This window comes from Pyrgilauda ruficollis, unplaced genomic scaffold, assembly GCF_017590135.1.
Source record: "Pyrgilauda ruficollis isolate IOZ18807 unplaced genomic scaffold, ASM1759013v1 scaffold22, whole genome shotgun sequence".
NCBI lineage: Eukaryota > Metazoa > Chordata > Aves > Passeriformes > Passeridae > Pyrgilauda > Pyrgilauda ruficollis.
The window spans coordinates 1,516,960-1,661,138 of record NW_024521428.1 but is presented as its reverse complement, the minus strand read 5'-3'; the positions used below and the strand labels follow the sequence as shown (position 1 = coordinate 1,661,138).

The 144,179-nt window shown below is 39.5% G+C and overlaps 1 protein-coding gene across 2 annotated transcripts; it reads left to right on the top strand.

Moving 5' to 3' along the window:
- The first annotated feature begins 52,745 nt into the window (after positions 1–52,745).
- Positions 52,746–138,540, top strand: NCK2 (NCK adaptor protein 2). 2 transcript variants are annotated; one of them, XM_041468523.1, is made up of 5 exons: positions 52,746–53,067; positions 84,767–84,838; positions 105,850–106,091; positions 125,943–126,664; positions 135,901–138,540. In XM_041468523.1, exons 3-5 carry the CDS (start codon positions 105,866–105,868, stop codon positions 136,093–136,095), a joined length of 1,143 nt encoding a protein of 380 aa, XP_041324457.1. In that variant the 5' UTR covers positions 52,746–53,067; positions 84,767–84,838; positions 105,850–105,865; the 3' UTR covers positions 136,096–138,540. The 2 variants fall into 2 exon arrangements, with proteins under 2 accessions (XP_041324457.1, XP_041324458.1); XM_041468524.1 differs by lacking the exon at positions 84,767–84,838.
- Positions 138,541–144,179: the final 5,639 nt, after the last annotated feature.

The following is a 144,179-nucleotide window of genomic DNA, read 5'->3' as shown; positions in this document are numbered from 1 at the left end:
GTCAGGATGACATCCTAGTACTTAACAGCTAAATTAACCTGGTGGCACCAACAAGGGGCCCAGTCTGGACAGCTGGTTTGTCAGGATCTTAGAGGCATACACATGCACCTGGCATGCAATTGTCTTTGTGCCTCTGCTGCACCCAGAACATACAGCCATTTGGACAAAAGCACAGTGGAAAAAAAATTAATATTTCCCATTAGGTATGTGGAAACTTGACAATTTCTGTGCACTTTTCCTAGGTTAGGTATTGCCTTCTTCTTGTTCTTATACACTGCAGGTTTCCTGCATGTCACTGGAGTTCTCCATGCTCTGTCCCATAACTGTGCATGCAATGTCCAATCATCCCAAGTGTATTTTGCAGTCCCCTGTAGCTTGTGATCCTCTATTCCCCTTAGAAATCACTGAATGATTTCTCACCCATTGAAATCAAATGCCAAAGTCCTGTAGACTTCAGTGACATCAATGCTTTTCCCCTCTGTCTCTGAGGTCATTAAGCAGAAGCCATTTGACTTTATGTGGTGGGTAACAGCTGGCCTGGAGGCCTCACAGCCATAGATAAACCTAATTCTAACTCAAAAAGTCCATGCCATTAGGGAAAAGAAGTAAACATCCCTGGGACAAAGGCATTCAGAAGCCGGGAGACTTAAATTCAAACAACAGCCAATCCCTGACAAGCATGGATGCAGGCAGCTATTGGCCAGTGAGCTGGGTGGTAACTAATTTAGCGAATTAGGATCAACTGAATGGGTTGATTTTTGATAACCCTATGAAAAGGAGCTGGGCTCTATAAAATTCCCTGCATGAACTGTGGAGTGTTGTGTTGTGTCCATCTCAACTGCAACAACTTTACATAAAATGATGGTGTGCCATCATTGTGGATAAGCTGCCAAAAGAAAGGGAATATGAATAGTTTTTCGATCATTTTAGTTCTTCAGCAAATCTGGAGCTGTACACAGACCTTTTAGTTTTCTCAGTATGTATCCTGTCAGCTTGTCTCCTCTTGAGAGAGTCCAATATCATAGATGTCACAGTCGTATTACAAAACAGCCATTTCACAAAATAACTGATTTCACAATGTGATTGAAACATATTAAAAATACCATTTGCTGTATTTACAAATCCTGGCAGCTAACAGGGGCACTCACAAAGCAGATAGGAATCTCTTCAACTAGTGTTTACCAGTTTGGAGTACTCCACCAAATAAGAGATTTTTGTAAAGGGATTTTTTATGTAGGGGTAGCTGTGTATTGATGCAAAGTAGGAGGGTAGCTTTTTTTGAGCGACACAGTCAGATGCAATCCTGATAATGACAACTAAATAGCACATCTCCTGGCACTTAGTAGTGGTGCAAAAATGGCAGATAGTACTTATTATATCAAAAGAACTGGAATTGGTATGGGGCACAGATCCCACAGATGTTACAGAGGCAAAATGGCAGTGAAGTAAACAGGAATTTTGGCTGAGCTGTGCCTCTTGTCATTACATGGCTTTGAAATCTGAAAATGTAAGGCTTGAGTCCAATCATTCACACTCAGAATGGGAAAATAAATGAACACATAAATAATGGTATAATCTAATGGTATCTTCTCATATAATCCTGACTTGTCTGTACACTTCAGGTTCTGTCCATATAAACAATAGAAAAGGTAAAAAAATTCAAAGTATTACTGCATCTAAGCCCAAATTTTTTAAAATTATTGAAGGGATAGTTATTGTTATAATAGCATCGTATAACGACAGCTTTGACAACGTTGTTATAAGAATGTTGCCACATCACAGAACAGAATAACCTATATGATGTAACAATACATTACCAACTTCTTCTATAGCACTTTTCACCCAGAGATATCAACACGCCTCACACAGAAGAGCAGTACAAGCATTGCTGTTATAATTACTATTATCACTAGCCAACAAGAAATGTGCATGTGTGCACAGTGCAGATGAACCTAATCAATGCATGTGTACAGAACAGAAATGCCTGTAAATATTAATCTGAAATATTATTTCAATAGCACATTTCACATTGCATATCAACATAACTGAATTGCTTTTTAGAAGGACTAGGGAAAATTCTTTTCTACCAGTTTATACACTCAATACAGATGACTGGAAAAAAGGACAATGACCATGAAACTAGCATTAATCTTGACATATAATTGATGATTTAATTGTAGTAGTCTTTCATGGAGCTAAATAATCACTAGTTGATACAGAATTGTTCTCAAGATTTACAGAGTAAACACCCATCACATTTTAGACACCACACAATAGCCCAAGCTATAATTATCAGTTCATCATTAGTATTGTTAAACATATCACGTACACACTGGAAATCAATCCCAAAATACCAAAACCTCAAGCAGCATCCTAATTGATATAAAAGAACCTTCATATTCAGGTTATTGACTGATTTAAAATTAGTGTATTTAGCCAGAACTCCGGTTCTGCATTCAAAAGCATGATCCAACATTTTGATGTAAACTATCATGTTGCCATGAAGAAAAAACTGTCAAGATAAAACATGGGAAGTAACAGAGATGAACTCCAGCAGTGGTAGTGCTGGAATATGTTATTAATTTCAGATTAGGTGCCAGTGATGGGTTTAACATTTACACTAGAGATCAGGATGGAAGGATTCCTTCCTGTCCTTCTTTATCAAAAAAATGGCCCCCTTTATGACCTCTCTGAAGAGTGATATGTGAACAATTTATAACTAAACTATATGATGCTGCTAAAGCTCCAGCAAATAACAAAGGTCGTTGGCAATTATAAGTTGCAGCATGCCATAGAGAAATCTTTGTCAGAAGTTTGCCACCATCTTTCAAAAGATGGTGGAAAAATCTTTATTGAAATGGGGAATATATTTGAGAGCAAAGCAAGTGATTACCTTGTTTAGCCAACATCTTGCCCGTAGTGCAGTTGGTAACCATCTGCCTTTGTACTATTTGTCTGTGGCTCTGGCTGTGCCTGACCTACATGTGACACTTCTGAGCAGATGTGCATCAGGATACAACAGATGAGAGAATGCCAGCCCCTGCCAAAAGGACTCCACACATATTGGAGAAGATGAATACCAATAAATCAGGATCAGATGGGATGCATTGTATGGCTTTTTCAGAGTGGAGAAACAGTTGAATTGTTTTATCTATTAAATGAATGGATAAAGGATTTAGTAATAATATGTCTTCCTGATGTATTTGTCTTAAGCAGTAATATAACATTTGTGTCCATCCATGACTTTTCATTTTCAGGGCATTAGAGACTGAAGCACAAGTTTGATGTCTGGAAATCGAGATCCTCCAAAATGACATTAATTCCATCCTATTACCTTCCACTTACCTTCTATTCATACTTCATTTAACTTGTATGACTGACCAAGGCATATTATCAGAGTTCACAGGCTCAGAGTATATATTTAAGATATTACAGGAAATGGATGGGGGGAGAAGTGGAAGAGGATACTTAAAAGGGTTCAACAGAAATTAGTAGAATGCAAGTATGTTGGAAGAGGGGCTCATGAAATCTATGCAACAGCCAAGGCAGGTAAAATGCTGTGCTGTCAACAAGCATCATGGAGAAATGGAGATAACCATGTGCTCAGCTAGTATGCCATATCTGTCTGATACAAAGTAGCCTGGAACGCTTTATTTAAATTGAAGGAAATGGCATTTTTGTGCTAGGCACTTGTCATTTGGAAGATGTGTTCAATTGGTTATCCAAGGAAGGCTCATCATGAGGAATTTTTGAGGGACATGCTCATTGGTGTTGAGAATAACAGGACTATGTATGGGACTGAAACTTCAACTTTACCATCTTTTCAATATTAGCTTTACAGTTCTGCTAAGTTCTTCTCAACATAGTAGGGTCTTTAATTGCTACAGTATTTTTAATGAAGCCTCATCTTAAGATCTGTTTAAAACCAGACAACGCCTGTTAAAAATACTTTGTACAGTGACTTCTTTATACAAAGAATGAAAATAGTTTTCTTATTGAATGTCTGCATGCCATCCATCATCAGTGGATATATCACAGGCAATTTATAAGCATTTTTAACAATGTAGTGAACTACATGATTCAAAATGCCAGAATTTTTCTTAAAAAGAACAAATGGGCAAAAATGAGATGAAAAATTGATGAGAAAACATAATACATTTGATTTAATAAGGGTACACGCATCTTTTCAAAGGCAGATTAATAAATTTAGAACAGAGGTATTTGTGCCTTTCGTATTATGATGATTATTCATATCAATAGTATTAATTTAGCTCTATGTTATTTTAATCCCAATATGTTTTCAGAATCAGAGATAAGTTTTAGGTATCCTTGAGTATACACTAAAGCTGCATATTTAGCAATAACGTTTTTCCTAGGACTGACTTCCTCACAATGTGCTCCTAGAGATCTCTTTGTTACCTGCTCCCAGTTCAGTTTTGCACCTATTGCAGACATTACTGAGAGCCACAAATCTAAGTGTTGTGATCTGAATCGTAACAATAAACTGTGTTACATTATAGGAAGCTGAATTAGGACTCTTTCCCTGAGGCATGTGCTTTGCCAGGCTACAAGGTTTGGTGTGTGCTCGCAGAGTCTTTCCCCAGAGATGCATGGAACTGAGGAGCAGTGTTTCTCTCCATGCATGTGTTCAAAGAGCAGAAGAGTTTTGCAAATTGTGTTGTTTGGCTCACACCCTCTTTACCTCTCTGAGTGCTGGCTGGTCATGCAGTTCTGGTTTAACCTTTCTGTTAACAGGTGACTAATATGTAGTTAATGCTTGAGTAACGCCACAGGTACCTGATCCCAGTTGGGCAAGTGACTATCCCCAGAGCTCTTACAAAGCTCATAAAAAGGAATAAAACCAGGCCCTCTAGAGATAAGCCTAGGGTGGCACACTGATGTTTGAGGGACTGTGCACTAGATGTCCTTTGGATTGCCATCTCAGTGGAGGTAGGGGATGGAGATCCATGTGGCAGCTAAGACACAAGTGATATTGGTGTGTTTGAAATCACAGAAATGCCTGAGAATGGTCATGTAAGAGTTAGGGCTTCTTCCTCACAAAAGTAACAGGAACCAATAGCCCAAATGAAGTGCATTTACACCAATGCACACAGCATAGGCAACAAACAGGAGGACCTGGAAGCCATTGAACAGCAGCAAAACCATGACATGGTTGCCCTCATGGAGACATGGTGAATGACTCACACATCTAGAGTACTGGATGGCTATAAACTGTTCAGAATGGATAGGCAAGGAAGATGTGGTGGAGTAGCCCTGTGTATTAGGGAGTGCTTGATTGTATGGAGCTTAATGGTGGTGATGACAGAATTGAATGTTTGTGGTTAAGAAGCAAGGGAAAGGCCAACAGGGCAGATATCCTGGTGGGAGTCTGTTCTAAACCAGGATGAAGAGGCGGATAAAATATTGAATAAGCAGCTGGGAGCTGTCTCATGATTTCTGTTCTGGTAGGAGACTTCAACTTACCAGACATCTCCTGGAATTACAACACAGCAGAGAGGAAACTGTCCAGGAGGTTCCTGGAGTGTGTGGGAGTTCATAACAATCTGACATAGCATGTGAAGGTCTCAGCTGGAGAAGGTGCCCTGTTGGACCTGCTGTTCATGAACAGAGAAGGACTCGGGGGTGATGTGGCAGCTGGAGGCCATCTGGGGCAAAGCAAAGGAAGGCACCCTCAGTCAGTTTGCAGGTGACAAGAAATTAACTAATTTTACCTTCTTGGAGAAGTAAGGAGGGAGGCCAGCAGAACTGCTGCCTCAGACTTCTGGAGTGGCAGACTTCGGTCTCTTTAGGAGATGGTTGAGGGAGTCCTTTGGGAGACAGTTCTGAGGGGATAAGGAGTCCAGGAAGGCCAGACATTCTTCAAGAAAGAAATCTTAAGGCACCAGAGAGCCCATCCCCATATGCCAAAAGACAAGCTGGCAGGCAAGAAAATTGGCCTGATTGAACAGTGGTTTGGCTGCAATACTGGAAAGAAAGGAGAGAAGTGTTTACAGCCTTTGGAAGAGGCAGCAGGCAGCTCAGGAGGATTGCAAAGATGTCATGAAGTTATGCAGGGAGAAAATTCAGAAGGGCCAAAGCCCAACTAAAATTTAATCTGGCTACTGCCATAAAGGACAATAAAAAAATAGGTCTATAAATATATCAGCAACACAAGGAGAGCTAAGGAGAATCTCCATACTCTGCTGAACAGAGAGAGAAACATAGTGACAAAGGATAAGGAAAAGGCTGAGATACCCAATGCCTTCTTCGCTTTACTCTTTAACAGCAAAACCAATTGTTCTTCAGGCACCCAGCCCCCTGAACTGGAAGGCAGAACTCCCATAATCCAAGGTGAAAGGTCAGAGACCTGATAAACCACTGTTCTGGTTTGAAAGAAAAAACAGTGAGAGACTCCAAGTCAGAAATACAATTTATTAGGAAAAGGGAAGAAAGCCCAAAATACTTGCAATAATATAAAAGAAAACTACTGACAGAGTCAGAATACAACCTGACACCCTGCTAGCTGGGGTAGTGGTAGCAGCCCAGATGAAATAGTCTTGTTGAAGTGGTGATCCCATAGAAAAAAAATCTGGTAGCTCCCGTCCTTTGGAAACCAGCAGGTAAGGGCTGCCTGTTCTGTCCCAAAGATTATATCCAAGTGGGGATGCTTAGCTCCTCCCTGCTGGGTGGAGCATCTCACAGTGGGCTGGTATCATTCTGAGTCATGTGGTGGGTCCTTGATTGCCCATTAAACAGAAATGGCTCCTGGAGGGAGTTATCTCTGAGTCATGTGGCAAGGCATTGGTGGGCCCATTAACAGGAGATAAGGAAGAACAATGTCCCTACTGGTTTTGACAGCTCTTGAGGATGGGAATAGAATACATCTTTATATTGTAACCTAGGACAACCGCTTACACACATGCAAGCCTATGGGATCAGGTGGGATCCATACATGGATGCTTAGGGAGCTGGTGGAAATGCTGACTGAGACAGTCTCCCTCATTTATCAGCAGTCCTGGCTAACAGGGAGATCCCAGGTGTTTGGAAGTCAGCAAATACGTTGTCCATCTAAAGGAAGGGCTGGAAGGAGGATCTGGGTAACTAGAGGCCTGTCAGCCTCACCTCAGTGCTGGGGAAGGTGATGGAGCAGATCATCTTGAGTGCTGTCATGCAGCAAAAATGGGACAGCCAGGGGATCAGGCCCAGCCAGCACAAACATGGGTTTGGCAAAGGCAGGTCCTGCTGGACCAACCTGATCTGCTTCTATGACAAGGCGACCCATTTAGTGGATGAGGGGAAGACTATGGATGTTGTGTGCCTGAAGTTTGCTAAAGCCTTTGACACTGTCTCATACAGAATTCTCCAGGAGAAACTGGCTGCTCATGTCTTGGACAGGTGCTCTGTTCTTTGGGTAAAAAAGGCTGGATGGCTGGGCCCAGAGAGTGGGTGGCAGATGGAGTCAAATTCAGCTGGCTTCAGGTGCCAGTGGTGTTTCCTGGAGCTCAATACTGGGGCCAGTTCTGCTCAGTAACTATTGACAACCTGGATGAGGGGAAGGAGTGCTCCCTCAATAAGTTCACTGATGACACCAAGCTGGCTGGGAGTGTTGATCTGCTGGAGGACAGGAGGGCTCTGCAGAAGGATCTGGACAGGCCGGATTGATGGGCCAAGGCTGGTTGTATGAGGGATAACAAGGCCAAGTACCAAGTCCTGCACTTGGGTCACAACAATCCCAGGCAATGCCACAGGCTCAGGGAAGAGTGACTGGAATGCTGCCTGGCAGAAAAAGACCTGGAGATGCTAGTCCACAGCTCCTGAACAAGAAGACCAATGGCATCCTGGCCTGTATCAGACACAGTGTGGCAGCTGGGCCAGGGCAGTGATTGCCCCCTGTACTGGGCACTGAGCAGGCCACACATCAAATCCTGCATTCAGTTTTGGGCCCCTCACTAGAAGACATTGAGGTGCTGGAGTCAAGTGAGTCAGTCCAGAGAAAGACAGTGGAGCTTATTAAGGTTCTGGAGCACAAATCGTATGAGGAGCAGCTGAAGGAGATGAGGGTGTTTAACCTGGAGAAAAGGAGGTTCGGGGCTGACCTTATCACTTTCTACAACCACCTGAAAGGAGGCTGTAGCCAGGTGGGGATCAATCTCCCCTCCCAAGTAACAAGTGATAGGACACCAGAAAATTACCTAGAGTTACACCAGAGGAGATTTAGATATTAGGAAGTTTTTTTTTCACCAAAAGGGTAGTCAGACATTGAAACAGGCTGCCTGGGATTTTTGAAAGAGATACAGATGTGGCATTTAGGGACATGGTTTAAGGCAGAACTTGGCAGTGCCGTGTTAATGGTTGGACTCGATGATAATGAAGGTCTTTTCCAACATAAATGATTCTAAGATTCAATGATTCTAAAAGGTAAGGCGAGAGGAAATACAGTGTCACATTAAAAATTCCCAGAAACTTGCAGCTGAGACAGGACCTCCCATCAGTATTTTTATCCTGCATTTTCCACAAAAGCTACAAGGTCTTCTAGTTAACTTGATTTTTAAAGTAAGTAGCAGCAATTTGTAGAACTCAGGAACAAAATTACATCAGAATTACAATATTTAAGGCTGAGCAAGGAAAAATTGTAATGCTTTCTTCTGCATTAGTGATTTGAGATGTATACCTAGACTTTTGGGAATAAGGCTACAGAAATTAATAATTTTTGTGGTTTTTATTGGTGCAATCTTTTTGTAAGTTTTCATTACAGCATTTAAGCTCTGAGATTTCCTTTACAATCACAAAACAATAGATTAACCTCAGCATTAAGGAAATAACCCCTTTTTTTTTTTTTCCCCTGGAAGTTTTTTTAATAGGCTAACTTTTGTCCTGTTAGGAGTAATACAGAGAAAACAAAGCCTTGTCCTAACAGAAAATCTTTGACAGACCTCCAGCAACAATGGTCAGACTGTCTAAATGGTCTCAGAAAAGTGGGTAGTCCTTGAGATTTTATGGAATGAATGCCAGACACTAATTCTTGATCTTTCAGAGGCTGCAATTCCTGTCACCTAAACGTAGGCATCTATAAAAGAGATGTCTCCATCTGAGCTATTTTTTCTTATCAGCAGAGAGAAATGAGCCCTTCTCCCTTGTGATTCATCTTGTCCTGAGGTAATCATCCAAACCAGATCAGATGAGTCATGAACTAGAAATGTATGTATCTATCCATTAGTCTATGAAGGGAACCCTGGTCTAGCTCAAGTGGAGACATCTACCTGGCAGATGCCTCAGGTTAGGCAAGATGAATGCTATCAAGTGTCTCTCCAGCATTTCTGTCCTTCGTAGAGTAGGCAGGAATAAAATTATTCAAAAAAAGCATTCAAAATAGGATCTTTCCATGTAATAGTTTGCTACAGGGCATGGTCCCTTTCTGAAAGAAAGGAAGAGCTGAAATAAAGCAGTTTCCCTGGAAGTGACAAAACATAAAACGCAGAAGTGGTCTCCATAAAAATTTTGGGATGCAATGAAATTGCACTTCGCTGGTCTAACAGAGGAGCCATCTTTCAGAATTTTAGAAATAAATGAGAGACAGCTTGATAGAGAACAAAGATCCCCCATACTCTTCTCATCACCCTGCTCATTTAGGGGGTGGGGAGTGTCAGGTTTGTCATCAAGGATTGTGTTATTAGAGGGATCAGGAGGAAAAGAAAGAACAATAAGGCATTTAAAACTGATTCATAAATTCCAGGTATATCTTTGAAGAATACTAAAATACTGTATTTCCTTTTGTTTGCAGTATATATTTTATTCTAAAGTAGGTCTGATGGGAAAAACAGAGCAAAACTCCATATTTATTGCATTTCTGGAGATGTGCCTGTATTTATTACTGGCATCTGCTGTTAGTGACAGATCTTGAGTAGAATCCAGAAGTCCTGAATAACACTTGGCTTTCTTTATTATGGTAAAAAAAAAATTGTTCTTGCAGGCTCACTGCAATTAGCAAAGATTGTATTTTGTTCTGCATGCCCTTTACTAGCAGTAATCCAATACTGAATTGCCTCAGAGGGTCTCAGCAATAACTGGGTCAAACTCTCTCATAACTCTTTCTGCTTGACCTGGAAATTTGACACTTCTATAGGAGTGCACAGTGTATATTTATATGGTCAAATCACCATGTGTATTTCAATCTTGCACTCAGTTCTTCATTTATTCACCTTCCTGTTATGATTTATTTGAAGTTTGTCCATATCTCCATTTTTTTCCCAACCTATTTAGCGTCTAGATAAAGACCACTTAGCTGTTAGCAGGAGCAGAATTCATCTTCATACAGCTTTTATACTGAGCATGTTCTAATTAAGTCAGTTAAAGCAGCTATCTGCAATTCAGCATGTCTGAGCAGCTCTCCATTCATCAGTGATCTCCTGTAAACACTTAGGACATCTTGACCTTGACTGGTTGTGAGCGTAGAAAAGGAAACACGACTGAGATTCACAGGCTGCTTCTTGGCAGCAGGGTGGCACTGTTTTAAGCTGCTTCTCCAAGTTGTTCCTAGTCATGAATGCAAAGAACCAGGAGGAACAGCGGCAACTCATGGAGAGCACTGAGGCCCCATGGCAGGAATGCAGGGTGCCAGGAGGGGGAAATCTCTTGGTGGGGTCAGAGACATGATATGATATGATGGAGATTCTCTATTTAATACTCATGCAAGAAACTGGGTAAAACATATTTTTCTCCAATGTGAATGAAATATTTTCTTACTTGATTTTGCAGAAATCCAGTATGTTAAAACTAGGCCCAGGTTCAACTGACATAACCTTTCCCCACCTACACCTGCTTTTTTTCCTTTTAGCTGACTCTCAGAAGCTGTTACAGATATCATCAAGGTTTCCTCATTACCATGGTCTGAATGTTTCACTAATTCTGTGTATGACACCCATAAATATTTTCCGTTTTGGAAACTCTATACATAAAGTTAACATTTTAGTAAATGTTATTATTGAGGCTTTTGAACTAGCAGAACAGATTATGTGGAAAAAAATGTATAGTTTGCATGCATGAAAGCAGGACAGAGAAGTATTGCCACTCATGTTCTTATGTTTTGCCCAAAGTCCAGAGATTAAAGCAACCCACAGAATATTATGTGAAATCCAGTTCTTTTTCCTGTCATAACCAAAGTGGATCTGAGTCCACACTTACCTCCTAGAGTGCCTAAGTACCAGGCTCTGTAATATAAGGATTTTCTGTCAGTGCCACTCCTCTTCCTATCTAAAAGGTTATTGGGGTAGGAACAGGTTCCCTGGTATTACAAGTCCCGAATGAATGCCCTGACCTCTACTCCATCTGTCTTTCTCTCCTGCCTCTGGCTCAATTTATATTTAGCCACTAAGCCTTTGTATAAAACAAGCACTAAATTCTTTACTTGCTTCCCTGCATTTTGAATGCTGTCTGTACTTTGCACTTCATTTCATGAGGGATTAAAATACTTGAAATAGATTTGATATGTTTTCCTTCAGCCTGAAGTGATAATTGATATAATTTTCTTCTACAAGAGAAATTTTTTTAAGTTTTAATTTTGTCTCAGGTTTCATAGTTCCTGTTTTTAACTTTTTTTCAGTTTGAAGGATGAGCTAAAGAATTTTTTTTTTTTTTAAATCCCAATTTTTCTTTGTTCTGTTCATTATACAGAAAACCTCTGCTGTCAACTGCCTTGAGGTTTTGGTAAGGTTTCAGACACTGAATGTCCTTGCCAGTGGAGACTAAGCTTAATAATTTAACAGCATTTTCAGTTTTCAAAGCTGGAAGAGTTTGAGTTGTTAAGCCTGCTAGTTGAAGTTGCTCAAAGTCCTATTACACAGTATAAAACACTCATAATTTTCAATCTATTAAACCAGTCTCAGTGCATTTTGCTCTTATTCCCCAATGTTAAAAAAGTGCTAATTAAGCAAAATGAGTGCAACTCCAGTTTTATTTAAGGGATTTTTGCCTAAATTGTCTTAAATAAATTTTCTTAAACTACCCCAGATAAAAATTTTGGAGATGAGGTAAAGTGAGATAAATTTTAACTCTCAAGGAATGGATAAAGATATAATCAGGAGCTTATTATGACCTAGATATTTTTGGCTTTCATATATAGATAACAGATAGGATTCCTGTATGCCATCCCTCTGGCAACAGAAAGCTGAAGACAGGTGGATTTTATAATCCTATCCTTACTCCACTCCCAGAAAGCTAAGGATCACAGTGAACTAAACATATTTTTCCCGCAGAGAAATCACAGTAAGAAACTTCCTCTAGCAGCAGGCTTTGTCTCTCCTCAATTGGCTGAGGATACATCTCCCCCTCAAGGGGTGAGGTTAGGAAACAATGGGGATCCAAAGAGAGGTAGCAGCTTCAGGCTCTTCTACAAAGAAGCCCTGATGAACATCCTGTGCTTTGCCTATTTTTATCTCCATTGTGCTCAAAAATTTCATAAAAGCCCCTATTAAACTTCAGCATAAGAGCAGCTATAGATGGGAACTGAAGGTTTGATGACATTAGGCTGAAGTTATGACAAGATTGGTGAGATGAGGTAACCTGGATAAAGAGTGAGCCTTATATACAAAAATAAGAAACACACATTTATATGAGGCCAAAAACCCCTGACAACTATTTACATAAGTGGAGTTCTTTCAAAAGAAAGAAGTGATGTGATTATGCTTTTGACCTCACTGAGAAGTAAAGGCTTTGGATAGCATCCCCTAAATGCAGTGGGAAAGTAGAAAAACACCCCCAAACAAACAGGAGATAAAGGCCTGCTTGAAAAGGACATGGCGCTACCTAGAAGCGTGTCGCTACCGAAGGTGGTATTTTCTGCTGCCCATGTGGCTGAGACCACACCCCAGGCATGACCACTGGCTACTAAGGAATTGATGCCCTGGCATATACACCCGGGATTTTTTGCCATCTGAGAAGCCCTGAGACCCCCAGCAGCTGCAGCTGCTGCTCCGAAGGACCATAGCCCTATCTGATCTCTCCCAGCCCCATATTTTCTATCCATATGAATGATTCCAACAGTATTAGACACTTGCATTTAGAAGTAGAATTCTAGAGAGGCCTAGAGGGCCACTGGCTGCAATGGTACCTGTGTGTAACCAGTCACCTACATGGAGACCACAGAATGCAGTGGTCCTTAGGAATAGTCCAAACTTACTACAAGCCTTAATCAATTCTGATGAAGCTAACAAAGAACAGCAAGATGTTAAGGGAGCTAATGCTGATTATAAATTAAAGGGAATCCTATTTGACAACTAAATCCTATTAAAGTAAGGAGGTGGATTACAAACAGCATGGTTGATAAGGAAATGGGCATGTGGAAAATGTTCTGTAAGCTAAAAACAAGAGAACATAGAACAAGTTCTTAACACATGATGAATGTCATGGCTTATTAACAGTTCAGTTCAGTTATTGTGATGGCTGGTGCTGCACATGATGATACGGGAGAAATGACATGGCATACAAAGGAACCAGTCCTTGTATATGCTTTTATTTGCTTTGTGATGGCAGGACCCTGCCCATTAATCACCAAATGTAAGTCTTATCAAATGCCCATGCTGCAAACAACTGTGTGATCTGGTCACCCTGACATAAACTGACATGTCAAGAATACAAGTTCCCTCACTTGTTTCAGCTATTCCTCTCAGGGTGGAAAGAAAGAGGCCTGTTCCTCTCTGGAGTCTGCTAAGGCGGGCAGAGGGGTCCCGCCTAGAGCTACCTGTATGCTTCACAACTTGGTGCCTTCTTACACTGGCAAACACCAAATCTAACAGGACTGTAAATGCTAGAGAACTGAACCTTTATGTTAAAAAGGGGCATCTCACAAAATTTTGAGTTTAAGGCCTGTGTTTTTTGGGCTCCTGGATCTCAAAAACTGACTACGCTAGGTAAGCAGATCTGTAGAAATGTCCACTGAACCTACTTTGATCCAACTCAGGCTGTGAGCATATAGCTGAAGTTTGGTGTGGCACTCCAAGGCATCACCATTACCATTGTAGTTCACGTTGCTGGAGGTATTTTCACTGAGGACAGCTGGCTGTCCTGAGCTGAAGACCTGAATATGTGCCACCTTCCAGGGCTTTGTGGTATGGTGAGTACACACTGGTGTTCTGACTGTTACCACACTCATGCTTTACAGACACCATCTGCCACAAACTATGTCCTACTGCTGCGTAAAAACCAAATGCCACCTCCAACTCATCAGAAAAAAAGAAGCAAACCCAAACCCCAGCAGCCTGACCTTTTTACAACATCCTCACTTAAAAGCACGCAGCAGTAGACGAAAGGCAGGCTCAACTACCGGTATTAAAGCAAAGGGACATTTGCAATGCAGTGGGAAAGGAAGACAGATGGGATGTCTCACTGCGAAAGGGCCCTGCTATGACAGCACACAGCCACTTCACCGAGACAGACATCAGATGCTGAGGAGGAGGAGTTGCAGTCAGTGAAAGGGAAGTTACTTGCCATGCTAGAAGATATTTGTTACAGTATTTCCTGACTCTGTATGCACAGAAAGCAGTGTTGTGGGAAAAATTAATCCTTTCAGATTATCTACTTTTCAAACCAACAGAGATTCAACAAAGATGGAAATAAATCCATAATATGTGTATTGTGTATCTATGTTCCAAATCAATATTAGAGAAGGGCTACCAGTGCGAAAAGCCGGAGATCCAGGCCAGAGATGCATGCAGTATTACAGGGACAGAGAGAAATCTATATGCTCAGTATTTCTCTACATTCTATGCCAATATTCAAGCTAGTTTACCCATGTGAAAAATTAGTGCTACATAGTTTAGAGGGGGAGAACACGTCAATAGTTGTACTGTGGAAACGTGTGCTAAATAACAAAGATCAACTTCATGCCATGCCTATTGAGTGCATCTATATTGTGCAGAGAAATTCTACATTCCCCCAAAATATTTAAGTTAAGCAGCTTTTCTGAAAGACAGGTATTTATGCTTTCCTGATAATTTTCTTCTAAACTTCATCAAGTGCTGTGAAAAGTTGCTCGCTTCACTTTGGTATTTTCTACAGCACTCATCACGGTAGTCAGTGGCCTGGCTCAGTCTGAGCAGTGCAGCACTGAAGTGTCTGCCTCCACAGGGGCCAGACCTTCCCTCTGTGTCTTGTTTCCTTCCCCTGTGATCAGCAGTGGCTTCCTCTTTCCACACCCCACTGCTTGCCCTGCCTTTGCTCCATTTTACACTGAGTCGTTGTGCTTTGCAGTTTTGCAGCATGTGAAAAGGAGAGGTGGGTGAAGCCTGATCCACCATATCCAAATCTATGGTATGGGATTTGGTTGTTTACTACTAAAACCTTCTTCTTTTGCCAGCAGTCACTGCAGTATAGCTGGAACAGAGTAGGCAAAGGGGAAAAAAAGCTATTCTCCTTACACAAGGCTTGCCCGGTCCCAGGTTTCCTTATCTCTGACCCTTGCACCCCTCACCCACATGCCGATTTATTGCCTCTCTCACAAAGGCTGCCTTCTGTGAGCACCAGGCTTGCACAAGCTGCCCTGCCCTGCTGTTCTCTTTTATCCCTCCTCTGTCTTTGCAGACATTTTCTTCTTTTTAGTTTATCAACACCAGGAGGGGCTGGCTGATCTGAGCCCTTACTCTTTCTATGGCTGTGGTCTCACCCCTATCAACACCTGTCTCTTTCATAAATTAATCCAAAATCAGTCAATAACGCCATCAAATAAGCCATGTCCCTTCTTTTGCACACACTTATCTTGCTCTGATTAATATCCCAACAATGAGTCACCAGCTGTTTAGCTAAATTTTGGGAACTCTACAATAGACCAGCCTGTTCAGCAGCTCACCATTTATTTTCCAGGTCAACAAAGGAGTAATTTCTTTAGAAAAAAAAAATACCCCAATGCCCCACTCAACATATTCAGGTCCTGATGAATAACTGTGCCCAAATAAGGCCCTTCCTTATTAAAATAACATATAATATGAGCATTTGAGGGCTGCTTATGAGTGTACCTTGCAATCTTGTACAATACCAGTAAATTGCAGCATATCTGTAAGGGAGACTTATTCAAGCAGCCCTGAGAAACATTTCAGATATATTTTGTTGTGTGTCTGATCTGGGCCTACTCGTCAACTTGAGCCTGATAAAACTTGATAAAGGTTCAGGTAAAGGGTCTCCCCAGTTTTCCCCAAAAACCATTCTTATGCCTCTAAGAACTAATATGCAAATGAAGGTAATCAAACCCCACTCTCTGCATGGCTCCTCTGAATAGTTTTTACAATTAATTTCTTCCTGAGACGACTGTCAGATCTGTTGTCTGGCAATGTTGCAGCTGTGAAGCCAGGAAAACTGATTTCAAGACTCCGGAAGAACAGACTGTGTTTTTATGAGTGTAGGGAGATGTGATAATTTTTGTCAAGAGCTGCATGTAACAGGCAGGTAGTAGTTCATGTTTTCTGCCATAGGCGCTGCAAGTAATAACAGAGAGAAGTGGGATTTTGGAAAGTGCCAGACTCATGTATTACACTATTGGAAATGCAGTGAAGAAGAAAACATACACCACTTATATTCAAGAAACATCTTTTTATTTGAAGCCTGTCTTCTGACTTCTGCCTTATCTGACCATATATTGGTCAGATAAAACAGAAAACAGATAATTTTAATTTTGTTTGGAAAGTGTCTGATGGGTTCAGGCACTGGGCTGAGATCTGAACTCCTGGAGAGCAATTTCATGTCAGATTCTCATACCTGGTACCTCTGTGGCTTTGGGCATGCCTGATCCTACAGGGTGCTCAGCATTGTGTAAGATCCAGGTCCCAGACCACCAAAGATCTTAAACATATGATCAATTTTTAGTCTCTTTGACTTCACCAACTAAACTGCTTAGATGGAGTCACTTCTAGGCACTTAATCTTCCCACTTGAATTTCAATATTAGCAAAATGAGGATAATTCTTTCTTTAATATATATGGCTACAGTGAGCATTAATTAGTTAATATATGTGGAGTGCTTTGGAGATACAAAGGCTATCTACATGTTAATTTATGCAGATATTGGAAGAAGTGGAGGGAAATAATTGCTGTATCTCACCTGTTCAGGGTTTCAGAACAGCATTCATTCCCTCACCCACTGTAGAACAGAAACTAAATGCTGAGACAAGCCCACGCTTAGGAGACACTCAGAGCACGCTTATCAGATTTAACACACTTTCCCATTTAAGGGAAGGCAATCAGCTCTGTATTTGCATTTGCCTTGCAAATGAGCCTCACTGGCTCCTTAGGCTGGCTTTGCACTAGCTGCTTCTCGTGTCTCAGTGCCGTGGTAGCCAACTGCCTCAGCACTGTAACATGCTTTCATCTATTCTGTGTCTGTACTTAATAACGATCCTGGCAAGGAGGCTCCAGCACTGGCGATTGGCAGATTCTCACCCGTTCTTGTTTTCACACTGAACTTGGGCCATGTGAGATCTTGGATTGTCCTAATGATTACCTTGGATCTACAGATAGGTAAATAAAGCACATAAAAGGAACTGGTTTATCTCATGTCATTCTTTAAGTTGTTCATGCAAGGTTTTTTTCCTAACAAGCTCTGTAAAGTGGCTTTGGTGAAGGTGCCTTTGCCGTTGGCTCAGGAGGTCTGTGCACAGTATTGTTATCTCTCCAGAACTGGAAAGCCTTGGCAGTCCCTAGCTCTCTTTCCCACCTGACAGAAGTAGTGAACCATAACAGACAGAACTGTTAACCATAGATCCAAGCCTCTTCTCTTATCAGCTGGAGAAAAGCTGAATGGCTGAGACTCTGGAGTTCCATCAAGGTGCTGGTATTTCTGCCTGGTGTTTCAAGCCCACCCTATCTGGCTGTGTTGTGGATTTGGTTGTTTTTCCACTGGGAAATTATTTCCCCAGCTAAGAATGGAGCGTGAACATAAATGCAAGGCTTTGTACTCAGCTGTTTATCTGCTTGTAGACCTGAGGAAAGTAGGAAGAGACTTAAACAGGGCTAAACAAACTATAAGAGAAAAAAGGCTCCAGGCAAATCCCTTGGAGATAAAAATATCAAGAAACTGCTTCTAATCCTGATGGAGTTAAGCCTGAAAGTACCTGCTACCTGTCAGCTGGGAAACAGCTTGAAATGTGAGGTGGGGGGGTCAGGTCTGCCCCATCCATCCTGTGGGATCCAAACACTCAGCAGGGGTTCTGGCACCTAGGGGAAGCCCAGAGCTAGGACAGACATGGGAGAGGTCTGGCTGGGGGAGTACAGGCTAAAGTGAGAGCCCTTCATACATCTCTGGGTGATGTGACAGCTCTCCTGAGTGCAGAAATAATTATAAAATTCACCTTAAGTAAAGCTGCTACTGCCTGGAAAATGTTCCTGATATGTCAGAACAATATCACATAAAACATCAACAGCAGCTGTATGTACCCATACTCTCTGATTTATATCTTCTCTTTCCTTAATCAAGTTTTATGGCTAGGAAGCCTGTTGATAATAGAAAACAAACACTCTGGATGAAAATGAAGAGAGTATGTTTTGCTCATTTTTTTCTCCCTTGTGTACCAATTCACGTAAGGTTCTGAGTAAACTTTTATTCTTTTCTAAGGTGAATGTCAGCTATTCTAAATTACATCAATCATGTAGAAAATTACATTGATAATGCAGAAAATACATGAAACTTCTGACTGATACCTTGTGGCTTCCTGGAAACTTGGACGTTGCCAGGAAAAGGACTATCACCTGTGAGCCAATTGGTATCCAGATCACGGAGATAGCCACATGTCTGGGATTATTGCTAACACAAGAATTTTACCTGCAGACAGCTCCGCTGACTGTTAACAAAGTCGAGTTTTCAGTCCCTGTGCATAGGACTTTATTCAGATATTTAAATACAGCAGACAGAGCCTGCAACTTTAAAAACATGTAAAAATGCATATAGTAGCGCCAAGGGAAACTGCCAGTTAGTGTTTGCTCTACAGCCAACCAATTGCACTGTCACAATGAGCCAGATTTTCTTAAAATTTATGACTGGCTTGTCAGAAGCAAAGCACTTCAGTATTGCTTATTTTTTTTAATACACAAGCTTTCAAAAACTCAGCTGTGTATTTTGGTTTTTTTTTATGGTATCATCCATAGGCTCTGCTTGAGGTTTCTGGACACAATACAAACAGAAACAAATCAAATCAGAGACAATCAGATCCAGACAGAGAGAAATGAGAAATCAGCAATCAGAAGCTGTCTGTACCTTGCAGAATTTATACTCTCAGCAGGTGAGGCAGACAGGAGAGAAACAGGGAGAGAGTAGTGCTGTAGCAGGCAGGGAAATCCATGTAATGATGGAGGAGCAGTGGCACAGAGAGATGAATTGACTTTGGCCAAGGTTATGTGAGAATCCTGAGCAGAGCCAGGAAATGAGGCCAGAGCTCCCGAGACCCTCAGCCACAAAGGTAGTCCTTCCCACTCTGTACATATTTCTCTTCCTCTCTTTTTAAGACAGAAAATGTTTCAGCTGAACATCTGCAGTTCCCCAAATTCCTTCTGCTGTTTGCCAGTCTGGGATTTTGAAGCCAAGCAACCCCCTCTTTATCTGGGCACACCCTCACGTGTCTGCTTGTGTTCAAAAGGTTTATTTTCAGGTGCTGTCCTGATGATAATAATCATGACAGTGAGCTTTTCCAAGCAGGGATGAGAGAAGGACAATTTATTTGGCTCAGTATGTCTGCCTAAACTAGTAAATAAATATTATCATTGCAGATGTGAGTAGGAACAGGATAGTCTCCCTTTATGCAGCATGCAATTCCCCACCACAGAGAGTGCTGTGTTTGGCAGCCTGCATGATTTCTAAATTCCAATGTAAATGTCCATCACTGGGCCAGATGACAGCAAAAAGCAGCCGGTACACTGGGTGGTGGGGGAAATGCACCATCCAGCACAGGAGGGGTATTTCTAGCTCTGTTCATCCCTGCAGCCTCTGTGCTCTGTGAGCCGCAGCCCATGCACAGATGAGCAGCCGATAGCAGGGCAAAGGCATCCAGTTCTGGTTGACAAGCCAAGCAGTGCCCGTGCTGTGGTGCAAATGAAAGAGGCAAGCAGCCACATCTGGGAAGCTTGGAAGTGGGAACAGCTGAGTGAGGTTGACAGGTCTAGGGCTGTCTGGGAGCAAACCTGCACTACCACCTGATGCATGGCAGTGATGTGGGAGCAAGATGTCACCCAACGCAAACCATCTTGTAGATGGCTTCTCAGCTTAGCTAAGCAGTTCGGAGGGAGCAATAGTGTAATGTAATTACAGTGATTCTGGGATCAAAGCCGCATTGCACCACTGAGACAAATCAGCTCATAGCCAGGAGAGCTCCAGCAAGGCATGGCATGCATTGGATAGAGCAATCCCTGTCTTGCAGAAATGCATACGTATGTATGCATAGCAGATGATGCTGTGGAGCAAACCTTGTGAGTACCATACGTGCAGCCAACACAGCTCTGGATCCCAAACCATGCAGGTGGTGCAGTCATGTTGCAACATTCACTTTCGGGATAATTAAAGGCACCAAGTGTTACAGCAACTTGCAAGTGACTGCAGACAAAGCCTTTAGGATTCATGTTACTCATCTGTTCTAAATGCAAAAGGATGGGGAGGATCAGCTCAACTAGAAAAGCAAGGCATTCTTGTGAGGCATGGGGGGGAAGATATTCTAAGTAGGCCTAGATAATATAGAAGAGCAGAAAAAAATATGTTTACATGAAATAACAACTTACAATGATGTTAAAGAAGAAAATAAGCTTACTTCTAAATGCCACATTAGTAAAGCTCTCTGAGCAGTGTTGTGTACAGGTTCATTATTGATATTTGCAGTACAGATGATGAAGGATGTCAAAGCAAGGACATCTATTGATCCAATATTGAAAACCAGTGGAAATGAGGATCAGTAAAGAGACCAGAGTTCTTGGCTCCAATTACTTTTGGATGTCACCCTTTGCCAGTCAGTCATTTGTGTGCGTGTCTGTTTCCAGTGATGCCTCTGCCAACCTGTTTAAGCACTTGTGAATGGAAAAGGTACTCCACAGGGAATACATTCAGTGTTGCCAGTAAAAGATTTGGGGCAGTGTGGTTGAACAAACTCAACCTAAAAGAATGTAATTTCTTAGGAATGTAGATGTTCATTTGCCTCATCATAGTGTAGGTGTGTCATTATAAAGACCTCTTAGGTTAGTAAATGTGACTACTTGGTTCTGACTTTATACATAGCACTCTTGATAGAAACCTGAAATCACTGAGGCCTCAAGCCATCAGATGAAGTCCTTGCTCAAAATGACAGTCAACAGGGGCAGGAAGGGCACATGACCCTGAGCTGAACATGGGTGTTTGCACTTCCTCGGTGAATCACCTGAGCATCCACAGCAACCATTCTAACAAAATCTCACACTTCAGAAGTTCACAGGCAGCCCCAGTAGACTGCAGTTAATTAGTGCATTACTGTCAGCATTACTATCATTTTGACTTCTCCTGAAATATGAGAAGGTGACTTGCACAATGATGGCTGTAGGATGTGTAACATGGCTGATGAGCCACACACAGGAAGCTTCTGTATGCGCTCAGAGTCAACCAGTGGTCACAACTCTGCAGCCTGTTCTGTGGGGCTGGTGCACACTGCCAAACTTTCAGAATGACTCTTTCACAAATGAAGTATATGCAACTTTGCAAACACCTGCTTTGCACAGAAGGGATTATTTTGATACCAAATTTGAAGCTTCAAAAGTCAGGATGTATCTACATAAACAGGTGTGGATGAATGCGTGTGCTTTGCATATTCTCAAAGGCAGGTGCAAGAGGAGCACATCTGCCTGCACACAGCTGGGCTACTTATTCTTAGATGTGTTCAAACCATCTCCTTTCTCTTTTCCTCTCCAAAGAAGGCTGACCAAATCACTCAGCCAATGCTAGGTAAGTGATTTGCTCAGTTTATTTACTATTTCGCCCTCTTTTACCACAAAAACAGCAATGGGTTTACATTTTTTCCTTAAAGCATCCCCAAAATGAAAATAAATTTTCAGGTAAATGTTCAGGCCTTTAAGGGAATAGAACCGCAGGTGTTTGTTACACATGCAAAAATGGGAAGTTGTCTGGCAATACTTCTGGCAGCCTTAAATTTTTACTGTAAGACACAGTAAATAATGAGACAGCTGGTGAACTGTGGGAAATCTGTGGCTGACAAAACTTTGGTGCAAGAAAGCTGATTAAGTGATATTCACAGTGCTTCTAATCTTGACAGCGGCAGAAGCACAGCAGCAGGCTCAGCTTGGAGCATGAGCCTCCCATCAGTGGTGACAGAGCAGCCCTTTCTGGACAGGCTATTGCCCTGTACTGCCTGATCAACATGGATGGGGCATCTGAAAGTGACTATTTGGTTTCCTTGGTTAGATAAACTTGCAGAGAAATTATGCTCATTTTCAATTAGATAGGTATGAATAGTGCAGTATCATATGATGACTAGACTTATCCTATCTTTCAGGCAAGGAAACCTCATGTGAAAAGGTGAGACAGGTTCTATTAACAAACCCCAGTGAGAGACAGGATAGACAGGGAAAGATGAATAAATGTCGGAGAGTGCCACGCTTCAGACCTGTGCAATAGATTCTGCTTTCTAATAGCTTACAGTTCTGGAGGGAGCTATATTTTGAGGTCTTTAGTTCAGACTATCCAATAACATGGAGGACTGAAAAACACATCCTGCTTTGTACAGAAGGTGCAAAGAGAACTATGAAAATCCCATGGGCGAGGTATGATTTTGTTCCTGGGCTGCTTTTACTCCTGGGTAGTTTTTACTATGTCATTTCTCTGAAACAAGGGCAGGGTACTGTGGTTCAATTATGCTGTTGCTGAACTCCTAACTCAGTTCACATAACACAACACTGGGACACAGAATGTGGTGCACAAGAGAGGGTTTTCACAGTGTCTGAACTGGATGAACATCAATCTTAGATTGCAAACTTTAGTTTTGAAATTAGAATGTGGCTTGAATGAGAGAAGCAGGACCTAATCCAGATGAAAGAGATTCCCACCTTCTCACCATTGTTTCTGAACACTCAAAGGTAGACTGGTGCAACCTCTTCTCTCAGTGAGCTATTACTGCAAGGGGCCAGATGGGCTCTCTTTGAATCAAAGAGAACACAATCTAAGTAAAAACTGAGACGTTTACACTGTCTCTTCAAGTGCTGGCAAGTTAGGTACATTCCCAAAAGGTATGGAAAGTATAAAATCAGTCAAGTTTCATAATGAATGGTTTTACTAATTTAGCCAGACTATGGTTGAAGACTTTCCAGAGTAATGTATTATCTTCTCCATGTCAAAATCTGAAATGTATAAAAACAGTGATTTAGAAATAAAAAGTCTATTCAGCAAAGATGGCAAGCTACTGTGCTTCCAGCTAGTGAAGGGAGGGAAAACATGGAAACCTTGTGAGAGAGGATTGCCTAACAGAACCAGTGAAATCCTTGTATAGATGTGAAATAATGCAGAATGCCTGGAGGCAAAAAACTAGTGGAGGATAAATACAGGGCTATTGCAAGGCACGGACTGCCCATCTGCACCTTCATGCCACTTTTTGAATCACCACAGTGCCTTGGGGGTTAAACCAACAAATATGTCTATGTGCTTGTGAGCTCAGTTGGCATTTTAGAGCAGCTCTGCAAGCTTGCTTCCAACCCATACTCATAGATATTGGATACTAAAGCCTGTCACATTAAATGTGTCTCTGGATGTTCTGTCCACAATGTGACCTGAAGCATTTTCTTCAGAGTGGCTGATACATTTCAACTCAGTGCTGCAGCCCTCGGTGCCATGCTTGATTGAACAACTTGTCTCCACATTAAAATGCAGAGAGAACTTAGACAAGCATTTAGAAGCTTTGTCATTAAATAGTTTTCTTGTCAATTGATCTATCTTGTAGGGGAGAGACAACTACTAGATCCATCAACTGCCAGCAAAAAAACTAGGAACAGGTCTTAGTCAATTAAATGGGCAAGTATTGCTTGACATCTCCCTTTGGGAGACAGTTCATTTGGGGCCTGACTATTCAGCAGCATTAGCAACTTCAAGCACTGGAAAGCTGACCTTAACTGAAGGTGAGCTTGCATCTGCGATGTGTCTGTGGAGCACCACTGTGCAAAGGAGCAGCACAAACCTCCCTCTGATCCCCTGCTGAAGACTGTAAAATCTCTTTTTTATTCCTTTTTTCTACCCCCAAGAGTTTCGTGCAGCTTTTAAGTGGTATAATTTTTTTCTGAAGCCTTGGTCTTTCCCCTTTCTGTTGATTTTTTTTATTATCATAGATTTCGTGACCTGTAGTGTTCATCTCAAGCTCTGGTATCTCTTGCTCCTCCCCGGGTGCCATGCCTTGAACAAGCAGCAGCACATGTGGTTGGGGAGGTGCACTGAGATGGAATTGGGCACAGACAGACAGCTCAGTGGGTCGAACTCTCTCTTCTCATTAATGAATTGCCAAAAATGACCATACACAGAGTGCAAGGGGAACACATGTGTACCTACAGCTGTGTCACACAGGGGCATCTCACTGAGCCATTCCCTGCCATCCCCCCTCCTGATATAAGTTTTAAGCTTTTACTGTACACTGCCATTTTTTTCCCCCCAGAATCCCAGGTGTTCCAGATGTCCCAGGACACCTCTATATCAGAAAAGCCTGGCATGGTTGTCACAGACACATCCCTGTTACTGTCCTACTCCTCGGGAAGCTGTTTCCATCTCCTTCAGCATTAGAAATTGTTTGCCCTGACATTTCTAATGGTTGCTGCTAGCAATGCTGCTCACAATCCCTGCTCAGCAAAGCCTCCTGGCTTGAAACATGAGCAAACATCCTTCACCCATTTTACGAGTAAAACTCCCTAAAAGTTTCTCCATTTCTTCACTGAGTACCAAAAACTTGCTTTCTTCATGGGATTAGCTTGTGCAGTTGTGTGCAGAATGTGCTCAGAAAAAGCCAAGTGCTGAGCAGGACTTCCTGATGCACAAATACTTGTAATATTTTCAACCCTGTCATCACTTTGCAGAGCTTGCCGAATCTGTTTTGCTTCTACTGCATGAAAGTAGAGTAACTCTCTCTTCCTGCCTCTGCTATAGCCCAAATGCTCTCAGTGCACAACTACACTAATTATTACACTTAGAAGTAAGGCAGCAGACATCAGATACTGTACTTCAGGCAAAAATCCCTGCTGAGATTCAGCCACTGCATAAGAACATAGCAAAATTTAAAATGTTCCAAATTTTTCAAAGCTACAAATTAATGCAAAAACTCAGAAGAAGTTCATGCCTATTTAGAGAGGCTAAAGATTGATAAATCATATTTGCCACTCTTGCAATCAGTTTGAGTTTCAATTTAAGTAGAACTGAAGCACCCAAGCATTTATTTCCATTACAGATAGGTGGATTCAGGCTGTAAGGTTTTCATGTCTAGATTTATTTTCCTCATGTTCTGCATCAATTCATTCTCCAGACTAATAAAAGTTGCAGAAAATAGTATTCACAGTGGATGCGTTCCAAAAATTTGAAGCTCTGATGTCCATGAATACTACCAAATAATTTGAAAAAGTGATTTTCTATGTCCTAAATTAAAACTAGATTGGTGATAAAAGTTCAGTTGTCTTTCACTTAATGATGCCATCACAGATACCGAGGGACATGCTCAGCCACTAATTACAAACATTGAGTTTACAAGGAGTCTGGGTGGAGCTGAGAAATGCAATGGCCACTCTGTGGAGGGAAGCACTGCTCATTTTCCCATTGCATTTATAGAAAGTGATGCCAATAAATTAAGCAAAATGCAAAATGCTTCACTGCAATCAGGCCTTTAACTTGTAACAATTGCAATAAATCACCTTTCAGCCAGGGTAGCATCTTTTGATGTGTTTTTACCTCCTGCCCAGCGCAGCATGGCCGTGCTCCAGCACTGGGATTCCTTCAGCAATACCTGGAAGGGAGCAGCAGCTGCCAGGTGGCTTCAGCACAAGGGAGAACTTGGCTCCCTCTCACTCTACACCTGGGGTGCTGCCAGAGGGATTCTTCCCATCCCTAGGGGCACAGCAGACTGCCCAGCATGAGAAGTTTTGCTGTACCTCTGCTGAGAGAAAACCTCTGGAGGTTTTTTTTGGGTTTTTTTGTTTGTTTTTGTGTTTGTTTGTTTGTTTTTGTTTGTTTTTTTTTCTTGTTTGGTTGGTTGGTTTGATTTGGTGGTTTTGGTTTTTTTTTGGTTGTGTTTAGTTGTTTGGGGTTTTTTCAGTAGAAAAGGAAAGTTCAGTAGCACTGCAGTCCACAATCAGGAGCTCTGTGGAATGTGATTGCATTCTCTGCTCCAGGATGCCCAGGAGACCAATCACTGAATCCCATTGGATGGAGAAGATAGCCAAGCTGGGCTCAAGATCTGAACTAAAGCCAGTGGTGCCCCATTTTCTGCTGTCCTGCATTTGGGATGTGGATGAAGGGTGACTTGCCACCTTTCCACCCATGGGGAGAAGTCCCCAGAGTGAACCTAGGACAGATAGCACCCCAGACTCTGTCTGTCAAAACCGCTTCAGCCCTCAAGACCCATCTCCCTGGAACTGCACATCTTGGTTGCTGGCAGCAGAGGACCCCCAGGGAGGCTCAGTCACAGAAACAAAAATGTTCCTGCATCTCATTCAATGTAAAATAATTGCCTGAATCCATGTGAGGAAATCCTCTCCCCGGAGCAGCTTTGGGGATATGACAGAAGGCATGCTCCACTTCTGGCAGAGATAAAGCAATTTATCCTTCTTTTTGCTGTAGAATGCCCTGAATTTCTTTCAAGACATGACAGTGGTGTATATTAGTACATGATTAGGAACGAAATTGCAAGAAATTGTCTGGGGTGGTTTGGTGGACTATTTTTTTTGGACCACCGTGAGGCATTTTTATCTACAGAGTTGTGTCAGTGATTTCTGTGAGTTTATCCCCACTCTGTCATTGTTGATGTTGGTGGTGCTGTAAATCTGCCTGTAAGGCACTGCCTGCAAAAGCAGGATGTAAAGCAGAAATTTTTCCTTTGTATTTTGAGCAAACTAGAGGCAGAAATTACATAAGCTGGCTCCCCAGTTCTGTCAGACAGTCAGGAATCTGTTTTACTGGTCTCCTCCCCTGGCAAAAGTTATGGGGTCGAGGTGGCATTTATATACCCCACATAAATACACATATATTTGCATTGAAAGAAGCATGTATGAAAATACAGATGTATGCATATATGTATGTGTATGCAGATAAATATAGATATATATAGATAATATAGATGATATAGATTATATAGATGATATATAGATATAGATAGATAGATATAGATATAGATATATATATAGATATAGATATAGATATATATGCTTCTGTGTGTACATTTTTATATATACAAGACAGAGGTTTCAGATGAGGGGCTGTGTATCTATAATTATCTAGACTCTTTTGGTGAAACTTACTGAACACATCTTTATTACAGAGAAAATGACTGAACATGTATTTTGCATCTTCTTTTCTCCTCTTTAACATCTATTTTGTTTTATTTTTTGTATTTTGTTCCTTCTTTTCCCCTTTCTGTTTAACTGCATTGGATGATAAACAGAGTCTAAAATTGGCTTTGCTGCAATAGTTTTGTGAGGTCTACTTAGGGAGGAAAAAAATCTTCTGAATAATTGTATGTAATGAAGATGCATTTGAATATACACTCTGTGTCTCTCACGAGCAATGCTCATCCCATGTTTGCAGCTTAATGTAAAGATACTACTATGCTTACATGATATGTTATAGCAGTGTAGTATGTAAGCACATATAGAAACATACACTTGAAAAGAATGATGAAAATAATATAAATATTTGTTAGCATACTTGAAATTAATGCCTACATCTCAACTCTAGCATGTTTCTATATGGGTACATGTGCTTTGTTTCTGTATGTATTAGCCAGCTTTCCTATGATTGCATGTGTGTGGGAGGAAAGGATATGATTATGGATTTGCATAACATCCTGCGTGAATGTAGACTGAAACTGAAAACATGGAGGAAATTATATAATCTATTTTTAAAGTCTACATTACTGCAAATGTTGCTTCATCAAGCTCTTATCATTGCTGATTAATTATGTAGAATGAATGAAGATGAGTTCTAGCCTTATCTTCCATGTCTGCATGGGAGAAGAAATTTAAGCAGGGACACTCACAAAGAGGTGTTTCAGCAGACAGTGGAGTACCATAGCCTTATTTTTCTGTCCCCTGGACATTCCAGTTACTGGTGTCTCTCCTCATGCATGAGATTATTGATCTCCATGGTAGTAATGAAAGATGAAAAGGTCAACTTTTAAACGTGAACAGTAGGGACCACTTGCTACTACAGTGGCTGGTGTAGGCAATGTGTGCCCTTACCTTTTGCAAAGATCTCCATTATATCAACAATATTGATCTAATGTGGGAAGATCTTGCTCTCTTATATTTTTGTCTTCATACTGCTTCTCTCCATCACTTCCAGAATGAAACTTTTTATAGTTTTGATAGCTCTCTGCTTCCTAATTTTCTTATTTTCCAGCATGGGAGGCACTTGTATTAAGCCATCTGAAGCACAGCTCTTGGCTGTGCTGGTGGCCTCCTGATGGCTGCTGGAGGAGGTGACCCATCTGGAGGGCACTTTTCCTACTACAGCACCCCAGCCTCTCCTTGCAGCCCCCAGTGGTGCCAAAGGGTGCCAGCACAGGAGAGCCCCCGTGGCTGATCTTGTAGGCGGGCTGTGCAGATCCAGGCTGCGCCCCAGGAGAGAGAGGTGGGATAGAGAGCACTGATGTAGTTTGGTGCAATCAAATGAGGGAAAAGGGGAGCAGGATACGGGGAGTTAGGTTATTATATTTTATTATTTAGAGAAAATGAAAAATAGGTACCAGGGATGAGAGCTCAGCAAGAGAATCTGAGAAAACCCAGGAGTGAGAGCCCCACATCTTGGGAATACAGGGATCAGGGAGCACCCCACCCTCATATCTGTGGTATGACAGTTACTGCAAATATCAAGGCATTTCTAAGCTGCAGACACAGCTACAGTGTCATGTTTCAGATAAGAAAGAGATAGAGTGCCTCAGTGTTGTCTTCCTTCCTTCCTTCCTTCCTTCCTTCCTTCCTTCCTTCCTTCCCTTTTTCTCTCTTTCTTTCTTCCCCACTCTTTCCTCTCCTCTCTCTCACAGATGCAGTGAAAATTATGAAAGAATGCCTGTCTCACATGCTGAAAGAATTGAACAAAAAAAAATCCTAACTTCTTCCCATGATTTCTTGAATTCCCATATTTCTTTATTAAAAAAAAAAAAAAAAAAAAAAAAAAGAAATTAACAGTATCACACAGTTGTAGGCAGAAAAACTGATCTGCAATTTTCTGGGTTTTTTGAGGGTTTAGTACAGCTGTATTTCTGTCAAGGAAGATACTAGCCTGAGCTTATTTCTGTTCAGCAAGGGGATGTATTAGGTATGCGGGAAGAACAGGAAAGTTTGATGCTGGTATTCACAATGATTCAAGTTCAAGCAAGCAAACCCAGAAAGGCATTGTAGAGGAGACTTGCACTAATTACCAGAGGTTTTGGATTAAATGTTTAGTACAGGAGGTAAGAGGCACAGAAGAACATTTGGAAGGTATGAAAAAAACTAATCACTGTGATGCAGTGGAATACATCAACAAACAAGCCAAGCAATGTGAGTTTCTGAGAAAGCTGGGGAACTCGAAAATAAACCACAATTGCAGCATGTCTGTCTACATTCCCCACTACTCTTCATCCCTGAAATAGAAAACAGAACTGAGGAAGAAGTAGGCAGTGTGCCTTTGGAAATCCTGCTTGTCAGGCTCTGCTCAAGTCCCTGGGAAGAGATAAAACTAGCAAGAAAACAGAAGAAGTGAAGGGCAGCCAAAGGAGCATCAGATAAGATGAGTTCTGTGCTTAAGAGGAAGCAGACCCCATTTTAAAGAGAGAACTGAAATAAATTGTTGTGAAATGGGATTGATGCAGAACTATATTTAAACATTATTTTATGTAAACTAAAATGAAGATGGAGTGCTGGCAATTAGGAAGCATCAACTAAACTTTATCTATTGATAAAAAAGCATGTGAGACAACATTTGGTAAATTAGCTGCCCTGACTAAATTAATCCATAATATTGAAGGGATTAATATTGAATTGCATATTGTTTCTCATGCCTCAGAAAAATGGAAAAATACATTAAGATGGGGAAACAATATAAGGAAAGATTCAGCTTGTTGATTTAAGACACCCATAAGCAGGGAGGTACCTACAAAGGATGGAGGCATCAAAGGTCCCATTGCTAGCAACTTAGGGCTTTGTTCAGTTGCTTACACACAGGCATGGCTTGATGACCCCAGAGGACAGCAGACGTGCACTGGGGACTAACAGTTGTATGACAGGAATTACAGGAAACCCATGTCTCTCTGGAGCATAGGACTGGAGGCCAGGCAGGAGAGGGCAGGCCTTGAGCATCTCAAAATTAACCAGGCACCTCTGGTTCACAGCCAAATCAGGAGCTGGGACAGGAGACAGGTCCAGCTTAAGGCTCCAAATGCCTGTCGCCACAATTTAGCTAGATGTCAGATGTCCTACTACATTCCCCTAGTGAAAAATAGTTCAGTATATCTATTGGCATCTAAGCATCCTACCTCAAGATTATGTCAGCTGATCTAAGGTATGGGGACCTAAGGCCCTTGAGTGAAAGATGCAGCAGAAAACATCAGCCCAGCAGCTGGGCTGTGTGATACATAGTTACCTTCACTATCCTGATATCACTTTGGACCTGTCCTTTAGAGAGGTTTATGATGGAGCAAGCTCCCCCTCCCCAGCATATGAAGAGAGAGATGCACAGAGGTGCAATCCCTCTTGGCCCAAAGCAGACCTCTAAACTAAAAAGGATTCCCTTTCTTTAGTGGTTGTTATTCCTGAGAGAGTGATTTTTCCTAGCATTTAGAGCAACAAAGCCAGGTTCCTGATGGTGCATGCGAAAGGAAAGCAGCTCTTTTTCTTCACTCTGGGATTTGGAAGTGATTTCTCCTGAAGATGCTAGGAGGGCTCATTATATATGGCAAAATCAAAAAAGAACTGCAACATGCCTGATTTTCATCTGTGGTGTGTTGGCAACCACAACCACAACGCTGCAAAGTGAGCAGAGGCCTTGACTCCCTTCCCTGCAGAGCTGGATCTCTGCCCCAGGTCTACTTGTTTGGGCACTCAGGGTCCCACGGGGAGAGGCACCCACACCCACAGGGTTCTGCAAGGGTCCCTGGTGAGGATGGGACACCCAGATTGAAGTGTGAGTCTCACTGATGGGCCTGACCCAGGAAATGAGTCAATCACTCACCTTCACCCCTGTCAGGGCCTCATTAGGCACAGGTAGTTTTATTTAAAAACAAACCTCCTTCAGCATGTAAATGCATACTAACTTAACACCATGGCACAGCAACCCTTGCCCGTGGCTTCCTGCATTTGCTGCCTTTTCGGTGTGAAATGAATCCCAGATTCTTCTGGGTGAAAGTTGCAGGAAGTGTGCCCACAACAACACAGTTGGATTGAGTGATGAGCTGGAAAAATGGGGAGAGATTTTTCAGAGGGGATGTTGAGAATACTTCCTGCTGACAGTTTTGTGCCCTGGTGAAATATGGCATCACGTCTCTACAACTGCAGCTGCTGAAGAGGGCAAGTGAAATGCCAAGGGAAGGGAGGGGATTCCTACAACATATATGTATATATATCTCATGCAAGTGGAAGAGATTCAATTTGCAGAGATTAAGGTGAACATTAGAGCAGAAATTCCATAAGGATGACATCTATGAAATTACAGAGAGCAATTTGCAAAACTGTGCTTCTTAAGCACTAAGGGGAACAAGAATGCATTGTAAGGCACAGGATCTCTCATAGTTAATAGCTGTATTACAGTGATGTAGTGTTCATGCTATAGTTTAACATGAATCACAATGCTGACTGATGCATAAATACCATATTATTTTATATAGGCTATATATGCACCATGTCTATGACATTATTTTTATCTGCCCCTATAATGCAAGTTTAAAACTTCCCTGAGCTAGTCCATAAGAGTTATGTACAATACTGGGCAAAACCCTTATTAAGTTCAATTTGACCAGTGGTTAAGGAATGTGATAATTTTTTTTTTTTTTTTTTTTTTTTTTTTGCATTAGGAAGTAAATAAAGTTCAGAAGTTTCCCTTGACAGTAAGCACAAGTTTATCTTCAAATGGTTTTGGACTATAATGCAGTACTTGTAAATGAAACTTGGGAGTTATCTGGCAAGTGACACAGAATAAGGTTAAGAATGTGACCATCCACTATGAATAGTTCCCACTTACATCTTTAGTATGTGTATTTATAGAACTACTTATTTTATGCTTAATGCTTTTAGTGGTGGGATCACTGGAATTTGTTCCTGGGCTCACTTTCCTCAAAGAAAGCAGCACAGACTGCTGTCTGCTTGGGGTCTGACAAGAGATGGTATTTAACATTTATCTTGTTTACACCTAAAATTGAGGAAAGAGCAAGCCTGGTATGTATAGATCTAAGCATTTGCCTGTCCATTTGCCAGCTAAACATTCAATCACAGAAGTTGCACAAACAAATTAGGCATACAGCTATACAAACCTAGTTTGAAAAATTGGGCCATGCGTGGGTGTGTGCATCTAAATATTTTACAAGCTGAACAATTACCCTGGAGTATTTTAGGTTAGAGATAGATAAATGAGATGTCCATTGAAATTTACATCTAAGCAAAGATTCAAAGATGAATATGCATGAAATCTTTCAATTATCAGGTTTTCAGGCATTATGGGTGTCCTTCCTTCAGAACAGTCCTGTGTGACTGTGCTGGGGAGAGCTCCATGTTTATGTGGTTCAGTTATGTGACACAGAAGTAGCAATAAGGCTACTGCCAGAATTCAGGTTAAGAAAAAATATTTCCAGTAATCTATTTCATTGCTGCAGTATAGCAGACGTTAACAGTGATGAATGCACTCAAAAAAGTGAACCAACGGAGTGGCTGAGAGAGGGGATGCCCAGTGCTACCACTCAGCCACAGTGGGGAAGGCCCACTGGCAGGTTCAGGAGTTTGAGGGGAATTTGTTGTCTCTCCACAGCATTACTTCAGTTCAGCCCACAGGTCTCCATGCAATGCCTGGACCCTAGTGATGGGGGGCTTCCTGTGGGTGGGCAGTCTTGGGCCCTGCCTCTGTATGTCAAACCTCCTGGTAGCAGGCAGCAACGTCTGCTCCATGGTGTCAACTACATCCCTGCATGGCTGGACTTTGTCCCCTCTCAATGGTTTCACCTCCTCCTTGATAAGGGCTCAGCTCCAGCAAGAAGAGTGATGAATCTTACACTCCTGAAGATATCCTACCAAACCATTTTCTTTTCTGAATCCAGGACCTTCTTTTATGTTTTGTGTTGCAATTACAGAATCTAGCTACTGGCCCATGAAGTGGTCTGTCGAAGGCAAGCCTATGGCTAAGTCAGGAGCAGTATTTGGGAATGGATTTGGAAACAGGTACTGGCTTAGACCAAAGGACATTGTTTGTATTCCAGCAGTTTAGTCTTGCTGTTCAAGGGTGCTCCCAGGATTTCCCAGGTGACTAAGGTTACCTCCTGGCACCAAAGACTTCCCTGCTGTACTCAGTCGTACTACAAGGCTCATATCCCATATTCACTTAAGTTAATTATTACTTGTATTGAAACACTCCCTTTTAATTAATGGGCGAGTTGATGATCTCATATGTTTATCTGTTAGCAGTTTTGTTACTTTTTAATAACTAGAACACTAGAATGACACAAACCCACTGCATCAAATGATGGTGGCTGATTGTCACCTCAAATGGTAGAGAGGGCTGTGGTTTGGAGAAAACCCTGCTACTCAGGGCCACGTTCTTCTATGTGGTGTTTGGTGCACACCATCAGCTAACAACCACTCTGAGAGGTCCAGCAAGTCTCTTTGAAGGACAGGCAATGGAAGGGGAAAAAGAAAGTCAACAACAATAACATAGCAGCCTTTTACGTGACACACCTACAAGTGAGCAGTGCTCATTCCCAAGAGGCTGGCAGATTACTACAGCTGCAGCTGACTGATCTGTCAAAAATTAATATTTTCTCTTCTTTTCTTCAATGGAGATATTTTTATTTTGTCTGCTTACTTGAAAAAGCACCTCAGGAATATATTTCCATTTCAGTTTCTGCTCATCAGGATGGGGATGCAAGTGAGGGGAAAGGAAAGAAAAGAAAATGCAAACAGCTCTCCACATGTATTTCCTGGTAGTGTCACCTGAACTGATACATGTCAAGTCCAGAAATACAGAAGACAGAGCATACCAGAACTGCCTACAAACTATCACCTTTACCACTTTTCCAGCAGCATTGCCAACATGACATTTCTCTGCCCAGAATGTTCCTGAACAACCAAGAGTGGGAAAACCTGTGGGAAAACTAAAGAAAGCCCAAGTGACCTTATTTGCCCACAGCAGTCCTTATGGACAGCACCTGTGTGTGTGCCTTTCCTCCCCCTTCCCCTGCCCTGAAATACTGAGGGTTGGTGCCCATGGGTCTGGAGGAACTACTGAATGGGCACTGCAGAGAAGGCTCAGCCCACTTCTGGGTGTGGGACAAATGCAGACTGTCCAGAGAAGATCCCTCCTGGTACAGATTTCAAAAAGTATGTTTTCTTCATCAGTAAACAAACAATGAGTCATTGGCTGTCACATGGGAGAAAATGAGATTACAAAGGATGTATAAGTAAATAAATTAGTTCCTGTTAGTCATGGCAACAGCTCAGTGTTTCCACCCAAGTGTTTTATTCCAATTCATCTTTCTGTCTTTATTTTTGTAACATTGTTACTCTTTTACTTTGAGGAATGAAATTCTAATAAGATTCTCTTGTACATACAGTTAAAAAAAATGGAGTTCTTGTATTAGACCACTTTTGAGGACACAGTCTTTATTTTTTCACATTTATGTTCAAGGATGGATCTGTGGGGGAAGAAATGAAGCTATACCCTCCTCTGCCCTGATAGTGCTGCAGGTCTTGCATGTGGCCATTTGTCACTCAACCTGCAAAAGGAGATTTTACCATACAGGCCTCTGTTGCTCAGCTCCCTGCCCCAAATGTGGGTGTATTATACTTTATCTGTTTTAGAGATGCCATCCAATACAGCTCTGGAGGTTTGCTGACCCCTGTCCCCAGGCATCAATGCCAGAATATTGTGATCCAAAGAACTGTGTCTCTCTGAGGAAATGTCTATTTTAAAACATGCTTCTGCTCCACTCCTTTCCTTTACATCTGCATCTCAGAGTAGTTGATAAAAACTTTTTGTGTTTACCCCAGATCCTGCAGAGATGGAAATCTTGCAGAAGAACTGTATTTTCATCTATGGTTTAAATTCTTTTTTTTTTTTTCCAAAGACCTTCTTTTGCTATAGATGCTAAATAGCCTACAAATAATATGTTTTAAATATGTGTATTTATTACAATTCCTATAATCTCAGTCCATGCCAAAAGTGTGCCCTCCAAAGTAGGAGAAGTTGGAAATTGTCAGAGTCACATCTTGATTTAAATGTCACAGTTCTCATCTTGAGGCAAAAGTGGTTGTTACTGTTTTCACTAAGATATGAAAAATACTTCAGAAATTATTCCAGAGAACTGAATTATTTAAGTATTACCCTTATTCACTCAATATACCATTATTATTTACATTTCCCTAAAAATATTTTCCAGCTGTTTTGTCCCTTATTGCAAGATGTGGGAGGAATTTAGGGCGATGGCATCTTTTCTGGTACGTTCTTCAATATGTGCAACAAAGAAAATCACTTCCTTTAAAATAATAACAAAAAGCATCTCTCTTCCTCTCTGAGTACAACTGTTTTTATACCTGCAGATGCTGTTAAATATATCTGTTCTAATTGTAAAATTCACTTCAAGCTATAAAGATGATGGTGTTTTCTTGTGGCCGTTGCTCAGGGGTGACTCAGGAGCCACCCAGCAGGACTACAGAATGTGCTCACAGCCAGCACTAGCAATGTAAATCTCTCCATACTCTAAACAAATCAGTTTGACTTGGTTGGAATTTTTAGGTCAGTGGACCAAAAATGTACTTGGACTCTTAGTTCCACTGTATTTCCTGAATTTTCAATGACAATACTTTGTTGAGAGTATTGTCACCAGCAGAGGTGATGAGTGAGGAGAGGAGGGAAAGCAGTGTGGAAGGGACTTCAGCCCCTGTATGCACCAACAGGTGCTGCAAGGTCTCTGAATGCATCAGGTAGACAGCCTGGAGCCATCCCTGCTGTTTATACAACGACTCTTACTCCTGTCTTGCAAACATGTTTAGGCTGCAATGAATTGAAAATTCCCTGTCAAATTCTCAAGGCTCTCAAAACTTAGAGGCAATATTAGTAAAAATTTAAAATAGGGGACTTCACAGATTATTCATGCCATCAACTTAAAAGGCTGTGGGATTTGTTGCAGTACAGCAGAGAATTTTTTCATTACTGGTGGTAGCAATAATCATAAGCTGAGGCCTGTGACGCAGTTTGTGGTGGTCTTAATTTATGATGGAAGACTTTATGTTTAACAACAAAAGTGAGAAGATAGCAAAAATTCTGTTAAAGGTAATTAACTCCCCAGATGCAGGGCTGAAGGCTGCTTTAAAGAGTGGAAAAAAACCCAAACAAATCTATATGGGTGATGTATTTAATCCTCTTTCTTTCCAGCAGGTTAACTTTAAAGTGTCTTTTTTTAATTGACACTCTTAATGAAACAATTTAAATACTACAAAACTATGTTTAGTTCCACTTATTGCTGCTGTCAAGGGCATTTCTACATGAAACCTGAACAAGAACAGGTCAGGGGAAGCAATGCGTGGGTGAAAGCACTTCCTCTACACAGAGTATAGCAAGACAGATTGTACGTAAACAAGTACTGATTCATGGTCTTGTCTTTGAATGAAAGGGACAAATCTGTTTCTAAATTCTCCATCTTCACTTCTGACTGGAGAACTGATTCTCTGGTGCTGGACTGAATAAATCACAGCTTGTCTTCTGTTATTTTGATTTTTGCTTTTATTTAGAGAGGTTTTTTTCTTTCAAGAATGGAAAGTAAATATATGAGTCTCACAGAGAAAAAAATAAATTAATTTCTTTCAAGGCAATCCATCTGATTTGAGTTGTTCATTTAACAGAGGAAAGTGAGGTTGAAAACCAACTCTCCACAGGCTAGCTCTGGCAGACCAAGAAGGCAAGAATTTGCCCATCTCAACCTGTCAAGAGCTGATGCTATTAATCCCTACACTGCTGCATAACAAATGTGTAAGGTTAACAATTAAAGGATGGATATTTTCATTCATTTAGATTATGGGTGAAGTAAGAAATTGAGGGCTGGGTTTACTTTTTTCAATACTTTTGAGACATCAAAAGCACTTGAAGCAAAATAATTTTGATTCTTATTTTATGAATATAAAAGTATTTGTATTTTCTTGTTGAGATGGTGGGTGGGAGCAGTGGAATCAGGAGCTTTGTATTGAATTTCGTCTCTGATAATGAATTAATTTTTGATCAAAGGCAAGTCTCCTAACAGCTGCATGCTATAATTTCTTTGTCCTAAATGTAGCTGTATATAAAGTATATCTGCCTTTTGGGACATTTCAGCAATGAATAGAACTGTGTATGTTGAAAGTACTACATAATGCCACTATAGCTGATATTTAGGTTGATGCTCTACAGCCCGGGTGCCCTAAACAATTTTCTCATTACCTCATTATTTTCTGTATTGTTTATATGTGGCCTGTTCAGGTAGAACCCATTAGGCAGTGATAAGGAAAGATGTTCATAGTCAAGTCACCAAAAAGTCCAGTGTTTCTTTATATATTTGAAATATTTGCAGCCAGAATTGGAGGGGGAATTGGGAGGATGGAGTTTGGAGTCTGGGGGTTTTGTTTGGGTTTTTTTAATACTCTGGTATCTGCAAACGATTTAATGGTTCCCAAGTGTTGACTAGCTCAAGATGATACACAATATGTAAATGTACCATCTATTTTCTGAGATTTTTGGGAAGTCACAATATAGACAAAGGTTACCACCAGAATCACACTGGAAATGTAAAAACTTGTGCACCCCAGAGAATTTATTTAGGTAAGAAAAGTTTATACAGCTTATGGAAGAATTACTCCGCAAGGAAATTCAATATCAGTAGCTTTTTTATTTCATATCCTCAGTTTCTCTGTCATCCTCCGAGCTCAACTCTTTCTTTAGAAGCCCTGAGTGAGTGGGGGAAAATGTGCTGAATTTAATGGGTGGCTTGGGAAGTCTTCCCCAAAGGACTGTTTGTCCATTATAACTGGCTGCCTGCTGCACTTATTTTGTTTTACTGGCTATAAGGACACGAGTACTTACATTTGCTCTCTTTCTCAAAATATTGTGGTTTGGCTGAGTGGTTTAGACTAAACTGAAGAGATATATCAGTACTAGAGAGGATGGTTTATTTTGGTCGTTTTACCTGTGTTTTCAAACTCCATCTGCACTGTGAGTATTGGGCTGCGCGTGGGAGCGGTGCTGCGGCAGGCGGATGTGCAGGAGCCCTGATCACCATTCCTACACACACAGACACAGAGAAGGGTTTTCCCCAAGTGCTACACTCTGCTGTAGAGGGGAATTTGGAGATAGGAGCAAGGCCAGGGACCTCGGCACAGAAAGCCTGGTGTGCTGGGGGAAAGGCAGATTTCACAGGGGGTTAGTACCACGTCCCTCACAAGCACCGTGCAATTTAACTGTAGGCAAGGCAGGGTTGACCACACTGTGACTTGCATTAATCACACCACCCGGACCGAGCCAGAGGACAGACGGCAGTCAAGGTCAACCAGGGCTGTCCTTGCAGTCACCCTGGCCTAACCACGGTGCAGAGTGGCTGAAGCCACTCACTGCCCCTTCAGCTTGGCTGCGGCGCACTCTGCTCCTCGAGGACACCTTTTCAGCTGCGCTGCCTGGCTGTGCTGCGGTTCTGCTGAACAAAGGGATGCCTACGTTTCACCAGAATCAGCTTTGATAAAGCTGTTCTGAGGGACAGTCAATATGCCTGGGCCCTCACAGCTCCCCAGTGGCTTGGCCTCCACCTCCAGGCCATGTGCTCTGGCAGCCTGTCCCCTGCAGTCCCATGCCAGGACGCCTGCTCGCCCACGGACAGCTGGGCTGGGCACCTGAAGAAACCTGTTCGCACTCCGGCTGCACCGAGTCCGGCAGCCTATTGCTCCTTCTCTGGGAAAGACTGCACTTAAAAGACTGGCAAAGCAGCCCTGGGCATGCTCAAGTCACGTGCAGAAAGGATTTGGATTGCAACTCTCCAGCTGCATGCGTAGCCTGAGAGTTCTGGCCTTGTGCAAATGCAGTGGACTTTGCCTATTGAGGTATTTTTTCATCTCCAAGAGGACTTTCTTATGAGACAGTTGTTCAGAAATTAATTTGTGCTGCAGTGGTGATTGTATTGTTATTGCTCCCATGCAGCTATGCATATAGATAATATTTTACAGGAAATCATGAAGAAAGGACTATTGCTTTAAGAAAGCTGTAATTTAAAGTTATTCAGAGAACATGACCTATGCTTGTATTCTCACCTCTATAGTGTTGCAAATGGTACAATGCCAGCTCTAGTCCAGGTGCTGTTCTGACCTAGGTTTTCAACATGACCATGTTTATTCTAATTGATAGGTTTAACATTTTAGACCTGGTTCATCAGCCTAAAGTATGAATTAGTGAGCACTTAAACCTGAGGCAAAATTTTCTTGTGTATGAATAAGAGATGCAGGAGTCCAGTATACCTACTCCATGTAGAAATGCTTTCTTTCTTTCCTGCCTGGGATGCATGAGATGTGTCAGCAGTTCATGGTTTTATTTTACAGAAGGTATATTTTATTGCCTCAGACTTCACAAAAATAAAAAAAACAGTGATCGTACTCAATTAGTCTAAATAGCATCACTTCATCATTTGTAACAGGAGACAAAATAACCTAAAAATATGCCCATGTAAATTACTTCTTGCATACATTCTATTTCTTTTATGTCATTCTAGTGTGAACATCCCCCTTGAACACTTTCCTGTACTGGACAACTGATTACTCTGTTCATTTAGCAAGCAGAAAATGAATGAAAGTGCTATTAAATACACCAAATCATTTGGATCAAAATATATCCACTTCCTTGAGAAATAAAGGTTGGGAAGAGCATGTAGGAATAACAGCAAACACATAAATGTAGGAGATACACTTCAATCTGGGAGCTGAAAGTGGAGGTGATGCTCCTGTGTCTGGCTCTGCCTGGGCTGGCAGCAGCCGCAGGGCAGGGTGAGCCAGGGCTTCTGCTCTCTGGGGTCAGGGGTGTAACTGGGAGCAAAAGAAACTGGGTAGAGGGGATAGGATTACTGCCTGCTGTTTCTCCCAACCAAAATGAGGGTCAACCACGTTCCACCAATTTATTTGTGGGAGAGGAGTTAGAGGAATTAATTTACTAATCCTACTCCCAGCCTCTCTCTTCCCTGACTGCAGTCTTCCACTAATTTCCCAATATAGATTCTGTCTTCCTCTCTGCAGCTGTTTGTTATTTGTAATTCTTAATAACAAAATTCTATTTCCTAAGACGTGGAGATTTTTATTTCTTCATCACATCAACTTCCACCTAATGTACAAAAAGGATTTGTTCCTAATGCGTAAAAATCTGTAAACTAAAGCACTTGTAGTAGATATTTTTCTTGTCTAAATACATCTATCAATCTAATCTGAAGAAATTAGACACCTGCTCTAACAGTAAATGAATGTTCATGAAAATTAGGGAGAATTAGAAGGCCGATTCTTCAATCACTTACAAATCATGAACATATACTTTTGAGCAGCCCTGAAATAACTTGCAGGAGTAGTTTTTATGTGGCTAAAGATGGCTCACTGCACTCCTGTAGATGTTCAGGAGAGACAATGTGGGGGCAGAGGCTCTACATGACATTGCTTCAGCTTCCTGATTGTATGACTGCAACTTAATGAGCTGCTTAGGGCTCGACCCAATGAAAGGTTTAAGTGACTAAAAAAAGGCTTATGTATTATTATGTATGTACTCAACATTGCAAATCCATACCTTCCTGTTTGATTTCGTAAGCCTCTAAATGCTGCCAGCTCTGCACCTGCACGTGTCTAGGACCATCCCTGATGCTCTTGTCATGTCTGGTTGTGATTGCAACCCAAAAATACATCACTTATTCGCCTTAAGGGCCTGTCACAGTAGGCTTGGCACACAACCATTGGACAGATCCATCACGGGAGACAGCAGTGGTTACAGAGCAGCTTTGGCTATGAATATGCTCCACCTTTGTTTTTGAAGGTAAAGGCAAATTCATGGGGCAGGAAAAAGGGTGTGTAGTGCCACTGCGTAATATGTCAGGTACTTATATGGAAAGCAGGGAGTCAGTAAAATCCAGAGATCTCTATCTCCTAGTCAGCAAAGCAAGTTCAGGATCCCTTCATCCCGGCCAGAGGAACAGGGGTGGGATTTCTAAGAGATGCTCATGCACCATGTTTCTTGGTGCCAACTTGCTTCCTTCAGAAGGTGCTGGCAGAGAATACTCATATTCTGATCCCTTTGCCCCAAGGATTTTGTATCACAAATCTCAGGGAGTCAAATAAGCACTTTGTGACCCCAAAAATGGAGGTCCCACCCACCTATCACACCCCTGCCACCACAGAGTTTCTCTCTGTATTTTACAGTGACACCAGCACTCACATGTTGGCTTTGTACTTGAGTCACCTCGGTTCAACAACCTGGAAGAAAACAAACAACAGCAAATCCTACATAGCTTTACACCACACTAGCGAGTCAAAGGGAGGGTCCAGTTAGGGTCAGAGCTGGTATAAGCAGGATGCAGAACTGGGAAAGGAGGAGAGGCCCATGTTGCCTCTCTTCTTTGTCCTTGGCTGAACACTTTGGTGCCTGCATCCACAGGCTCCATGTGTGCTCTACAAGGAACACACTGCTGAGCTCTGGGTTTGGGCCCTGCTTGCTCATAGTGACCACTACTGCTGGTGAAAATATTAGCAAAGATCTGAGAAAGAAGACCAGTAAATATTAATTAGAAAAAGATTAAGTAATATAAGAATAGGCACCTGTACAATCACATACAGCTCAAATGGTGGTTCCTGGGGACATGTTTGTATTAGATACATGGTCTCCTAGCTTTGAATAAATGTTTTCTCTCAGAGCATAAACATTTATTATTTAATCTAGGAATTAGCCTTAGAGACACCACAAATGTCTAGGGTAATGTTAACCTTTGTCTCAGATAATCAATTTTTGTTGGTCAGAAAATAATGAATCTGATTTAAGGAGTTCTTAGGTGACACTGGTCAAACCCACTTCTGCACTGCTGCAGGCAAAGAACTGTGACCAAACACAGTTCTAAATGTGACAGGTTGCTTCATCCTTGGCACTAGCTCAGCTGATGTATGTAGGCAGCAGAGATCAAGCTTACCAAGACCCTTCTGCCCATTCTGCCCTTTAGAAGGCAAGGAATTGCCAGATATGTAGACCACAATTTGAGCTAGAGATACATAAAACCAATACAACATTCATCTAACTGAGAGAAAATAATTGGTAGGTACATTCCTCAAGCTGCTTTATTCTGCTTACATAGAATGTATTATTATATTATATTATTATATTCAGTCAATATTATATATTGACTGAAGATATAAGCAGGAAGTACCTGAAAAATGACAACTGAAGAGCGGATTTGCTATATGTCTTAATTGTACACTATAGCAAAAAAGACATACAGGCCTATTTGAGATTGAAATCCTTTTTTAATATGCATATTATTAAAGAGAAATAAAAACAGAGAAAAAAATTAAAAGGAAAATAGGAAAATAAGAAAAGGAAAAGCAGGAAAGAAAAATGTCTTTTGAGAGTTAATTCTTCAGCCATTTTCCTCTGTTTTTGAGCTGGCACTCCATGACAACATTTCCATTATATGCTGTCTCTGGTGTATTGCTATCAAAGCATACAGGACTTTCCCATTGAGTGGAAAATTGGCGAGACTTTCTTGTTTACAACTGCAAAGGTAACAACTCTGATAAAGTAATGGACATAATTATGACACTTTTAGCCAAATTGTAGGAAAAATAACGTTATGTTCCCTTAGCCTGGCCATTGCACCTGAATGTATTATTCTTAAAATCAACACTGACATTGCTTGTTAACAGCATCCCTACTCAGAGAGGGCTGTGCATACTCAGTGACCTCCTGGCTTCAACAAATCATGGTAAAAACACTCTCCTTGCAAGTGTAGCTTAAGGATTTTCACAGCAATTGGTGCTCTCAATAGGCTCAGCTTTGGAAAAAGTGTGAGATTGACTTCTAGAGGCAGCAAGTGAAGCCCTGGGCTAGAAGGGGACTGGGCAGTTGTATCCAGCTCAGCCGAGTCCCTCTGCAGTCCTTCCAGGCTCCACTGTGGACTGCTGCTTCTTCCCAACCGCCCTTAAAATGTCAAGTCCCATCTAATGCTGAAATATAAATGGGTAGATGCTGCACATCATAGAATTATAAAATCATAAAATCACAGAATAGGCTGAGTTGGAAGGGACCCATCAGGACCACTGAGTCCAACTCCTGGCCCTCTGCAGGACACCACAAGAATCCCACCATGTGCCTGAGACATTGAGTCCCTTCCTCTTCATCTCATAGTGCCTCGAGTATTGTAGGCTCTCCCACCACACCACTCCCTCCCCATCCTCACAGCTCAGGGAGTCAAGCACTGCAAACTCCCCTGAGCATCAAGCTCCAGACTCCAGCAAGTCCCTTGAATCCTCACCTTCTTAAGGCAATTCCCTAGCAAGTGGCCTACTCTTTCAATGCTTTACCTTTGTGGTTCTCAAAGCGCTTTATGAACGTTCATCAAGCTTATGTTGTAACACCGATGAGGGGTTAAAACATTGCTACTTTCCCAAGGGTGGAAAACACCCAGAACTACCAGCTTCTGGGACACATAACTTGTGACCCAAAATAACCACTATTAAAAATGCAATGGTGGGCTTGCTTTTTTATTTACCTCCTAGTAAAAAAAGAGAAGCAAAGACATTTTCAAGTGTACCTCCACAGCTGTGAGTGCAAGAAACTTTTTATTTGCTTGTACTTTTTTGCCTGAAGGGAGCTGAGACAACTTAACTAAAGATGCAATTCAGGCAGTTTGGTCTGTAAGTAAAACAAAGTACACACCATATTGGATGACTCATAGTGAAATTGCAAGAGCAGATGAAATCAGTGGGAGCCATGAGCTTTTCCGTAAACAATTTCAAAGTTACTGACACCAAAGCACAAGACAGTGCAGTGTTGGGCACCTGTTGGGGAAGATACAATTAAAATACATGCCATTGTGAGGTGATGTGTTGAACAGGCAAACAGCAGTGTGGGGACCAGCACAAAAAAGCATTTGTAACATCTTTAGAGCAACAACAGCATCAACATAAAGGCACATTTCATTCCCTCTGGATTGGATACTTCCCAGGAATTCCCCTCCTGGGGGTATTTCAGTGGAGAGGACCCAATGACTAGGAGGTTTGGGACAGGAATGAGGAGAATGCAACCACTCCCCATTATCATTTTTCCCACCCACCCTCCCACAGTGAGGAGCTTTTCTCCCTCCCAAGGCTTTCACAGGAGCTCTGAAGCAGCTGGCAAGGGGAGGCATGCCAGCTACAGCTATGCTGGTGGGGGCCCCTAAGGGGGGCTGCAAAGGCAACCAACCTCAAGCTCTGACCCTCTGTGGTCTGCTGGGAAACTCCTAAGGTCAATTAAACTGTTCTTCAGGGTGAGGGCAGAGGAAATGGTCTTTTCCTGAGCGATCTGCAAAAGGACTATCATCACCTACCAGTATCAATACAAAGTAAATTAGCTGTTATTAAGTTTGCCTACACAATTTGCCCTGTCAGCTAGGGACCTCACCCATCAAATTTTAAATCCCATGAGAGGAAGTTACTTCAGTGTTGAGCTCTACAGAAAGCCAAAGTGTAGGTGATTTCAAACCTAGAACAGACATGATTGTTAGTATTGGGTCAAATAACTCATTGATTGGACTGCTACTTTTTCATATGGCAGCTGGACAGTGCTGTGCCTCCTGTCTGGCATGCACTCACAGCTATGGCAAGCAATCTTCACTCAGGAGAGGTTTGGCATTGAAAGAGCTGCCATACTTAAAACTGGGATTTGAGGAACCGTGCAGACCTTTGGTCTGGAATAGACTGTTGCTGAGTAAAACTGGTCCTATATTTGTCTGATGTCAATGACTCAAGTGTTTATCCAGAGTGCTCTGATGCACATGCCCATCTATGTTCACAGACTAAAGATAAACATGTAGCGACTTAGGTTAGCATGACAAAGGTGTTTGGCAAATGAATCTCAAAACTACAAACACAACTGATCCTCCGAAAATTTGTTGAAGAAAAAATAGCACCTGGTATATTTCATTTGGGTACTGGATTTGTCAGCTAAATCAGGACTGACTTTGCCGCTGCAAGCTGTAATGCTAAAATATACCACTGGTATAGGATGCCCTCTGTGCTTTACATCTACAAATTATCATCCCAGTGAACTATTACTATAATTGTATTAAACCAAGGAATACTAAACTATCAATGCTTTCCTGACTAAGCCAAAGCTATACAGCAGTTGGGTGACAGTGGCAGTAGAAAAACAAAGACTAGGAACACTGACTTCTGAACTATTTTTCCTGTCTCTAGACAATTCTTGTATGTAATAGAGATCAGGTAAAAGCAGGGTAGTGATGCAGATCCGAGTTTACATATACTGAGCCAGTTATTGCCATGTTGCTGTCTTTGCAATAGCAGCTTAAAAAAGGGATTGCTTTAAAAAGCCCCACCCAAAACCAAGACACCCCTAATTGTATTTTGAAACCTATTTTTTCATAGCTCCTTTGTCATTACCAAAAAATTTGTTCCTTAAAAGAACTAATTGTGATACAATCAATATTTAAAATAAATTTTAATTTATTTCAATTAACAACCCATAGTTATGATTTTGTATAGTTAAAATTTTTCTTAATCTCTGATTTAAGAATTCAGTGTTTCCAGATTTTTTAAATGTAATATTTGTATTTTACCACTGATTTTATAATGCTGTCTGGTATTCAGTTTTTCTGTTATGTATAATCATTCAGCAATTTCAATTATGATTGATGGAGTCAGGAAAATTTCACTTTCAACCATATTAGGTTCTTCACACTATTTTTCTCCCAGCTAATTGTAATTTTAATTAGATTGAGCAGCAATTGATTGTACTGATGTACAATTCAATTAATTCCACAGCGATGACTGAGGTTATTTGCTGAGTGACAGCAAAATACCAGAATACACCAAATTTCACAATAATTATGTACCAGTTCTATTAGAAACAGTGGTCCATCATCTTGTATACCCAAATCCTGATTTTAAAGTCACACCTATTTAGGTATTTTTAACCTATTTCAAATTAGAAAATGAGGATGACTTCATTTGTTAAGTGTAGAGATCATAAGCTCTGCAACATTAAGAAGGAACTTTAAAAACTGACTACACAAAATATGTCTAATTTAAATTTTTCATCAGAGGCAGGTGGAGTCTTGGTTTATTGTTGTGTGCCCACTGTGTTTTGCCTCCCGTTATTGTAGATCACATAGATACAGGGAAAATCATCCAGTGATCACATGACTTATGGTCTTGTCTTTTAATTCTGGATTGAAAAATAAAATACAGACTGCACTTCTGTATTTTCTGAACCAGAAAAAAACCAGATTAGACTATGACCATTGTAGATGATGTTTGATCTGTCTGGATTGTACATCTGTCTAGACTGTAGACTAAAATCTTGTGCACTGATTGGTAAGAATCTGCATTACCCATTCAAACAGGAAATGTTGCATGAAGGTAAAATTCATGCCAGCACATAATAGCAGAAAATGACTTACACTGTCTGACCTAATTCAGAATCGTCAACCTCAAACATTCAAAAATTCAATCATGACACCAATCATGGAACTAATGTAAAATCCTGATTTAAAAGCACATTGATTTTTCTTTTATCTACAGGTTTCTAAGTTCACAGAGAGCAGGCTTCCAGACTTTCCCTGGCAGTCATGAAGGATGGAAACATTGTTTTGAAGGTTGTACTTCTTGCATAGTCTTAAGCTTCTTGGGATCAGTGCTCTGACAGATACAATAATTTTGTATAACAATTAAAATAATTGGCAAAACAGTTTTCACAGGCAGGGCCTATGATTAGTCACCAGTTATTAGAAAATAATTGGGAAGGCTAATGAGGAGTATTTGTTTCCTTCTCTGCAGTTAACTGCAGCATTGTCAGTTTCTGAAACTGACACTAGTCAGACCTCTAAAGGGTGAAGCCAGCCCTTTGATATGAAGTTGATAATTAAGACTGTAGACACGGTAGAGAGCCAAGAAGGAAGTTTAACCCGAGTCAGTGTGATGTCACAGGATTGTTGTGCTGCCTTCACTCACAACCTGCAGCTGCTTTTTCAACCTCTTGGCCCAACTCAGTCCCACCATCCCTCTGCTCCATTTGCCCAGGATCTTGGGGTGACATGATGATGTATAATAATGTATCCACAGATAATGTATCTGTGGATCTGCAGCACATCACTTTGTCACTTTTTCAGACCATGGTTGCTGTACCAAGCTGGGATGGGCAGAGAAAAAGTCCTCTCCAGGCACACAAAAGCTGCAAGGTTGTGGATGTGGGTCCTCAAGGAAGCTCCCATGGAACTTGGCCCATGGAGTTTAAGGGTCCATGGGATGAGCTTCCCTGCATCAGTAAACAACTACATACCCTTGGAAAATGTTCCTCCCAAGCAAAGAAAGCACTGGTCCTTGGCCTTATACAACTCATAGATTGGTAATGCAGCTTACTGGATCTCCAGGTAAGATAACTTCCTCTGTTTCTTTTCTTTTGCCTCTCCCTATACATTTTTTACTCATGAGAGGGGAGTATCAGCTTGCAGTCCTGAGCAAAGTCCAATGTGGGCAATCCCATTTTGCTGACATAACCTATCACAGCAGTGAAATGCTGCATCTGCACCACTGGCTCTGAACTGTTGCACAGCTGTGGCACATGTCAGGGGGTTGTGCTTGTCCCTTGAAATGGCTGCACCTCATGGCTGGAAGATGCAATGCCTGTGCCTCTGCACTGTGCAGAAGAGCCAACTCTAGACAGAATTTGGTATTTAAGTGCAAAACGGAGATTACACAGCAGAGTCAAAACATTTAACAGCAGTATTTTGAATTTCAAAACTGTATGAAAGATCAGTTTTAACCTTTGAATAGAGTTCAAAAGATGTCCCTCAGCACACATCCACTTTTAAATAAACAGGAGAATCAAGGGCCCTGACATTTCCAAAGCCCAAAACACCGGTTTGTTTACCTTACATAAATACTTTGAATCTCATCAACTGTCTACAAAAGATAACGATAGAATTTGTCATAGTTAAATGTGATCTGCTGATAGATTTAGCTTGCAGTTTTACAGCACCTTTGGGGAGTTTTGGTCCATTGAATAGAAGAATTTGGATGTATTGTGAGCTCTAAGGACACGTTCTTTCCCTCAACGTTTTTCATAAATGTCATTGAAGATGCAGCAGCCATGCAGTAAGTGAGAAAAGCAGCTGCCTTACCGTCAGGCTGTATTAGAATCATAGTGCAAATATACTTAAGTGACTCAGCAGTAACTAAGTGAGTATTCGGGATCTACTCTCCCCTGGTAGTGGTCATGTAATTCCCCTTCATCTACATGGGACTTGAACATGTTTTAAGCAGAAACTAAATATGTGGTGATGTAAACCCTCCAAGATTTTTTTTGAGAGAAAATACACTGACAAAAGTTTTCTGTTATCTTCTGTTGTCATTGTTGTTTGTGTTATTAAAATGAGCATTTCTTTTCCAGGATAGGGAGAATTAAAAATCTCCCTTTTTTTCCCCTAGAATGCCCAAGGTTTTTTTACCTTTCCACTTGTTACTGACACAGTATTAACAACCCCATGTGTATAAATAGAGTTTATTACACTACTGATATCTTTAAAAGGCAGTTTTGAAAATCAGGAGTAGGGGCTTTTGAAAGAGGTTAATCACAGAATCATAGAATAAATTATGTTTTGAAAAGACTTCTCAGATCATGGAGTCCCACCTATATTAACTTAGATTAGGTATATTTTCACCTCAATGGACTAACACAGAGTGACCAAACACCTTTGCTGTCCACCTCTGAACTGGACAATGTTGTTTTCCAGATTTTCAACTTACCAGTCCCTCTGTCTCACATCCCTGCTGAAAAGTCTCCCTATGGGAGTAGGTATTAGCTCATACTCTTGATAGAGCAGCTGGTGAGAAAACCTGATGCATCTGGAGAAAAGATCAGGTATTTGTGCAGAAGGAGCCACATCTGGGAGGTGGTTGTTGTCTCCTGCCACTATGTGTGTAAATATATTAGTGTGGTTTGGATCTGCATGGCTGGGATCCATACGTTCACATGCCCATCCGGTGGAAGCCACCGCTCTGCCAGGCCAGTGGGAAAGCCCAAGCAGCAGCACATAGGAGACAGAAAATGGGTAGTCATGAAAAAAAGAAAGGTGGAAAAAAAATAAAGCACTATAAGCCAAAAGACACTACTGGTTTTTTTTTAGCCTCTTGTGCAAAACATGAACATCAGGATGAACTGCCTACCAAAATGTAACTGCAGAATAAGGTCTATCACACAACCTCTGGGTCTGGGGTTTGCATGTAGCCCTGCTTGAAGCAGCAGTATGAGGCATGCTGTTTCTTTGCCAAAGACATAGATACATATTTCTATTACTTACTTTTTTTTTTTTTTTTTTAGTATACATTTATGCCCTTAAGCTAGGAAAAATATTTATGCTCTTCTCTCCGGTGTATATATTTTCTAAGGACAGCACCACTCTTATGCATATGCAAAAGTGCATGCTTTACATATTTACTTTCTTTATACAAAAGTGTGCCTGCCACATCATGTACTGCTTTCACTTCTGTGCATATTCCCCCAAATTTACCATCTTCTCATATTTAGAATGTAATTCTCACTCAAATCACAAGCAGCCAGCTCTTCTTAATAACAGTTATTTCAGAGATAACAGCTAATTATGACATTTTAAAAGGCATACATTAATATTTCAGTAGGCTCAATGTTTTGAAATACTACTCAGGGCAACATCTTGGTTGTTTTTGCAGGAAAACCTAAGGATTCATTCAGCAAATAGGCAGTTAAAACATCCTTCAACATGCAAACCCTTTATACAGTGTCTTCTGTTCATCATAAGCCACACTTTGGAAAAAAAAACAGCTTTAATGGATCGTTTCTTAATGTAATTAAGTATATTTAACAACAGTATGCTTCAGAGTCCTTAAATTAGTCCTTTGCCTCAAGACAATGTATTCATCCAAATCCCTCCTTAAAACATTCTTATTCTGTAAATCCTATTAGCATTAATCTGCTAAAGTTAGGTGTGTTTTATGATTTTTTTTTTCCAGATACCTGTAAATCTTTGACAGCTACTGCTCATTCAGCAGCTTATGATTCCTTCTGGAGGTCTAACTTAGCCTGGAAACTTTGAAGGGTTCATGCCACCTTGCCTTGGACATCCTCAACTCAACAGTGCTATAGGGAAAAGAACAAAGTGGAGGATTTATTGCAGGACGGCATTAGCAAGGTGTGGTAAGAAGGGACAAAACCCAGGCTGAAACCTAACTGTGTACTATAAATGCAAAGGAGAGAAGGGATAATTCACCTGTCTTTTATCACTTCCACAGTGCATTTTGTTCTAGAAACAGAGACTTTTATCTGAAAGTCCTTGGATGACCGATCCCATTTAAATTCAGCCTAAGCCTCTGTGGGCTGGAGTGAGGCCTGACCATGCTGTGAGGTGGAGCCAGCAGGGACCCCAAATATTTTCCAGCTCTGAAAAAGCATGGTCAGATTATTGTTTCAAAAGGAAGATTAACACCTCTCTGAACTGAAATCAAATGCATGCACAAAAACCCAGGAAAGGGGATTTCTGTTCCTCCCTGAGGTGCATGCAAAGTATTTATTGGAAGAAAGAAGCGGTCGCATTTTCCTTTCAGGTTTATCTCACAGGCAAGTGAAAGGCACTTGGAACTTCCCAAACCATCAGTTAAGTGCTGTGAGAATTTGAAAAAGTTAACAAGGGGAAGAGGGAGTTATTTGAGGATTTCTAAACCATTTTAAGCAGGAGCATGGAAAGATTGCCGAGCACACATCATATTTCAAGCTTCTAAAATCTTTGTCCCAAGATCTCACTACTATATTAAGCTTGGTCACAGAAAACAAGACAGCAGGGCTGCTGACTTTAATTTGGATTCAGAAAGAGTGGTGTTGCCTAGCCTTGCCTCCCAAGGCAGGAAATGTCTCCTGAGGAGAACCAGTATCCATCCTCCTCTCCCTTGAAGCTGCCATGTTGTAAAGGGTTTACAATATTTTTGAGTGGCTTCTCCTTTCCTCCCTGCCCACCTCTAGGGATGATCTTTCCTATAGCCCAGGGACACTACTGGGGGAGTGTGCCAAGGGGAAAGCACTGGGGCTGGCAGGTTGGCTATTCCCACTAGAGACCAGGGCCACCACGGGAGTCTTCTGTCCTCTGCCTTTAACCACTCGTGGAGGTCTTTCCCGTGAGTGGAGGGGCACAGAGGCTGGCACGGGCTGGACATACACCCAGCCACGGGGCTCTGTTTCGGAATTGGCTTACCCCAGGGACCAGCCTGAAGTGTGCCATGGGAGGTTTAGGTTGGGTATTAGAAGAAGGTTCTCATAGGGTGGTTGGGCACTGGAACAGGCGCCTCAGGTCACAGTACCAAGCCTGACAGAATTCAAGAAGCATTTGGACAACGCTCTCAGCACATGGTGGAATTCTTGGAGTGTCCGTGCTTGGCAAAGAGTTGGACTCGATGAACCTTGTGGCTCCCTTCCAACACAGGATATTCTCTGATTCTGTGGCTTGGGTGGCTGCCGTGCCCACCATCCTCTGTCGAGGGCACAACACCGCCTGATCGGGCTGATACACGGAGCGCTGAGGCTGAAACTTCGCCCCGGGCCGGTAGGGAAAAGGGCCGGGAAGAGCTACGGCTCCGGCCGCCCCGCGGCTAATGGGCGGCGGCGGAAGCGCCCCGATACCGCGGCTGGAAATTCCCCGGCGGCAGCGGCCCCGCAGTCCCGGCCCGTGACAGCCCCAGGGCGAATCCCGGCGCACCCCTCCCCGCTCCGGGGCACTTCCCCCGGCCCAGCCCCGAAGCGCGCACGTCCCCTCATCCCCGGGTCTTTCAGCATTCGCCAGTACTTTTCCCGGGCGCTTTGGCTCCCAGCGGGGCAGCTTCTCCGGGAGCGCCGGGTCCCACGGGAATGGAACGGGAAGGAGGTGTCAAGGCTCCTGCCGGGCAGGGCCCCCTTTGCCCCGCCCCGCGGTCCCGGAGAAGTCCTCCCGCAGAGGGGAGGGAGCCACCCGGGCTGTCCCTGCCCGTCCTTCCTGCTCTGGGGCGGGGGAGCAGCGGCCCTCCCGGCGGGCAAGGGGGAGCCCGGAGAGCTCCTCCCGCGCGATCCCGGCAGCGGCAGCGGCAGGAAGGGGGCCGCCGCCGCCGCCGCCGCCGGGCGCAGCAGGCAGAGGGAAGGCAGGGAGCGGAGCTGCCGCTGCCGTTGCTGCCGCCGCCGAGGGCCGGGGCCTTGGACGCGTCCGGCGAAGAGCGCAGGAGGAGAAGGAACGGGAAGCGGGGGGAGCCAGCCGGCCCCTCTCGGAGGACGCGGCCCGCATCCGCCCAGGGAAGGGCAGAGGGAAGCGGAGGGGGAGCGAGCGGGCGCCGCCGCCGAGGAGACAAAGAAGCGGAGCCCGCCTGGGCTGGGAGCCTCCCCGCCGCCCTCCCCGCTCCGCTCCCCGCTGGCCGGCCGGAGGTGAGCGCGGCCGCGGGCGGGACGGGGATGGGGCCGGGGCCGGGGCTGGGGCCCGTCGCAAACTTGTGGCGGCCGCGGGGGACGACGCGGAGAAGGGGAGCCGGGAGCGGGAGAAAGGCGGGTGTCACCTGTGCGGCCGAGGCTCCGCGGCCGCCCCGCGCAGGAGGGGGCCGGTACCTGCCGGGGGCGGCGCGGGGGGCCCGGAGCGGCGGGGTGTTCGTTGTGCCACGTCCAGTTGCGGGGGGGGCTCGGGGGCGGCTCCTCCTCATCCTCCCGAGTTGCTGCTCGTGTGTGTGCGTGCGTGTGACAGCCGCTGCTTTGTGCCGCCCGGCCGGGGGGCAGCGCCGGGCCGGGACGCCACCCCCCCGCACCCCTCGCGGGGCTCCGGTGAATGGAGGCGGCGTATCCGGCGGCCGCGGGGCAGCGCCGGGAGAAGGCGGGCAGCGCCTCCCGGCCGGAGAGCGGCGCAACCCGAAAGTTTCCCGAGCGGGAGCGCCGCCGCCCCGCACCGGGAGCGGCGGGCGGGCACACCGGGCTGCGGCGGGGACATCGCCCTCCGTCCGCTCAGTTCGTTTTTCTTTCCTTCAACGACTTTGGACTTCAGTGGGGCTGAGGCCGGGGATTTTCTCAAGGAGCGCGGTGCGCTGTGGCCTCGGTCGATGCCAGTGTAGGTAAAGGACATAAAGGTAAAATTACATCTCACGTAATGAGTGTTCAGTGAAGCACATCCCTGCGTGTTTTGGGAAGAAAATTACTGAAGTTTGTAAGTCTTCTCGCCCTGTTTTTAATTAAAAATGTGCCCAGGCTAACTGCTACCCCTTGCTGGCAGGGTAGGCACTTTGGCCTATCTAAGATCAGGTTGCTAGATCGGGATTCAGGTTTGTAGTTCAGGTTTGACCTGCAGCTGGCTGATCATGAGGGCTCTCGGCTCCAGTTTCTATGTTAATATCTTCCACTGTTTTTTAACAGTAAATGTTGTTCTCTGTGTGCATCAGGGTTATTCCGTGAATTCTGTGTAGTATTTCACTTGTAACTATCATGTTTTTGTGAAACAAAGAGAAACCTTTTGTTGTTTTAAAAGTTGTATGGTGACTGAAAGTCGGCAAGAATTTAAAGCATTCTTCAGCTTGAACTGTGTTTCTTCCCATGAAGCATTTTTGTTTCTGAGGAACATACTGCTGCTGTTCTAGGAGCTTAACGTGGGAGAATTAGACTTCTCTTTCATGAAATTTGGTAGTGGCCTGTGTAAAAACAAATTTTCATGGCCTAACCATGCGTGGTTTGTATCATCGGGAGTTTGGACTGGTAACTTAATATGGAGGAATTTGAAAGGACTCACTGGGTAGGAGATTATGGAGAATTTCTGTTTGAAAGTACTTGTTTGCCATTGCTTTTTAGGAATCTGAAGCAGTCAGCGCCATACTGGTGATGTTAATGGTACTGTGTTTTCATTTTTAGGATTATAATTTCTGATATAATGTTGCTTCTCTGAAATATTGATTTCGCAACTCCGGAAATCGAAAGCCTCCGTCTCACCAAGTGTGTTTAAGAAGTTAAGCAGATCCCTTTGTCTTTGTAACTGACTTTCTTCTTGTGACTTTGACAGAAGATATCACTTTTGGGAACAGTGAATAAATGTAGCAATAGAAGGCACCTGTACCATGAAGATCAAGTCTGTAATTAGCAAATATTTTTATATAGGCCATGAAACAGATACAGATTCATTATAACGTTAGCTTTTATTGCTGTTGTTCTGTCATTGCAATATTAGCTGTTGCATTTGCTTCCTACTTCTACCAGATTACATTTCCAATTGCTTTTGTGAAAAAAAAAAAAGATACACAAAATCTCTTTTGCTATGTTTTCCCAAAACTAACAGCAGTTAGCCCTTGATACTCTGGATGATCCTTTTTACTATATCTTGGCTACTGAACTTATGATAAATTCAGAATTTCAGCCTTGCCTTGTTGCATTACAGAAAGGGAACTTACCTCCCCTTCCTCTTTTCTTCTCTGTTTTCCTGGCTAGCTGTCTGAAAGCTTAAGGAAAGGTGTTTGCTCTCTTCTGTGTTACCTCACATCTTCTGTTAGCTAAAGAAGAGGGACAAGGTCAGCAGTGTCTGCTGCTTTTCCAGCCTTTGGGTTTTTTTTGTGCCTTGTGTTGCTGTTGGTATGTTAATCCTCTGCAGTGCTCATGGCTTTCCTTGGTAGAAACTATAACAGTAAGGACTGGAAAAGTGATACCCAGATAGCTCTGTTTGCTGGTCCTGGTCTTGAGCAGCAGCAAAACTACCCAGAGTATCTGCATTTTTCATGCTCCTTGAGCATAAAAGCTGCTTCCAGACTCCTGGAGACAGGTGCTGTATCAATTTACTTGCAGCAAGTTTGAAATCAAAACCAAGGCATCTTTAAATGTAAAGCATAGGTTCTAGAAAAATATTTTCTCTTTGTATTGAGGGACTGATGGTTTCTAAGCTGTGGGTATTCCCAAACCCCACTCCCACTGTGTTTTGAGGGATTGCTGATGTGGATTTATTAGAGGTGTTTGAGGGAGTTTGAAAACTGAAACCAGGCGCTGCTGTGTTTTGGTTAGTTTAGTGAGCCCAGGGTGAGGTGCTGGTCGCTGGACACCCTGCTCCCCCAAAGTAGGTCATCTGGCGTGGCGAGGAGGTGGAGAGTTGAGGCGCTCTGCAGGAGAGCTGCTTTCTGCTTCTCATCAAATAATGAACTTAAAGGTAGTACGCTTTGTCCTTGTATTTACTAGGTATACAGAAATGTTGTAGAACAATAGTTTCCAGGGAGTGAAAGTCAGGAATTCTGACTAGTTCCTGAAGTGAACGATGTTTAGAGAGCTGGGATGATGTTTGCAGTGGGGAAAATAGCATTGTTTTGTCATCCTGAGGTGAAGAAGTGAGGCCTGCGCTAATCATTTCACCTGTGCACCATTGTCCAGTCTTTACTACGTGAGATCCCACTACACCTTTTGAGAAATGACTTTTCTGTTTGTTTTGCTTTGCAGATTTCTGCATGTTTGCCTAGGAATCCAAAACTTATTTCTGTTTTAGGTAGTTCCAGTTTAAATTTTTCCTGCAAATTAATTAGGCCCATTAGTTTTCTCATAATAATGTAGTCAGTGGTGTTCTGCCCAATTAAACTGTTGCTCTGTTCAGTAGTGTATAAAGTAATTCTTCAAAATGCTAAGTTTTTGTTGTTTTGGTTTTTTTTTCCTTAAAGTAATCTTTTTTAACCATCATAAGAATTCTTAATTGTTTCATAAATGCTAATGACATGAGTAAGTTGAAAGTGCATTGCAATATGAAGTATATATTTTTATTTCAGTTAAGTATATGTGACACAACAAATCAATTTGTTTCTACTATTAATGAAGGGAGTTTATAGTTTGGACCCAGCATAAATAATAACTTTGTGTGCAATGAGGTGGCCTGACAGTGTACATTTTAAAGCTTTCATAGAGTATTGAGAATTTTAAGAATCGAGGTGCAGAGGAATAAATCTTGATTAGAGAATGGCAACCCATTGCATTTTAAATTACTGCAGCTATACACAAAACCCTGGTGTCAAGTAAAGTTTTAGAAATACTCATGCTATGAAAAACATTTGTTAGAGTGGAAGGTCAGGCATGCTGGTGTAGCCTGTATTTGTTCACAATTGTAAAAACTTACTTTGTGGCTTAGAGGCTTTTTTGCACTTTTTTTTGTAGGTTTGCTATGCTGGTCTTGGTCCTGATCTCCTTAGCCAGTATTAATATGGTGACATGTAACTACTGTTGATTTTGGTGGAGCAGACAATGTGATGAACAAGGGATGCTTGGCAGATCCCTGAATTCTCAAAAGTGACGATTGGCTCTTACAATCGTGACAAAATACAGGTGCAAAATAAAATGCTATACAGGTGTCTTTTTACTTACCCAGTTTTCCTCAGCTCATATCAGTTACTGTATGCGGAGTACACACAACCACAGGAACAACCATAGAAACAGACATGAAAACAGGTAGTGAGGTAAACCACAGATAGAATATAGCAGAAATTTTATAAGACAAAAATGGTCGTGTTTTACAGAGTCAGGTAGCAACTTGTCTTAGGCAACCTCCTTTTAAAAACATTTATTAATTAATTAAATTAAATACAAACTTTGTTTCAAATGATCTGTTTATCAGGAAAATAAATATAGTTAGGGAGCCTGTTGTGTTTCAGCAGTTGTGCTGTTTGTATAGGTGGGGCATTAATAGCCAAAAATAAATGAGCAGGCCTTCAGTTTATTACTTTTTTGATAGAAAGGCAGATTTTGGTCTTCTGAGGTGTTTGAAGTTTCTACATTCCAGAAGCGATCAGAGTATTTATGAAGGCCTTAGTAGAGAGAAGCGACACGAGTGTGAAAGCAGATACTGAAGTTTATGGAGAAGCTGGAGGCTGTGGATGCTCTTCCTGATGCTGTCCTCCGAGTCTGGGTCACGTCCTCTTACAGTGTGAGAAGCTGCTTTTAGCTGAGTGCTGTCTCTTGCCTGTCTTTCCCTGTGGGTTACACTGGGTCAGCTCTGTGCAAATACGGAGGAGCCATCAGAGGCTGCAGGAGAACAGGAAGAAGGTTAACAAAGGCAGGTGCTTTTTGCTCATGTTGGGGTGGGATTATTGGTTCTGCTAGCAGTGCATAATTTAAAAAGTATGTGTTCTGTTTATAAGAAAATAGAAGCAAGCTCTTGGGAAAAAAAATGTCAATTTCGCTTTCGATTTAACTATATTGTTCTTACTTAGAATATTTTCAAATGGTCATCAAACCTTTCCTTCAAAGTAAGATTAGATCCTTGCAAGGGTGGGAAGGTTTAGAAAGGAATGATGGTATTCATTAAGCAAATAAACTATAAGTGAACTATAGTAGGATATTCTAACTCATCCTTGTCAAATTTAAGTTGGCTGAAATAATGCTATTTGTATACCAATTAAGTATTAGTTAACTATATAGTAAAATAAAACACTTAATTCCTTCAGTCTTTTCATAGGTTTAGGAGAGAAGAGGAGCACTAAGTCCTGTAAAAACCTAATCTGTATATGGAGAGTTAAACTGTTCTAAATTTTTCAGAGCATTCTGGACTAATAAGCGTTTCAGGGAACAGTAATAAGTGAAGCCTCCTGTTTAGCGAAACCTGGCACTGATACCAAAGCAGATCCCAAGCACTGATCATGCAGACCTCTTGGTTTTAATGCAGTAAGAATACCCCCAGCATACCATGGCTGCAAGGTTTTTCCTTCCTGTTATTACAGTAGCAGTGTATCCATCACACTTGTTTTCTCCCACATCCTTTGTGTGTCGGACTTGGCTCCCAGTGCCATCCTGGGCCACTGCTGTTTCAGGGGAGCTGACTTCTTTGTTGACATCCTAATGATGTTTAGGATGACGACAAGGAAAGTATTTTTCAACCTTCTAGTGCAGAAGGAGAGATACGTGGCTCTATGATATGCTCTTGGGCTGAATTTTGATAGCTGTCATGACAACAAATGACACGTTCATTTCCCTGAATGGATGGTGTCCTTCCAGACACACACTGAGTGTTATCAAATTTGACAGGTCTTGAATGATGGCATGTCAAGGATTCTGGATTCCACCACAGGAGACTTGGGCTGCTGCAAATGCACACTGCCACATGGCTTAGCAAAACTTCAGGCTTTTTCTAGGTTTGACTTCAGGGTTTTTTCAGTTTGTTTTTACAAGTATCCTTTGAGTTTTCATTTTAAATAGATTTAATATTGGTTGAAAATTTTGTTGGTAATTTTAGATTGAAAATTTGTTTACTAAATAGTAGAAGAGAAAAAAGGTAGTTGGACTTCATCCAGTCACTTTAAAGATGCATGTATTTTAAATGCCTTCAGTATTTTTAGTAAAAATTTCAGTAAAACCAGAATGATAGGTTTTGAGTAGTATTTAGGTTAGAAACAAGCACTCTGTTCACTGATTTTTTTCATTTTGTGTTAGTGCTGTCTGTCAGTGATGATACAAACACTCCATGGTAGTTCAGCTGTAGAGTGCAGGGCCAGGAGCTGACACCTGTGTAGATGGGCTACAAACAGGGTCAGTCGGTGGCACAGATGGCTTATTTGGTTTATTTATAGGTTTGGCTGTTTATTTGTAAGGTTACAGTCTCAGTTGGCCAGGTGTTTCTGGTTTAGCTGGACTGAAGAAGTCCTGTAATTTGGGTAAACCCCTATAAATGCTATTTTTTGTGTGTTTTGTATTGGAATGTTAAGCTGGATTATGGTCTGTCAGTATCTTGTGCTCTGGTAACTGACTCAAATGACCTGCAAACAGCAGTTTTTCATGTGTGGTGGTGTATTTATTTATTTATTTATAGTTATGAATTACTTTTGTTAATACTGTCTGGCTATACCTGTAATACAAGTGAAAATGATAACTGGTACCGTTTAGGTGCTGGGAAGAAGGTACCATGTTTGTATCTTTAATTAGTCCATCCTACCAGAACTTGGAATTCTGTGTATGTAGTACAACTCTGGAAATGTAGGAAAACATAGCATTTTTCCCAGTGAGTATTGAAATTTTGTAAAAATCCCTGCTATTTTTTCAGCTTTGTGGTTTTAATTAAGAATGCTTTTTTTTTTCCAGTCATAAAAGAAATTGGTTATGGTATATCTTGTTTAATTGTGCTTTCCTTTAATCATTGCATGTTGAATGCAAAATATGTAGGTGGCGTTTATAGGTATAAAGACAGGTTTTTTTGCATCAAAAAAGGAGTGAAGCCATTTAGAGTATAAACATCCTGAGCTTTACCTTTCCCGTCTTTCAGAAGAAAGATGAAAAGAAAAATTGATGATCAATCTCCTTCGTTTACATTTTTCAGGTCTGTTGGCAATCTTTCTGCTAGTGCTGCAGGGATAATATAGAAATAATTATATTGTGGACTATTCATAAATTCACAGTTTTGAATTCCATTTAATTCAAATAGAGAAAGAAATAATGCTAATATCCCAAATAATTAATGCTGTAATAAAGGATCTGCCTTCCACTTGACACTAAAGAACTTATGTTCCGTTACATCAAAAGACCTAAATCATTTTGAGCATTCAATATTAAAATTCTAGGTCATGAATATTAGAAATTTAATCAGATACCTCAGTAAGGACTGTGTGGATTGTGTTGAGTTTAAACATTGGTAATCACAAAGCTTGTGTTTAGTACAAGTATCAAAATATGACACATCATTTTTATGAGCTTTGAGGCTCTTAAGGGATGCATGGGGAATCATAATGAACTGAAATGTTATAGACTTTTTATGGCAGAAAAGTGTTAAAGTCTGGGTAATGTCATTACTGTGACAATGTTTGTCTTCCTCTGTTAGTTTTGTCATGAGTTGTTAGTACAACTCATGGTTGTATTCCTTTAGGATTTTTTCTGGTTTTGCTGACAGGAGATTCTGGATGTTTATTTTATTCAGGTATTTCTTTCACCACTCTGGAAGACACAGTGTCAAAGCTCTGCCAAAGTTCCATTCCTTGTTTTGTGTCCCAACTTCTGTCTCCATTTTTGTGGCCCTGTGAAAATGCAAGCATGTGCTCAGTACCACTAGTGGTCCTATTGGGGTTGAGCGTCTCTTATTTACGAAACACGAAGCTGAGGCATATGCACATCTCTTCCAAGACAAGAACCACATTACATTGCAGGTCAATTCTTTCTCAGTTACACATTCTTTACTTGTCACAACATGTATATTGAATTATGGAACTTCTGCTGTAGTGTCACACAGCCAGCTTATTTTTAGAGACAGACTTTATGCCTATACATTGTGTATGACATTACTTTTCCAGCAGTCCTATAAAGTCAGTGTGATTCCTAGTAGTTTAGAATTGTTTAATGAACAGTAATACTGAGCTGTTATAGAGCAGGTGTGGATCAGGCAGTGCTTGATATAATGCCTGCTTAAGTTGATGGAAAAGGAAGTTAATCCTTCATGGGGGAAACAAGGAATTAATTAGTTTTGTGTTTTATTTAAAAACGTGGAAACCTAGAATTTAAAACAGAAAACCAAAATGAATGAAAGCAGGAAAAAAAATGGGAAAACTAAAATGTAATGCAAGAAAGGCTCTTGAATGCATTGAGGGTTTTAATTCCTGTTCTGGAGGAACCCAGGTTTGAAAATAAGTCTATTAATGCAGATCATGGAAATTCATAACTTTTAAAATGCTTTGCCCTGCCATGTTTTAACTGTATTAGATTGTTTAATGGTGCAGCTAGACCTGATTTCAATATTCTGTTATAAAAGTCCTTTTAGCTTGCCCTTGTGATTTGTCTATTGTGTTCTTTGACTTTTTTTTTCCCTTCTTTCCAGATAGATAATTTCAGTGGTTAAGTAGCTGGTCATTTGGATTCCTTTGAGTTAATATAAGTGATATACTTGTGGTTAAAAGAAGATACCATACATAACTGCAATCTGAATTAATGGCCATTGACTTACTCTTCTGCAGCAATGGCATACATACCATTACTGAGTGTACATAGCATTTGAAGCAGCTTGGTATTTAGTAGATTATACTGTGCTTGCTAAGCAGGTAGTAAAATTTTAAATGCTTCATTTTTCAAAAGTAGCAAGAATCTGATGTCAGTGAGTCATGAATGCAGGTGAGTCAAGGTAGAGTTGTGCTAGAGAGGAGGTCATTTTTCCAATGCCGCTCCCTGGTCAGCTCTGCCTGCCTGTTGCCCACCTGACTGGTAGCAGCCCTCAGTTCTTGTTCCTGTGCCATTTTCCTGCCACAGGCTTTTTTGAATGTGAGGGTTGTGCCTAGTTTGCAGGATGTCAGGCCTGATGTTAAGCAGCTGGATTTCAGGGGATTTTTAAATTGTTAGTACTGTTGTTCTAAAATTTTGGCGCCTACTAGATATTAGGGAGACCCCCACAAAACCCAACAACAATCAAAACTCCAAACCTCAATACCAATACTTGCACCTGATATCTATATAATCCATAGTTTTGGCAGCTGTGTACATGAACCTTTAGGTTTTCTTAGGAAAGTACCATTTTATTTTATGAATCTGTAAACACTTAATTCAAGAAAATCTTTGATTTAGTTGGTGCACACCTTGATTATTGTGCTGTCCAAACTGATGGTGGTCATCTGTGTCTTTGCTTGGTTAATATTTTCCCTCCTCCTTTTCCATTGCACAGTATTTTGTAGATAATTAGGATTGGGAATAGCCTTGATTGTGGGTGGACGTGTTTTTGGGTTGTCTGTAATCCATTCCTACGGCAGAAATATTTAAGCAGAGAAAATAAAGTATTAGATAAAACTAGAAAAAAAAATGTAATCTGTCTAGCATGATTGCACACATTTGGGAATGAGTAAGATTTGACTGGAACATTGCAGTTACGTGATGTGCAGAAGATCTGATGAACTTTCTGAAATGAGGATACACTTGAACCTTTGCTCACAATATTTCTGTATAATTGTTTTTAACATTCTTCTTCTATGAATATATTCTGGAGTAGTGTTAGGGTATTGGGGTGAGCTCCCCCATGGGTCAGTCAATACGTAACTTTCCTTAAAAAAGAAAAAACATTTTTACATTATGTAATAAATAAATTCTGCATTGTTTTTCTAGAATTTTCAGTGGCATTGATTTGAAGTACTGTAAATTTATGGAAGACTCTAATGACTGTGTGCAACAGAGAAATCTGTTTTCCTCCAGCTGCTGTGTGTGATATGTTGTCTTGCATCACACAGCTCTTTGCTCTAATACCTCTCTCAAAGCATCCAAATCTGCCTCCTTACCCCATCTCCCTTCTCCCTTTGCAGTACCGGGCAGCACCAGTCTCTGCCTCAGGAAGCCACATCCTGTGGTTAATGCGCTCTTTCCAGCAGCACAGGGGCTGTCAGGTAGCTGAATGGCGTCCAGCTGCTGCCTTACGAAGCCCTTTGTCTAACGATCTGCTGCTAAAGTTCCCGTGGAGGCTATTACTCATGTATTCTTCGTGCCGGAAGAGTCTTGCCATTAAATTAACAGCTGTGAATAGGATTTGGATGAAGATATTCTTGTTAGTGTTTTGTTGGCTCTCTATTCTAACTAAATATGTAGTTGCACGCAGTAACAGAAATGAGGTTGTCTGATTGCTTATATCTGATCAGGGTAGGAGAAAGTGTAGGGTGCTTTACAGGTTATTCTGCAGGATGTAATATTTTCTACCTTCATATGTATATGCTTGCAACTTGGTATTTGGGAATGATTAATTAAATCTGAACTTAATGTGGTCCAAATTAGGGTAGGATTTACCAGTATGAACTGTCTTTGGCCTAAGATGAATTGTATGAAAATAACATTGTACTTTCCTTTGCTATAAATCCTCCTCCTTCTGCTTGTCCATTCTTTGGAACGTGAGAGAGCTGCTGTAGAGAGAACTGTGTGATGAGGTTCAGCACTGGATCCCAGTGTCATGTGGTGTTTGGGGGAATGGTGGAAGCAATATTATTTCAGTTTTTTCTGTTTTCCAATAGCTGGATATTCTCTTTTTTGTAATATTTTTTCAGAACATTGCTGTTCTGAAAAGTCTGTGTTGTTCTATACTGAAATGAAACGTAGCCTGGGGTTTTCAGGTTGTAGATGTGCTGTAATATACTTACTGACAGTTGTTGATTCTGAGGACTTTATATGCAACAATGATCTGAAACATACAAATTTTAAGGGCAGGTGAAAGAAAGAGAGTTGGAAAATAGAAATCTTGAGTTGAGGAAGGGTTAGACAAAGGATATATGATTCATAGTTAGTAGCCTTAAATGTATATATACATTTAAAAAAGTTTCATGTATGCCTACATAAGATTGCTTTTTAAAGTAATTGTTTTGTGCTTATCAGCTTTTGCTGCTAAGTGGACATAATGCAGGTTGCTGAGTCATTGACCCTTGTAACCAACAATTTGTATATCTTCACCTTGTTTAGCTTCATACCAAGAAGCAGTAGAAATGTGATTTTTATATAAAATCACTAGGTGAATATACTTGTTCACAAAGGCAAGACTTACATTTTTCTCCAGTATGTCTAATTTTTTATCATTATGTATGGACTTACAGAATGTGCTCAGCTGAGATTGATCACTGGTGTGTGAAATGACCAAATTATAACAATGGAAGGTTTTCTGAGGTGGGTAATATATTTTCATATGTAGCTTCCAGCAATGACTTTAATACACTGAAGGCCACACTTTCAATGCTTCTGTTATTGAAATGTAGTGCTCTGATCGTTTTTCTGCTGAGCTTCAATTTAGAACTTCATCTGGAAAACATCCAAGGAAAAAAGCATCAAAGCAAAATAATAATTGTCTCTGAATGCAGGAAGATCTTTAAGTATAGAATTACAATAGGTAGCAAGAGCTTGAAAAAGTGCACTGGACACCTTAAAGGCTAAATTTGTAAGTAAGAAAGGAAAAGACTGGCATATACCTTGATGTTGTAATAGTTTGCTAACTTTGCATACAGGAAGTAAACTTCTGCATTCTTACTGTTTATAGCTTCGTTTCCCATCTTGAATCTTCTGGCTTTGCTTTACGTAAAGGATTGTTACCACTTTACTGATAGATCCTCAAGAAGTATATTGCCACTTGCAGAGCCCTGAATTGGTCCTCTGCTGCACTTCAAAGCCACCAGGTGAACTCTTCCAAATGTTTAATCAATTGAGTTATGATTCTCAAGCCACTTATGTGTTTAGTTAACTTTTCTGAGGTTTAGATTTGGGACTTTGTAAAGAAAAGCACATATAGGAAGAAGAAAATGATGATTAAGGGAAGTGTATGCACAATTGAGAATTGGTTCTGACTCTTCAGCTTTTTACATGTGCCAGTGTGGGAACGGTTTCTCTACTTCTTCTGCCAGTGTAGTAATAGCTGTGGGAGGATGGTGGTGTGTGTGAGGCTTCAGTAGCTGACAGCTTTTTTGCTTCCTTACAACTACAATTAAAAGTCCTATAGAAGTTGAATATCACACTGCTTTTATTGGAAGAATGGTTAAAGAAGAAATGTAATCTGTATTATCCAGGAACATCTCTGTGTATCATGCTGAAGTCATTCAGATTTTCCTTTCTTTACAGTAGGTCTGAACCTGTCAAACACAGATTTTGGTGGTTCTTGAATTGTTCTGGCAGCATCAGCAGATGGTTTCAATGCCATCTGCAAAATATATGGAAAGTTGTGTAAAGTGCAGATTTTCTAGGGTTTTGTTTGGTTTAACTATGCTTTGCAGTGAATATTAAAATTTTCAGGAAATTTCACATACTTTGCTGGGCGCAGTAAAATGTAGCATGTGGAAGCCACTTTTCATCCCACCACAAGTGCAGTGTACCTGAAAAACCCAGTTATTGGCTGTGGAATGTGTTGGGGAGAGATCTCCTCTTCAGCCTAAATCTTAGCAGACGTGGGGATTTTCTTCACCTCGTGTACTACAGAGAACTCTTCTGCTTGCTTTAGTTACTGCATTGTCTTTTCAGCTCAACCCATGCATTTTTCTTGCTTTTCTAGGAATAGCCTCCCTAGATGGCAACACCAGTGACTGGCAGCTCTGTGCTTGTTATGCCTGGGGGAAAAAGCCCTGGCTTTCTCAAAGCCCTCTGCCTCTATGAGCTGATACACTCATCGTTAGGAAATGTGAGAGGCAGGTATATGGTAGTCTTGTCTCTGCATGGCTGAAATGCTCCTCAGCTGCAGCAGCTGTATGGATCCTGGTCTGGGATGAACTTGATGGATTAGTGTAGTGGGAGAGTGTCTGTGCTAAGTTACATACCCCAGTCAATGCTGCCATGAGTCGCTTTAGGTGCTTGCAAATATACTCTTCCCAGATATGGTTGAAATGCTCTTGATTTTCTTCTTTATTCGTAGAAATGTTGCAGTAGGTCTGGATTGGACTTTGGTAATAGAATTGCCTGTATTTCCTTGCCTTTTTTTTCCAAGTCACCTCTGCATACTTGGATATATAGCACACATGCGCTGTCTCCAAAACAGGTATTTCTATGGAGTACACACATGGGAAGTTTGTTACAGATTATAGCATCCACCCCTCTGGAGTAAGATTATTTTCTTGATTTCTGTGTTGTTTGAAAACTTAGTATCACCCTAAAGCCCTTCTTGTCAACAGTTACTACTTGCTGTCAATTTTCATCTTACGGGTAAAAAGATGTGTGTTAGGATAACTTAGTTTCAAGATGTAATATGAGGTTTAAAGAGAGGAACTGTGTGTGCCTGCAGAAAGGGGAATGATTCTCTGTTTCTCTGTATCTGTGATTGCATCCTTGGAAGAAAAAAGCAAGGAGGAAAGTTGTTGTGGTCATGTAATGTTTACTTAATTTCAGCTTGCTAGTCTGAATTTTCTTTCTCAGAAAAGAAAATCATTTAATCAGAGATTGCAAATAGTGAAAATTAGACACCCCTGGAAAGTAGAAATAATAGTAGAAGGATCAATTAGTTGATTTCTACCTACAGCACAGGATTCGCTCATTTTGGCAACAGTAAGATGTTTAGTTCAGCTCCGCCAATTTTTTTTTCAATCTCGCTCTAATTTGCTGAGTTTGGAGACTGTGTGATTATTTCAGCCAGCAGGAGAGCCTTATTTCTTTTGTCAGTTTTTTTTTTTTTAAATGTATTTCCTAATTCTTTGGGGTTTTGTTTGGGAGGTTTTTGGGTTTTTTTGAATGTTACTTCATCATGTGCACCATTAAACATTTTATGTAGGAATGAGAAGTAATTATTTCTTCTTCAGTTGGTTCTCACTGGAATAGCCATAAAACCCTTGATCCTGATTCTCCACTGTTCTGCAGCTTGTAATTCATTTACTTTGTGCTCCAAGTGCAATGTGTTTATATAAATCTACTGTTGATGTTGATGTATCATTTCTACTTCAGTCTCACTTAAGGCAAGTGTAAATAACTTTACAGAGTTGCAAAACAGTAGGGAAATAAGCCTCCACAAGCTAAGGCATAAGATTTATTTTCTGGGGCAAATGAGGAGATTCTTTGAAGCCTGATCAAAGCCCAGGCTCTCCAGTTGTGCATAGTATAAAGCTGGTGGCATCTGAGCAGAATTGGTTGGCTTCAGGAGTTTTGGTTTAATTTTCTTTTCTTTCTTTTTTTTTTTTTTATTGGGACTTTATATCTCTGGAACCCATATTCAACATATTTCTGGAAATGACAAGTGTATTGCCATATGGCATACCAGATTTCAAGCCACTCTGAGGTGCATGTGTGAATTTTAGAGTGCCTGGAAGAAATGAATGAAAACCACATTCTCAATTTTATCTATTGCTGAGCTCTGTAGGCAGAGGAATGGGAAGGCTTTGAAGTAAATTCTGCTGGAGGGATTGTGTGCTTATTTCTGAGCCACCATCCTAATGCAGCAAGGTGTAGATGTAATTTATGTTTCAAAATATGTGCTAATTTCAGCAGGGTTGTCAGTTTATGTGCTGCTGTGCTATTCTGGGAGACAGTAAGAAATACTGAGCATCTTTTTGCTACTGGCAACTGTTACCATTTTCATTCTTCGTTTCCAACCCTTTTTTATGCCTAAACCTCTTTTTCAGACTTTAATGCCTGAACTTAATTCTTAAGTATTGTTGAACTGTTACTTCTGTATATGGTCTGCTTCCTTAAAAGGGTCTGTATTGATTATACTTTGAGTAGATTTCTTAAGCTTTTGTTGGTTAGTAAAAGCTGAGGAAGCATTACTAAAGGTATTTGTACCAGGGTTGTTTTTCATTCTGGAGACTTTACGTAAACTTTTTAAATGCAGAAAAGATGTTTGGGGAAGATGTGTCAGGTTTTGGTTGTAAAAAGCATCTCCTCTTTGTAGAGGGCAAGCTATTAAGGTAGTTCCTTATGATCAGTTGTGTGACCAGCTTACACAGTTCTGTGAATTTTCTTCAGAATCAAAGACAATTAATTTTGAAGTTTTTTTAATGTAGAAAAGGGGAAGAAATGTACTTCTGAGTTAGCTAATTGGAGTGATTAATATTTTGCCACAATAGTTGCTTAGCTGGTAGAATTTGATAAAATTAATTATTTCTTGCTCTAACAATAACTGAATGTTCAAAGGGTAAATCTTGTTATGCTACTAAATAATTTCCCCCAAATTTTTCTTTTTAAAAATGTACCTTGATACAATAATTGTTCCTGATCACTTCCAACACACGGCCTCATGCTCTTTGATTTGTGTGAAACCCTAAGGCTTTTCATAAAATTCTGATTTTCCTCCGTGTTAGGTCATCCCCATGATTCAGTTTAACTTGCTGTGTGCCAGTTCATTGCTGTTTCTGACATTGAATGAAAGAGTGTGTTGTGTGTTCCAGTTGTTTCAAAAAGATGATGCAAAGGAATGATCTTGCCGTCATGTAAAGCAGCAGTTTTACAGGTGTTTATAATTACCAGTGTTTCTGATGTTCTCACACACACAGTGGAAAAATGTTTTCCTTCTTCCTAGAAAATACTGATTGTTGGGTCTGTGTTATTTAATAAATCAGTTTGCTGAGCTTGGCTGTTCTGATGAGTTGAGAAGCAGGAAGCTGTGGTTCTTGCCAGGGGCAGCAGGAGGGCCAGGAGCTGCCCTTGGGATCTGTGTGTGTGCAGTCCTCCTCTGGCCCTTGGGACAGCCCTCCCTGGTAGGAAGTCACAGTCAGGAGCCTGAACAGACACAGAGTGGGGGGTTCCTAATGCTGGGAGCGTGTCCTCTTGGGTGACAGTGGGCAACTATTGGAAAATTAATGGACTTTTCAAGGAGGAGAAAACTATATGCCTTCTTTATTTCAGAATGTTTTTTGTCTTTGTTTTTTTTTCCCCCTGGTGTGTAATATGTTTTCAGATTATCTTCCTCTATTTGACACAATGGGGTTTTTTTATAATTTCAGCAAACTTTTTTCTTAGTACAAAATCTTAGTTCATATCTGTATTCCACTTCTGCAGTACAGAGATCCCCACAATAGTAATAAGTCATTATTCTTTGCTTTTGAAATTCTGTGAAACCATATGTAGCACCCAGTATATATTCAGTGAAAATTTTTTATTTGAAATCAAGAATTAGGAATTTTTGAAACGTAATCTCTGTGTGTTTTGGTAGGAATAAAATAAAGGACATTTTAGAGTTTTTAACTTTACCTGCTTTATGCACAAACTATTTTGAAACATAAAGTTTTGTGTCAGGATGGCAATACACTTCTCAAATTGCCATCCATATAGAAACTGGTTTTGGAATGGTTTAAGAGGGGTATTAGTACACTGTAAATTTGTTAGTTAGTCCTCTTTCTTTATGCAATTGTTTCAAAATTCTTCTTCCAACTTTTCTAGAAATTCTGTGTGTATTCATATCTTTAAAAAAAAACTAGGTAAGAACTCTTGGAAAAAATAAAAAAAAAAAGGAACATGTAGTCAGCCATCTGAAGAATCCCTGTATGCTGAACTTTTCATCATGTGTCTCTGACTTGGAGCAGAATTAGCAACAAACATCTCAGTTCTTCCCTTTCTGAAAGACTGGCTTGAATTTGTTAGCATTTTGTTTTATCTTACACAATTAGACTTTAAGCTGTCAAATACAAAACCCTAGCTAAAACCTGAGCTCTTATGGTGTAATGGTCATTGCAGTTGATATGTGTTTCCTTTATTATGTATAAATGTTCTTAAATGTATTATCTCTGAAATTTCAGTGTATCAAAACCAGCGTTTGTTCCAAGGATATTGTTGGCCCACCCTTATTTTCTGTGAAATTGTTCGAATACTGTAATAATTGGGTGTTGTTTGTCATCTGGTGAAGTTAAAACTAAGCTCTGCATAGGTCTTCTGTGTGTATTTTTCCTTCCGTGTCTGTGAAGGGAATTGCTAATTGCTTAAAACCTTTCTGCATCTCTTTCAGTGTTCCTCTAACATTTTGGCTGTTCTTGTCTTGTTTCTTCATCTTCTTTTTCACTGCTTGACCTTCTCATGTGAGTTATCTTTACTGGCCACTTAGTAAAAGGCTATATCTGCTATCCATGTTCTTGTTTTGAAAACGCCAGCAAAGAGCAATTCTGAAATAAAATTGTGATTGCATGCCCATGCAAGCTTTATTGCTTGGTAGGTATTGCAGGTAATGGCACTAAGGGCGATATGATAGCAAGTGTTAGAGATCAAAATGTAGCCCTGGTAGATTTGTAGTCTCGTTTATGTGTTGGTACTGTTTGGAGAAGCTCTGTAGACCTGAAGCAGAATTCTTGCTGCCCTTAGGCCGTCAATTTACACATACTTCTGGTTCTGCAAATTTTCTTGGAAATGATAGATGTGTGTGGTTAGCTTGTTTTGTTTTGGGTTGGGTTTTTTAGTGAAGAATTGTTTCATAACATTTGGTGGTAATTAGCCTGAGTCAGTCATTTGAGATGGGTGGGACGGGGGGAAATCCTGCCCTGCTAAGAATCGCAGAAATCTTGTGATTCTGATTTTTGAGGACCCCATGATCTCTTTCCATTTTTTTGGTAAAGCTTTTGTATAGTTACACAAGATGCCATTCTGAGTTTGTGGATGTGTCTGTATTAGTCTAATGGCTTATTCTTTAATTTGACATTGTAAATTTGACTGATTAATATGTGCTAATAACTTTCCAAAGCTGGTGCTTAAGTCAGGATTATCTACTCTTCTGCTCACCAGTGTAAGTTGTCTTCAAGTAGCAGGTCCACACAGTCCTGCCTCTCTGCTCCAGGGAGAGTGCTGATAGGAAAGAGAACATTGAAAGAAACAGTACATCCTTCTTTGAGGTGATTCTTCCTTCATGCTTTATTCAAACAGGAGGCATTTTTGGCACGTGACAGTTTTGAGTTTGGTTCTCAGATCCAAAGTGCTCATTTTGAAGCTCCCATTAGGTTGTATTCTGCAGAAAAGAGGAGCCATGTTTCTGTGGTGAAGCCAGCCAGCTTTTTTAGGTGGCAAAGCTAAAACTGACTTCTGAAACACAAGCTAAGCAAAGTATGTAACATTTATCCTTACAGTTTATAATTGCGGCACTATCGACTTCAAAAATTTGTTACATAGGTGTAGAAACACGTGCTAGAAATTTTGCTTGGTATGTCCTCTGTAGGGTTGCTCTTCCTTCTGTCTTCTGTTTCCTTTGTATCTCACGAAGATATGTGAGATACATATCTTCGTGAGATACATGTATGTATTATTAAAGACATATGTATTATGTCTTTAATAAAAGTAAATTGCCCTGAGTTGCTTTGTTTCAGATATTTTTTGAAATGTTAAATATTGATTGACCCTTCTTGAGCTCATTAATGGCTGTCATCAGCAGGAAATATATGAATTCTGATAGAAAGAAGTTTGCACATGTAAAGTTACTACAAGCTGGTAAAATACAAGGTGAGAATTTTTTTTTTTTTTGCAAAGGAATGAATGAATGGTGTACCCCATTTATGGTGTTAGAACCAGTACTAGCTGATGCATCATGCTTTTTATCCTTGATATTGTATTGTCATGGTGGGTTTATTTCTGATCCCTGGAGCATCACCAAAATTTTGAGTCCTGTTCACGCAGCATGTCTGTTCCTGGGCTGATTTTTTTGTTTGTTTGTTTGTTTGCCACCATATGTCAAATGTGCTAAGAACGTGAAGCTTGTATTGCTTTCTTAAGGTACCTAGTGCTTCTAAAATACAGTAGCGATAATTTGAGCACTTCATATGTTCACAGTGTGTAGGTAGGTTCTAGTTTTTAAAAGACTTAATTTTTACTGGAAACTGTTACTTTATATTTGTCAAGAAAAAGCACTTGTGGCATTTGTGGTATTGCTGATTTAAATGAAAGGTGGCTATAACTGATTTTTTGGAGAAAAATCGTGTGTATGCTTTAGCAATTAACAGTGAGTTTTTGAGACTGTTGCTTTTAGGGTTCATGTCGTAGACTTTGTGTTCTGAAGCACGTGGGATGCGTGTGCTCTTTTACAGTTTGAGATGTGTAACTTGCCTAAAGGATCTGTTCTTGTTATAGGATCCATATTTGCCATCATAGTCTACTGACAGGAATGGTAAATTGCAAAAAACCAATATGATTAAAATCGTGCAGAAAGGAGAGGGAATTGTTCTGCCTCCTTTAAAGTTAACCAGAATTTTCCAAATTATTTAAGTATACAAGTGCAATTTAATGTTTTCAGATCTTTATTGGTTTTGAAAAACTCAGAGATTATGTTCTTTTTAGGCAAAAGAGTTTGGATCATGAAGCCAGTATTTTCATGTTTCTGTTAGTGAAGCTTCTGTTCCTGCAGGTCGATAAAGTCATTTTAAAGTGTATGCAGAAAACCCCATGGAAATACACCAGAAGAGCATATGTGGTTGAATAATATGCATGGGAAAATGCCTCCACCTTTTGTTTCCTTTTGTCACAGAAAGAAAAAAAAAAAAACCCAAACTCCAACCTCATTTTGTCTGTAATCTCCCCTGCACTGAGAAGACTGGCCTGGATCTTCCCATTTTAATTGTGGATCGAAGTACCAACCTTGAAATTACTTAATTACTCTCCCTCCCCCCATCAGGATCCTCTCTCTCTCAGTCTGGAATTTATCTGTTTCTCAGGTTGTCAGTGGGCATGTAAAGGACAAAATTTAATAAAGCTGTAACTAAAATTGTTTAATGAAATGACTGAAATATTTAGAAGTCTGTTCTTTGAGCCTTTCTGTACTAGAAACAAAGTGTTTGGCATGTGTGTTTGAGAGTGGACAGCATATGTTTTCCTGGCTTTTGTTTTTTTAGCAATAGGTCATGTGTTTAAATGGCAGCATGACATTTTGATTTCTAGCCTGCATGAAGAAGATGATTTAGTCAGGTTAGCTATTGAGAAAGAGCTATTCAACAAGGCTCTTGTGTACTCTTCAGAGAGAGCTTTGACTATTGTGACTGCCTACTGCAAATGAGAGATTTTTTATTTGTTTTCTTTTGGTTTTTTTGTTCCCAAAAGAAAGGACAGACCTGGCCATCTGTAAATGGGTAGTTGGATGAGCTTGGGAAATACTGTATGGAAAGAGGGAAATTATTATTATTATATATCCATAAATAAACTGCACTAAAGTGGTGAAGTATTCAGAGCTTCTGAAGGTTTTCTAAATTTACTTTGAAATATTTAGCAATGATAATTTTGAAAATCCAGATAGGATAAGAGCTAATTTTTAAAATTTTCATCATCTTTTCGGTACCCTTCAGAGTGGTTTTGTATTAATCTCCCCTCCCTGTTTTCCAACATGAAGTAACCCTGTGTTAAAGGGTTCCTTACCCAGGAAATCTTTAAAAAACAACAGAAAAAATATAACAGCCCCTAACAAACGAGAAAATGAGAACCGGGACACCATTGGAGTAAATGTTGAATTCGCCTGGTGGTTGTTGTCATTGTTTACATACATTTTGAATGTTGGGATCAGGACAAATTCCTCTGCCACAAGCAGAAGGAACAGTTGTTTGAGAACTATGAAATAGGAACTGGCTTCTTCAAGGGATGGTGGGAAGAAGAGGCTTTTCCCAAGTCTTTCTGAAAGCCTGGTTTTCTGAATTTTCTTTCTTGTAAATGAAATTTTATTAAGCTGTGATTGCCATCTATGTCATACTGTAAAGATGGTTGAAAAATGTGCTGATTCTCATTTCATTCAGTTTATTGTCATACCGTATGGGATTTAAATGAGACCTAATGGAGTAGTAATTGGATTTGATTGGATTTGCAGTGCCTGTGTGACATGAAGGAGGATTCATGGTACTGTGCTCAGTCTGTTGTAGAGAGCAAATGCAAAAATTAAATCTCATACAAAACTGGAAACAAATTGATTGAATATATCCTTAAAAAAAAAAAAAAGGGAAGTTGAGGAAAATTGTAGCTGAATCATCTCAAAGCCTAGTTCTAGGCTTTGTCTGAATGCTTCTGACAGGCTTGTTAACTGCATGATTCAGTTGGGAGATATTTTCAATTAACTGTATATTTTCATATATATATTAACCGTATATTTTCAGTATATTAACTGTATATTGTATGTAAATACAATAAAGTTATTTTTAATTTAGAAGTTTAGTTAAAATTACTATGTCTGATATTTTGTTATGCTTTAACAGCAGAAAACATATGGGTTATTGATTTGAATTTGGTTCAAACTGGTAATATCCAAAATTCCTGCCTTCAAAGAGATGTCTGTGAATACCTCTGAAAAGGGGTTTTGAGACTTAAGTGCCTTAAGAAAATGGTAGCTGCTCTTCATTGGCACTGCTTTTGAGTTAAAGCTGTCTTGAATTCTGGAGTGCAACCTGCATTTATGTATTAGGTGTTTCTTTGAATTTCTTTTTGAATTAGCTCTATACTCTAGAGTGTACCAGATTTTGACCAAGATAAGTGTCTTGTTTTCAGACTTTTTTGAATATTGCTAATGACTGTATTCAGGAAAAAAAAACAGAGAGAAACAAAAAATACACACCTCTAGTTGTGTGAGTCCTGGTGTAAGAAGCACGGGTTTGGAATGTACAGTCCTAAATATAGCCACATTAATAATGAATGCTTTGCACTCTCTTGAATTTTGTGGTATCTTGATACCAGAAACAAGCAAACAAGCACTTGCAAAATATATATATATATATATAGTGAGTTATATCCTTACCACTGAAAATGTTCTGGACAGATCATGTTTAGAAATTTTGTCTAAACCAGTCTCCTATTTTTGATCGTCATACTTGTATTTAAAGGTTTATTCATATATTCATAATAGAGATAAGGATTTCTAGGTAGAATTCATTTACTAACCAACATATATTGCTTCAGTTATTTGGCACACAGTTTTTTTCTTTTGTTTCATAGCAGTCTCTTGAATAGCAGCTTCATTTAAAAATCAGGTAAACTTACATTTTAATATGCCTGCAAAGAGAGAAAAAATATCCTTATTATTTCTTTGTTGAATTACAATACTATTTCCCTTTCTTTTTGATCCTTATCTGTTTTAAAACAACAAATAAACAGAATCCTGTTGCAGGGTTAGTAAATAGAATTTGCCACATAATTAGGCAGTAACGCATAGTTCCAAAGAAAAAGGGAAATCAGCAGTTAAAATGATTTAAGTAAAGCAGCAAGTAGTCGTGCTCTTAAATTAAAATACCATTTGTCAATGAATACCATTTGTCAAAATGAGGGAGAATATTATTTTCTTCTGTGTAGACTTCAGGTAAATTTATTTTGTGCTTCTGGGAAGTTGATATGTTACACTACTGCTGTTACTCTTTTGTTGGAAAAAGAAGTTTTGGAAAAACTGAAATGGTAGTAGAGGATTGAGAGGTAAGCTGAAATCTTTGTAATTACTTGAGTCAATATGTCTTTTTTCAAAGAAGTGGACCTGGAAGCTATTATCTTGGGGGCAAATTTGGACAAGGTAATTGGCTTTGACCTTTTGCCAGATGTCTAATAGTTCCTTTTCCCCTCTCCCTTGCATCCAGATAAATGTCATGCCTTTAGGTTTTTGTTCCCTTGTTCTGGTTTCAAGAGTGGAGCTGCTTATGTAGCTAATCTGTGCTTAAAATTATTTCCACTTATAACCCCAGTAGGACTCTCTTTTGGGGTATTCAGACAGAACTGACATAATTGGATTTCTGCCCAGATACTGTATTTAGATAGCTTTGGAGTTGTCATTAATTTGACAGCTGCCATAGGAAATCTTTGTTTTGACTATTGTTACAGGGCCTGCAATGTTTCTATTGCATTTTCATTTGTTGTCTGCCACTGAACTGCTGTGATTAAAATGAGTAGAATAAGACACCATCAAATGTGTACAAGACATGAAAGGGGAAAAATCAGTGCTAAAAACTTCAGAAGGTAGGCTGTTGCCAAATTTTATTTGGATGTGATGAGATTCTGGAATACCTAGTTATCTTCCAAACACCAGTAACAGCAGTAACACCTGTGGCTAGAGCTGCTGTGTGCTGTGACGGAACCAAAGCTGCATTAAGGCTTCTCTTGTTGCCAACCTAAAGCAAAATTTCTGTGTGGCTCGGGCAAAAACTGCTTCAGCTGCTTTTCTGATGGCTAACTTGGAAGAAAAAACAGGTTTTTGGGGGGACTGTGTTCTTAGGAAGTGGAGATCCTAGCAACTTTGCCATTATTTCCAAAAGGCAACATGGCTCTAAGGATATTTGTCCTGCATGGTGAAGATGGAGATTTTGGGGACTGCTGTTCTGCCATGTTATAAAAGAATGGTCACTGTACCACCTACCAAGCTGTAGAAGTGGCAGAAACACTTCAACGTTCCATGTGTTTGCCTTCCAGTTCCCTTTGGCTCTTAGATGTGAACCTCTAGTTTGGTAGTTTTGTACTTGAAACTCGTGCAGGTTATTGCATCTTGAGCCTTGTTGTTTTTCATCAGTTACATCATCAGAGGACACTCAGAAAAACTTTATATCTGAAATACCAGTTTTTCACAGCCTTTGATATACAAATAGACTGTGATAAAAATATCTTACTCCTTCCAAAGAAGATAATTTTCATCTGAGCATTACTGAGTACTAAAACCAGATATTATTTGAGCCTATTCTGGTGTCAGTAAGGAGTTTTTTGTTGAGTGCTCTCCCTCGGCCTCAATTTTACTATTGCGTTCATTCTCACGTAGTGTCTGATTATGTGAGTTCTTCAGCCCTGTGCTTTTTGGCATTGCAAATTAAATACTAAGTTTCAGTAAGCAGTAGATCTCTGCTCTTCTTGATGGTGGTGGTTTAGAGAGGTTTCTTCAACTTGCTCCCTCAGCTGAAGTCATCATAGATTTCTGCGCCTGAGGGCCAGGAAGCCTGGACTTCTTTCTGCTGTCCTGTCCAAGTCAAGTGGCTCATTCATGCTGACAGTACTTCAGATGCAATTTGCTGTAACAGAATAAGGCAGAGCTTGCAAAATCTTCAGTGTCAGATACTCTGCTTGGACAGTAATGCCTAAAGCATCCTTATTCTTGGTGGCTGAGCATCTGGAGGAAGGATAGAACCCAGACACCCTCAGCAAACAGGCTCAGGTGTGGCAAACCATGGCTGCTGGTGATGGCAGCTTTTGCTGGGGAGTGCCCAAACTGTGCCTTGTTCTGTAAATTAACCACTTGCCACTTGGCAGTTTGAGTTATCAAGAAGTTTCTGACAGCGGTTTCCTTGAAGGCATCAGTCACAATCTGCTCTGTGCATTTCGTCTAGTTCTCTGTGTCTGCCCGGTGGCTTCAAAGACAAACACTGACCTTGACCTATCCCTTTTAAAATCACCATTGTCATATATTTTGGTATATGTATATGTCATATATTTGGCACCAAAACAGTAGTGGCAGTATTCTTTTAAATTCAGACAGTGCTGTGTTGAATGTATGCATAGGGAAAATTTTCTTCAGACTAAGAAAGAATTAATAATTTACCAGAATAGAAACTCTAATAAGGATTTCACTCAGCCTTTAAGTTTGAATTGCCAGAAGGCTACATCTGCTTTACTTGGCTTTTTGTGGCCCCTGGTACAGTCCATTTTCTGTTGCATCTCACTGCAATGCAAATCATCTCAAACCGTATAACTGTGAGATCTGTTTGCTTATTTTAAGAGTTAGTCATCTTAGCCATGAGTGGTGACCAGTTGTGTCTGCCTAGTGTTTCTCTGATACTAAGGTAATGTTACATTCTCCTCTGGTAGCTAATTCTTTGGAATATGTGATTTTCAGTTCTTTAAAAGGCACCTGTGAATCTTTTTCCAATGGAGGTGTTAATTTTCAGTAATCTACATGTGCAGATTACTACATTACTCTAAAGAGTATATTCACGTGCTGTTTGTAGTCATCTTCCCCAGTCCTGAAATCCATAGGTATTGAGTTAAAAGCTCGATTCTACTAGAGAGGTTTGGAAGAGCTGGCATAATTCAGTGGGTTGTATATGTCTTTGTCTTTAAAATGTTTTACATAAAGATGCAATAGGAAAAACAGATTTGTGAAGGAGCTGCTTGGGGCTTGTAAGTTGCTAACCACTGGGGTCGTCCTCAAAAATTCTGAGCTGATTTTATATTTAATGGAAAAGACTGTTGTCGTACAGTTTTTACAAACAAGGCATTAAATTATTGATAAGAAAAAGGCTGAAGCTCAAATGGAACCAGTTATTAAACTGTTTAAAGCACTAGTTTATAAAATTCTTACTAATGATAGATGCTGTTTCTAAAAATGGTATCTGTAATTTGAATAATAGAGCATCCTATTAAGGAAGCCAAAATAATTCTTATGCTCAAATCATGGCCCATGTAGCTCACTTAGTGAAGTGTTACCTAAGGCTGAAGTCTAATCCTTTCTTTTCCCTAGAGACACTGTGAGACAAAGTTTAAGAACAGCCTTGGTACATACAGTTCAGTTTCTGCTTATCTATTGGCAGTTGTAATTGGCAATGCAGGTCTTTCCATGTACATTTGTAAGGGTTCTTGAAGTGGTTAGAGCTGTCCTAAGCGTGAATCAAGACCTTTGTTGCTTCTCCTATTTAGGAGTTTATGGGTTTTAGGGATACTAATCCATATCCTGACAGAGCCAGCTTGTAAACCCTTAAAAAAAGAAAATAAGAAAGGTTGCAAGCTCTGTTTTCTTACTGCAGATAAAGAAGAAAAAATAGGGGATTGATATAAAATGGGGCTTGAGTACTTCACTTGTCATTAATAGTTCTTGAATAGGAATGCTAAAAAAACCTGGAGCTGTGATGGTGGCACAGCACCTTTGTTGTGAGCTTCCTTCAGCTTGCAGAGTGGCTGGTCACAGCTTGCACTTATTTTGGTGCTTGATTTCTGGTGTGAACAACAGATATATGGGGTTTTGGTCACGGGCGTTTTTTCTTTTGAGACTGCAATATGCAATATTGCATGTCTTCTCAAAGAGTTCATAGCCTTTTTGTCAGGGAAGCTTTCTGGCCACCCATTCATGATTTTTCAACCGTGCTTTATGGTTTTGTTTGTTTGGGGTTTTTTTTCTTTTTCTCATGTAGGGGCTGCCACAGAAGTTTGCAGCTCAGCATAATCAAATACGAATTAGATCATTATCAGGAGGTATCAAGATAGAAAATCCTGCTTAATCCAGGGATTTTAAAAATTACAATGAGTTTAGGTAGTAATTTGTTATCAGTATTTAGATTTTTTTAATAGGTCAGACTTTTGGGGGAGAGCTAGAGAATATAAAAAGCATGTGATTTCTCTTAAAATAATGTAAATTTGTAATATGTAATATGTTGTAGAAATCTCAGCAGATGCATCCACTAACAGATGTATCTCTCCTCATTTCTTCCAGTTTAAAAGGATGCTAGTCATGCAAGTGATTGGAGAATATACATACAATAAATAGGAAGCTGGCAATGGCAGTTAGGTTTTGAAAGACAGTATTTATTTTAAATACTTATATTATTTAAAATACCAGCTACTTATGTGTCATGAGTATATCAGGTGGTTGTGCAAATATATGTAAAAAATATTATTGTTTTTTGAAACATATGTGTACTCTGGAGAATATGCATTTTAGTGCAGGAGTTAAATGAGAATACAGGTCAGCATAGATTCTTTAATTGTGTGTGATTCAAGTGTGAGCCATGCATGTTTTCTCTAGCTGGATTTCTCTTCCTATTCCCCAGCAAGTATATGTTTATTTAAAGAATAAAGAGTTGTTTGAAGGACCAATGATACGTGTCTAACTGCTTTCTCTTCGATACAGACAGCATGGCCAGAGGTGCATGACAGCTCTTGCATGCAGGCAGGAGCACAGACATGATGCACAACCTCTTGCCTGTGTGCTGTTCAGTAGAGACTTGAATTTCTTAGGGTAACCTGTGCAACCTCTGGTGATGGCTCCAAACCTGTACTGCTTAAAAAAGGCCATTTAAACACAGAAATTTGTCTTTGCTTCAACAGCTAGTCCCATTTTTATAGCTGGCATAGAAGCTCAAATCTTCCCCAGTGTTTTAAGTATCTCAGTCTTTTCTGCAAGCAAGGCAGTGAACCTATTCTTGTGCCTCATTTCACTTGATTCCTCACTGTCAGGGAGCCACAATCTTAAGAGAAGAAAAACTTAGTTGTATTGACTATATAGTATGAAAGGATTTAAACTCTTTTGTTTGTTTTTGAAATGTTCTACACATTGTAATGCAGTGTTTTAATTTGCTACCCTTTTGAAACCTGAAATATGATGTAAATTCACTTTTTCTTTTCTCCTTGTGTTTCTTACTGACTCTGAAAGTGTATTACTATTTTAACATAGCCATTTTCTTAGCTGTAGAAGAAGGTAATATTAAGTGAGTTTTGAGACAATGTATGTGACTGGGAGGTTTAAAATACAAAGCATATACTAGAGTATTAAAAAACTTGTCGGGTTTCTTTTCCCTTTAAGCAAATGCAGGCATTGGGCTTTTGAGTGCTTAGGCTGATCTGTCTGCTGCTCCATGGAACTGGATTGTGCTTGCCCAATTGTCTGCATAGTTAAAATATTTTGAACATAGCCTATTTTAATGTAACTTCTTTTGAAATATCTGCCTAATGGAGAAGTCTTAATGGAATACTTTAATAGCCCAAAGTGGTTACCTGCAATTGCTCCAGTGTATTTCAGTCAATTACAAAGGAAGGCAATATTTAATGTTGGAGTGAAGCTAGATGGTGTAATGAACTGGCAGATTGCCAACTTGATCTTCTCCACAGGAGAATTTGTATTAATGTGATGCTTTTCATTTGTTCTCCAGAAGGTCACCAGTAATATGTCAATTGGAGTTAAAATTCCCACTCTGTGCAGTACAGGTTTATGGTCAGATCATTCTTGTGTATTAGCATATTAAGTATCAAAGAGATTATTTTAGCTATTTCATGTCAGAATTTAAATAGAAGGTGGTTGGGTATTGGGAAGAGAGCCTAAGAGAATTGTCGTGGAAATTGTTGCTGTAAGGTAGAGTCTGGATTTTAGCCATGGAGATAAAGAAAATGGGGCACATTAGAGCTATTAGTGAAAGAAGAGGTGCTTAATAACTGTGGATGTTTCTTATAATATAATCATTATAAGACCACTAATTTATTCTATGAGGTAGTAACCTTTATAATAATGTTCTTATATTAGATGTTATTGATATTTACCTTCTGGTACTTGTTTGCGAGCATCAAGTTCAAACTTTTATTTCTGACTATTGACAGAGGCTTTTTACTGTGGAGCTTTTATAGTCCTTGTGTTTGGAAGACCTTGATTTAAAGAGCAAATGAGTGACTAAAGTTATTGTTGAAGACTAGATAAATTTGTCTTTTTGCTTTGTGTGTTTGTAATCCCATGTTCATCCAATTCCTGTACTCTGCCATTCCTGCTCCTTCCGTAGTCTTCTGTTCCTCTGCTCTGGGCTCAAGGGAAGTGTTGGGTATGAAGAGGCTCATGAGTGCTAAGGAGCCGTGGCATTTTACATGTGGCGGGACTGACATTATTCCAGTAGTAGATGCATTGAGTGCAGTGTGGCAAATGGACATGGTGCTAAATGGTACAGAAGTGATGGGCACTGGGGATACCATGGGAGAGGACTGCCCACCTCTGTGCTTCCATTTGCTTTGCTGACTTCCAAAAAAAGTTGTTGACTTGATTTCCCAAGTTTTCCAGTGTTGTGCCAGTTTGTCTTTTGGGTGAACACTAAGTCCTGTGTGCTGCAAGGCTTTTGAAGGGGATTGAAAATAATTCTGTATTCTCAAAATTTAACAATTCATTCCCCAGAATGTCTGTGCTATCAAATATTTCTTTATAGTCCTGGCTAGTAGGACATAGCAGAACCAGAAAACTCCTTGTGTGGTGCAAACTCTGCACTCTTGGGACTACCTGGGTAGTCCCAAGCCCTAACTGATGTTACAATTTTTTGACCGTTGAGAAGAAAGGTCCTGAACTTCTGAAACTGAAGATTGTTTCAAGTAACATATTCTAAAGGAACATTTCAAGGAACATTTTAAATATAATTGAAATATTTGAGGTCTGGGTTTCCATCCTGAGTTTGTGTCACTTGGCAAATCACAGTGTTTTGGGCAAAGCTTTTGACTGTGGGGGTGTGTGATGGAAATTGGCTACTCCTCTGGGGAAGTGACTGTTAGTGTGACTCTTAGCAGAAAACTTCCTCTGGCTCTTCCAAAGCCAAGTGAAGATTTTTATCATGAGAAAAATAGAAAATGGGGTCACAGTGCAACAGGATTGAACCTAAGGAGGACAGAGACCAGTCTGCATCTTGTGCTTGTGTATCTGTTTGGTTAACAGAGTTTTATTTCAATCTAAGTGTTGTTAGGAATTATGGTTTTTGTGCATCTTCTTCCTTTGAGTATTTGCGCTATCACCATTAACATTCCAGACTACTTTCAATGTGTTTTAATTGAGCTGCCAAAATAAAACCATTCTCACTCTACAGAAGGAAGTTAGCATTCTTATGTTGGGATAAACACATGACTCATTCTTTTCTTAGGCATTTAGCTGAAATTTGGACTCTTTCTTTTTCCAACTGTACTTCTCGGTTTGACTAATAGATACAGGGCTCGTTTTTCAGGTATTGATGGTGAATAGTGCTGTTTTCCAGCTCACTTTCAAACAGATGTTCTGTTTGCAAGTGTGCATTTGTGAAGGTGGAAACAATAATTGAGGGAGGTGTTGTGTTCTTCTTTAAGGAAAACAAAAATACTCTAACAAAATCAGAGGCTCGGTACAGCACTTCAGTGATAGATGGTAATGAGCAGTAGATGATTTGTGAGGTAGGACAAGGAAAGATAGTACTATTCAGAAGATCTTGTACCAAAAAAATGAGGATATTTTTATTTTCTCTTTTTTACCTCTTAACGTTAAAAATGTCCTTGTATTATTGACAGGAGAAAAACATGTACTATAAAACATTCAGCCAGCAGGAAAATAGATCTGCTCTGCCTCAGGGTTATAATTTTGCTTCATTTATTAAAGCATCTGTCCCATTTACTTGGTATCTATCCTGCAATTTTAATAGAGCAGTTTTCAGTGGAAACACAGTTAAGGTCTGTGATTGGTTCGAAAAATTGATACAGCAAAGTGTTGTTACCTGTGGTCTGAGTCTGCAGAGCGCTGAAAACCCAGGTGGGGCTGCAGCTATTCCAGCCACCACTTGGGAGAGGAGAAGGGATTTATCACCCTCCAGTCCCGTCTGCTTTCTGCTGTCACAGGCAAATCTTCATTCAGGTGGTGAACTGGATCAGGAGGCTCTTCTGTTGGAGTAACATTTCCTCATAATTTGCCATCCTCCATTATTCATTTATGTTTTTTAATCTTGGGTGTTTTTCAGTAGGGCTGACAACAGTTTGTCTCCCCTTGCAGTTGCTGGGGACCAAAGGGTGAGCTTCCAGGAGCTGAGGGTCAGGGAGTCTCGTGTTCTTTACCGCCTAACAATAGGTTTAGGTTTAAATGTTTGTCAAACTGTGACTTTAGTAGTTCTGTTATTCCACCTATTAATGAATGGGAGAGTAAATCTCACTTTGAAACATTTGTGTAAGGTATTTGTAATACCTTTGTCAATATATTTTATTCTCCCCTCACTTTGTTATCGTGCATGGGATCACTGGGTGACTTGCTCCTTTGAAGTTAATTTCTTCATAGGAGGCTTTTGTAGAGTCACAACTGCTTGGAATCTGTTCAGAAAAGACTTTGAACAGAAGCATTTGTGCATGAGTGGCCTGGGGTTGTGTAAGAGTTTTAACATGTCGTCCTTATGAGATAGAGTCTGCAGCACAAGGAGTTGCTGAGAAATTTTTTTTCTTTTTGAATTGGATCTTAATGGGTTGACACGGCCTGAATTTGTCAGACATCCTGTGGAGTTAGAAGGGTCATTAAAAAACAGAAACAAGTGTTTAAATACTTTGACCTCTCTTCTGAACAGTTACTTTTGCAGCTAGAAATACTTAACAGAACAGAGGAGGCTGGAGGGACCTCTGAACAAGCCCTGCGCGTTCTGCCAAGGCTGAGACTGCACCTGGGGCCGCGTTCAGTAGAATTAGAGACTCTCCCAGGAAGAAGGCCCATCACTTCACAGGGTGTATGTGGACGTGCTTGGCCACCCTTTTGCCTTCTTTACATCCAGCCAGAATTTCACTGAATGTGGTTCTATGACCCTTTGACAAGCTTCACCACTGCTGTCAGAACACTCTACGTGATGTTGGGTCACCATCTCTTGTGCCAGAAGGCTTCAAGCCACATGTAATCCATCTGAATTACACATCTCTATGTGTGTGAGGGCTTTCTGGATGGAAGTACTTCACTGCCCCACAAAACTCCTGGCTGTGCTTTTGTTGCTGTATTTCTTTAACACATTTAGAGACAATTTCTTTTTCTTAGAAAGTACAGTCAAGTTAAACTGACTAATACAAAAGTGAAGGAAACAGTAAATAATGGTGCTTTGTAAAATATAATCTTTCTAAAACTAGGCTGAATTTTTAATTCCATTTCTTGATTGATTTTTCTGTGTATTATGAAGGCTTAACTTGTGTGTAGTTTGGATTGTTTGGGGTTGAAATCAACTTGTGTTCATTGAGAGAACTTAAATATGAAGATGGGTCCTGTTTATGCTAAACAGGTAGATCAAGTTCAAGCCATTCTGCCTTCTCTTCAGCATCTCATAGGAGGTTTTGACAGCCTGAAAGCTAAATTACCTATTTTGAAGTGTTCTAAGTTTAGTGCTAGAACTAAAATATATGTTTGTTGTTTCAGGCGGCAGTGAATATAACTTTGTTGGAGAGTCCTGCCTTTCGCTGCCTGGATCATTTTAACAGTGTGTCAAAGGTGAGTGGTTCAAGTTCAGTGGTTATTTTTGTAACTTAAGACAACAAGTGAACTGGATATATTGCTTGGTTTTGGCTTTTATGTAATATCAGTGTAGTTGCGATTTTTTGAAATTTTTAACTGCTGGATAAATGATTAAATAGTCTTTTTCTGTCAGTGATCTTGGGCAAATTAGTTCTAGTTCTTATATTCAGAAAAAAAAAATCCAAGAAAAAGTGATAGGCTCAGACTATTTATTGAGAACTAGCTATTGCTTCCACTGTTTTATGACTGCTGTCTCCTGTTACCTGCTGTTTTGACTTGGGATGTTTTCCCCTGGAGGTGCTGCCTGAAAGCACAACATGATGGTGTGGGAAGTATGGAGGAGAAGCAGTCATCCATAAACCATGGTGGGGCAGGCTCTGTATTATTCTTTGGTTGAATTCTAAAAACTATGTAATAGCTTTGAAAGTGTTGCAAGTATTGGGTGTAAAGAAGGTTTTTGTGTTTTCTGTGAGAGCAGAAGAGAACTGCATTCAGTGTATAGGGAGCATCTTCCTAGGCTGACTCTGAAGACCTGAAATAATCTAATGAAGCTGATGTTCCTGTAGAACATCTTCTTGTGGTAGAGTTTGACTAGCTTTTTGTTTGTTTGTTTGTTTTTTTGTTTTTTTTTTTTTAAATTTGTGTACCCTATTGTCAGTTTCTAGTAGCTGTAGTTGGTCTCTGTGGCTTAGTAAGAATTTATTAACATTACTGCTGTACCAAAAAATAGAAGCAAAATGGCAGAACACTGCATAAGCATTCAGCATTGTAGTAGCGCAGCATGGAATCTTGTCTTTATTCAGTGCTTTACCATGCGGATTTGTTATTTCTCACTCAAATTCTCTGTTTAAAAATAATGTTGCCTTCTTCTGGGGGAAGTTATGAAGTCCAGTTATTGACATTTTGGAACCTTCAAATGGAAAGCAATAAATTAAGTTGTTGTGTGCTTTGATATTTGCTGTGAGTTCTGTTAAATGCTTAATTGTTATGAGATGTTGAATTTAGATTTATTTATTCAATAAAATGAAGGTGAACCACTTAGAATTAAAAATTTAATCTAGTCTTAACTGTAATGTCTCCACATGCTTTTGCAAATGATTGATCTTCCTTTAAACTGAAAAGGAAATTCTGAAGTAATACTGAGATAGTGGGCTTTTGCACTATATTTTCAAATTATCTGACATATGTATTTAAATGTACTGAAAAAAAAATTGTAACCCTGGCCTTTCTAATCAGTAAATCAGTATAACCTTGAAAACTTAGGTGTTTAAAGACTGATAGTGAGAAACCTTTTGTTTTCTTTAATAATTTTTCTATGATGTATATCTATAAGTAGCAAAATGAAAATATTCTTGAAAGAGCTGTAAATGTGAAAACAAAATAAATACACAATCCCAAAGCAAATGATTCATCAAGCTGTTGACTTAGTAATTGTAAAATTATTTTTCTGCAACAATTTCTTCTCAAATTTAAGCCAGCATTTTACTGGCTATGGACTAAATTATGTATTTCAAATGTGTAATATAAAACACATTAGAGTTTGTCTTTGGAATCTCTTACTTGTCCTTTTTCATAATAGTTTTAAGTTAAATATTCAGTGAAAATAATTTTTAAAATAGTCCACTGCTCACTTAAAGGAAATAAGTGCCTGAAGTCTTGGTTATATACTTAGTCATCTTTATTTCTTGAGCTAGTTGCTGTGATATATGGCATATTGAGCAATATTTCTTTTACTCTTTAATCCAATAAATGTGAAGGGTAATCATACATGCCCAAAGTGGAGTTCTTTCTGTCAGGTGAAGGTTTTGTGTATTTTGCCAAGAGGCAGTAAATAGATAACAGCTCACTGAAAGGAGTTGAGGAAGAACTACCTGGACATGTCATTTGGTGGAGTATGTAAGGAGTGTATCTCTTTTTGTATCCTCCTTTTTTATTGAAGAATGAGTACCCAGGATATTTGCGGTGTATGATTGGACCACACTCAATTTCAGTAACAAAATTAAATCTAATAGTATTAATATTTTGTGCCTTTTCCCATCATTTGTGTGCTTGTTTCTGATGGACTGTATTCAGCTTGGTAAATATGTCCATCTGCAAAACCTGGAGCATTCTAATCCTGTTCCCAAAAGGAAATGAATGTGTAGGTGTAAGCTCAGTAAAGCCTACTTTTGTAAGGCTTTGTTGAACCAGGACATAGTAAACCTTTTGCCCTTTGAAAAGGAAATTAAATTGGCAACAAAGTAAATTTTCAGAAATTACACTCCGCATCCTTAAACTTCACCAAACTGCAGGCAATCATGTATCCTTACAGGATTTTGTTGTGGTTATCAAGGTCTGCCAGGTCTTCTTTTATGTAGCTGGGCAAGCTGGCTTTTTTCGGTTGTTTGCTTTCCTCTCCCTCTCCTCTAACATCATATTTTATGTAGTGGTATTCTGTACTTTTGAACTCATCCCTCATTCACTTGCAGCAATAGAGTCAAAATCAAGATCTCATATTGTATTTTCAGAACAAAATATTTTGAAAAGTGATTGCAGTATTGATATGTGCATTGAGGATTTTGTATTTTAGATTAAATAATCTTTTGGGGAATGTTCTGTGATTTTTTGATACTTGGTACACTTGAATGGAATGATTGGTTCTTCAGGGCTACTTCTGTACATGGGAGGGAGATTGTTAGATGAGATCAGAAACAAACCAGTATGAGCATAGTTATCAATGTCTTCATGCTCAGCAGATTTGTCAAAGGCTACAGTGCCACAGCTTAGAACAGAAATTGTTGTCTGTAAACATTCTCAGAGCAACCATGAGGAGATGAGCTCCTCACATTTTGAGAGTGGGGACCTGCACACAGCTTCCCACCAATTGATCCTCCTCTGTTCAAGAGCAAAAAGCACCAGAGACATTTCAGCTTGTTGGAACTGTTTGTGATACTGTATCAGAATATTTATTGGGTTTTTTCTGTGATTCAGCATGTTTGTAGTTGTTGATTTTGGGTATTTTTTAACCCAAGGAAAATGATACCTATTCTCAGTGATTCATATGAGTTAGTTGTGGCAAACTTTGATTCTGACAGTTACGAAGGGAATGAAAGGTATGTGCTGAGTGGGTGTCTGGATTCCTTTCTCTTAAAAAAATATTCCTGTGATTTTGCCAAGTATCTCAGGTGCCCAAAGTGATTGTAAGACTTTAAATGCAACTTCAGTGTTACTTAAATATATTTACAGACATTTAGTACAATAAATGAATTTAAAGAATACTGCCCGTTACATTATGCGAGTGGCATAATACCTTCTAACCTATAATTGAGGATGGTGGGGAAGAACACTTTCAGCCCACTCTTACACTTTCATTACCACAGGTATGTACCTCAAATAAATTGATCTTCCCTAAATTACATTATTTTAGTATTTTTTTTTTAGATTTTTCTTTCCGGCATTTTTTTCTGTTTATCTTTGTAGTAATTGTAGCTCTTTGCTTGAACTATAGACATGTTTTAATAATATAATATTAATAATAATATTAAAGTTAAGAATCAGTTGTCTAATTTTTTCCAGTTTTGATAGTTTCATGTGCAATTCATGTTTGTAGGTATCAGCAGCGCCTGTTACAGCCCACAAATGTCCTTTGCAGTGTGCTTTAACTGCAGTCCATGTGTCCAGTTCTCATCAGAGAACACTGTACAGCTTTCATCAATGCAGGAAAATTAATTTCAGTAAAAATATAACAATGAGTACATTTCTTTCATGATGGAAGTAGTTATGGCATATGATAGCCAATGTAGACTTTGTCTTGTCATCCAGCTTGCCAGTTTTTCTGAGCCAAATGGTTTGGTGTGTCATCTGGATGTTGAAGTTGATGAATTTCACAGAAGGGAGGAATATTTAGAAGTTAGTGTGGTATATTTCTTGTGGAATTCCATTTCTAATAATTTGGCTAATTAATCTTGGATTACAATTACTGTTTGCACTGTAGTAACAAAGCTTCAATTGTACTAAGCAGAGAGAACTGAGAAAATGAGCTTGTCCTGTTTATTTTTTAAGCCAGTAGCAATGCAAAGCATAGATTACCATGCATACAGATGCAAAACTTTTACACTTTTTCTTCCCTTTCCCTGATTTTGAGAGCCTTATTTTAAGACATCACAGGTTCTTTGCATTCTTGTGGATTGAAGCCCCTTCAGTACTTCCCTTTGTACTGTCTTTTCGCACCCTTTTATTTCAGGGATCGCCTGCAGCTCTTATCCCTCCTTATTTTGGAGGCTGTTGTTTGTATCAGCTGCTCTTAGTTGTTCCTGGCAGTAGAGCCTTGGTGTAGCTTATTTTCTACCTGCTCCATCCTCTCTTTTATCCCCCCACCTTTCTTTTAAATGATCCTTCTCCTGATTTTTGATTCAGCAGCTTTATGCATAATCCTTCCAGGTGCTGTTGTTGCCACTCAGACTTTCTTCCTCACTGGTTTGGGTCCTTGAATTTTTGTAGCACACTTTTTCCTTGTGACTGCTTGTTCCACTTTTTCCTATTAATATTTAAAATTTACCAGTAGCCTGATTTTTATTTTTTTTTTAATGTTCAATACCATCAGGCATGCTCATGTATATGAGCTAGAAATCTGCCTTATGCAAGCAGCTACAGCAGGTGACGTCAGAGAGATTATATCCCTGAAGCAGCCGGTTGTTGGGGGATCCAAATTTTCCCAGGAGGCTGATTTTGAATTCTCTATCTTGCACCAAAATCCATAGCTCTTAGCACATTCCCTGATAAGCTCAGTTGTCTCATACCATTAGTTCTCAGGTTATCACATACCAGCCCCAAAAATGCTGTTGAATGAGGGTTAGACTTCTCTTTGTATTTGATCTCTGAATTTCTTTTTCAAGATTAAACAGAGTATTAGTTTTCCGTGCTTAGTTCTCCCTGAAGATTACTGAATGGTATTTTCTGCCAGCCTTAGATTTGCATGGGATCTGGAAAGGACTGTTCCGTTATTGCTGGAGAAAGGGCTGGTTTATAATGGTGAAGGTCAGGATGCATGGTGACATGAAACATTTATCTCAAAATGAAAGGGTGTTGACATCAGTGAGTTACTTGAATGTTTGGACTAGAACTACAAAACTTGTGTATTTATGTTTTTAAAATTGATTTTGAAACTACCTCATAAACAAGACTTTGACAATTATGCTCCATAGAATTTGAATTTACTGTAGAACGGATGATGGAAGCCAGTGTTCTCAGCTGCTGACTTGCACTTCAAGCACTCTTTGGATGCATGGCTGCTGTAACATTCTTTCTGACTGCAATGAATTACTGAAACTTCAGGAAGTCTTGAGCTGTGAGCTGTAAGTCTTCTTCCATGTGACTGCTCACACATCATTATGTGGCTGAAATGGGGGTGTCCCATTTGTGTGCTGGGCTTATGTCCATTGTGTGAAGAGCAGCTGCTGCTTTGTATTCTTCAGGAAAAAAAGTGGTGGCAGAGAGATCTTAAGCCTGCTGGTTGTTGTGATTTGCTTCCTGCCTGTGGTTTAGGAGAAGGGGAGAAAAATGACAGCACAAAGTAGATCACTGGTCAGCTAAAGATTCTGGCCTGTAGGTGGGTGGCTGGGCATTTTGGCATTTCCACATCCTGAGTCAGTACCCTAACTAATCCTGAAAAATTCTTGAAAATAAGAGAAACAAAACTGAGGGCAATATTTGATGAAATTACATAGTGCCACTTAGCTTTATAGACTGTTAGTTTCAAGGTGGAGTTTTTTGAACTCAAATAACAATTCAGACCAAGACCTGTTCCTGAGAGTTTATTTTGCAAGAAGCTAAAGAACAAATAAAGTAAAAATGCTTGGTATTATTCACTTGAAACAGTCAGGGATTCTGTGGTCGAGGAAAGGAAAAGGGATGTCTCTTCTATAAGTTCTCCCTGGAGTCCAGAGAAGGAGGGGATGAGTGTATCTTCCTACTTGTCCCTATTCTCTTTTTTCTCTATTTTCTCTACATTCAGTTTTATTCTCTGTTACCTTGAGGTGATTTGTGAATTTTTACATACTGGCTCCTATTTCTGTTTAGTCATGGGATTGTAACTTGCTTCTCCATTAGTACACTGCACTACAGCTTCCAGTATGTGTGTGTTGGTTTTCGTCAGAATGCCTTTCATTGAGGCTTGATCCAGATTTGGTAACACTGTTATCTCCTTTGACTAAGGTCTGAGTTAGATAATGAAGAAATTGTCTACTTATGTTGTAATATTACTTGTAAGAGGATTGTGGTATGTCGCTTTTGGATATTGACTACAAGTAATGCTTAGTACTTGACAGCATCTTGTAGTACCATAGTATTTTGTATGGCTTCCAGCTGAACTGGTGTTTGAGAGCAATGGCATAGTCATTTTCATTGAAAATCAGTAGCAGTATAAATTTTTAAATTTGTACTAATCTAGAAGGAACAAGAACTCTGTGGTTAAAGGTCCACATTTCAGACTTGTGGTTTTGAACCTGTTTTTTGTTTTATTTAATCTTTTTTCTTGTACAGATGTTAATCCTCACAATCTCTGTCCATGTTCGGAAATCATTTGGCTGCTATTATTTCCCTTTCATTTTTGTTGGTGCAGTTTATTGTTATCTGGCAAGAGTAAGGAAGAAAATGTGTCTGTGAGCATGTGAGGGTAGAATGTCTCATCAGTGCAAGAGTACATAACATTTCTGGATGAAAGGGAATGTGATGTAGCAGCCAAAACCAAATGTTTAATTTTGAACCAAGTTATTGCGGGGAGGTTTTATTCAGGAAAAGCAAGCTTTGGAGAAATTTGACAGAAGATAAAAATAATAGGAGATTTAAAGGCATTTGGTTCAAGCACTGAAGGTGAGAGTAGGAATGAAGGAGGATGACAGTCCAGCATAACAAGGCAGTGTTGGTCTCTCTTGAATGTATATTTTGCTCTTAGAAATGTAGACTTTTCTAATTGCTTATTTTTGGTTTTGGGTAACTGTTTCTATGGAAGAAGTCAGATATTCCTACAGTGAAAATTTACTTTCAAAAGCTTATCCTTTTGAGCAGCAGATCTGGTGCAGTGGAAAATTGTGTTGGACTAATAGCAGTGGAACAACTTTTGAGATTGTCTGTGTAAGCCGTCTTAGAGCAGCTGGCACCTGAACTGCAACATAAGAGCTCAGAATAAGGAGTGTCTTCCTAACGTACTTACAGAAGCATGTGTTCTCTGGAGCACTCCTGGGGTTTTAGAAGAAGGGTTTTAGAAAATCCCCTTTCATCCCCTTCCCTCTTGTCAGAAAGGTGTTTCTCTCTTGGCTTTGTGTCCCTCTCCATCAACTGAGGAATTAGCAATAGCTAGCTGCTGTAATTGTGTAGTAGAGTGCTCACAAGTACAATTATTTGGAAGAGGTCCTCATTTAAACTGGAGGAAGATATGTAAGAAATAATTTGATTGAAATAAATGAATGCTACCAACAATCCAGACCAAAAATGTGGTCTTGGTTTTAAATTTAAAGCCTTCTTTTAAAGTTATAGGACTAGTCATTTTGAAGCCTGTTTTGTTTAGGAAAGTTTGAGGGACAGTGTTTCCTCTACATCTGTGTTTTGGGAGCAGTAAGAAAGGATTCCTGTATTGACTCTGAAGTGCTGTTAGATGGAAGAATAAGTAATTTTAAGGGGAGACTGGGATTGCCGTTTCTTGCCTAGGCTTACACTTTCTTGGTTAGCACAGCAGTCAGTGTGGCTGACTAAAGACTTGTGAAGCTGCAGCATTCACTCACATCTCATAAAAGATCCAAGAGTGTTTCTTTATTTAAATTGTGCTTTCACTGGGTGCATGTCCTATCAGGAAATTAAAAGCGTAGCTTTCTGATTAACTATCTCATGTTCCAGTCGTTTTCAGGAAGATGTACAGATTTATACAGGAATAAATTTAATACTATTAGCTGTCTCTTAATGAAATCTAACACTGCATCTTTCAAGCTGCCTCTTTGGTTACATGCATAAGCACAGAATCAAGAATGGTATCTTATATCCAGTGATTATTTTTACCTGTACTGTTCAAAGACCCTGCTTCTAGAAAGTAGCTTTTTGCCTGAGAAACTCTCCTAGATATGAGAAATAGGTGTTCATTAACCACAATTCAGCTTTTGAACTTTGCCTTGAGATTTAAATTGGGGAGTATCTTTTTTTCTCCCCCCATTGCTACATGCACCCTTTCATATTTGATAAAAATTTTGGTCCAGGTGACTTGTAAAGAAAATCCAGAAATCTAGGAATTTATTCGGCATTCAAAATGATAGTAAGCTGGAAAGTTTACAGGAGCAGAGTCTGAACAAGACCTTTAAATTAATTAGTAGTCTGTGGACTAGAAAGTTTAAAATTATTATAACTAAAATTGTTTTCTCATTTTCCTTCTGAGGTAGATTGAGGGGCAATTTTTGGAAAAGCAAATGATAAATTGCTTAAGACTGTAGAGTGAATGTTGTCTAGGAATGGCCAATATATTCTTGTGTTTTTTTTTTTTTTTTCCCATTTAAAAACTTTGGAAATAAATGGGTTTTTGAACTGAACAAACATCTCTTCCTCTTTCTAGTTAAAAAGTGAATATATGATTTTTCCATTGGGGAACAGAAGGTCAGCAGTTCAGTTTTATTTTCAGCATTTTATAGACAGTTTAAAGTGAATTCCCTTGAAAAGTAGGTAGCGGTGTTTCAAGGGATTAGCAGTAAAACGTAGCAATCCACAGTGATTCTGAGCTTTGTCCTTCTGTGCGAGATCAAGGTTAAACTTCTTATGTCTGAGGACTGTTCTTTGTTTATACAATACAGAAATGTACTAATACTTCCAGTGAAGTATAACTCCTGCAGACCATTGAATGTTTGAGCTATGGGAAAAGAAGCAGCAGTGGAAGAAAATCTTTCAAACAATTTATTATTTGGAATCTTGAAAGATTCTAGGATGTCTCCTTTATAAAATCTCATGGTGTTCACCATGTCCTGAGTGGCTGGCTGGTTAAATTTTGAGAAGGAAGGTTTACTGACAGTAAGGATGAAAGTCTGTGAACAGGAGTATACTTAATTTCTTCTTTCTCAGAGCATCGATCACCAGTCTGTCTTATAGCTAAGTTTACCTAAATGTCCTCTCAGTAGAGCATCTGTTTTTTTTTTTTGTTTTTTTTTTTTTTTTCTGACCGTGTGTGCTTGGCTCTCTCCTACTCTGTTTTTGTAAAGAGCTGTGGAGAGGTTGTTAGGTGTGAAAAGGTTTGTATTTTGCCTTATGTAGACACCTAAGGTATGTTTTATTCTTCCTGGACTTTCCCTTCTCTTTTATCTTGTTTGTTTTTTGATTCATGTGTTTATGAATAGAGAGGTAAACTTAAATGCTGTCTGCTGGGAGAAGTGGAGAGAGAGCCATCCAGAGCAACAGCAACAAACATTAAGCTTATCTGTGTCTCTGACTTTGTAGAAACACCGAAACACCCGTAAGCCAATGCAGAGATATGGTCATTAATCATTGCTGCTGTTTTAGAGGTGAGATGAGGTCTCCTTTCCAAAAGTTTTCTTTAGGGACGCAGAGTTTATTAACTGCATCATTTTTTCTGGAACTGCTTTTAAAAGAGTTCAGGAAAAGGTGAGCCAATGCTCTTTTCTGGCCCTCTTGCTATATCTAAATATGAGGCGGTTTGAGATTCTGTTGTGTTTACTCTGCAGCCAAGAAAAATGGGCCATAAAAACTGCCGCCTTTCTGTTTGTCTCATATTGTTTGTAGTCAGAAGGTCTGAAGATGCTCTCTCTGCACAGTCTGGGTATTCCCATTGCTGTCTAGAATGTAGCATTGCTCTTGGTTGCCTTCAAAATAAAGCAAGAAGACTTTTTGCACTAATAGTGGGAAAAAGTCACCACAGGTTGGGTCATTCACAGTCACTGAATTTGCATTAAGCTGCTGATGGAGGCAGAAAAAACCCTTGCATCTGCTGCCTGTACTTGCCTGAGCCCTGCCTGCTGCTGGGGATTGCAGCAGCAGGTGCAGGAAAGGGAGCTTGAGGGCAGATGGCACAAGCACAGGGAGGGCAAAGGCTGGAGGAAGGGCTGGCCAAGAAGAGGGATATTAGCCAGCTGTCTGTTGTTGGAGTTGGTTTATATTCAGACTTTTTTTTTCTTCTCATCTTTCAACAAATTAAAATCAGCCCTGTGTTTTCTGGTAAGTATCTGATAAAAGGGCATGGAAAAATATATATTCTTTAAGACACAGGGAAATACCTTCTTCCAAAAATACAGTCTGTGATGAAACAGTAAAAATAATCTATCTGCAAAAATCCTCTTTTGTTTTTTGGTTTTTTTTGCTTGGTATCTAGAATATTGCCGGTACTGTCTGTTAATCTTTGTCCTGTTTTCTGAATGACATACAGATACACATTTCTTAAAAACATCACACCTCCCAAACAAACTGAAACATGTTTGTTTGGTTTTCTTAATCCCTTAAGGTTGTCATCCCATGTTTATGGAAAGAATTTGAGCTAGGTTTTTCTCACAAGCCCTTTGCCTTGTCTGTTGGTGACTATACTAAGCTTAAAGACGTGACGAAGTGTTTTCTCCACAATTTCTATTACTAGTGCTATTTATCTTCTAAGCATAGGTAAGTTATAAGGCTTGTAGCTAGTACTGTGTAACTGTAACATGAGCTGCTATAATACCAACTTGTTCCTGTAGAATACCAGCTTTTTGTCCTTTGAAATAGAACTTTAAATTTAAATCATCTTTCAGAAGCTGAAAATGAACATTGCCTACTTTATAACAGTCATACTTTTCCAAGAAAGGCTACAGAAATATCCTGTTCAAGTAAAACATCAAAAGACTTTTAAAAACTCAGCATCCTAAAACAGCAGAGCCCTTATCATGTAAATAGAAAAGATTGTACTTAGTATTATGTGTTTTATAGTCTGCCACATTGATTAAGCATTTGTATCTTGAACTGCACTAGATGAAGAAATTTTATGGTATAGCAGTATTACTAATGAAAATCTTAAAAAAATATTGAACTGGGAGGGTTAGCTTGTGTGAAAGTCACGACATAAAACAGGAGCGCATAAAATTAGAGTGGTATTGCATGATTAGTAGGCCAGAACTCAGATTTGCGTTCTGATGTTGCAGCAGCCTATGTTATAACAGCCTGGATGGCTTTCTCTTTGTACCACCAGAGAAGTTAGCAGCCCAAAGTATCCTCTACTTTTCATAGAATCATAGAATATTTAGGGTTGGAAGGGACCTCTAAAGGTCATTGAGTCCAACCCCTCCTGCAGTGAGAAGGGACATCTTCAAGTAGATCAGGTTGCTCAAAGCCCTTTCTAATCTTGAATATTTACAGGGATGGAGCATCTTCCACACCTCTGGGCAACCTGTTCCAATGTTTCACCACTCTCATAATAAAAAAAAAATTCTTTCTTATATCTGGTCTAAATCTACTGTCTTTTAGTTTAAAACCTTGCCCCTTGTCCTATCCCAATAGGCTCTGCTAAAAAGTCTGTCCCCATCTTTCTTATAGGCCCCCTTTATGCACTGGAAGATTCTATAAAGTCATCTTTTCTCCAGGCTGAGCAACCCCAACTCTCTGAGCCGTCTTCATAGAAGAGGTGCTTGTACCCACTGATGATCTTGGTGGCCCTCCTTTGGACCTGTTCCAACAGGTCCATGTCTTTCTGTGCTGAGGGCCCTAGGTCTGGATGTAGTATTCTGGGTGGTGTCTCACCAGAGCAGAGTAAAGGGGCAGAGTCACCTTTGACCTGCTGGCCGTGCTGCTTTTGATACAGCCCAAGATGCAATTGGATTTCTGGCTGCTGGTTCATGTCCAGGCTTTCATCTACCAATGCTTCACAGTCCTTCTCTATAGAGTTGCTGTCAATCCCTGCATCCCCCAGCCTGTACTGATGTGAAGTTGCCCTGACCCAGGCATAGTACCTTGTACTTGGCCCTTTTGAACCTGCACAGGTGAGCATGGGCCCAGTTCTTGATCTTGTCCTCGTCCCTCTGGATGGCGTCCCATCCTTCAGTTTTGTCAGCTGTAGTTTGGTGTTATATGTGGACTTGCTGAGGACGTGCTCAATTCTCCCATCCGTGTCACTGATGAAGACATTGAAAAGTGCTGGTCCTGGTATGGACTCCACTTGCCTCTGATCTCTATCCAGACACTGAGCCATTGATCAATGTCCAAATACCCTCTGGATGTGACTATCCAGCCAATTTCTCATCCACTGAATAATCTGTGCATCAAATCCATATCTCTCCAATGTAGAGAGAAGGGTATTGTGGGGGAGTGTGTCCAAGGCCTTACTGGAGTCCAGACAGACAATATCTGTATCCTTTCCCTTATCCACAGTTGTAGTCACTCCATCATGGAAGGCCACTAAGTTGGTCAGGTAAGGCTTGCATTTGGTGAAGCCACTTTCTCACATAACCATTAGCAATTTTATTCCTATTTGGTATTTTCCAAAGTCTTATGCTGTGCTTCTTCTTGCAGCTTTTGACATTGTATGCCTCAAATTATGACTGTATTAGTCTGAATAATGGGCAGCTATGACTGTGAAGTGACTTTGGCTTTCAAGAAAGGAAGGAAAATGTGAGCTGGAAAATTACTCTTGCTGCATTCATTGTGCTTGGCAGCCTCTTCTTTTAGGGCATCCCCCCCGGTCTTGTACAACGTGCACTTGTGCTACACCTACCTGCTGAAGTGGAGCTTAGAGAGCTGGAAAAACCTGCAGCCATCAGATATTGACATCACTAGGAATCTGGACTGCAAGCAAAACATAAGTGGGTCTTGCTTAGGAGATGCAGCCTTTTTTGTTTAACACTATTCCTTGTCCTTAAATGTTGAGTTTATATTTGAAGCAGTCCCTGCTTGCTTATTTCACCTGAGCAGACTCATTTGTGTGATAGACATCATGAAAACATTGGGTAAGAAATTTTCTTACTAACATCTTGTTATACGTTTTTAGATAAACACACAAAGATTTTGTTTATGTTGAACGGTAAAATGCTGTACTGACTCCTTACCAGGAAATATGTATTTCTGGGTGTTTCTAGAATATATTCTCCTTTATTTCTTTGTCTGCCTTTTACAAAGACTTCTAAGCCACTTACAAGACAAAAAAAGTGCTTAAGCTCTGTGCTCTGTTGGAGCTATGCAGAAATTCGTTACCACTAAACTATTCTTGAGGTTTCCTGTTTTCAGTTGTTCTGCAATGCGAGATACGAGGTGCCGGCATGTAGCTGCAGCTGTATTAGAGATTGGGTTATCAGATCTGTTATGGGGCTGGAGAGGCCAACCTTGCCTGGCAACTGTCAAAGGCATTTGGCTGCAGAAACAAGCTCCAGCCCTTGCACCACTGTGCCTGTAAACGGTGGCTGGCCACACCAAGGGGACAGGGTCTGAGGTGTGTAGGTAGCAAGGTCAAGTTAGTACTGCTCTAAACTACTGGTTAATTATGAATGATCCTTCACCTTTTTTGGAGATATACCACCCATTATGTTAACAAGGAGTATCATCTCAAAGCCCCATCCTTTCTGTGCCTGTAGAATGGGACTGTGGCAGGGCTGTCCTGCCTGGTGCACAGGCTGTAGCACCTCTGGTGCCATTAAGTGTTGCACCAGCCTGGATCACCCTCACCCTTTCATTTCTGATTATGCCTTTCTGGTTGTTTTTAAAATTCTTTTTCGCCCTAAGTGACTTGAAAGGAAACCAAGCGTTTTTTGTGCTTTAGAACAGCTGCCAGAAAAGCTCATGGCATATACTGAGCCTGCCTTTGAGTCATTCCTGCATTATGGCTGGGGCTATCCCTCAGCTGATTGATAAATCTATCCAACTTGGGTGGATGGGTAGACCTAAACTGGGATCACAAAAGAAGTGGAAAAAACAAATTTAGGGAATGGCTAAAACTGTAATAGCTTTGTGGATGTTTCTGATATCTTGAGATGCATTTGAACATTAAAAGTGTTTTAATTTTTCTTATTACTTTTATATGCTAGTTAATGACAAAGAAGAAAATGGTTGTGTCTGAAAAATAATCCCATATGTAGAAATAAGTACTAAACCTTTTTTTCCTGCGTCATATGCAGTCAACTTAATGTTCTATCTAATTCTGTACTTATACTTTTACTGATATTTAAATTATTCCATGGCAGTTTTAATACCTTTTTTATAGTTCTTGATGAGCTGAATTTTACTTCCAGTACTTTCAGTTTGCATTTCTGGACATGAGCTTATTGCTGTCAGTTGTTCCTTTTCATGGAAAGGACCAGGGAGAGGGAACACAGAAAACCTCTAGAGCTTTTTATTTCACTTTTTTAACAGATTATTTTTTTAACCAGTTCTTTTGTAAGTGCTAAATTGTGAGAGTAGGTTGCAAATTGTAATAAAGCATTCCTCCTTTGCAGTGGATGAATTTATTTACATCTTTGTTCATGTTTATTTTTTTACAGCCTTCCACTCATCTTTGCTTTCAGTGTTGGAAAACTGACCCCCTAAAATACAGACAGCAGCATCTATTGATTGTGACTGTGTCTTCAGTTTGCACATCAAAGTAAATTAGATAATAATTACTTGAACTTACTCAGCTATCACTTTTAGTTTTGTAATCAATGCATCCTAATGAGACCTAATAGTGAAATCCCCCAAATTAATTGTAAAGCTTGTGCTAAAATGGTCAACTATTTTAGGCTGCCTGGGTGTGGGGTGTGTTTTTGCTCAGGTATGGGTTTGACAGCTCAGAACCACATAGCTGGGTGATGAATGCTTGTTCACTACAACTATTTAGTTAACTTCCTTTAAAAGAGAGAGAGTAGTCTGATGTAGTGACCTCTTTCCAAAGAAATGTATCTCTTGGGGTGAGTTGACACACATTATATGAAGTATTAAAGTGTTAAACTGCAAAAGCAGTTAGATAAAGTGGCCTTTATGTGTTCCATCTCTGTTTGTCCAAGCACCAGCAAATAGCTCAAGTAACAAAGCATGGAAAGGGTTTTACTAGTTAAAACAAAGGTTATAATTATAACAACTGGTAATAATTTGGGTCAGTTTGTTTACTCTTTTTAAACCACTGCATTTTGAGATTTTCTTGTAAAAATCATACAAAAATATGTCTTCCTTGGTTTAGGCTAACTTTGACCTTTGAGTGAAGGAGGTGATATTTTCCTGTTTCTACTGGAGATAGAATACACCTTTTGGATATACTTTTAGCTTTTTCACAAGTGTTTATTTGAATTCACATTACTGGTTCTTTTTAATGCCTTCTGAGTTCTGTATTTGTGTTAGTGTTTTACTGTCCTTGAGAACCGAACAAAACAATTTCAAATGTAATGATGTGTTTTTTTGAAATCTTTCTATATGTCAAAACTGTTCATCTAGTAAAGAAAACTCACCACACACCCACTCATGCAACAAAGAAAAAACTGTTGGTGAAAACAAAACTTCAGATTTCCTGAAACTGTAGGCAGGCTTACCAGAGATTGCATCATCATAAACAAGAAAGCTTCAGATTTGGAGTGTACTTCAGATGAAGTGATCTAACAGAAGTTATTAATTGCAGAACACAGTAAGCACATCCAGTATATACTTACTATGAAACAAGTAAGTATATACTTACTATGAAACAAGTCTGCATAAACACAGACTTTTTAAAATTTATTTTCTGCAATTGTATTACCTTAGAGGACCGAATATTGCCTATTTGCCATAGCTTATGAAAGATTAAACAGTTGGGCACTAGGTATCCAGCCTGTCAGCAGCAAATGCTGCATGTTCAAAAGACATTTTGATTTTTCAGAGTTTGGGGACAGGAGGAGAGGTTGTTCAGCCTTCAAATCTTAGAGAAAAGCATGATACATCATTAGTTAATTTTCCATTCTTCCCATGTAATTAACTAAATATCATATAGTACTTATGTTTTACTTAATATTGTATAGCAATTAGATGCTTGATGTACATCAGTGTCATGTAAAAGCCTCTGTATCAATTCTGTCCTTTCTTCCCATGTGTCTTAAGAAGGCATCCAATTCCAGAACAGTCTGTTATATCAATCTATTATTAGAATTTTTGCTTGTTCCCTTGGTGAGGGATTACATTTCAAGCATTACTGTCACTCATTTTTCAGTGATGTTCCTTTATGCAAAACAAATTGTGAACAAGAAGAGCAACTGCTTCCTTTCTCACTGCATCTTTGCCTTCTGCTTACACTGTCCTAACTAACCCTGACATAACTGTAAGACTTCCTCTTGAGGCCAAGAAAAGATGCTGCTTTTGTACCCACTGGAGTAGGGCATTAAACTAGTTATAGTGTTAACTTGTGTCAGTCTGTAGGAGAAGATTGCAGTTTGGTTGGTGTGCTGATAAGAGTCCTTTCCTATTGGTAATTGTGGGAGAAATATATCAGTGCTATATGGGGAGGGGGAGAGAGTGAGGATTGGAATCCCAGCCTGGTTAAAAGAGAATGGGTTCTGCGTAACAATTCTTTGTGTTTTGGTATTTAAAATGACACCAACTGAATAAATCTTTCACATGAAGAATCACTAGTAGATTTACAAGGTTGTTGGAGCAAATTCGCTGAAGTTCCTTTATCTTTAAATTTCCATCATCTCAAATATTACTTGTATGGTTCAGTTTTAAGGATGGCTTCAAAACGGTATAGATGTTTCTTTGTTTAGCTTGTTTTTCCTGTCATTGCTAAGTTATTGAATTGTTGATAGTTATTGAACATAACCCTTTCCTTTCTGGTCTTCCTTCTCATAAAGTCATACAGAAGATACAGTACTAGCTACTCAACCAATGTCTGCATTTATTCTGCCATATGGTTAGGTAATGTTCCTCACCTGTCTGAGCAGACTTTCAGTACAGCCTTAACTGTCTTGACTTTGGCTGAGTTTTTGTTCATTGCCTTCTTGGCTGGGCAATTTTTCAGTTTTTGCACTCTCTCCCAAGGGTAATTTTCTGTAGAAAAATTTTCATATGTGCTTCTGCAGTAGGGCAGCTTCCATTGAAGACAGGATTCCTTTCCTAACAAAACCTAAACTGAAGGGAAGTAACTAAGTGGTTGAAAATACATTAGCTCAATCTAAGTTATATTAGTTTTAACATTTCAGAAAAAATACAATGTTGGTAAAATAAATTAGTTCTTTGAGACTGATAGCAGTGAAGGAATTGCTGGATTAAAAGGAGTTGGAGTTGTGTTTTAGTATTGCAAGAATTAATTTTTGAAGGTCTGGGTTGTGGAGTTCTGTTGGCTCTAATTTAAAGTGGTGTCTTCATTTTGGGTTGTTTTTGGTTTTTGAGGCTGGAAGTTGGATTGCCATAGAAGTAAAGCAAATGACTACTTGATGTGGTAAGGTAAAAGCCAGAGTCATGTGAAACAATATTGTATGGAGGAAAGACTGTTATAGTTCCTTGCAGAACTGTATTATATCTATATTTCACTGGTGCTTTTCACTGGTGCTTTCAGTGTGGAATGTTGTTCTGTCAGGTAGGAGAAGACAACTCAGTATTTCAGCACTAGGACTTCTCAGCTTTTTGAGAAGAAACTTTCCAAAATGTTGTACACTTTTAGCAGTAATGGATTTTCATTTTCTTGATGCGAAGGAGTCTTATATTGCTATTAAAATCTTTGGGAACTGTGGTATGTTTTATTTTGCAGTACATAAGCAGTACACTGAAGAAAATTCATGCTTTCAGTCCGTGTCAAGTTTTTACGGTACTCTCAGATGCTTTGGGAGAGTATGTTATTGGGTTTTCTTTTCATTTTCCCCCAAATCTCGTTATGTTGTCTGCTAATAATCTTTTATTTGGCACAGGGCTCTGTTGCAGGAGCATTTCAAAACTATTACCTCTACAGCCTCCCTTCTGGGAAACAGATATGTCCTTATTTACATACTAGGAAATCTTAGCTCTGCAGATGTCACAGGAAGAGCCATATTGTCCTTGATGGAGACAGTCTAATGATGTAATCATAAGAAAATAATTTGAAGAACCTTAATGTATTTCCCACATTAAAAACAATCAAAATAAAACAAAACAAGCAAACAAACCCAAAACGCAAAACAAAATTTGCTCCCCCAGAAAGAACAAACCTAAAACTAAAAAAATAACACAACATGACTGAATTGCACACACATGTGCACAGCTTTAAATGGACAAACACTTGGCTGCAATTACATTATGCATTTTGACTCTAAATCCTGTGTCCACTTGGGAAGGAAAGCTTGTGCCACTAAACATTTACTAAAACCTGGACTACTTCACTGAAAGGGGTTATGTGTGAGCATGGTGCTCAGGAAACTTGACTTCCTTATACCAGAATACTTCTGCCAAAATTGCATCATGCAAGGGGTCTGCTTGTGAAATGACAGCATTTCTCAGGCATTGTGACAGTTTTACATGTCTACACTAATGGGAATTTAAGAAATTGAGTAGGTTTGAGCGCCCTGTCCTGGGTAGTTTTAGAGGACTACAGTTGAATTTGTCAGCCCTGGTAAATAGTTTCTTCCTGTGCTTCTTCCTTTCTCAACACCATGGGGAAATACTTGATGAGTCTTACAATAGGGGTCAATTCAAATTGTTTTTTTCTTGAAGAGTTTAATAGTTTTCCACTAGTCACTCAAATATTATTCCTTATGTGGGAGGTTTTATTATTAAGATGCTGTAATATTGATAATTTTGACTTGCCTGTATTGTGAAAATAACTTTTTTTAGAAGGGGAGCCCATGTAGTGGCAACATCATCAACCAACTGCACTGATGATGTCCTATTTCTCCATGTTCTCCATGTCCCCAGGATTAGTAAGAATTGACCATTTTACAATTGCTGAGATAAAATAAACCAACCTAAATTGGAGAGATAGATTATATTGACAACATCAGCCTCCAGAACATGTTTGATTGCAGTCCCCTGTGGCTACATCAGCTTATCGACCTGTAGGCTTTCTGTCCATTTTATGTCAGTCAGAAAGCAGGGCAGTTTATTGGAGACTGAGGTCCAAAGTTCAGACTCTTCTCTGTCATTGTCAGATGGGATTATTATTTTAGGGGCAAAAAATGGTTGGATGGTTACTGACTTATTTCTTGTAAAACTATCAGTTCCACTGCATAAGTCACAGCCTGTTTGAGCTGTAAGGATTGTGCTTCTCAGCTATTCAGAGCATCATAGCTCCTTTTTAAATTCGTCTTGGGGACCTCAGCCATGCAAATGAATATTTGAATAATGTTTTAATTGTTGTATGTTCTTTCTCATTTTTGATTGGAAAGTGAGAACTTAAGCCTGTTCAACTCAGCTTCAGATTTTCAAAAATCATGTCATGCCTTGGCTATGAAGGGTTGTTTTGCTGGTGTTTGCCAGCAAATGGCAAGCATAGCTTTTTGCTGTCAAATGGTGTAGCAATTGTAGCTCAGGCCTATATTATGTTCTTCTGGAAACAAAATTCATTATAAGAAGAGGCTATTAATTTATGATAGGGTCCACTATTATGTTTTATGATTATAGAGTAAATAAGTAAAGCACTTATTTTTCCTAGAGTAGATAAGCTGGGTTGTCTGGCACGCAGTATTCACAGTTTGTACTGTAGCTAAAGGGGAAAGTGTGTGTGTGCTTGTGTGTGTATTTACAGACTGCAGAAGGAATCCTTTTGGCATATAGGTGATACAATTTATATACTAAACAGAATTTCTAAATGAGGCTTGGTTTTTAATTACCTTTCTGTCACATAAACTACTAGGTATCGGAGAATATACGATTGTGGACTTCCAAGACCTAGGCAACAAAGTCAAATATCACAGAAGTCTTTGGACATTAATAGTTTGAAGTACTTTTGCACCTTTTTCTACTAATCTGTAGTTTAAATGAAATTACACCTTTTATTTAAAAAAACCCAAAATCAGATACATTGATTTTCAAATATGTTCTCACCTCCTACTCTCTCTGTCCTCCTCCACTTCCCTCTCCCCCAGCCTCCACAGCAGCAATTAGAACATTTTAGGTGACTTCTCAGAATTTAGAAGGTAAAATCAACATGTCTCTGTTGGCATTATAACATATTTGAGTGTCATTGGTACTAGCATTGGACTTTTCCTTGCATGCTATTGTGCTGCTCACATTGTTCCTGGTAATTGCTGGGATGCGTAGGAAAACGTGGAGGCATGCAGCTGTCTTTGTGCAGCTGACAAATAGCTTTGAAAATATCATTGTTCTTACAGGTAAGCGAGAGAAAGACAGCTCATTCAGTCTTAATGGAATTCTGGATATGTTTCAAGTAGGGAAGAGGTGAAATCCAGTGGGTGCTCTTTTCCACCCTGCTGACTAATGCCCGGTGCAGGACTATGCTGAGCTGGGATCTTCCTGGGAACAAAGGGGGGAGTGACAACTCTTAAAGGCAGTTTTGTGCTGCCTGCACAGAACGGTGAACAAAGGCTTGCTAAAGACAGTAGCCTCTTATTGATGGCAGATTTCCCTGCTGGGTTGCATTGCTTCTTGAATTATTTCTCAACTTTCTACTGAATAAAGATGGACAACTTTGTTTAAATGCAGAAAACTTATATGTGTGAAATTAGTATGAGGATGCTGAACTAGTGCAGAGGGAAAATACATTTTTGCAATGCTGCTGTTTTATTTTTTTTCTCCGATCAGAACTTGGAATGCCACATGTGGGATACTTTTATAATGCTACATGCAAAAATTAAATGGATTTTATAAATAAGCTTCTGTTAGTATATATCCATATAACGTTTTATATACATTTGGAGGAATTGAATGTAACACATAATGACTAGAATTTACTATCAAGATGTTGCCATATTTTAGTGGCTGAAAAACCAAGAAGAGTCATTATGACTTCCCTTATTTTTAAGAGGGTTTTCCCTATATGACATTCTCATTTTCCCCTAGCCTTTTTCCTACTTATTTTAGAAGAATTCAAAGGAAAAAATGAGTAAGAATTATATGACAAAATTTACTGAGGATGTTTTATTACTTTGTTGCAGAAGGACTCCATGAAAGATGACAGAAGAAGTTATTGTTATTGCAAAGTGGGATTACACTGCACAGCAGGACCAAGAACTTGACATCAAGAAAAATGAGCGTCTTTGGCTATTAGATGATTCTAAGACATGGTGGAGGGTAAGAAACGCGGCCAACAAAACGGGATACGTGCCATCAAATTATGTGGAGCGAAAAAACAGCTTGAAGAAAGGTTCTCTGGTTAAAAATCTAAAAGACACATTGGGTAAGTCCTTTTGTATTTTGGAATAAATACAGTAGGCTTGATGAGTTTCGGGTTGGGAATGTAATGTGAATATAAGTGTTCTTTAACATGCATGTTTGGATTCTCTTTATACTTAGTCTGAGGTAACATGATGGGTAGATGATTGAGGGAGAGACAGAGAGAGTGGGTGTGGGTGGAGAATCACGTATAAAAATCTGTAATATGTTTCCTTGCATTGCATCCAGGAGAAAAAGATGTTGCTTTTGTTCCAGTTTTCAAAGGTTCTGTATTTTCAGTGGCTGAAAAACTGTGAGTTTCACACACATATCAGCTGCTGAATCCTCTCCTTTCATACTGACTCCTATCACTTGAAAGATGAAGGATGTTAACTGGATTGTTCAGCACAGGTATCATAGCCAAAGCTAAATCACTTTATGAGTGGGATTTTACAGTGTGGCTATATACAGTTAAGTTTCTGTGGTCTGAGATGTTCTGTCGACTTCCAAGTCCTTCAATATGTATTCTATTTTCAACTTGCACATAAAGTCTTCACAACAGTATCTCATACACATAAAATAATCTAGCTTTGAAAAATTTTGTGTGTATTTTAAAGAAATCTACTTGATAGTCAAGTGAAATGGTTTTTTTCCTCTTTGATTTTTAAAGACTGATTAAAAAGGTCTTTGCATACAGCTAGAAAAGGTTATAAACATAGTGATAAGTTGTTTTATGCCAGGAAAGCCTACTAGTGGTATTTTAGGATGTTATGAATAAAACAGGAACAGGCACATTAAAAGAGTTTTGAGGGGTTTTCTTTTGCTTTTGTTTTGGGTTTTTTTTGCCTGTGTTTTATGAAGTCTTACATAGAGAAAATTTCTTCTGTTGCTGATTGCTGTCAGCAGTCTCTTCAGTAGAAAAATTAGGATTCAGGGATTGGACTTACTAGAAAGTTAAAAGGTTCACTTAAAACATGGCAGTAGCTTATGCAGGATTATCCTGTGCCAATGTTGCTTCTAACAGGCTTTGTTTCTTAGTCACTCCTTCATTACCATGTCTTCCACTGCTGAGTCGCCATAAAGTACATGGAAATTGGGGACTAGAGGATAGGTGGCAGGCAAACAAGGTTATCATAAAATTTACCATGGTAATATTTAGTACCACAGTCCTTTCTACAGATACTTTTGGAACATACTGATTATAGTGCCAGGAAATGTGATTATGCCTTTTCAAAGATTAAAGTCCCAGTTGTGACATTAAGCTCCTTTTATACAGATTTATATTGTTTAAAACATAAATGTAATGTATGTGTTTTGTCTGAAAGGTACCTTAGGAAAGGTTTGTAGTCCTGTTGTAATAATATTTCAAGTGTTCCTGTAAAATGTGGGCAATATTTGCTTGATGCAAACACATTTTTATTTATGTCCAACAGAAATCTATTTAAGTGAAGGAATAGAGGTGTGTCCTAGCCTATGTGTGTGCTTATTTTCAGTCTTAGCAAAACTGCATGGTGCAGGGTGCTTCCCTTCACTCCAGTGGTGAGTGAGGAAAAGCTGTGAGAAAAAAGCTTGGTGGTTTCATGGCTGAGCCATCCCTAGGTGTCACATCTCCTAAGCCTCAGCCCTTTGTGCACACCTGCATGGGTTTTTAAGTTCTGAAGCACTGTTACAACAAGATATGTTTAACCCTTTTTAATGGTTTTGTCTGTGTGTTTGTTCAGCTGAGGCAGAAAGTGCCTTGTGATGCAGTCTGGTCTTTGTGTGCTGTGCCCACACTTACCTGGTGAGCACCCAGACTGTAAAGCACCTCTCATGCCCTTTTAAGCTCATATACCCGTGTGACAGTGAGAAAGTGCCTAAGGCATACCTTACTCACAAAAGCATTCAGAATATTCTTAATATCCACCCAAAGGAGCTGGGGCTTAAGAGTATTCTTTTTTAAAAGTTTAGGCGCTGTGAACTCCTTACTGTAATGAAACATTGTATGTGCTGTGAACCACGTATCTGTACAACTTTTTTACCTTTCCTGAATCAGTGTCCTCAACTAAACTGTGGTATTTAAGCCTTTCCTGTCTTGCTGTACAATAATTTCCCATTCAGAACAAGCAGAGCATGTGTCCTTCCTTAGAGGATCCATTGTTTTGAGAGGCCATCAAAAATGCACTCCTTTTTAACAAAGGCTTGCAAATTGCCAGACTGATGCTTCATCTAGTGAAACAGCTTTTGAAAGTTTTGCTTTGCCCAGTGAAACAAGTTCTTAAGTTCTCTTTATACAAATATGTCTAATGTATCATCACACCTGCCTCTCCAAAGATCACAAGAAAATTGTCATTAAAATACCTCCTAACCCAGCACAGTTGGGAATGGTGGTCATGAGTGTTAGTTCTTAAACCAAATCTGTTTCCAACTTTGATCTTGAAGCTACTACCAAAATATCAGGTACTGAACTTAAAAAAAACCCAACAAAGTGTCACTTAATAGTCAATAATTAATCATGAATCCTGTGAAATCTCAGGAGAGCAACAGCAGACTCATAGCTGCTTCCAGTGACGTACCTGCACCCCCCTTTCATACCTGTGTTACTCAAGCAAATGGTTGTTCCCATGGAGATGCACTTTTCCCTGCCTCTTTCTTAATAGATTACATTTCCTTGTGTTAAAAAATAATTCATCTGAAAGCATCGTTGTCATGCTAATGATGTCATGTGTTGTCTATGGGATTACCTGTAGCTATCTGCCACTCTTATGCTTATCCACATAATTACTGGTGCTTGATTTATTTTTCTATATTCAATAAATATGAAAAGTGTCAGCCATAGCTCAAATTGCGGCAGACCCTATAGGAGCTAAAACTGTTTAATTAATAGTTCCCCTCGTTTGCTGTTGAAGATGCATCATCTGAATAGTTGTTCATCTCTGGCAATCTGTGTTCTAATGAAACTTTATGCCACCAGTTATGTTGGTATCTTGTACACAAAAGCCAAAGTACACCAAGAAATTTTACTATCTTTTCCAAGTTGTTTTTATTGGGAAAACCTATAATCTCATCAGAGAATTAATTAATGCCTGTTTGATACTAAAAAATAATTTTCCATGAACTGTTGACTGTCATTAATTATATCTCAACCCTTGAATATTTTATTAATAGAGTCCTATCAGCTTTACAGTTTTTTTGGCTCAGGGTTGGTGGAAGGTTGATGGATATATGGCAGCTTGATGTTTTAAAATATCAGCCCATTTTTAGCAATATCTTAAGGCTTTCTTGAACTCCCATTTTATTTTGGCATTTTTTGAAAAATAAATAAAATGTGTTCAGAGACAGCTCTCCTAAATGCGTTGGGTGCTTACTAAAATGCTGATTAACACTTGTTTAGCATATGTTCATTAAATCAGTTCATTGTAGACTGAAAAGCAGCTCACCCAAAATCTCAAATGACCTCCAGTACTTTCTGAAGAGATACTTTAGAATCGTCCTATGCCTTTTCGCAAAACAGTAGCCTTTTCTACACCGTTCATTTTGTCCTTGCCTTTCTAAGGGCTTGCTCTATTCTATTGTATTTTCTTTTAGTCCTGACACCAGGGCATTTTCCATGACTTTTAACTTTCTTTAAATTACTTGAGAAACTTTGAGTTTTGAAATTCTTTGATTGATGGATGTCTGGTTTTGTCATTTTTCTGTTTGATATATGCTACTTGTGTCTTCTTAAATCTCTTTCTTGAGTGAGGTCTAACGAATACTCAGCTACAATGGCCTAGTTTTAATTATGGAAATACAGTGTGTAGGCCACCTATTGAGTATTTTAAATGATTCATCTTCTCATTCCCTTTTTTGTCTTAACTGAGTGATACTGCAAGTAAAACGTTAATGACAATTTGGCCATTTCAAATTGCTGTCTTCTGTTTGCTCATATTGAATGAAATCTGGTAATTATTACTATTCTTGAGGCAAAAGTCATCTTCCATGCCTGTGATTAAAATTTCATCTTCATTCATTATAATGAAGCTTAAAATAGTTTCCTTTTACAGTATTTCTTTTGCAGGGAGGGTATTTTCTATACATTTTGAATAAGTCTTACTAAGCAAGAGACCTCCAGCATGCATCTTTTAAACTGTAATTTTCTGTAACATAATTCTTCCCATGTGCTGGGGGGTGGAAAGGAATTCCCAAATCCATTTGGTTGGAGTGGGTGTTTGCCAGTGCCACCCCCAGAGCTGCCTCTGAGTGCAGCTCCACGGGTTTCCCCGTCTGCAGCAAAGATGATCTATGCCTGCTGGCTCATCTCTGTCATGCCAAACAGAAACCTTATCTGAAGGAAGCCAAAATAATTGAGAAGTCAGTTGTTTGTGTACTCAAAATAAAACTACATTTTTTCCATCCCTTTGCAAGTCATTTTCCTGGCAGCAGCACAACTCCCCAGGCAGCAGCGTGCCATTAGTGACTGAAGCGTGTGATCCAACAGCAGGGTGCCATTTTCATGGGAATCCATGATTTTCTAAATGTTTTTGCTGTTTTTGCTGCTTTTGCTTCACAACCAGCACTGCATATAGGCTTTTCTTACAAGTTTCTGGTCTTGTTCCCTTTAGTGAGCAGCTACATAAGAAACCTTGAGGACACTTCTACTCTGCTCTTGGTGTGGGTTTTTGAACAGATGCCCTGCAAAAGAAAAAGGTTTAATAAAATGTGTATAGAAAAGGAGATTGGACACCAAGAATACAGGAGAGGTGTTTGCAAATCTGTAGGAACAATAGAAACAGATGAGTTTTGGTGGTGATGGCAAGTAACATTAATCTTGATAACATTTCACAGACTTGTTTGAGTTGCATGAGAGACTTTTTAAATGGCTCCTTTATTGAGCTTCTGGAATTCTGCAAAACTTTTCAGTAACTTTTCACTCAGTATGCCAGATTTGGAAAGTAAGAATTGCCAAGCGAGATGTGATGTAGAGAAGCCGGTTCTTGCTTGCATCAGTGTTCCTAGCAGGTTATTTCACAAGTGTTATGAGCATCCAGGAGTATTTCCTGTGTTTGTCAACCCCTGTGGTGTGTGTCTACCTGGGTCAGTCTGTAGATCTGCAGGCGTCCCTGAATGCCATGTATACTGGTGCTTTCAGGAATCAGCAGTTTTATATCTCTCTCCTCTCCCCAGTTATTTTTATGGAAATGCTGGGTTTTTTTCAAATTTATAACTTCATATTTTCTCATTTGAGGGCTACTTAGTACTACTTTCTCAGTGCTCATTTGGAAATTGACAGGGAAGTTAGCCCTTTTTTCTTTGCAGAGTCACTGCCTAGTAAGAAGCAGAAATGAGGAATTGCTCACTCTTTAATGCAATAGTTTTTTTAGCAATGAAAAACTGTTCCTCATTACTGTTGGTTAAGAGGCTTGGTGGACTTCCTTTTTACATATAAATGTTTCAACTCTGATTTAAACAATTACCATCATAGTTATGTATAACATGGTTATGAAATCTCATTCACCAGTTAAGTTATCAACCTTCATGTTCTGGTGTGTGTGTTATTGGCCTTTATTTTATTTTTTTTCCTTGTTTGGTTTGACTTCTTAAAAATATCTTAGTGATCCAATTTTGGTAGCTCTGATTTGATATGTTTGGCAGATTTAACTTTATCAGGTGATATTCTGACATTCATCAGATAGCTTCTAAATCTTGTTTTAAGTATTGAAATTTGATTACTAAAGTCTTTCACTGGTGAAAGTTATTTATGACTCTAACATTGCAGGTTTTAGCTGAATATTTTCCAGTTCTTCCACTCTAATTTTTAAAAGTGTGTAATCATAAGAAGTATGCACAGTATTTTTGGCAAAGTCAGAGCACTAAATTGAGTCTCCAGTACTCTTTGCTTGATGAATTTGTTTGTTTATCAGTGACCTGTCTGAGCCTCATCTACAAGAACACAGAAAACACATTAAATTCGTAATAGAACCAAGCACCAGTTTGAAAATATTTCTGTTAGTTCTTAATTAGTTATTTGCAATTACAGTCTTCTCTGGGCACCATAAGGGCATAAAATTTGCTACAGAATGAAAGAGTGGTGGAAATAAAAATAAATATGGTATCACTGCATAATAAGTGTATTGTTGTATAGCACAGCCTCTTAAGCCTTGTAGATATGAACTCATATTAATAAAAACAGGTCAACCTTACAAGATAGAGTTAGTTTACTCTCTAGAACTCCAATCTTCCAATGTTTTTGGCCTTCCTTGTCACAGACCTGTAAGAAATGCTAGTCTCTCCATTAAAAAACAGCATTTAATGAAGTTGATTTTAAAAAATAAATGACTTCTTAAAGTATATAGCTACCTGTCAAATTATTTATCATGTATAAACATTCCTAAGAAGGAATTATATGAAGTTTTTGTTTAGCCAAACATCTCTAGCTGAAATTAGTGACAAAATCAATCCCCTTGTAAGAATTCAGTAGAAGTATTTTTTCTGTGTCACTTATTGTTGCTTTGAAGCTTTCTAGCTTTTAAGAAAATGTGGGCATGACAGTAGTGGCATGTCTGTTTTGCTTTTTGGAGGATTGGATGAGAGTTAGTCATCTCTATTTGCACTTTAAAGTGCACTTTTGCCACACAGAACTTAAAGTTCAAATTCAGGGAGAGGAAGTAGTGGAAGTGTTTATATACAGTACAAATTCTTGCTCAATTTCCTAGAATAGCTCATTTCATGGTTGATTTTGTTTAACAGAAGTACTTTCTCTGCTGTGCTTCATCCTGCTTTGTAGCTCCATTGCTCAGAGTAAGCATGTTTGTTTGTGACAGTGTGGCAACGGTGGTGACTCTTCACCAGTGATGAAATTGAGGAGAGCATGGTTTTGTGGTAGTGAGAGAAGTGATGGGAACTCCTTTTAGGTGTGGTGTCTTTATTTTCGGGGGAGAAATAAGCTGGAACAATTTCATTTCTTCCATGTTCACAGTAATAATAGGTGATTGTGGTTACATAGATTGCTGAGAAAGGAGGAATGGGAGATGTTCACAATCATTTCAAACACAGGGAAGAGATTTCTTCTAGATTCCCATCTAGAGCACATGGAGTTAGCTGATGTCACTGGAGTGGTAGCAGATGATTTGTATGATATGTAAATTAAATACCTTGCTGCTTTCTGGAAATACATCTGCCTCACAATCACCATTAAAACCTAGACTTGGTTAAAGTAGTCATTTTCACTTTATTGATGATCTTTGAAGATCTGGAGACATACCCAATAGCAGTAGTTTTACATATGGAAAATGACATAAGAACACTGATGACAGGTTAGGGTCTGCTTTCTGGCTATCTATTAGATACATAATTGAAAAAAAACCACATTAATTTTGAATTAGTGTTACTATAAAACATTTAAATATTTATTTAGAATGCAAAACAAACTCACGAATTTATGGTTTTGAACTGTTGTACACCCAAAACATTTAAATAATTGTGATATGCATATCAACTGTGTCCACTGAAAGTAACATTAAAGGAATCCAAGTCTGTTTGATGGAACTGACATCAGACTTTCTAAAAAATACTGTGTTGTAATTTCTGAAGAAACATCTGCTTGAGAAAGAAAAAATATGAAGTTGCAGAGCAGACTAATGCAAAACAAACAAACAAACAAAACCACAACAAAAATCCCCTATGAAAATTAAACACAAACTTCATGCCTTTTTAAGAGTTGAAAGCAAAACATTTTGGTGAATATTCTGGAGAACTCATGGTACAGAATAATGCTTCTTTTATTGCTTGATAAGAGTTTCTCTGCTGGATATATGCACCAGGCCCTTTATCTGCTCCAAAGTGAAAAGCCAGAAGCAGCAGTGAATGCAGAACCTGAAGCTTGTTGCAGTGCTAGCTTGTAATGGTTCAGAAGTTTTGATTTTTCAGTTTACAATTGTATCTATTGTATTCTGTTGAAGTTTTACCTTTATTGGGGTAGATAATTTAAAGGATGTGCTGCTTCAGGAATTTAAAACAAAAATATAATGGAAACCATGATGTGTTCTACCTTTCAGCAGATTTTTCTACTGTGACAGTTGCAGTAAAATGTTGCAAGGCTGAAGGCATAAAGAAGTCCTCCTATTTTTAGTCTATATTGAGTAAATAAATTTGTTCATTGTGTTAGAAGTTTTATATAATAGGTATACTTTTTCCCCCTATCCCATGCAGAATGTCTGTGTGTGCTTGGAGGTACATTGGCATTTACAGATCAAAGAACGAGCCTTTATTTTATTCATAATTATGTGTGAAAAGATAAAAGGATCACCTTAACTCAGTGTGGCTGTGTGTACTGATGTCTTTGGTATTATTTCCCTCAACTGTCACCTTGGAGGACCCTTGGTTTTACCCCTCTCTGAGCCAGTTATGTTTCAACCTGTAATGTCTGGCATTAGAGCAAGCCCAAAAATTAGCTCCCAAGGTAGTTTCACAGCTCACTATTACAGAGAGATACTCCATTGCTGGTAGCTCCTCCTACGCCCTGTTCCAGCTGTGGAGGCAGTCTTTTACTTTCTTAGCGTTAAAAGTTTGTGTCTGAACCCTCACCTCTTTTGATGTTTCGTTTTTTACATAGAATAAAATACTTAAAGCATTCTGCTAATTATGTCTCTTCTTCTGAACCAGTGAAAATAGAGTGTGTTTTTTTCCCCAAGTACTGTCTTGTACTGGATTCATTGCACAGTGTTCCCTTCTGTCTTCCTTTCCCTCCGGTTCCTGGGAGAACTGAAGTTGGCTGAGGCAGCAGAACTGGGGCTGCAGTGAGGGTCACTGCACTGTACTTATCTGCCTGGGTTTTTCCACAAGCACATGTTTATAGGGGTGTTTGTGTCCTCTGCATACTGTCATCCCCTTTGGCTTCACATCCTAGCACATGAAGGTGGTACCAGAGGGAAGAAGCACATGACAGCAGCTGAGGTATCAGGGGTATAGTGTGCCTTGCTTGGTGTGTGGAGCTGGGTCACTGTTCTAAAGACCAAGCTAAGGTAACTGGTAAAAATCAATAGCCTCTGTATGTACTCTGAGGGACACCATTTTCCAAGGAGCTACGGTGACTCAAAGGACAAGAGATTTTTCAATACATAGGTGACAGTGGCTGTTCTTTCTCCCACCTTAGAATCATTGGGAAATTCTTCCACCTCAGATGTGGCTATTTCCTTTAATATGCAACCTTAAGTAGTTCTTTTGGTATTACTGGATGGATTTCTTTTTTTTTTTTTTTTTTTTTTTTTTTTTTTTTTTTTTTTTTTTTTTTTTGTCCTTGGGCTGTCTTGAGGTTTAATATTTCAGGGTATTTTTAGGTATTAATTTGTTTGTTTTTCTCTCCATGTTTCCATTTGGGTTCCATTGCATTCTGTTTCTCAGGTTTTTTGAAGACCTGAACAATAGTTCAGTGACATGTTCTCATACCATGCAAACAGAATTTGGAAATTAGCATTCACAGTAAAAGAAAACTGGGATTTGTCTTAGAATGTGTAATGAAAGGTTTCCTTCCATTTTCTGAGTCTCAGAAGTGTTTTGTTTTATGGAGTCTGTCCATAATACAGGAATTTATATGCTTGGAGTGTATGTAGGCATAAAGCACAAAGATGCAGTGCTGGAGAGAATGCCCACCTCTGTTGTTTTAAGGGGAAAGGTTCCAGCACAGATGGCTTTTTTTTGAGAATTGCTTCAGTGGTGAATGTGATTGTTTACTGACAAGTTATTTTTGTGGTCTCAGTGAGTTCATTTGGACAGACACCTCTTAATGGATGGTCAGCTTGGACAGGTGGACATTTAAGGTTGCTCTTTCTAAGAGATGACTATTTGTAGCTGTATTTTACACTAGAAATTGATTTAGGAATTAGGCTGTAGACTGTCTAAATTGTATGCAGTCATTGCCATAATGCCTGTTTGCAGTCTTTGGGATTTTGTAAATTAAAGGACATGGAAAGGGAAAGAAAACAGAAAGGAAAAATGTGTTTTGATGTGGTGAAAAGGTCATTCTTCTTATATATGGGCTCTACCGGTTTCCTAACCAACCTGTAAGATATTTTTTCAATTGTTCATTCAGGAAATTGTTCTCCAGAACAGGAGATAAATGTATTACTTAATCATTACTCTATAGTTACTGAGTTTAAATGTGCAGAAGAAATTGTTTGGGTTTGTGTGTGAGTCCTGGGGTTTTGGCTGTGAGGACTAAACCTCAAAGGAGGTGGGCTGTTTTCTTAAGTGAGCCGTTTCATCCTGTTACTTCCCTTTCAGTGATGGAGAGGCCTGATTTTGTGTATGCAATTGCAAATAACCTGAGAGCCTTTGATTAATGAAGCTATGTGCTTTGAAATTCAGAGAGGAGGTTAGTACAGAAAAAAAGATTTAGTTTGCTTTTCGCTTCCTAAAAGGAGTTTGCAAGAAAACTGCAGTATCAATGACAGGCTTCTGAGGAATTTTGAGGTTTCTAAAGAGAAAATGTAATAAACATCTTGTATTTTCTTGTAACACTTACTTAATGTTGGGAAACATTAGTATAGTATGACATGGGCATTCTGGCCTTATGGTAGAATTAGTAAGGCTTTACATCCTGCTTGGTGTTGGTATGGATCAACTGGAGTAAAACACTGTAAGCTCAAAGAGAAGATGACTGTTGTACTCTCAGGAAGGACTTTCTTGAGCTTTTTGATGCTGAGATACTACCCTTAGGTCAGTATTTGGATCATTCTCTTCTAAAGCATTTCTTTGAGTTGGCGTGTATAATTGTTGCTTTGTTGTTTCTCTGTTCAGGTTCAGGCTTGGTGATCCAAACTTCAGCCTCTATCTGTAATGTCTGTTACTTCTTTGCTTTTCAGATACAGAATTGAGAGTAAATTTGAAGAAGAAGTGAAATGACTAAGTTAGAACTATAGTTACATGTATCTAAAATAGAATAATTCCATCTTGGTTATTTGGAAAGGTCTTTAAATTGGAGGGCTGTCATCCTGTGTTCAGGATAATCTACGTTGTACCTTTCTGTATTTATTTCTGTATTTTTTGTATTTTTCCCCCCAATTTCTTTTTAATTGAGTAGGTTAGTGTTAGGAAGTCAGATTTGTATTCTGAGTTATCATGTGCACCTCTTTCACTTCAAATAAGTGTGAGGTAGCTAAATGTAAATCATCTTTCCACCAAATGCTGGAAGAGGAGAGGGAACATAAGGTATTACATACTTCCTGAGGGACAGGAATATGCATTGAGGTAGACAGTTTGGAGCATCTCATGCATATTAGTGATTTCTTATGTCAATATCCTCTGTTAGTGTTTGTGAAGGAGAGGCAAAACAGTGTAGCTTTTCTTCCCTACGTCAAGGGAACAGAAAGCAATGGGAAGTCCTACATGGCTACTGTGCCTTCTCCAAACACTTGATAAATACGTTCTTAGAATTATAGGGCTGCCTTAGATTTAGAGCATTTCTGGTTATATTCCCTTATCTGGACATCTTTCAAAGTCAAGATAGCATAATTTATAAGATCAAAAATTAGGTGGAAATATTTTTTTTTGGTGCTTGAAAGCAGAGACTGCCTATTTAAAGCAAGCAAGCCTCAATTTAAATAAGTAGAGGGAAATTGGAATGGTAGGTATTGAGAAACACCATTCATTTTATATGCCTTCTATTTGAGGCCAAGACAGCTGTTTTCCTGTTATATAGAGGATTTAAAATCCTAGGACCATTTACATTTGCCTAATGAGTCTTCCACTTTACTTTGCTACTGGGATAAGAACATACATGAGGCAGTTTGTGGAAGCCTGGAGATGGTGCATTTGTCTCTGTTCATGTATGTCCCTATATTACATCTTTATAATTTTAACCTTTTGCTCTAAAATGCTTTAGGTACAGAAAACTCAGTACCTGATACTGGAATTTGAGTGTACCTTTCCTAATCACAAACAGGCATGTGTAGCACAGTGTATATTACAGGAACTAATGCAGTAGTTGTTGAGTTTGTTTCTTTGCAGAAGCCTCCTGACTGAATAGGGTTTGATGCATGGAAAATTTTTTTGTGTGTTTGAAAAGCAGTGATAAAGCAGCCTGGTTGTTGAAACGTCAGAGTTTCACTTTGACATTTAGAGAAGAGTTTCCATTTTCTGATTTGTTCTAGTGTGGCTTTTTTTTTGATATTGAGCTTCTTACAGAAGATACAAAAAGTCATTAATTGAGCTGTAAAGCCCTATTTCTGTATTACAAATGCAGTTGAACGTTTCTGGAATTTATTGCAGTGTCCTTTAAAAAGTGCTGTTGATGGATATGGTGCTTCTAAAACATTGACTATCCCATATGGATCTTAGCCTTTGAACATTTTCTTGGAAACTGGACGTGTAGGTGGATGGGGAGAAGAAGAAGTAGGAGGTTGCAGTCTGAAAATGTGCAGAAATGTTTCGTTTTTCTTTCTGTGTAACAGAAGAAACTTTGGTTTGCTGAATTCCTTAGTAATAAAGAAGCAAAGACAAGTTAATTTGAAATTACAAAAGTAATAATAAATAAGAAAACTACATGAATGTCTGATTTGAATATTCCTCTTGACAAGAAGTTGTGTTTAGCTCTGTACTGAGTGGATGAATTACTTAATTTACATTGCATTGTGGTGGGTTTTTTCCTGAAGAATTTTCCTGAAAAGTTAATTGCTTCTTTCTTAATGCAATTTTTAGTTTATTTCAAAACAGACACTGTACACTTTGCACTCTTATTAAATGTATGCATTAATATGCAACATAATTCATTGCTGTAATATTCAGAGATGAATAACTTATTGTTAAACAAGAAAGGATCATTGTTTTTAACTGCATCTGTATGAAGTCAGATGGAATTTCAGTTTTGTTAGAATACACAAGAAAAATAATTTTAGGTATCTTAAATGGCTAAAATGTTGAAGAAATATTACTTTTAAATTAAAAATTAATTTTGAGAAATTTGCTTGTTTCTGTTGCATCTAACAGAAAACACTAGATTGGTAAATTGAATGAAAATTTCTGGGTGCCTTGCCTTTGAAGACTTTAAAATCAGGAGAGCTGTTCTGTCAAATTTGATTTAATGTTTAGGGGAACTAAAACATGTCTCAATTTCAGCCGAAATTTATTAACTTTTCATAGAACTCTGAAATTGGCAGCCATTTTTTTATGTTAATTTTTATGTTAATTTTTTTTTTTCTCTTGGTATCTGTACTAGGAGTTTTCCTAGTTCATTTGTTTGACTTCCTCAAATTTATCAGCCTCAAACTGGTTCATCTTGAATCTTTCAGCTCTTAATGGAAGTCGTTGTTTTCAAATATTATAATAAGGTTAAATTTTTCAGCACTCTGGAGTGCTTTGTTTCAGTGTGAATTGTAAAGAGCAAAACCCATTGCTATAAAAATGGTTAAAATATTTCCATTAAAATTGTACTGTGCTCATGTTCTTTGTGTGGCTTCTCTAATTTTATGGGGTTCTTTGGGGGTGTTTTATAACCATAAAGCAAGTCGTTCTGTTAAAAGCATTTTACTCTAGAGTGAGGGTGGCTAAATTAAAATGCATTAAAATTAGTATGAAAATTTTTACAAGTAATTGCTTTGTTGTTTTGGGGGGATTTTGTTGCATTTGCTTTTTTGTTGTTGTTGGTTTTGTTTTGTTTTTTTGGGTTTTTTTTAAAATTCAGATGGTAAAGGTCAGTAATATTTTAGAAAATGGAGTTACTGGTTAGGTCATATTTCCCATGAAAGATTTTTTTTTAATTATTTTTTTCCTGTAAATGAATTTTCAAATATTCATGTGAAGTTTAAAGCCCATGGTATGACAGCATGTGTGAGAGTTGTGCATGTACATGTGTCCTTTTCAGCCTAGTGTCAGTTTCTGTGTTTTGGTCAGGTGATACAGCATATTTTAGTTTTCTAATTGAGAAAAAAGCTTGTTGTGTTTGTAAATAGACTATGAAAGAGAATACCTGTTGGTATTTGATGCACTATTAATTCCAGATATCTCTTTGAGTCTTTTCTTGCTCAAGTTACTTTTTTGCCAACTTACTGCTTTGTAGTAATATATATTAACTGATCAAAAACTAATTTCAAACATAAAGGGTTGAATACATTATAGAAAAATTAGTTCCGACTTTTTATGATAAAAAATCTATTAAGATATGTAAATATGGCAATAGATGAAAATACACAAATAGTTGTCTTTCTAATTGCCATGGGGAGAACTAACAGCTTTACTCAGCAGCCTCCATTTTTATATTTCCAGCTGCATATTTAGACTTAAAACTGGCTTCTCCAACATTGATAGAGAATATTTGAAGAACACCATTTAATAGAACTCTACTCCCTTAAAGAGGAAGTAGTTTTCAAAATTCAGTTGTATTGAGACACTTTTGTTGGCTTTGCAGCGTACATTCTATAGTTTAAATGTCACTTTTGGAGGAGAGTGTCCTTCCTTAATTGTTCTTGATATTTGAATAAGAAGCTATTGGAGGATTCTTAAGGAGTTGTATCTATTGTATTTAGTAGTATTTGGTCTTTTTCACTGAGTTCTGAATTGAGGAATTCTGTTTTGGAAATTTGGTATCTCACAATTTCTCAAAGCAGTAGCTTTCTTGTATTGCAATGTTTTTCCAAAAAGGTTTTTGGGTTTTTTTTTTCCCTGTGATTTTGATTTGATATGCAGGTGAACTGCAAAAAAAAAAATCTTTGCTCTTCATTTGTATATTAAAATTATGTATTAAAATGAGAGACAATTTCTCAGCTCAGTTTCTCAGAAGTTGTCATTTGGTACTGAATAATGTTTTTTGTACACAGGAGAGGGGAAAATCTAAAAGGCAGTAATATCAAATCAAAAGACAGTAATAGCAAATAAACTTTAGGAAAAGTCAGGTATCACATCAACTTAAAATTCCTTCAAAAAATAAATGCAACTGTATTTAGTCTAAAGTTAAGCTACATGCAAGATTTTACAAATTTAGTGAGCAGTCTTTGGAAGGGAATCCTAGAGAATTTGACTGCAAATACCTTTAACGTTTGGTTCATGTTATTCTTAAGCAGAAGTTAATAACCGTGAGTATGGATAAGCCTGTGGAGATGTTCTTTCATCTCTGGGGATGATCAAATGCAGTTAAAATAAAAAACGTGGTTGCTCATCAGTTTCAGACAAGGATACCAGCTTGCAGAAATGTGGAAAGACTTGTCAAATAAATATTTGTAAAATTAGGAAGTTGTCTGTTTTGTAAATAGGCTTTTCCTAGTAAAGGTAGTATGGAATATTAAAAAATAATTAGCAAATAGAATACAAATCTATACAAGTGGCAAGAATCCCTTTCTATACAAGTGTTATGTATGTGTTTGATACATGAACATGTTTTAAATAGAGTTAAACTTGTTTATCCTATGAACCAATTTTCATAGCTCTGCAGCCTTGTTTCAGTGCCATTACTGAAGGCAGAAGAGAGAGAGAAATCCTTTTGTTTTTAGCAGGAGCACCTGGGCAGTTGGGCATCTGTGCTGACAGGCAGCCAAGCTTTGGCCCTGGAGTATGGCCAGCCTGGCAGGAGACACACTTAGGGGTAGGGGAACTGGCACTGCCCAGCATGGGCCAGAGGGGATCAGCCACAGGGAAATTCCACCGCTTTGAGCCTTGAGGCTTGGGGGAGCTTGACGTTTCGTAGGGAAGTCTAAGGAGGGTGGGGTGGGAAGGCTGGAAATGCTGTGGGGAGGGGGAATTGGAGGTGCAAGCTCAAGGACATTATAGGTACAATGGAAAGCCTGTCTCGGGGACAAGCTGGTCGTGAAGGGTGCTGGCACAATGGAAACAAGTGACAGGAAGCAAATTCATAGGAAACTGGTCTTCAGCCTGCTGCTCAAAAAACAAGCTATTCTTTAGAGCCAGAGCTGAGCTAGGAAAGGAAGACAGCACGTAGTGATGCGACAGGCACGTTTCTGAGTTTCCCTAGGACTTACCGTGGGGCCAGAGGATTTCTTTCACTGCAGAGAGAAGGAGGATTTGCAGTGGATCCCTTCTCCGGAAACATTGCTGACCAGTTGATTTTTTTTTTTTTTTTTTTTGTCTCAATGATATATCCTAAGAATTACACCAGTTCACCTCACTTGGCAATGTATTTATAAGAGTGAAAATGAAGTAATTTACTGTGGTTTATTGTAGATTGTGAATAGTATTACTTCCTACAAATTGCAGTAGCAAAACAGGCTTTTTCTGCTGCTTTGCAATGCTTCTTTTTCTTCCACATTTTTCCTCTCACTTGAAAGCTAACCTCTTGCTTTAGATTACTCCTTACAACAACTATTTGTGTTACAAAGGATTGTGGCTTCCACAGGTTACAGATGAACTGTACCCAGTGAGTCAGAATAGGAAAAGCACAGTTGTAGTAGATAGGTAGATAGATCAGTAGATAGGTTTTCATTAGAACAAAGACAATAAAACACACCAAAACTATGACTGCAATTGCAAGTATATTCAGCTTTTGTACATGTGACTCCCAAAGTGCTTGAATGTTTTGTTTTCCATGAAATCCTTTGTATGTGTTTCATTCCATTCAGACATAAGAATAGGGATCCCCTTATGAATAGTAGCAAGTGAACATTTCTGTTAGTCGAATGGTAGTGTTTACTCTTCTAGAGATGACTCATGTAGATTGTACTTTTCTTTTTTTAATGGAGTTGAGTTTTTTGTTATAGATGCATATACAAAGTTTATAATTGACCTAACTTTATTCTTGCTTAGCTGTGACGAGCCATCCCACTAAACTGTATTTTTAGACTTTCCTAAGGAAATGAAGCTTGCACTAGTCATGCTGTCACAGTCATCTGTCATAGTCCATCCATCTGTCCATCCTTGATAACTCAGCCAATTTTAGGCAAACTTGACAGACTGGCAGAGATAAATTAACTAGTTTTCTCCAAGTCTGTGCCTGGGAGAGTCATTGCTGATGTCCCTCACGGGAGGAGAAGCCAGAGCAACCCCAGCTCTTTGCTCAGTCCAGGCAGGGCTGAGAGGCAGGGGGGCACCAGGTGCTGTGCTTGGCTGGCCAGCCCAACAAAGGTAGGGAGGAGGGCAGCACCAGGGGAGATGGAGTATGCTTTGAGGGAATTTTGGAGATGGCAGTGGGGACCTAGAGATATGAGAAGGACCTGGGGATGTTAAGGCAGTCGTACAGTAGGGGGACTTACTGTGTATCCTGCAGGAGAAGGGGGAGGAAGAGGAGGAATAGCTCAGCAGGAGGTATAAAGTGAAAAACAGGAACAGATTTCCTTCATTCTGCTCATGGAACAACTTGTTTCCTCTTCAGTTATGGACACAGTTATGGATGTTGCAAACTCACATTAAAAATCATTCTTAGATAATGTGCATGCCCTTCGCTGTGCCTGACTGCAGATGGGTCTCTGCATAGTTTGTTCCTTTGGTCAAACCAACTGGAAAGCCTTTGGTGTACATTGCTGCTATTGCAAAATGTTAATCATTACTATGCTGTCAACCTTAAAAAGTTTGTTCACATGAAATGTTAAGATTAAGCCGAAGAACTCCAGTTGTCTTTATTGATAAAAATTAGAAACTTTACTATGTTTCTTTTTATTATTATTTTCCCAAATTTTTAATGATTTATGTTTAATGGGCATGATAGGAAGCAACATTTGAAATGTCAGATGCACTATTGGAATATCTATGAAAACAGAGGGAATTTATGCAACTCCAAATGAAAGTGCTTGAATGATAACTTTTTCCTAAATGTTTAGATACCTTTATCAGATTTCAGATGAATTTTTTGAGAAGTGTTGGGGTTTTATCTATTTGTCAACAATTTTTTCTCTAGATACTTAAGTTTATGGCATTTTCTTGCCACTCTGCATCCCATTTCTCACAGTTATCTCTGTGCTCTTGAGTTTCAACTATGTGTAGGCCAGCTGCCTCACCATCTACTGCTTTTTTCATTAGTTCTTTTGCTGTAATTCCAAGAAGTGGGCTGTGTATCTTCATTAGTGAGCCAATAAAAGCATAAGCTTTTAATCTGGAAGGTTTAGTCTCAGTGGAGGGCTTTATGTAGAGTGAATCTATTGAAATAAAGTTGCTTGTTTTCCATGAATTTATAAAAGTAATTTCCCCCTTTTCTTAAAAGAACGACCTTTAAGTTGTGTTTGTTTATATCACTGTAATTTAATGCTCATTAGTTCTGAAACATCCTTGTCTTTTTGGTTAAAAATTATCTCTAAACTAATGAAAATTTCCAGTCTTGGCAGAGATCAGAGCCTGACCAGCTTGTGATTAGTACTCACTTGTACACTCTTTTCCTGTGATTGTCTCCCCTAGTACAATAAGCTGCCTCCCTCATTTTGCCTCAAAGTGCAGCCACTGGCTCTTGGCTGGAGTGATGTAGTCAGAATGACAATAGGATGTAGCAGGCTCCAGCAGGAAACAAGGCCCTGCTGGGGAAGGTCAGGAAACGCTTTAGGATCATCAGAAGTTTCTGCCATCTTTTGAGACCATAAGACCATGTATTAGTTAATGTATTTTTAACCCTTCTAGACAGCAATCCCTGCATTGTTGCGTGTGCACTGTTAGTCTGTGCTGTATAGATAACTGTGAATTAAACATGAAGTTTTGTGGTGAACAAACAGCTTTGCTGAAGATGCCCTTTGTATATGCAAGTGCGTATATATCTAAATATATTAAAACACACTTTTTGGCAGTGGAGTGTCTGGATTGAATGGGCCTGAATAGTTAAAAACAAAATAGCATGCATGTCTTTATTTCAGATTATTTGAAGAAACAAAAACAAAGTACATTATTTATTTTCCTTCCATTAAGTATTCTATAATCAGCATGTGTGCTCTTGTGTCTCAACTAAATCTCTCACCCTGCCACCCAGGGTCTATGAGTATGGAGAAAAGTACAAATGCTCATATTTCTGTGATGGTTTTGCTTTCTGTCCCTTGCATGACATTTTGGGTGTTGCTTGGTTGTGCTATACTGTGACATAATCTTTTGTTTTTCAGAAATTCTATAAGTGAATTTCACAAGAGAGGGCTACTTGTTCACTTTATTTTTTTGTTTATATTTAAGCTTAAGCAGGGGTTGCTGCAAAATTTTGAAAAGTATACCAAGTTGTATATACACAAGTGTTGTGCAGTTTTTCTGTATTTAAACAGACATTAGTATGGTTTCTCTAATTAAAAAAAAAAAATGTGTTCAATGTTACTGTTGTTTCTTCTGTACATTGTATTTAACACTATAATTAAAGCCATGACAGGACACCAGAATTTACAGATTATGGGGAAACACTTGCAAATGGTCTTCCTCACCATCAGATTTCTGCTGTTAAAATGTGGGTTTTGGAAAGAGGTGTGGGTTTTGGAAGAGAGGTTGCAGTTGGAAGGAATTGCAGTAATGCCTGCCTGTGTACTGCCAGAGCAAAGAGTGCAGAGTCTGCTGCAGAGAAACTTTACTTCTGTCTGCAGAGAAGCTTTTATTTCTGTGCTTGTTAATTTTTGTAGGTTTTCTTTCACTTTTTGTTTGGGCCAAATTGAAGTCATCTCCAGAATTAAAAGGCATGGTCATTTGGCTGGAATTTAAAGATACATAGCAGCAAGCTCAGAATCAGTTTCAGTGATTTGCTGTTCTCCCAGTGAAGAAATCACTGTGTTTAAGTGTGCTCAAACTCTGCTCCCTCTGAGAAGAGAAGTCATTATAACACAAATTGCTCATTACCTAATGGTGCATCAACTGGATGTTAACGAGAATCTCTTAAAGGTGATGCCATGTCCTGACTATGTAGTATTAGAGAAGAGATCTCCATTTAGCAGTGTTGTTGAAGTGAGGATACAGCATGTCACCACATCCAGCTTTTGCAGTCTGGGGACAAGCATTCCAAGTGACCACTTTACATTTCTGTCTTTAACAGGCTTGGGAAAAACCAAGAGAAAGACAAGTGCGAGAGACGCCTCCCCCACTCCCAGCACAGACGCAGAGTACCCTTCCAACGGCAGCAGTGCCGACCGGATTTACGATCTTAACATTCCCGCCTATGTGAAATTTGCCTATGTTGCCGAGAGGGAGGATGAGCTGTCCCTCGTTAAAGGGTCCCGAGTGATTGTCATGGAGAAGTGCAGTGATGGCTGGTGGAGAGGGAGCTACAATGGACAGATCGGCTGGTTCCCATCGAACTATGTGGTAGAGGAGGTTGAGGAGGCGACTGCAGATTCACCCAGCTTTCTCAGCCTTAGGAAAGGCGCTTCCATGAGTAACGGCCAGGGCACCAAAGTACTCCACATCGTTCAGACACTGTACCCATTCAGCTCAGTCACAGATGAAGAGCTCAATTTTGAAAAAGGGGAAACGATGGAAGTCATTGAAAAGCCAGAAAATGACCCAGAATGGTGGAAATGTAAAAATTCCAGAGGGCAAATCGGTCTTGTTCCTAAAAACTATGTAGTAATCATTAGTGATGGTCCTTCCATGAACACTTCCCATCCACCTCAGATAAGCTACACAGGACCATCTTCTACCGGACGATTTGCTGGAAGAGAGTGGTATTACGGGAACGTTACCCGGCACCAAGCAGAATGTGCCCTGAACGAAAGGGGAGTGGAAGGAGATTTCCTTGTTAGAGACAGTGAATCTTCGGTAAGTGGTGCTCAGCCCGCAGGTTTGTAACCCCCCATGCATGGGTTAGCAAGCACGGCACTTAACAGATTTCCTGTCTTTTCACCCTTAAAGAAGCGAGCAGGCTTCAGCGTTACCAACCAATATCCTCCTTCCTTGTGAGAATTGGTCTGTCAGTGAAATGCAGTGACATTTACACTGAAATTTAACAGCTGTGGTCTGTATTATCCAGGGGTTTTTAAAATTCGTGGACAATCAAGTAACTATTTCAGGCTTCCATTTAGCTTTTCATGTGTTTCTCATGCAATCCTCAAATTTAGACCACTACAAGATAAAATAATTCTAGGTGATTGAAAATTTGGTTGTTGATTTGATCTTAAAGCTATTTTCAAATAGAATCTTTGCATTGGTCAGTTCTCTTCTGCTTTTAATTTAATAATTACATAGTCTTTTTATTAGTTAAAATTCCATTTTAATGTATTTTTGATCTACTTGATAATTTAGTTTGTAATAAGGTGAATTTATTATTATATCCATTAGTTAAAGTTGTTATATGCAACAGAGAGGGTCAAATCAGCAGCTCATATGCCTTGTAAATTGAGCCTTGACGGCATCAGAGGGATCTGAGTATAGTTCATGCCATTCTGAAAGTTCAGATTTAAAATTCAGCTGAGAGGACTTTCATGTGTGCTGAGGCCAGAGAATTCACAGTTAAAGGACTAAAATTAAATATCCTTTGACTGTGATTCTGAAAAGGTAACAGATTTTAATCTTACATCATACATAACATTGAGAAAATTGACGAAGTACAACTTTTTAACAGTCCCAGATATTTTTATCTGAAGACAGTATTGTCTGATTAAATTTCAGGCACCTCTCCTTGATGAATTTGCTCTGCAAAAAACATGATAGCTATCGAACCACCCTTTCTTTGAAGCTCCGTGTTATTGAATTCCTATTTCTGCTTAATTGCAATCACTAAACAAAGGCAAATGCAAATAAACCACAGGAGAACAGGAAAAAAGTTAGAGATTAAATAAAAATAAACTAGAGGAAGATAGGAAGAAAAATAGGAATTCAGAAATCATGACTGATTTACAGAGGCTGAGAGGAATCAAGTTTGTTTAGTCAACAGAAAAAAAAACTGACGTGGGACACACAGTCTTGTAAAATGTAGAAAGCCACTGGAGGATTATGGTAATCATTAAATTACAGTAATTCCTTTTTTTTTCCCAACATTATTTTTCTATCAACATCCTGTCAGATAGAGGCATACTGGATGTGGTGGATTCTTGGCATGTCAGTGTAGCAGGTCGAAGCTCATTTTCAGATCTAGAGGCTGCATTGTGATTTATCCTGAGACTGTAGCTATCAATTTCTTTTCATCTCTTGGGACAGTGCCAGAAGGAGAGTTTTAAAATTAATACATTACTTAAAATACAAATATGTTTACCCATTTCTCAGGACATGATACCTTACAGTGACCACTATGCTACAGCTTGCTTTTCTAGCTCTTAAGATTCTGCCTCTATCTCTGGAGTAAATGAACTACCTTGAAAGAACACAGTATTTAATCTGACATCATAACACTAAATCCTTGCATTCAAAGCAGTTTCAAACTTTTTGCCTGCATTGTTGCTGGAGAAATCATTGCTTTGGAGTACAAAAAGATTCATTCAGAATGTGCTCTTCAGACTATTTCTAGCATCTAACACTTAGTGGGATAACAGAAAATTTATTCAGTTCATATCACAGCAAGTTTTTTGCACACCTGCAGGAAAAGAAAAAAGCACTAAATTGAGGAACTTAGCTTTTTTCCTGCTTTTTGTACTCTTTATCTGGTCTTGCAAACCCTATATTTGAGACTTTTTTTAGCAATTAGAAAACTGCAGTTATGCACATAAATGCCTCTGTGTATTAGTACTGCATGTGGGTTTTAGTTTTTATTAGGTTTAAAGAAATAATTTACTGCATCTCAAACTTTCATCTGCCCTAATCTTTATGTATCATTCCATCATAAAGTGTGTTTATGTATGTGAATTATAAGACACGGGGGATTGCTAGTTTTTTCCCTGGAGTGCCCAAAGTGATATAATAAGTGAATGGGCATATTTGCTAGCATTGAGAAAAGGATCGTAAAAATCTATTTCAAACTTATTATGTATGGAATAAAGAAAGGGTTTAGCAATGACTCATGAATTTCTGACAGTTGCTGTATTTCACACATGTGACTACAGAGGTTGTTCATGCTGTGGCTAAAAGTCACCAGGAGTGTCTTCACAATGTGAGCAGATGGTCTTGATTAGAGAGAACAGACTGAGCAGAGCCAAGTTGTCAGCTCTCTGATTTGCTCATCTGACCACCAGACCAGCACTTCCCACTACACTGTGTTGATAACTCACCTGTAACGTTAGGAATGCAGGGTTTATTCCTTTCTAGAAAGGTCCATAGATAAAACTGTGAGTCATGCTCCTAATCCTGTGCCTGATTTTTGACCTCTTTTAGAGTTTTCTGTAGCCTTCCATCACCATAGTTACAAAAATTGGTCTGCATAAAAGTTTTCCTTAGATTTCAATTTTGCTCATTACTGAGCTATGAAAAGCTGTCCTTGGATAGATGAAGGTTTGTATTACTCGGTATTCACTTGATGAGACTGTCATGTTTTTGCTTTTCAAGTGTTAGTAATTGGAAGATTTTACAATATTTCTCTAGGTTTAACTTGCCAGTTAATCTCACAGCTAGATTTCTTTAGCCAAAAATATTTTCCTCAGTAAGACTTAGATCTAGAGGATGCTACCATAGAGGAGAATAACCTGAGATGAACTTTCTAAGGTAGCTGGGAGGCTGATTATCTTCATTAATTACGAAATACTATTATTAGAACCATAAACTTGTTTGAACCATTTAAGCCCATAGTTTATGTAACAGGCACAGTTCCCTACTGATAACGATTTTGCCAACTGTGTTATACCTAGGTAATGTCACCTTAGTTTTGGAGATCTAAAAGAACTGGGCCCATGCCTAGTTAGAAATACTGCTAACTAGTTGTTCTGCCTGTTGCAGGCTGCTAGGTTAATGAAACCTCAGGTTTGTCTCATTTAACTAACAAAAAATTGAAAAAAACCACCAGATTTAACCTGTGCAGTCTCTGTAGAGCCACTTTTTGGATTGCAGGCTCTTCAGCAGTCAGATTTTTGCTCTCTTTGTGTAGTTCCTAACCCAAGATGAACAGGTCTTGGCTGATACTGGTGGTCTTGGTTGGGTGGGTGATTGTCATGCTTTGAAGATCTCAGATTTCACTGAGTACAGAAGAAAATTTGAATGGGAGAGGGTTGTTTTTTTCAGATTGACACTAGGAAACATGTGTTCTAACTAGTACTGCAGCTAACAGGAAGCAATAGTGTGTCACCTCCAGCTTTGAGCAGAGCCTTTGCTGCAGACACCCTTAAACTTCAAAGGGAGTTCTGTCAGAACCTGTGGGCCCCTTGCAGTCCTCTGCAGGTGGGTGTGAAACTGGCGATCAGGCAAACACCAGTGCTTTGTAGTCCTATGAGGTCTTCTCATGAAGCAGAGAAGGTGTTATTTTTCTCAGACTATGAGTGAGCTATGCAAGTTTTTGGATGATTTCAGGAGCAGTTATTCATTAGGAAGTAATGGCTACCTTCTGCTGGTCATGTCACAGCATTCAAATTACAGTAACCCATCCTTAACAGAGTTGCAGAGTATAGTTTTAAGATGATGATTTTAGGCATATTAAAGTGATACTGAGGATTGTAGGTGCGATTGGATTTGTCCGTTTTTGCGAACATTTAGTGTCTCCATTCTTTGTCTAGCAATAATGACAACAGAAAGATGAGGCAGAGGTTCAGAGTTTGTATGTTGTTTGAGGTGCTAATTCTATAGCATTCAGTGTCCCATGTTTTCCTGGGGTTTTAATCCTGCAGCTGTTGGATAGAAGCAATGAAATGTGGCAACTGTTTAAAAAGTGAACAGTGGTCATGTTCTGTGACATGCAGTGATTGGTAAGTACAGCAGACATGAGCAGAAAGTTTTTCTTTGAAAACAGGCATAAGGAAATATCCTAGTGGCTTATTTTAAACAGAAGAACAGAAATCTTATTTGAGCTGTAGTTGAAGATCGATGAAACCAATTCATATTTGTGACCTGTGTAATATTGATTTTGGAACATGACCGTTACATAGGGAGGAGAATGGTATTTGCTTATATCCAAATGAAACAGAAGGGGTAGAAAAAGGAATTAACTCTCTCAGATGGCTCCTTCCAGCCTGACGTTAGATCTTTGAGCCATTATTTTGAGTTTTTTGGCTGGGTGATTGAGTAAGAGAAGTGAGAGAAAACTTGAGTATGGAAGTGGAAGGACTTGGGGAGCCCCAGGACAGGCTCACTGATGGGACCTCAAAGAGTCTGGAATAGTTTGAAGAATGAGTGTGTGACAGTATCTTTCTTGGGGAAAGGGCATTGGCAAACGGAATTGGATTGAAAGGGAAAATTTGAAATAAGTTACAGGATCAGTAAAAGATTTTCAGAGGGAACTGTTTTTTATAACCTTGCCATTTATAAAGGATAAAATTATCATTTCATTCTCAAATTCCTCAATGTGAAGAGAGAACTCTGTTTTTTTCTGTTTCACTTGTTTTTCCTTATATTGCTTTATCACTTGTTTTTGTGGTAGTTTTCAAAAATTTTTTTTAAAGATCATTCAATTCCTCACCAAAGAAATAAAGAAACAACTTACTACCATTTGTTTTCCACATGCTGTAGGCACCACTAGCTCATGGTCATCTCTAGATATAAGCAGGTGTTAAAGGAATTGAAAGCAATTCAAAGTACTACTACACCTGGACCGTAGGTGCATTCGAGCTAATCTTTTATTTTCTGGTTTAGGAATTGATTTAACTTCAGGTTAGGTTTTTCAGGTTTAGGTCTTTCTAGTTATGGTGATGCAGAAATATTCATAGTTTCCCTGCCACAAAGCTATGCTCTGTAACTCTGTTGCAGAATCATCAACTGTTCTATAGACTTGAGGGATTAAAGCTTACTTCTGGTGTACGTGAGTCTTTTATTCCTGGAAAAGTTAGTGTGTAAACATCCAAATGTAGCAATTAATTTAAGAGGGAGAAGAGAGAAAAATTGGCCAGCAGTTAGAACAGAATAGCTTAAACAGTAAATAAAATAAACAGACTTGGAGGAAATCCAAGGAGGACAGCAGGGAACCAATTCAAACTGCATCGAACCAGCATACTTTGAAATGAAAGTGTTAAGAGCAATAGTTTATTTGAATTTTTAAAAAATAGTACTTTTAATGAATTTGTGTTTGTTAGGGCAAGAAGGAACCGAAATAAAAACAAAAACAGGTTCCAGTTGCTTTTGCTGTTCATTCTTGAGTCCTATGGAAGTTACTGCTCTGAGACCAATAAAGGGTTTCAGGATTTTTGCAACAGCTGTTTGAGCTCTTCCATCTCTTTCCACCGGATGATGACTCTCAAAAGAGTTAGATCAGCCTTTCCGCTTTTTACATTTTTTTAAATTCAATCAGATAATGAAAAAATAAACTTTGTAACATATTTTGCAGAAAATATGATAAAGTCTTCTACTTATGTATCAATCTAACTAGCAGGCTCCAGGGCTGTGGAGAATAGACAATAGTTCACCAGACATGTTCATTCACTAAGGTTATAATTAAACTGGCAGAAAGAGTATTTAATATATTGTGTGGAACAACTCCCCAAGACAGAAGTCTGGCCAGTGCCTGGGTCATAGGACAGTAGGTCAGAGGTCCAGCATCTCTCTGTGTGTCATTAGCACATCCTTTATGGCCTAGAAATAATGTTACTTAACAGATACAAGGAGTTTTGAAAACTCATAATTATGACATGCTAAAAACAGCTTTGTCAGAAAATGTTAAAAAGTTTTTGAGAGCAAAGTGATTATTTCAACTTATTTTTAAACTTCTGCCATAACATTGTTTCCTGTTCCTAAAACAAACGAACAAAAATGTTTAGTTCAGATTATGAACTTCCCATTTGTAAGTTCTTCTATTTTAATTGAGGGCCTTTTGGTTGCTGGTGTTTGTTTGGTGTAGGCATCATGGAAGCAGCAGAACTTAGCAAGATTTGATATTGTTTTTGGAATCCTAACTGGGTAATCTGTACTTGCTGCCTCAGTCTGTCCTTGGTGAGACCCTCCAGATTTGCCTGTGTTCAGGGCACAGTGATCAGCACACTGCCCATGCCCTAAATTTCTCATTCATGAGCCCAGGGTCATAAAGCTTCTGGAGAGCTTTGTGCAGACCTGTGCTTTGTTACTCTTTAATGTCTTCTGCTTGGAGCTATGGAGATTCCACTGGAACCAGGTCCCAGGCCTGTGTGGCTATGGCTGCTGGAGGGTTTGTCCACACTTCATTCAGGACTTTAACCATAGCAAAGTGTTTGTACAGCCAGGTTAGCTTTAATCCAGTGGGGTAGGTGCTGAAAATAAGCCAATCTTGGTGTGAGTTCTGTGCAGCCTTCTTTATGATGCTGCTGAGGCAAGGGCTTAATATCGGAGATAGCTGGCTTAAAATAGCAGTTTTCGTACTTGGAGTTAGGGATGGACAACAGGGCACAAAATATATCTTGGGTGGAGCACTGGAAATCCCAAAGATACACTCTTATGCACATTTCTTTCCATCACTTTCTCCCACCCTTCCCAGTCCCCTCTTGGCAGTCTCAGAGAGTGTTCTGTGTATTTTGAGCCAGTGGCTGCTCAATGCCAGAGGAAGCCTTCCTGATGGAGCCTGTGCTGACCCGGTCAAGGCCCAGTGACCCTGGATTATAGATGGAACAAGTAATTATCCTGTGGGTGTTACCTAAAATAATTTTTAAAGAAGTGGTGCCTGTTGATCTGGAATGTAGTGGCTTGAGGTAGAAGAGGGTTAGGCCAAGGATGTTGCTGCTGCCTTTAGCAGTACAAAAGGAGAAGAGCTGCTGCCCAAAGCTGAGCCTCAAGTCTGAGTTGGACCAGAGCCAGATCAACAGGCATGGCAGGAGCTTTGTTTGCTGTGGGCAGGGCACATGGAGTCACAGGGAAGACAGAGAAAGTGTTAGTGTTAAGACAGGTGAGGGGCGATGCAAGAGGTTTTGGGATAGGCAGGACATGAGGGATGTGTGGGCAGAGACCTGTTTTATTGCAGGAATAAAGACAGCATATCTGAGAAAATGCTGTCCTCCAGCTTATTTGGGTATGTGCTTGGTGTGTGTTTGACCCCTCACAAATGAGTGTAGAGGACTCAGGGTGTGGTTTTGTGAAGTCTGGTGTCAGCAGTAGCATGTGAGGGCTCCTGACCCCTCCACTTGGTCTTCTGCTGTGCCGTGGCTGTCCTCAGGATTGTTCCTAAGGCAGTGGTGTGAGAGAGGTGGGTTTGTTTAACCTGGGCAAGCACAGGTTTGCAGTGCTGGCCCAGCCAAAGCCAGTGGTGTGGTGGGGAAAGACCGAGGGACACAGTAAGGTTGTGTCAAAAGCCTGGCACGTGCCTTCAGTGGTTTGTGCTTGAAGCCATGCCTTCAGTGGGCTGAGACACTGCAGCAGTACCTCCAGAGTAGCACCAGGCATTACTTAACTCCATTAAGTGCATGTTACAAACTCCAGTATGTTCTTTTTATTCATTTTCCTGCTGGCTGGTGACACCTAGTTCCATACCCCACTCACAGGGCAAGCCCATGCTTCCATCTGTCATATCCCCCTCCTACATGGAAGGGAGCACCCAAGATTCATCAAAGAATGGCAAAAACCACAAGGGTTCAAAAGAAGCTCATGAAGTTTTTTATTAGCAAACTACACAGTTGGCATAGAAATTCATGTTTTGCCCCTACTCTCTAATAGTAAGAGCGATAATAAAAGAAAAGAGGGAAGAAAGAGAAAGTGAAAGGGAAGTCAGATTGCAGAGGAAAGGAGATCTGCAGTTCTGGATCCAGGATCAATCCACCCAACAGGGTATCAAGGGCCTGGGCAGCACATCACCAAGGCTTTGTGGGGCTGCCTGGTCATAGATAAGTTTTCCCCTCCCTGGGATTAGGTTTCTTGTTCTTCACATAAATGAATCAGCATGGGTACTGTTCTGGACCTCTGTGGAAATGGGGGGAGCTTTGAGGGTCTTTTGGTGGTCTTGATCCCCCTCTGCTGGACTTGCTTGTTCCTTGACCCCATTCCCAAGCCTGCATTGTTTTGTGTTTCGTGGTCTCCATGGACCAGAACAGAAAAATTGGCCCCAGAAGGGTGCTGCCCTACCTCTGCACATCTCCCCCTTTCCAGCCACATCCTTTTCTAACTTGCCTGCTTGAATGGTCCTTGGTATTTGAGGCATAGATAGCAGCACATTAAATCCTTATTGCCCAGGCTTCTACACCATCTCTGTGGCCAGACAGCAGCATTAGGTGGCTGGAGACTGAGTTCAGCTGGAAGCAAGGGACACTGTGTCCTTTCTACCCTCCTATGGTGGCATGTGGTGAAGGAAGTAGAATGGTCTCATTCTGGCTGTTTGGATGACAGCGCTCTCCTTGTTAAAGCAACTGATTGCTAGGATGAAGAGATTTATCATTAGAAATTGTTATGTCCTGAGTAACTTAATTAGTGCATAAATTCTGTCTTTTGTGAGTAGTGGTGTGATGGTGAGATTTGTACGGTGTTTTTCTATTATAGCTTTGTCTTTTTTTACAAAGTGTACTCAATGGGAGAAATTATTCCCCATGCATGTGGTAATGAAGATAAAAGGTGCATGTGTTTTTGTCTGTTGCAATGCAAAGCAAGAATGGCCCTCTAGTGGTCACAGCTCTAAAAAAAGCGAAATGGGGAATTTTCTCCATCTTGCCCAAGCAATATTGCAGTAATTGTTTTCTCCAGGGCTCTCTAGTGAGGAAGACCTGCATTATAAAAATTCTTCCCTTCTCCTTGACATTCTTGTGCTTCTAGATTGAGTAACTAAGATAATATTTGCAATTTAGTCATGTAATTGGCAACTTCAGACTGTGCATCTGGGGAGCTTTCACTTAACTGACTTAACAGCTCATGTTAATAACAATGGTAATTATTTATTGAATAATAGGCTATTGGGTTTCTTAAGTAGCTAAAGCACCGAGCTGTGGCTAATGTAAATTACTGTCAACTATATAACACAGTTTGTTCCTGAAACTGCAAAATTATGCTGTCATTTTGTTCTCTTCTATGTAATTTTTTCTTTCTTTCTCAATTCTTGTCTACAGCCCAGTGACTTCTCAGTATCTCTAAAGGCATCGGGGAAGAACAAACATTTCAAGGTGCAGCTCGTGGACAATGTCTATTGTATTGGGCAGCGGCGATTTAATACTATGGATGAGTTGGTGGAACACTACAAAAAGGCTCCCATCTTCACCAGTGAACACGGGGAAAAGCTATATCTTGTGAAAGCACTTCAGTGACGTTGAAGATGGACTTGGCCACTCTGGGCCTTTATAACTTACAAGCCTTAGGTCCTAAATTCACTTTTATAGAGCAGAGCAATATCTGAAGCAGGCTTAAGGAATAGGCTCTTTCTAAAGTGTTTGCTCTGTCAGTTGCTGTTTGTCCTTTTTTTTTTTGTTTGCCTCTCTTTGTGTTCCAGTTTTGTTAACCTCTGACCACCTCTCTTCAGGTTGAGAGTTTCCCTTGGGTGGCCATGGCGAGCACTCACCTTCCCAGCAGAGTTCAAAACGCCCCTCTCCTGTGTACGTTTACATAGTTAGCTCCGATCAAGGAGGGGCGTTTTCAATTCAAAGCAGTGTTAATCTGTTCAGACTGCTCATGCAGGCAGAACTCTCCGTTCAGAGACATCGGGCACAGTTTGAATGCACTGAAGCTGCAGCTGCTTAAGTGAGAGAGAGTAGACATAACAGTGTGGCTGTGAGTTCTGTAGCTATATCGCTTACCGAGTAGGATAATACAAAACCTCCTAGTTCCTAGAAGCACTCTTACACTGTACTCTGCTGTTACATTGCCTCTCTGACTCTTCGTAAAGAGTACACTAATTAAAAGCATTTTGTAATAGTACTTCTTAAACTACTATGGTAAGATTGTAGTAAAAGAAAACTAGTGTATTTTGGTCTGTAATTGCAACAAAGAGAAATTTTATTTGAAAGTTGATTACTAGAGAAAGAATAATTGAATTGTAAAGGCTGAATGTTTCGGTAATCTACAACCAAATGTGCCATCCACATAATGCTTTTTCCTCTTGCCCTTCTGCTTGTTTGAATTAAACGATTATGTATTTAATTCTCAAAGTTATATGTATCTGTAGCTGATTGTTGACACTAATACAGAAGATTAATAAAAACTGATCTTGGGACAGGGTGGGGTGGGCTACCAACACTATATATATATTTGCTTTACAGAAAGAAATCTTCGGGTTTTACAGAGGATGGTGTGGTTGGTAGGAAGAGACACACAGAATGTTTATGACGAAAATGCATTTTTCTCTTTTCTTTACATTTAAACTCCTTTATGGTTTAAATATACAGTCTTTAGATGGCACATTCCTGAGATTGAAGAACGGATCATGAGATTTCAAAATCTTGCATACTCAGTTTTTTGGATATTGTAATAAAAAAGGTATTACGTCATGACGGAGTACTGGATTTATCCTTGGGTGGTAGTCCTGGTGTTACTTTAGCAAGGTGAAATAGAGTTAATAATGAATTTGTTTGTCTTGGAATTTCTGTGGCCTAAAAAGAAATCATCTGCAACTGCAGAGGACAGTTTTGATATGAGGCAGTGTCTAATGAGCTCTGTGTTTCTTGTTCCTGAGATAATTAAGTCCATTCATAGCTTTAATGAAATCTGCAAGATGGACCTATTTCCTGGTACCTCTTTGCTGTTAAAACACATTTCTTACCTATTCTGTGTTTCAGCCAGTAGTAGTGCAACTACCTCTGTGTATAACTCTAGTGCAGGTTAAGCAGATACCAGTACTGTCTGACTTGCTTTGGGGTAAATCATTACCACTGGGTAATGCCACTGCCATGAGACTACACTGGCACTTTTGCCAGTGAACTGCAGTCTTGCTCAGATCCAAGAGGCAAGTACAATTTCTGAAGTTCTATGCATGTACTATTTTTCCACCGCTCTTGAAATCTTAGTTCTGTAAGATTTTCTGAATTGACAGCTTGTACTGGAACTAAAAAATGTATTTGTCTGTATGTGTATTGACTTGAAATTGGGCAGTGACACTTGTGCTTGGTAAAGCTTAATGAAAGAAAGCAGTGATACAGAGCAATCCAAAATGATCATGCATTATCCTGAAGAGCACCTACCCACAACTGTCTTCTAAGAAGACAGAAGTTTTCCTTAGGAAGTTGGTGAGAAATACCAGTTGTTTACAACTTACCTACAGAAAGACTCCACAGTGGGCTTCTTAAACCTCCTGAGTGAATTCTGCAGAGAATGTAGGGATTTGCCTTCTAATACCTGGTTTTTTCTTGAGGCGAGTCGAAGCATGTACCGGGTATGGCAATAATATTAAGAAAGTCAGCTATATGTTGTATGAGCATTTTCAGGTTTGAGTGAATTGCTTTTGAATTTCTTTTCAGTCTTACTGTCTCTTGGTAGTATTTGCAAAAATTATATATGGGAATGGTTTACCTTTTCAGTAAACAGATTACTCTAATTACTGTTTCATGCCCCGTGTTCATTTTTTTTGGGAAATATTCCCTATGTTTCCTGTTTCAGGAGCCTTCATATGCCTCTTGCAATCTTTTTTCACTTTTTTCTAGAGTCCATTTTTACAAGCTCTCTTAGTTCCTAACGCCTTTCTAGTCTTAGTAGCTTAGAGCTAAATCAAATAGACATCTGAATGAAGGTTTTACTATATGCTTTATATTTTAATGGATTTATCAAATTTTCTTTGCTTATTTTTGTTACCTCATCTTCTGTAAACAGCTTCTGTGTCTTGAGGTGTAAATTGTAAAGTACTTTGTTTTGGAAGCAGTTAGTTTATGACCTGTAAATTACTAGCTTGAGTAATTTCTTTTTTTTCAAGCAAGTCTCACCTTGGTTTTTCCCATGCTGTATTTTATCAGCATGCTTTCCGTTCAACAAGCTCGTTAATAGCTCTTCAGTTGTTCCCATCATTATTGAGATATGTTCATATGAATTTTGCCACCTTTTCCTGCCCTTTTGATCTCATTTGTTGGACTTGGCTTAAGCATTAATAATCTTCAGTACTATATGCCTCCTAAAGGGGCAGTAGACATGGATTTTATTATTATTTTCCTGTTTTATACTCACCTTTCAATTATTTGACAAAATCTCACCTTTATTTTTTGACTACTTAGAGCCTCTTTGTCAAAGCTTGTTGTGGGGGGTGGGATTTTTTTTTAGAATATGAGCGGAGTCATGGTGACCTGAATTTCTTTGCTTACAATATTCATTAAAGGCTCAAATAATTTCTGATGGAGTAGAAGTTGTGATTTTTCTTTATGGTGTTTAGTCTGGCTTTTGCCATCTGACCTGATTCATACAGGTGCATAAGTTGTACTTCTAAGTACTATTCCTGTACAGCTGTTAATGTTTTCTTGCCTTCGTGGTGTCTTTGGAGGAATGTGAATGACTTGTGAATTCATAACAGTTGCTGTACTTTCCACACAGTGACAGAAATTTTAGATCCATGTTTATAATTTCAGCTCTGGGAGCTTGATGACAAGCTCCCACTTGATGTTATCTTGACTGTTTGTGGTATCACATATTAGGTGGGGACAAATTAGTAAAGGATTAATATATAAGTGCACTGAGAACATGCCAGCTAAACTCACATGGAGCTACTGTGTTACAAAAGCAAAACCTTTTCTTACTCTTTGCTTTTATGGAGAGAAGAGGCAATGAAGACATGTAGTTGGGTATTTAATGTCTTTGCATGAACAAACTCTGAAGTTCCACACTTGAATGGTTCTGCTTAGTGTTCTCCATTCAGATCTTCATGTCTCACGAGTGTGTATTAAATCCTTAAAGTTTACAGCCGTTCCTCCAACCCTTTATTGCAGCTTTTCTGTACTATAAAGTTTGGTGTATAGTTTAATGGTTTCACTATGGGGAAATAGAGATCTTCCACACTTAGAACAATAACTTCTGTTATAACACAAAGTTGAAGTACTTTCAAAATGCCATCATACAATTTCACCTATAAAAATGAGTCAGATTTTTGCCTAAATTACAAATAAAAAACTAGGAAATTGATTGCAGGTCCTTTGAACTGGGTCTGACAATTTACTTGGCAAAAGCTACTAAATAACTGTAAGGGCTTTAATTTCTTCTTGGTCTTAAGGTAGTTTGATTCAGTGATTCAGAGGTAAATGAAACTTGGTCAGTCGCTACAATGTGAATCTGACAGGTTCTGTTTTCTTACTCCAGTGGGATGGGGTGACTCAGTTTTAAATGGAAACTTGTTAACATACAATAAGCTGTGAAAATTGTATTACTGAAGTAACACTGATCTCTTAAAATGCTCTAGGAACAGTGAACTTTCCTACTACTTTATTTTCAGTACATTCAAAATTCAGTGCCTTTTTGATGAAGTTGGAAAAGTGCAAGCCAGCAAGAGTACAGCATGCACAGTCCTGAAGAGCATTACCTGTACCACATGAATGAAAGGATGCAAGTACATGCTGCCATTCATTCACTGTTTTGGCTAACAAGCAAATCAGTTGTGCAATACTCTTCTAGAAAGTATACTGCAATTGCAACCCAAATGTGCACCAGCTTTAGTATGTGATAACAAGGCCTAATATATGTTCTTGTGCCATTGTCTTGCAAAAGCAATAGCTTGCTGTGTTTTTCTCTTTTTTTAGGTGGGTGTTCATGTGGTTGGATATAGTTATAATTTGTTGGAGAAATCAACACATAATGGTTTTTGACCTAAATTGACATAATGTGCAAAATACTTTATATATACTATACTTAAAACTGTAGTATTTTCTGGTCTTTTGCATGCTGCTGGAACCCTATGCTCTTTTTTATTTTTTTTTTTTTAATTTTTTTTTCTGGCACATTCTTAGAGTGTCTTTTCTTGTTAGAAAATAGAATGTTTCCCCTGTTGTTACTTGAACTAACCACCCAGGCTGATAGAGAAGCTGACTAATAGAAGTGGCATGTAGCCATTGACACATTAGACAAGTTTTTCCTTGCATTTTCTTTCCCATGTGGTAATATTAAATGCTTTAAGAGTGGGAGGTTAAACAAAAAGAAAGAAGAAAGAAGATTCTTAACTTGACATATTATCTTCAGCAGTGGGAGTCCACAGTTTTGAGGAAAGAGTAACAGGTAAGAAATATTCTTTTCTATTTTCTTAAATGGATTTTGTTTGAAATTTAGCTTGACATCATATGGGATGAATGCATGAAGTAATACAAAGATTAACAAATTAATGCTGATTTAGTCCATTTTATTGAAGGAATTGATGGATAAAGTTGTTGATCTCCATATCTTATTATAGAAAATAGTTATCTTAAAAAGGGGAGAACTGGGATTTTGGGGACTGCTTTGGTGGTGGTGACATGTTTTGATTTTTGAGGGAAGACTTCAAAAGAGGTGCCTTGCTCTAGTTTTTAAGCCAGATTTTGCTTCTAAGCTTCTTCCCAAAAAACATCTCTTCAGTGTGGGCCCGGCCACAGGGAATGTGTTAAGTGGAATTCTTCTCCCACCTGTAATTGAAACTGGTGGTGAATAATGGGCTACTTTTTTTTTTTTTTTAATTTTGATCTCCATTAGATTGGATACATACAACTATATGGAAATTAATTAGTGGGTTCTGTGGGTTACTGACTTAATATACCAGGGTTCAACTCTCTCAAGTTGAAATAAGCTTGATGAGGTTTTTTTTTTTTTTTTTAAATTCCTTTTTATGTCACAGAACCAGTAGTGCATTCAGTGCAGTTATAATTGGTAATGCAAAGAAGCCCTTCAGTTGTGGGCAGCTGGTATGTTTGGAATACTAAGTCCAGAGATAATGGTGATGATAATACAGCCATAAAGAAAGAATTGCAGGTAAGGGCACCAGCAGACAGAGAGAACAGGCTCTGGCATCATTAACCAAGTGTCTTGATGGTTTCTCTTTGTAGAATTAGGATGTTTATTTTATTTATATACATAGCTAATTTGTAGAAGTTAAACTTAACCCTTTTTTAGATATGCAGTGTGTTTATAAATAAGTAAATTCACAGGAATTAGCACTGCAGGAGAGAATGTGAATGTTGAGGCCCCAGGAAAATTAAGTGTTCTGGTGTTTATGACAGCTTTCCTAATGAAAATCCATGTAGATTTATGTCCCAGTGAAAAATGGGGTGTTAATTCATGTTCCTTGGTTTTGCACTGGCATTGGCCTCACTTTGTGCTGCCACAAGCTGTCTCCACCGAAGACAGGGCAACTGTGATTGTGTTAGAAGAGATTTCCATAGTGCCAAGGCTCTTGTGTAACTAGCTTGGGCTAAGCACAGAGTGCAGTGTAAGGAGAAGAACAAGGTGCTGAAGAACCCACCAGGAATGGGTGGGTGCCACAGAGAACTCATTAATTATGTTTGTCCTCTGCCCTTACTAATTCAGCTGTGAGTGCTGACATTGTCAGTGTTGGATGTTTTGTGTTAATATGTCTCAGGGTTGTTTCTTGTGCTAACAGATCAGGTGTGCCACGTCTCTGGCTTGTCTCTGTGTAACCATTCTGCCATGAAGTTCAGAGTGGTTTAAGAGAAATTATGTCTTCATTTTAGCTGGCATTTCTGGTGCTGTATATAACCGTACCTATGTTATCAGCGTTCTGATGCTCTTTAGTATTATTTTTTCTGTAAAAATTAGAAGTCTGAGCATGTTTCAGAAGTAACCATTCTCTACTCAGTCCTTTGCAGTGTGATGAGCATTAGATTAGCAGTCATGGGGCCCCTCCATAGCAACACTGCATATTGTTTAACAGTGGTCTTGGAGACTTATCTCCTTAAATTAACATCAGATTTGTCTGTCTTTTTTTTTTTTTTTTTTTTTTTTTCTCTCCAGTATTTTTCCTTAGAAATACATATGCATCTGTCTTTACAGTCTTTTTAGTTCCTGGAAAGTCTTCTGGTCCTTGGCTGCCGTTCTGGAACTTTGTGGATCATTTGGAACAATGGCCTTTCCATCCAGTGTTGGCTTCTTGGGAAATAATACTCTTCATGATGAATTGCATTATCCTGTGTTGGGGAAATAAGAGCCAAAGGTGCTTTCCTCCTTCATGATAGTTCTGGGAAGCACTTTGTCCTAATAGAATGAACTCTGGCCATTCTTTAGAAAAGAAACAAAAAGAGGGAGCAAGTTACCCTTCTGGTTTAACTTAAATGCTCTGCAAAAGCTTGCAAATCATTCTAAAACTGTAATAATGGAGGAGCTCATTATATAATGCAATGTCAGGGCCTACTTTGGTTACTTATAGAAGAAGGAAATTACTTTGTTCAGCAGTAGCAGGATGTTAATTCTGCAATATTCTTAATATTTCTGAAGAACAAACCCAACCCACCTTCAGGAATGTATCTGAAATCAAGCTGTGCATATTACAGATCTGAATCTTTGAGGGTAGGGCACCACACAGTCACCTAGCTTGAATTTTTATTATTTTACTGTTAACTGCAATGATTTTACTTTTATGATGACTCAGATGAATAATTTTTCTTGTGTTTTTCCTAGTGCAGTTGCATGTAGTCCAGCATAATTTTCATTGAAGCTGGTTGAGCTTCCAGGAATCCTGCTTGTCCTGTGCTTTATTCATCTGCATTGCCTTCCTGCCTCATTTGTGCTTGGTCTCCTACTCTGCTTTTTTGCTTTTCTCACCTGTTTTCTCTTGTGCCCTAGAGCTTCTTCAGTTTTTCATCTCCTTCTTCTTGTTTGCAGGTATTTCTACTCTCCCTTCATTTACAACCTTTAATATTCAGAGCCTGCCTAATGAAGAGGAATGACTGCTTTGCTCCACACTTCTCCCTTACACCCTCAGATTGCAGAGGAGCAGGCCCACTTCCCTGCATGGAGCTGTATTTGTGCTGTGGGAGCATCAGGGAACAGATAATCAAGCAAATAACTATATGGCCTGAGCAAACCTGTTCTTGCTCACAGAGGTGGTTGTTGGATGGTGCAATGCCCACTGGAATCAGCAGATTGACTTTGGAGCTGCAGTGCATGTGTTCTCACTGTGGAAGGTGCTCAAACAGGCTAAGCATCTGCAGTTCTAAAATAGGGAGTGGGAAAATACATGGCCAGTATTTCTGCATATTTACCACAAATGTCACACAGCATGCTCATCAAAACAGGGGCAGTGAAATTCTTATGTTGGTATTTGGGAGTGTTGGCCCATCCCTTCTTTCTCCCTTGCTGAAGCTTCTTCTTGACCTACTGGCTGGTATTTTCCAGCACTGAACAGAAAGAATAGCAAGGATTCCTCCAAGAGAATTGCAATTCAGCAGTAGCAGCTTTGGAGATGTGCTTTGCTTGAATGCATCAATCCATATTTAGGCTGATATAGTGG

Coding starts and splice junctions, on each gene's coding strand:
- NCK2 (XM_041468524.1), top strand. CDS start 105,866: ATGACAGAAGAAGTTATTGTTATTGCAAAGTGGGATTACACTGCACAG. Junction 106,092..125,942: donor AAATCTAAAAGACACATTGG/GTAAGTCCTTTT, acceptor TGTCTTTAACAG/GCTTGGGAAAAACCAAGAGA. Junction 126,665..135,900: donor TTAGAGACAGTGAATCTTCG/GTAAGTGGTGCT, acceptor TCTTGTCTACAG/CCCAGTGACTTCTCAGTATC.